At 37.4% G+C, this 109869-nt stretch overlaps 2 protein-coding genes across 7 annotated transcripts; both read right to left on the bottom strand.

Annotated features, from left to right (window-relative positions):
• Nucleotides 1-506: 506 nt before the first annotated feature.
• Nucleotides 507-34289, bottom strand: tjp3 (tight junction protein 3). 4 transcript variants are annotated; one of them, XM_079808011.1, is made up of 31 exons: nucleotides 34167-34289; nucleotides 22316-22372; nucleotides 20433-20557; nucleotides 20137-20239; nucleotides 19767-20034; nucleotides 19588-19691; nucleotides 19322-19511; nucleotides 19170-19239; nucleotides 19003-19097; nucleotides 18766-18847; nucleotides 17252-17343; nucleotides 16405-16489; nucleotides 15329-15432; nucleotides 15154-15241; nucleotides 14404-14480; nucleotides 12795-12882; nucleotides 12637-12716; nucleotides 12458-12530; nucleotides 12225-12289; nucleotides 12080-12143; nucleotides 9738-9894; nucleotides 9540-9648; nucleotides 9195-9414; nucleotides 8864-9063; nucleotides 6793-6888; nucleotides 6619-6695; nucleotides 6305-6515; nucleotides 6092-6192; nucleotides 5309-5839; nucleotides 3085-3131; nucleotides 507-2986 (listed from the first exon to the last, which is right to left on the bottom strand). In XM_079808011.1, the coding sequence occupies exons 2-31, from the start codon at nucleotides 22361-22363 to the stop codon at nucleotides 2839-2841; spliced, it is 3798 nt and encodes a 1265-aa protein (XP_079664137.1). In that variant the 5' UTR covers nucleotides 22364-22372; nucleotides 34167-34289; the 3' UTR covers nucleotides 507-2838. The 4 variants fall into 4 exon arrangements, with proteins under 4 accessions (XP_079664137.1, XP_079664136.1, XP_079664138.1 ...); XM_079808010.1 differs by lacking the exon at nucleotides 34167-34289 and adding an exon at nucleotides 30425-30602; XM_079808012.1 differs by lacking the exon at nucleotides 34167-34289 and adding an exon at nucleotides 22504-22585.
• A 5240-nt stretch (nucleotides 34290-39529) lies between these two features.
• Nucleotides 39530-109181, bottom strand: sbno2b (strawberry notch homolog 2b). 3 transcript variants are annotated; one of them, XM_079807438.1, is made up of 32 exons: nucleotides 108973-109181; nucleotides 85974-86156; nucleotides 80900-80979; nucleotides 74079-74193; nucleotides 52829-52975; nucleotides 52499-52582; nucleotides 51812-51911; nucleotides 51553-51713; nucleotides 50297-50430; nucleotides 50097-50187; nucleotides 49824-49967; nucleotides 48717-48834; nucleotides 48531-48636; nucleotides 48293-48446; nucleotides 47459-47635; nucleotides 47278-47375; nucleotides 45598-45680; nucleotides 45319-45504; nucleotides 45087-45208; nucleotides 44852-44983; nucleotides 44631-44766; nucleotides 44419-44531; nucleotides 43682-43753; nucleotides 43479-43587; nucleotides 43315-43386; nucleotides 43085-43228; nucleotides 42906-43000; nucleotides 42465-42557; nucleotides 42129-42260; nucleotides 41882-41958; nucleotides 41612-41802; nucleotides 39530-41449 (listed from the first exon to the last, which is right to left on the bottom strand). In XM_079807438.1, the coding sequence occupies exons 2-32, from the start codon at nucleotides 86073-86075 to the stop codon at nucleotides 40641-40643; spliced, it is 4377 nt and encodes a 1458-aa protein (XP_079663564.1). In that variant the 5' UTR covers nucleotides 86076-86156; nucleotides 108973-109181; the 3' UTR covers nucleotides 39530-40640. The 3 variants fall into 3 exon arrangements, with proteins under 3 accessions (XP_079663564.1, XP_079663565.1, XP_079663566.1); XM_079807439.1 differs by having other exon boundaries at nucleotides 52511-52582; nucleotides 108973-109176; XM_079807440.1 differs by lacking the exons at nucleotides 74079-74193; nucleotides 80900-80979; nucleotides 85974-86156; nucleotides 108973-109181 and adding an exon at nucleotides 62697-62998.
• Between the last annotated feature and the right edge of the window lie 688 nt (nucleotides 109182-109869).

Genomic DNA, 109869 nt, shown 5'->3' with positions numbered 1-109869 from the left:
AATGTTATAGTCAAAAGACAATGACTAAAACTAAATCACAATTTGCAGTCAAAATTAACACTGGTATTAAGTATGGTCGGTCAAATGATTTATATATATTTACCCGCCAAGTTGCCATAGCCTTGTGGAAACAGCGCTAACGCATAGGTAACGTTCGACAATGATGTTAGTTGCAAACGTAGTTGGGCTAATAATGTTAACTAAAGTCCTTTCAGAAATGTGTTTTACATAATCATGTTAAATAAACACAATGTAGAAACCTTTCTTTTCTAGTATGATTTTGACTTTGATAAGAGCTTTGTAACTTTTAAACAAGTATTTAAATGAGTTCAAGGTATGCTAGCCAGTGGCGCCTCCAGAAATTTTTCATAGGGGTGGCCAGATGGGGCCACTTAAAATCTTGGGGTGGCACACCAAAACTAGAAACCATAATTTCAGAATTGTATTCTACTGGTGTAGTAAACCGGCCTGTAGAAAACTATCAGAAAGACTTAAGGAAACTCCTACTGATATACTTTGGTTTATTGTGTTATATTTAATGTTACTAATTATATAATGTGCATAGACTAATAACAGTACAGTTAACATTTTGAGTTGCACAACAATTCTGTTTTATTTTGCAATTATATTTGGCATAAGGTGTACATTTATTGCAAACAAAACAGTTACTGGGGAAAAGCAGATAATGGCAGATACAAATAAAAGCATCCTCCTCCTCATCCTCACTATTACTAGCCTCTCTTGCTCCCCTGCCATCTTTCACTCCGCCTTCTGTACTTTTCTTCTTAAAATAAGAAGAGATGTCTGTGGACTTTCTCTTCATTGTCTGAAAATTGACATAACATGCACCAGCTAACGACGTTAACTAGGTAACGTTAACTCTTGTCAAAACGTGTCAAAGACACATCAAAAAGCTGCTGTAACAGTATACTGTAACCATTTGGCACTTAAAAAGCACGTCACGACACATAATTCCCCGTCTTCTTTTACTAAAGAATATTTTTTGACTTATTTACGGTAGTCTTCTTCGTCTTCTTACTTCTTTTGAAATTGTTGACTGACGGGCACGCGCTGACCTGTACTGTTGTCTGAGCGCACAACAGCGGCATCGGGGGAGGGGCGGGGCGGGCTGTGTGTGATCGAAGGTCTAGAGCGGCTTGCCTGCCTGGCTGTGCATTAGGGATGAAATGCATAACTGATGCTACTAAAATATATACTGGCCATGGGGTGGCCAGGAGTCGGCCAGGCCACCCCCTGGTGGCGCCACTGATGCTAGCATGTCAGAAGGAGCATGACTGGCTTAAACCACCATGATGGAACAGCGTGCATTCATACAACAATGCAACAATAATAAAATAATGCGTTTACTTTTACTTTTAAAAGCAAGTACTTCTGTACTTTAAAAATCTATCTTTACAACTTTCACTTGTAATGGAGTAATATTTGACCAGTAGTACTTTTACTTGAGTAATGGAGTTGTGTACTTTGTCCACCTCTGGTTCAGAGCTAGAGCTAGTGCTAGTGCCGGTTCGGAGTGACGAGCCTTCTAAGAACCGGTTTGCCTTTCCACGGGCTAGAGAGCCGGGTCGGGATCGATCTGCACAGCACAGCACCAATGCATGTCGAACAAGCCTTCCATCAACAATGGCGAACTATTGATGTTACTACTATTGCGTTACTTTTGATGCTCATGGCTTTGTGATCCTACATCGGCCTCAAAACACAGAACATCCAACGCATTCGTGCGGCTCGCCATCATTTGTACAGACGGAGATTACAATCGAGCAGCTATTAGCTCGATTAGCTGCTATTTCAAAAATGGCAGTCACAAGTTTGTGTTCGTCTTGTTGGTCACGGTAACCCCGCCCCCAGCCCCTGATCAAGCGGTTCTTACTTCTAGACCAGCAATGTTTTGGTGCTACTTAAGAACCACTTTTCCTGGTTTGGAGCTGCTGCTTTGGGTGTTGAAAGATAAAGAACCGATATGAAACTAGGCTCTGTCTTCGAAACAGCACCAGCACTGCCTTGGTGGAAAAGGGGTATGGGTGTCAAAAACCAAAGAACCGATTTGAAACTAGGCTCTGGCTCCGAACCAGCACTCAAACCGCCTTGGAAAAGGGGTACCTGATCAGTGCCCTGACTACTGAACTAGAGAGCTGATTGAGACGCACCCAAGAGGGAACTCAAGGTGCTTTCAAAACATAGCAAAACTGTAACCACTTTTGAGCATCCCGACCAACATAACATAGCAACATGATCTCAAACAATGTTGTGTGTGTTTGGGTAAGGGTTATCCGTTTGTTCGCTCCGTGGGAGATGGGGGAATGTTCAAGGAACCTACTTTAAAAAAAGTTAGTATTGTTGCCAATCAATTTCGAAATGAAGCACTTCACCTTTTAAGCAGGTTGAATTGCGAAGAAGACTTGTCAGTTGTAGGTTCAATTTCAAACACTATTCATCCTTTGGGCATAATGTTTTGTTCCATTTATTTCAAAGTGCATTAAAAAAATTAAAATAATATTATAGCGAGTTACTGAAAAGGGTAAAACATACCCAAATGGTCTTTATTACAACTGGTAATATTTCTTTTGGAAATAATCCTGAGGAAGACCTCAGCACATCCTTACAACAACGAAACCCACAAAAGGCAGCAATTCCGTCACAAATCTTCAAAATCAATCCAAGACTAGTTATATATAACAAGTCCATAAGAACACTTAATAAAAAAACACTAAAAAGTAGTTATTTCCAAGGTTTTTTTTGTGTAAATGTACAGGTCCAGACAAAGACATGAGTGGTCCATGTCCCTGTTTGTGATGTTAGTACAATCCGTGTATATTACAGCTCTGTGGCAGGTCCCCATTCAATGTCATCAGCTTCATCCTCGTCAATACCAAACTCATCTTCTCTGTCGTTTTCCTCGCTGTCACTGTCGCTTCCTCGGATTTGTGTTCTCCGCATTTGCATGGCTTCGTGATGTGCCAATCTAAAAGAAAAGATTTATTAATGCATTTAAAAATGACACAATAAATTTGATTTAGTCCACCTCAAGCACAAATTGACAGATTAAATGGAAATACTTACACTATAAATGAAGGGGAAGGTTTCCTTTCTGGTTCTGCCATACGGGCCTGAAACAACAACATACAAAATGATAAAATATATAATAAGTATTTCTAGATATCTAATATTAAACAATCAAATACCTCAACATGACTTAAGGTAGGACATGCACCTGTTTCAACAAGTCCTGCAATCAGATTTTAGGGTAGGCTAAGGTTAGAGTAAGGGAAAAGGATTGGCTTTTGTTCTGGATGGTCCTCCTAAGGATGTAGATCCACAAACACGTCCAACTTGCTTAAATCATGGCGTACCACTCAAACCGGAATTCAGTGGATTTACCAATCAACCAGACTTTATGGTCAGGATTACCTCTGGGATTAGGTGAACGTAACTCACCATGTGCAACTTGTTCCTGGTTCAACATTGTTGTTGAGAGACAAATTTACAGTTTGTCAAGTTTAGGATTACAACCAGGGTTAGGTGTTTCTACATAATTGATATTCACCTATACTGTCTCTCTGGTTTTAGGGATAACTTATGGGTAGGCTTAGGTTTACAGGGCTCCAGACTGCGACTAAATGGTTTTCCTGCTGGTGCGACTGAATTTGGTTGGAGGTCGCACTGGTGCCCAACTGATAAGAGCTGCCATTTCTGTTACATATGAGAAACATCGGACGGCAAACGAAACGAAAGCGGAACGGAACCGTGCTACTCGTTTGAGCTGTTTATCAGCTCGGAGCAATAATAATAGACATCGCAGAGCGAGCTCATACATGGGCCGATCTCGATCACACGACACTGTTACTAAACAGCGCTGGGAGATCCAGTGAGAAAGCGTTTGAATTCACCACAGCATTATTAACATCGCTACTGCGAGACCTAGTGGGAAGCGTTTGGTGCAGAATCCTCTGTTATAAACCACAGATATCACAGAGCAAACAGAGCTGACGTGGAGACCAGGAGAAACATTTTGAAACATTCAGGGCTTTCAGTCCATAAATCATAAACATTCACCATGGATTTAATGTAGTAACACCCCATGGTATTGTGGAAGAAATAGTCAAATGTTTTTATTTTTATTTTATTTTTTACATTATTCATCTCAGGGTTCATACAACCTTATGAGAGTGAAATTCAAGCTTTTTTCAAGTGTTTCACACTTTTTTCAGCACTTCAAAGCTCTAAATATTATTCAATTTTAATATTATTTTTAGTGTGATGATTTGTAAAACTAAGTTTTAAGGTGCTGGCCACTTTATGGCACAAAACAAAACACTATAACCAGTAGGTGGTGGCATTGGAGCACTTATTTGACTTATTAGACATTTCCACTCATTAAAGGGTTAGTTCACCCAAAAATGAAAATTCTGTCAGTAATTACTCACCCTCATGTTGTTCCAACCATGTAAGACATTCGTTCATCTTCGGAACATAATTTAGTATATTTTTGATGCATGCGTCATGGCACTGCCGCGAACTCTCGTCAGAGGCTCAAATTGAACAACAATAATAGTGTGATAAAGTCGTTATTTTTGTTGTTTTTCCGCTCAAAAAGTATTTTCGTCGCATGATAGACTTAATACAGAGCCACTGTAGTCATTTGGATCAGCGGTTTGAATCGCCAAAGTCACGTGATTTCGGCAGTTTGACACGCGATCCGAATCATGATTCGACTCACTGATTCATAACGCTTTGAAGCTTCATGATGCATTATTTTGAAATCGGTCATCACTATATAAGTCGTTAATTAGTTTTTTTTTGCGCACAAAAACTATTCTCGTCGCTTTATAAAGTTATTGTAGAACCACTGTAGTGAGATGGACTTTGTAACGACGTCTTTAGTACCTTTTAAGGGTCTTGAGAGTGTAAAGTGCATTGTGCCACTGGAGGCCTTTCTGAGCGATCGGATTTCAACAAAAATATCTTCATTTGTGTTCCGAAGATGAACAGAGGTCTTACGGGTGTCGAACGACATGAGGGTAAGTAATTAATGACAGAATTTTCATTTTTGGGTGAACTAACCCTTTAAGGTGGATTCATCAACTAATCAGGTTTTAGGGTCAGAGTTACCTCTTGGATCAGTGGCGTGAAGAATATTATCAAACAATAATTTCCCTCTGCTTTTATAGGTAAGTTTTGGTTAGAGTAAGTTTGGCCGTTGTTGGTCCTGTTAAGGATGAAGATCCAAGAGCATGCCCTACTTGACTAAACCATGTTGTCGATTGGTCAGTGGCATATATGGTACCTGTTGTAGTTTCTCCTCTATGGCTGACAGTGGAGGAGTCTCTGATTGGACTTCTTTGGGATCTGGTGCCCTGAAGTTGGGCGGCACATCGGAAGGTGCCGGTGGTGCGGCCATGTCACCGGCGCTGAAGTCTGAATCCGAGAAGCTACGCTGAGAGGGGACATCGTCTTCTTGTTCGGGAAAGCCAGTGGCAACGCGTGGAGAACGGGGCTCTGGAACGTAGAGGATAGGAGGAACTTCACCAGGAGGTAGGGTGTACTCTGGCTCTTCCTCCAGGTATGGCTCTAGGTCGTAGGAAGGTTCAGGACTATCATTCGGCCCAGTGGCGGGCTCCGAGGAGCGGGCTAGTGCACTGCTGCGGTGTTTGGCGATGCCTTGTGTGTGCTCTTCCAGGTCCTCGTTGTCTGTATAGGCTTCGCCATCTGTGAAGGCCTCACCGTCAGTGTCCTCATAGTCACTGGCACCGCTAAGGTAGTCAGAGTTGTTTGCACGGCTCAATGCGTCAAGCTCCTCGTCGGCACCTCCCTCCAACTGGACAGAGACAAAGCCTTGTTAACCAATTCAAGTATGACATGTAGGTTCTACACCAATCCTGCATTCACGTCATAATTAAGAGATTGCAGAGATTTGTTTCAGAGCTGTTGGTTTTTGCATGACGTCACAACAGTCAAGTTGGAGCTTTCATACATTTTTGAGTTTCCAAAGAGTTTAAAGTTGGAAACTCGTAATTATGTTAATTCGACAAGACGTGAGCATATCATTATGACACTCTAGGGCTCTTACCGCTACTTCAGAAACCCAGACGGGTTTAGACTGCTGTTGCCGAATCTTGTCTTTCAAAATGTCATACCACACATTCGTATTAGGCTCAAGATCAATGCGGGCTGTGAAGGAAACCGAAATAACAGAGATTGCCTTTTAGAGCACATAAAAAGAGCACACAGAAATTATTCAAGCAGAGAATTTAAACTCTGAAGACAGGCTTTGAAGGTTTACCGGAAAATAGATGGCTATAGTGTTTCCTTAGCTTTAAGGCCTGAGCGTAGAGGCGACGAGAGCTCTTGTTGGAGCCTGGCATGTATTTTTGCCTCATGGTCTTCACGTCCTTCCGACTATGAGGATCCAAGAAGAGCACCATGGGATGGTACTGGATGTAATTCAATCTTTCTACTGCAGTTGGTGTAATATCCAGCAGGGGATGCTTTTCCTGCAAGTGAAAACAAGTTTCTTAGTTGACTGAATATTATTTGGTGTTTGGTTAAGGTCATGTTGGCTTATACTGAAAGCATTCATTTATATCATAAGGTTACCTGCTCTGCTATCCGCCTAACTGTGTCCAGTTTTATGACACTGGATGAACTATCGCTCCCACTCCTGGCTACCATTTCTACAAACCAATAAAATGAAAACATTCAACATTTGACAGTGAAGAAATTTCAACTGAAAAATTCAGAAATATTGATCTCAAATCCAATTTTTCATACCTGCAACTTCAAATTCATCAGGCAACTCTCGGGCCAGCTTCTCATTTGCAATGTCGTTCAGAGGACCCAAAATGACAATTGGCCGTTTGAAATTGGCTACATATGAGCAAACAAACACATGTTACAACCATAGACTCCATCACTAATAGTCCACTATCGCTGTTGACTGGCTGTTCCCCACCATTTATGAGACAACGCTTTACAGTCATTGACGGAAATTTACGTCATTTATGAGAGACCAGTTCCCTGCCATTGACGAAAATGTCCGTCATTTATGAGAGACCAGTTCCCTGCCATTGACGAAAATGTCCGTCATTTATGAGAGACTAGTTCCCTGCCATTGACAGAAATGTACGTCATTTATGAGACACCTCTTCCCTGCCATTGACAGAAATGTACGTCATTTATGAGACACCTCTTCCCCGCCATTGACGGAAATTACGTCATTTATGAGACACCACTTTCCCGGCATTGACGAAGATTTACGTCATTTATGAGACACCGCTTCCCTACCATTGATGGAAATTTACGTCATTTATGAGACACCACTTCCCTGCCATTGACAGAATTTTACGTAATTTATGAGACACCACTTTCCCGGCATTGACGAAAATTTACGTAATTTATGAGACACCTCTTCCCCGCCATTGACGAAAATTGACGTCATTTATGAGACACCTCTTTCCCGCCATTGACGAAAATTTACGTAATTTATGAGACACCTCTTCCCCGCCATTGATGAAAATGTACGTCATTTATGAGACACCGCTTCCCTGCCATTGACAGAATTTTACGTCATTTATGAGACACCTCTTCCCCGCCATTGACGGAAATTTACGTCATTTATGAGACACCACTTCCCTACCATTGACAGAATTTTACGTAATTTATGAGACACCACTTTCCTGGCATTGACGAAGATTTACGTCATTTATGAGACACCTCTTCCCCGCCATTGACGGAAATTTACGTCATTTATGAGACACCACTTCCCTGCCATTGACAGAATTTTATGTCATTTATGAGACACCACTTTCCCGGCATTGACGAAAATTTACGTAATTTATGAGACACCTCTTTCCCGCCATTGACGAAAATTTACATAATTTATGAGACACCTCTTCCCCTCTATTGATGAAAATGTACGTCATTTATGAGACATCACTTCCCCGCCATTGATGAAAATGTACGTAATTTATGAGACACCGCTTCCCTGCCATTGACAGAATTTTACGTCATTTATGAGACACCTCTTCCCCGCCATTGACGGAAATTTACGTCATTTATGAGACACCACTTCCCTACCATTGACAGAATTTTACGTAATTTATGAGACACCACTTTCCCGGCATTGACAAAAATTTACGTCATTTATGAGACACCTCTTCCCCGCCATTGACGGAAATTTAAGTCATTTATGAGACACCGCTTTCCCAGCATTGACGGAAATTTAAGTAATTTATGAGACACCGCTTCCCTGCCATTGACAGAAATTTACGTAATTTATGAGACACCGCTTTCCCGGCATTGACAGAAATTTATGTCATTTATGAGACAAATTTCCGTCTATGGTGGGGAAGAGGTGTCTCGTAAATGACATAAATTTCCGCCAATGGCGGGGAAGCAGTGTCTCACAAATTACGTATATTTTCGTCAATGCCAAGAAAGCATTGTCTCGTAAATGACATACATTTCCGTCAATGGTGGGGAAGAGGTATGTCATTTACGCGACAATGCTTTCCCGGCATTGATGAAAATGTACATAATTTGTGAGACATCGCTTCCCCGCCATTGGCGGAAATTTCTGTCATTTACGAGACAATGCTTCCCCGCCATTGTCGGAAATTTCTGTCATTTACGAGACAATGCTTCCCTGCCATTGGCGGAAATTTCTGTCATTAACGAGACAATGCTTCCCTGCCATTGGCGGAAATTTCTGTCATTAACGAGACAACGCTTCTCCACCATTGACGGAAATGTCCGTAATTTGCGAGACAACGCTTCCCCACCACTGATGGAAATTTCCATCATTTAAGAGACAACGCTTCCCACCATTTGATTTCCGGCTTACCCTCTCTCAGCAGGACCTTCTCATATGCTGGAAATTTGCCCTGAATTGTCAACTGTAGGAGGTCGTCACGGGTTCTTCTGGTATTCTTTTTGGCCCCTCTTAGGCCCCGTAGCTTCCAGAATTCGGCCCTGGGGCCGGAGGCTTGGCGCTCGGCTGCACTTATTCTCTGGGTCTGCTCCAAATTGGCCAGAGTTTCAGCCCTAAAATACAGAAAGAGAGTCAGACACCTAGAGTAGCCTACATGTAGGAACTATAATGTAACATACTTAACAAGCATGCAAACTAACCATATCTATAGATGGAAGACTTAAAAACTACTACTTGAACAAACCTGGTCTGGTTAGGAATGGTGCCTTTGTCCAGTTCGTGTAGATCATTGCCCATGCGCACAGCTAGCCAGTTTCCCAGCTTCCCGCGATGCATAGTGTCCACCACTCTGAACACCTCACCTCTGGTGAAGCTCAAGCCGACACTGTTCTCAGCCACATGGTCAAAGTGTGTACGGATGTAGAAAGAGTCACCGAGGCTGGACTTCAAAATCTTCTTGTAGACTAAGATGACAAGTGCACAAATTAATTTGGAAATGGCATTCGTAATCCAATTTTACTTCCCTAATGTGGCTTTTTTGTTTGGAATACTGCAAAGAATCGTTCACAAGTGACATGAAGGCACTCACTGTCCATTTTGTTCTGAGTCCGAATATCGATACGCTCCCCAGCGCGGATGTTCATGAGGTACATAGCTGCCTCCTCTCTGGTGAAGTGGTTAAAGTCTACGCTGTTTACCTACCAAAATAACACAGAGACTTGAAGAATGGAGGATATAGCTGAAAGGTTTGATCATGTATGGCATGTACATGATTCTTTGGTCCTACCTCCAGTATCTGATCACCCTCTGTCATGCCTTGCCTCTGGGCTGGACTGTTGGGCTGGACACCGCCAACAAAGATTCCAACATCATTTCCTCCCACCAGCCTCAACCCAACGTTGCCCTCCTTCACAAAGCTGACGTGGTTCCGGTCCGAACTGTACCTGTAATATGAAGTTTTTTTATTTGTATTATTTAATTAAATATAAATAAAAATGAAACATTATAAATTAAATATAATGTATGTATACAGTATGCTAATACTTGTATACTCTTTAAATGTATGCTTATTTAAATTAATTATACATATTAAAAACAAAATATAATAAACCAAACAAATCATTTTAATTAAATAATTTATACAAATAATCTTAATTTATTTGTATAATTTAAATAATTTATGCTTATTTAACAATAAATATTAAAATAGGGCTGTCAAAAGATTAATCGCGATTAATTGCATCCAAAATAAAAGTTTGTGTTTACATAATATATGTGTGTGTATTCTGTTAATTATTATTTATATATAAATGCACACACAAGCATGTATATATTTAAGGAAAAAAATATTTTTATATATAAAACATTTATATTTATATATATAATTGTATGTACAGTATATACATGCAAATATTTATTAAATATATACATGAATGTGTGTGTATTTATATATAAATAATAATTAACAGAGTACACACACATATATTATGTAAACACAAACTTTTATTTTGGATGCGATTAATCGCGATTAATCTTTTGACAGCCCTATAATATTATTAAAATAATAAAAGGTAAATAAAGTATATGTATACATCATGTATTATTTTTTACTGTCTTTAAATTTATTTAAATATAAAACGATTAAAATATTATAAATTAAATATAAAGTATTTATACACCACGGCAATATTTGTTGTAATCTTTAATTTATGCTTATTTTAAAATAATTACACATATAAAAAACAAAATAGAATAAAACAGTTTAATTTAAAAATAAATTCATTTTTTTTAAATAATTTAAATAATTTATGCTTATTTAAATTATATTTAATTATAATTATTAATATTATTAAAAAAATCAAATGAATGTAAATAAAGTATGCTTATTATTTTTTACTGTCTTTAATTTGTTTATTTAAAAAAAAAAATTTTTTTTTTTTTTTATTTAACCTTTATTTAACCAGGAAAAGTCCCATTGAGTTACAGTAACTCTTCTCCCAGGGAGTCCTGGCCAAGACTGGCGGCCAAAAGTTTCAATACATAAAAGACAGAACATAAATTACATAATACACCACAAATCTCTACACATACACTATACATACTAAATTAATTATAAATATAAAATGATTAAAATATTATAAATTAAATATAAAGTATTTATACACCACAGCAATATTTGTTGTAATCTTTAATTGATGCTTATTTTAAAAGAATTACACATATTAAAAACAAAATAGAATAAAACAGTTTAATTAAATAATTTATATAATAAATACAAATTAATTAATTTTTATAATTTAAATAATTTATGCTTATTTAAATTATATTTAATTATAATTATTAATATTATTAAAATAATCAAATGAATGTAAATAACGTATGCCTTTTATTTTTTACTGTCTTTAATTTGTTTATTTAAATTACTTATAAATATAAAATTATTAAAATATTATAAATTAAATATAAAGTATTTATACACCACGGCAATATTTGTTGTAATCTTTAATTTATGCTTATTTTAAAAGAATTACACATATTAAAAACAAAATATAATAAAACAGCGTAATTAAATAATTTATATAATAAATACAAATTAATTAATTTTTATAATTTAAATCATTTATGTGTATATATATTAGGGCTGTCAAAAGATTAATCGCGATTAATCGCATCCAAGATAAAAGTTTGTGTTTACGTAATATATGTGTGTGTACGCTGTTAATTATTATTTATATATAAATACACACACAAGCATGTATATATTTAAGATTTTTTTTTTTTTTTTTTATATATAAAACATTTATATTTATATATATTATAGATTATATAAATGTATATACAGTATATACATGCAAATATTTCTTAAATGAATACATGAACGTGTGTGTATTTATATATAAATAATAATTAACAGGGTACACACACATATATTATGTAAACACAAACTTTTATTTTGGATGCGATTAATCTTTTGACAGCCCTAATATATATATATATATATATATATATATATATATATATATATATATATATATATATATATATATATATATAATTTAATTTAGGGGTGAAATATGACCCACTCATGTCTTGTCTTTGATCTGCACACAAAGAAACTACATTTCTCACCCCACGTTTGGTGTTGGCACTGCATCAGGGGGAAGTGAATAAAGTGGCTCCTCTACAGGTTTCGCTGTGATAAAACAGTTAAGATTTAGTACCCTCAATAAGTTGCAATGCATTATGGGTGTACTTTTGGACTAATGGTACTCACATTTCAACGTGGTGTGGTTGGGAATGGATATGTTCGAGCGGAGAGTGCCATTAGCATGTGGGTAACTGAAAGAAAAGTCGATATTCACATTCACACAAGAAGCGAATGATCACCTCCAATGTGTTGAGGAATTGTTTGGTTGCAACCAAAGTGTTTGCTGACCTTCACCATGACATAATCTGCTATCTTAAGTGTGGATTAGATAAATATAGATCATAGGAGGCATTCTGAACCTGTGATCGCTGTTGTGGCTGGGACTGTCAGATCTCCTGAGTGGTGACGGGGCCCTTTCTGATTCAGAGGAATCTGGCGGATGAATCAAAACAACATTAAAGGCAAAAAAAGCATGGCTATATGCATGGCATCTTTCTCAGACGATCACTCAGACATGTAATAAGTGCATTATACAGACATTCAGGTGGTGGTCTGTCAGGGGTGGCTCTGAGTGAGGGAACTTGTCGGTTGTTGATGACTGGCACTTGCATTTCAGCCCTGAGACAAAACAATGCAAAGTTGTCACCTTTATATGCACACTTATAATCACAAATAAACAGCATTAGTATATCTTACCCTTGTCTGATTCTCAAGTTTTTACTGACTGGAGACTGTGATCTCGGAGGAGAGTTGTAACTTGCATCTGACTCGGATTCTGAAGGAGCTGATTAAATATGCAAATTAGAGACCATTATTGGGTTGCTAGACACTCGAAGGCTGAGAGCCATTTAAAATTCTAATGGCTAATGACATATTACTTTGTGAAAATATTACTTCATATGAATGTGTAAATAGTATGTAATGTGTATGAAAAATGACAATTTACACTATTTAAAAAATGTACACATGAATATTTAAATATTTAATATTAGTACATTCATTTAAAAATGAAATTTTTACATACTTATGGAATTTAGCTGTAAATGTTAATGTGAAATGTATATGAACACCTACAGAATTTACACTAATATTCAAACATACAAATATCCAAGTACACATGGATATTTAAATATTTATTTTTACATATATTTTGTAAATATTGTGTTTAAATATTCATGTTTCATACTTAAGATTGAGGTACAAAAAAAAGACAGAAATAAATATTTTTATGCCATCAATATATAATATTTATATAATTACAAAAAATGTGTAAATATTAATATGTGATTACAGAATTTACAGTAATTTACACTAACATGTAGAAAACAATGTATAATAATGTACACTTTAAATATTTATGTTTACTACATTAAAACATGAACATTTGAAAAAAATTAATTGTTAAGATTGAGGTATGAAGAAATTATTTTCATGCCATCAATATTTATTTTTTATATATTATGGGATATTAATGTGTAAATGTTAATGTGAAATGTGCATGAGCAATTACAGAATTTACAGTAATTTACACACTAATATTGAAACAATAACAATCATGTACACATGGATATTTACATATTAATATGTAAATAAATAATAAATATTTAAATATAAACACATTCATATATTTTTTTTAATTCATACTTAAGATTCAGGTACAAGGTAAAAAAATGACAGATATATTTTCATGCCATCAATAAATAATTTGTAAATATTAATATGCAATTACAAAATCTATTATAATTTGCACTAACAATTAGAAAATAATATGTAATCATGCAATTTAAATACACTTGAAATATTTAAATTAAACATTCATTTTTTTAAAATATTTTTCATAGTTAAGATTGAGGTCTTGAAAAAATATTTTCATGCTATACATATTTATTATTTATACATTATGGAAAATAAATGTGTAAATATTCATGTGAAATGTGTATGAACAATTACAGAATGTAAAGTAATTTACATTTTAATATTGAAACGTATAATCATGTACACATGGATATTTAAATATTTACACATTCATATTTTTCACACTTAAGATTGAGGGACAAAAACAAAAATGACAGAAAAATTATTTTTCATGCCATCAATATATAATATTTTTATATATGTAAATAATAATGTGCAATTACAGAACTTACACATTAATATTTAGGAAATAATGTGTAATAATGTACACTTTAAATATTTAATTTAAAAGTACACATATTTTGAAATATGAAGTATTAAGGATTTTTTTTTTCATGGCATCAATATTTAACATTTAACCTAGAATATTCCCTTTACGATACGCTCGTACCTCTCTGTACAGGCGTTGAGGGTTTCGCCCATTTTGGGGGTTCCATTACAGGGACTGCCGTGACCTCTGGGGTCGCCCTGCAAGAGAAAGAGGGCAGATGGGAGGGTGAGAGAAAAAAGGAGAATGAGGGGATACTAAATGATGCTTGTCCATAAGGAGAGTGGGAACTAACGTGAAATCATTGAGGCAGATATTCACCTCAGGGTTTCTGGGGGTCTCGCTCTCATTGAAAGGGGCGGGCTATCCGCTGCCATAACTGATTATAGGTCAATTATAAGCCCCCAAAAAAATCAATGATTTATATGGACAAGCAGAATGTACTAAACTAAACGTATCAAATTAGATCTATGATACCTTAATCTTGGTAGATCTTATATAATGTGTTTATAAAATGCTTATTGTATTATGTGGATAATTTGATTGTATACTTGTGTTAGATACAAGATGTTATCTAGATCTTAGGAGCCTTGTGTCTTTTTCAAGTGGCACAAATCAACATAGTACAGGAGAAAACTCAGGTTGATTCTGTGTCTTTTATTTTAAAAGAGCACACATATAATCACATTTTCACAATGAAAGAAAAATACAGGAATGCATACAAGCAACAATGCAACATAAAAAAATAACAGCAAATAAATGAAAAACAACAGAATAAACGTTTGTCTCATCTCGTGCAGGCAGATGACTGGCCCTTACTGAGTCCGATGCGAGTTGCGTTAAAAGTGGCAGTGAGGCGTCCCTCATGTGTACCTGTATCTATTGCGGGACTCCTGGCTGGCTGGAGTCCCCTGTCTGCGCTGAGGTCCGGTACTATCGTCCGATTCGGACTCTGATGCAGCTGTATGAAACAAACAGCTCTGTTAAAGGAGTCTGTTAAAATGGCATACAGAACTGAAAAAGAAATGCCGTAGGGGGTGAAAATCACCTATGGGGGGAGGCTTGTAAGGCGAGGCCATGCGACGAGGGAAATCCTGAGACATGCTAAGAGAGGAAGACTTCATTCCTGGAGGAGGGATTTCGGGAAGCACCCTGGGAGAATGGAGGTATTTGTTCTTATTTCTTTTTTTTAAGAATGAAACTTGCTGGGAATAAGGTTTCTCCGTTTCCAAAGGGTTAGTTCACCCACAAATGAAAATTATCCCATTATGACGGTCTTCTTTCAGCCAAAAACAATTGGAGATATATTAAAAGTTATCATTGCTCTTCCAAGTTTTGTAATGGGAATGATTGGTACCTTAGATTTTGAAGGCCAGAAAAGTGCATCCATCCATTATAAAAGTAATCCATACTCCTCCAGGGGTTAATAAAGGCCTTTGGAATAGAAGCGGAAAATATCTATATTTATAACTTTATAAACTATAATCACAGGCTTCCGGTAACGGCCGTACGCGAGTCGAGTTCCAGCCGAAAAGTGACCTCTGACCTGACGAATGACATAGGATTGGAGTAGTGCAAGCTTAGGTGAGAGTAATTAGGGCTGGGTAACAAACTCAAGCTCCACCAACATTTCTCTTTAAACATTCTCGCTTTAGACTTATAATTCTGTATTTTGTTTTGCTCTATCCTCTGCATTTCCGCGTTCGTCAATGCATCATGCGTTGGATAAAAGGTCACTTTTCCTCTGGAACTAGACTCACGTAATAAATATCGGTATTTTCTTACAAAAACGCATTGCTACGTTCAGAAGGCCTTTATTGAGCCGTATGGATTACTTTTATGACTGATGCATGCGCTTTTTTGGGCTTCAAAATCTAAGGCGCCATTATAAAGCTTGGAAGAGTCAGGACATTTTTTTAATAGAATTTGCTCGGCTGAAAGAAGAATGTCATACACCTAGGATGGCTTGAGGGTGAGTAAATCTTGGGACAATTTTCCTTTCTGGGTGAACTGTTCCTTTATGGTCTTTCAGACAATTCAAAGACTTGTCCATGCAGAAAATGTGCTTAAGATGTCAGATTTTATTCGCATTTGATGTTTGATACTCATGATGTGGACTCGTACTTGTATCTGGAGTGATTTTCAGGTCTGGGACTCTCACGTCTGGGGGGCGGAGAGGCGCTCCGGTCTGAATCGGACTCAGAAACAGCTGGTCACACAAAACGGACAGTCGTTAAGCTATAGAGATTCAATGGTCTACAAGGTTCGTGGATATTATTAAGGAATCATTCAGTGAAGTATTTTAGGGGATAGTTCACCCAAAAATGAAAATTACCCCATGATCTACTTACCCTCAAGTCATCCTAGGTGTATATTACATTCTACTTTCAGACGAATACAATCTGAGTTATCTTAAACAATGTCCTGGCTCTTCCAAGCTTTATAAGTGCAGTTTCTGTTTTGAAGTCGATAAAAGTGCATCCATCCATCATAACTGCTCCACGCGGCTCCGGGGGGTTAATAAAGGCCTTCTGAAGAGAAGCGTTTGTGTAAAAAAAATATCCATATTTAAAACTTTACGCTGGATTTTCAGTCTCTCGTGAACGTGTTTACGACCAGTGGAAGTTAGGGATTACAGTTTGTAAAGTTTATAAATATGGATCTTTTTCTTAAACACATCGCTTCGCTTCTGAAGGCCTTTATTAACTCCGCGGAGCCGTGTGGAGCAATTATGATGGATAGATGCACTTTTATGGACTTCAAAACGGAAACAGCCAATCACTGAAGAGCCAGGACATTGTTTAATATAACTTGGATTGTATTCGTCTGAAAGAGGAATGTCATATACATCTAGGATGGCGTAAAGGATGGAGTAAATCATGGGCTAAATTTTCATTTTTGGGTGAACTAATCCCTTTAATTCCAGATCTGGTTTATAAATCATATGGTAAAATCGCATTTTCAGGCAGACCTCTGCGAGGTCGTGAGGCAGTGGAGGGGTTCCAGTTCTGGGTGACAGGTGAGGCTCGAGGGTTTGGCAGTGTGGAGATTCCTGAGAGAACCCTGAAACAGACGAACAAACATGTGACCCATGCATCTCGCCCAAACAAACAGTAGAATGAGAAGGAAAAAAAAGCACTTTACAAAGTGTTGGCACTTTACTTACAGTCCTGTCCCATTGTACATACAATGTGCTTATTATAGTAATTACAATAACTAGGTACTAACTAGGGCTGTAATCTCCCAGTCGATTATTAGTCGATACGTTCTGGCTCGACCAAAATTCTGATTGGTCGATTTTTTGACAGGTAACAGGTAACAGTCTGTCTTCAGAACACCTCTCTTGTTTTCACTGCTTTTGGATTAGTCCAACCCACTGGCGAAGAGAAGTCTCTCGCGGGTCCTTTTTTTTTCATTCCCCGCTGGCTCAAACGCACGCCCATAGCGGTAAACTTGATGAACGCCCATCAACATACACATGAGGGGAAGCGTCACAACACCACGATTCAGTCGTGCCGCAAAAGTGGATCTGTACTGTCAGTTTTGCCGCGTTCATTTCATCAGGTGGAAAGCACTAATTGCTAATGGGGGTGTTTTCAGAGCACCCATGTTTCACAGGTAACAGTCTGTCTTCAGAACACCCCCTTATTTTCATTTCTTTTGGATTAGTCCAACCCACTGGAGAAGAGAGACAGATTGAAGAAGGCTAGTTTACTGTATATTATTTATTTAATTGTGAGAGCGTTTTTTCTGCTCTTGATCTGGCTTGTTAAATAAATATTCCTTTTTATTACAGTGGACGTGCCTTTTGTGTTTAAGAGTAAAAGCTTTAAGTTAATAGTCTATTCGTGTCTCAGCCACGAAGCTGAGCTGAGCTCCTATGTTCACAGAGCGGTCGAAATGATAGTGTCTGTCAGTTATTATAATACATATGACAAAAACAATTGTCTAAATTATGTTGCATATTCCTCAAAAGTTCTTGTGATGATATCACTCGTTGACAACATAGTACTATATTTTCGGAAATCATAGGCTATGATGGTGCATGTGATGCAACGCTGTCAGAGCCGACAGACTTGTGTGTCAGACTCATTTCAGTGCAAAATAATCAGATCAAAAATGATTTAATATATTGCAAATAGCCTACTAGTTTTTTCTGTTTATTTATAATTCATTTAGGCAGACAACAAGGCTACCAAGTACTGCGCACAGTGTGCAGCTAATTAAATAGTTTTTTTCCTAACGTCATTTTTAGTCGCAAATTTCAGTCGACCAAGATTTTCTTTGGTTGATTACAGCCCTAGTACTAACCCTGAACCTACCCCTAAACCTAACCTTAATCCATTTAGTTACCTTGTACTTGCTTAGGTAAGTACACTGCAAGTACACATAAGTGCATGTACTGTAAAATAAATGCAATTAAAAACAAGACATTATATATAACTGATGTTCTGCAAAGCTGAAAACACATGAAGCCATGTTTACTTGTATCTGTCTCGGTTATCGAGAGTGTCGTTTCTTGCCGGTGGAGGCGAGTTGCTTCGGTCCGATTCAGACTCTGAGGGAACTGCACAAGAGCCAAAGCATCAGTCAGCCAATTGCATAAACATCTACGGGGCAAAACCTCTAGGCCATTGAATTTAATGTCTTTTACGAATGTTCTGCATTGCTTTGCTTGTGTTTGATAAATGAGACCCATTGAGTTTTCGCACTGAGGCTCACCTCTGCGAGGGGGCATCGACTGGGCGGGTGGCCTTGTGAGTGTAGAGCGCAAAGGAGGAGATTCACGTGGTTTGGACACAGGATTGCCGCGACTTCTGTGGATCAATGAGGTGTTAGTGCAAAGATCATTTAACGAAAAGCGATCAGGTCAGAGTTGCAGTGTTCACCTGCGAGAACGTCGCTCTCTTGGACGGGATTTTCGATTTGTGGGGTTGTCGGAATCCAGATCGGAGATTTCTTCAAGCAAAAATCGACAAAGTCAATATCAAAAAACACATTAATAGAGCCGCAGATCAGCTGTGAAAGCGTCTACTCTCACCCTCCAGCTCAGAGCTACTGTCTTCCCTCCTCTCGTCCGCGCTGTTTTGAGGACTGTCCTCCACTTCAGGAATGCTGACCAGGAACTTTCTGTCGTCTCTCAGCACCAACATGGTCAGTTTACCTCTAGACTTCTCCACCAGGTGCTTGGTCTCCAACAGGGACAGATTTTCTGTCGTCATGCCGTTAATCTAAACAAGAAGTTTTAAAAAAGGTTACACGGCATCTTAGTGCGATGGAACGGCTCCTAAAGAACCTGCTCCTCACCTTTAAAACAAGATCTCCTTCCTGAAGGGTGCCCTCTTTGGCAGCCAGACCGGTGGGAGTCATGTGCTTGATGAAAATCTGGCTCCCCAGCTTCATTCCGTACTCTGCAGAGAGAAACACGTTGACATCTTGGCAAGAACCACAAATGATAGCGCAATGCAAAGCAATGAGATTCTGACCATCTGTGGGTTTTTTCTTGATCAGTGTTGTTCTGACGGGTTTGTTTTGCACATCCTGACTGGGCAGCCTCTTGAAGCCGGACGTGATGGGGAGGTCATGACCGTTGCGGTCAGGTGTCACGCTTCGAGTTCGTCGGTTACGGCTGGTGTCAGTGCCGCGCTGCCCCCTGTACTGAGGTACATCGTCGTCTAACATGTTGGATTGTGAGGCAGAACGAGTGGGTCTGTTGCTCGCAGGGATCTGAATGGTGCGCGGCCTCTTGATGGTCTACAAAACGAACAAACAAGAATTGTTTTATAGTGCAAAAATGTACCTAGATATTGGTTCTGGCAATGTTTCATGATTGTTTTTGGGAATGTTTTCACTTACAATGTTTGCCAATTTCCCACAGCTCCTCAGATTTTGAATAGTGTAGTTTGAGGTGACGTTCTCCATGGAAACACCATTCACCATAACTATCTGATCTCGTGTACTGTGGGCAATCATGTGAGTACAAAAAAATCATGTGAGTCTCTATCACAAAAAAAAATCAGATGGCAGGTATGCTTTGAGTATGTTGGTTTTTCCATCTGGTACACAAACTTGACAGGTCTGACAGGATTACACAGGATGTGTGGGAGGAAGTAGTGTGGGTCTGAATGCAGGAGAAGTGGACGTGTACTCACTTAAGTCGGCCCATGGCTGGGCCGCTGGGAAGCACATCAGAGACCACCACTGCCGTGTCCCCATTTACTGGGTTGGGCTTGTCTCGCCCACCTGAGACCGCAAAACCGAAGCCGACCTTGGAATCCTGCGAACGAAAGAATAAACAAACAAAAGAATGAATGGGCAATTGAGCTAAATTAAATGTAAGAACGTAAGAAAATAAGAAACAGAAAAAAACCGGATTGAAAAAACAGATAAAGAACAAACAAAAAAGAACGAATGAGCAAAAGAAAGAAAGAGCGAAAGAGAAGAACAAAGAGCGAAATAAAAGAACAAAAGAGCAAAAGAAAAGAACAAAAGAGCAAAAGAAAAGAGCAAAAGAAAGAAGGAAAAGAACAAAAGAAAGGAAGAACGGAAGAACAAAAAAAGGGAAGAGCTAAAGACAGACAGAAAGGAAGAGTGGAAGAAAGAACAAAAAAAGGAAGAGCTAGAGACAAGACAGAAAAAAAGAAATGAAAAGAGAGTGAAAGACTGAAAGAAAGAGCAAAAAGAAAGAAATACAAATAAAAAGAAAGAACGAGCGAAACAAAGAACAAAAGAGCGAAAGAAAAGAACAAAACAAATAAAAAGAAAGAACGAGCGAAACAAAGAACAAAAGAGCGAAAGAAAAGAACAAAACAAAACAAAGAAAGAGCGGCAGAAAGAACAAAAAAAAGGAAGAGCTAAGGACAGACAGAAAGATTGGAAAAGAAAGACTGAAAGAAAGAGCAAAAGAAAGAAATACAAATAAAAAGAAAGAACGAGCGAAACAAAAAACAAAAGAGTGAAAGAAAGAACAAAACAAAACAAAGAAAGAGCGGCAGAAAGAACAAAAAAAGGAAGAGCTATAGAAAGAAAAAAAAGAAAGAGCGGAAAAAAGAACAAAAAAAAGGAAGAGCTAAGGACAGACAGAAAGATTGGAAAAGAAAGACTGAAAGAAAGAGCAAAAGAAAGAAATACAAATAAAAAGAAAGAACGAGTGAAACAAAAAACAAAAGAGTGAAAGAAAGAACAAAACAAAGAAAGAGCGGCAGAAAGAACAAAAAAAGGAAGAGCTAAAGACAGACAGAGAGAAAGAAAGACTGGAAAAGACTGAAAGAAAGAGCAAAAGAAAGTAAGAACAAGCGGAAGACAGACTGAAAGAGAGAAAAGACTGAAAGAAAGCAAAAGAAAGTAAGAACAAGCGGAAGACAGACTGAAAGAGAGAAAGAGCTAAAGACAGACCAAAAGAAAGAAAGAGTGGAAAAGAAAGACTGAAAGAGAGCAAAAAAAAGATAAAGAAAAAGAGCAAAAGAAAGAAAGAAAATAACAAAAGAAAAAAAGACAGAAAGAAAGAAAGACAGATAGAAAGAGTGAAAAAGAAAGAGAGAAGACAGATAGAAAGAGTGAAATAAAGAAAAAGAAACTGACAGAAAAAAGAAAGAGTGAAAGGAGGAAAGAAAGACAGAAAAAAGAATAAATGAAAGAATAAAAACTAAAAACAAATAAAAAACAACAACAGAAGAAACAAAATTAAAACCATGAACAAACATGAAAATGAACAACAACAAAAAAGATTGAACAAATGAAACAAAAAGGAGTTAACAAACAAACAAAAACTATTAAATAAAGGCATTTTCTCTCTATGATGAAATGCACCACATGACCATAAACTTGACATTCCAAAATAGCGGGTGTGTCCAGTGACAGGTGGAAAAAAACCTCATGCTTTCATAATTGCTCCCTAACTTTCAATCCGCCTCGACTTTCAATTGTTTGGGAAACTGTAAACCCGGTGTCAGGTTCACTGACACACCTGCACACAGAGAGAGAGAGAGAGATAAGGTGTGGCCAAGCCGAATTAAACCCTCGATCATCAACTTACTTTCGATAACGTGACCGTGTGCTGCTCCCATATCGTCATCTCCTCCATGGCTGCTTTCTGAAACGATAAAGAAGCGCTTACGTTTATTTACGAACATCAAGCAAACAACAACAACACAATATCACAACTTGTTCTGTTTTACAAACTACCAAACGAAAGCGGTTCAGACGAAACGCGCCAGTCCTCACTTCTTTCAGTGCGTCCAGCAGTCGGCTGTTGTTTGTGAGAAGGAATGGCTCTAGCCGAACGTGCTCCCACCTGCCGAATTCCTGCCATACAGGTACAAGGGGGCGGAGCCAGCGCGGGACAACACTGATACCCGACACTTCCTCACCAACGGCTCAATAAACAATCAGACAATACACGTCTCTCAGCACAGACATTCATCGAGTGGCGAAAATCATTGGCATGCCATTTGATTTTGAAACCGACCAATGCTAGTTAAGAGGATTTTGAGAGACATATCCCATTCTAATGTTCATTGTTAGCAAGTTAATTTCTTTATAGTAAATAAAAAACGTTTATTTGTGTTAAAGCTACACTGTGTAACTTTTTTTAGTTTATTCTTAGCTAAAAACACTTAGTTCTTTCAAAAATATATGTGCTCATTAATGTATATTTACTTCTTTCAAGTAATAAAGTATTCTCCTAAGTTTATAATATGCCTAAGTTTATAAAATACATACGGGTGAGGGGTTCGAATGCCGGTCGCCATGTTGCCCCTCCATCTTGAAAGTACATTAGCCAAAGAGGGACATACCCGTAAATTCAAGCTTCGCCTTTCGCGTTTTAACACTCGATGGCACCGTGTCGAATGTGAACGAGGTCGAACTGGAAGCCATGTTAATCTTGGACTAAATCGGCCACCGTAGGAGTTAAAACGAAATCGGAATTGAGAGGAACAGAAACTAATATTCACTGGATGGTCATATACCTTTTCACCGCTAGATGGGGGAAAATATCACACAGTGTAGCTTTAACGTACGTTAACACAAAAACTACCCAAACACTGAAAAAAAATAACCCTGGATTTGGGTAGAAAAAAAGAACCCAAGATTTGTTAATGTATTTTTTTATTTACTATAAAGAAATTAACCTGCATCAACCGTGCTAACTATGAACTTTGGAATAGGGTAACGTTATAGCTCTCAAAATCCTCTGATTATTTGAGTTATTTATCGTGGGTTTTTGCGACCTCTACAGGAGAGAGCAGTTCTCAGCTCCGTCAATTTCGTGCATATCTTCTGTAAAATACAGGTTTGTGTAACAAATCAGAGCAACGGAGCGACGCATAACGTTAGCTGTCAAATGTCAACAGAACTCATTCAACTGCACGGTGTTGCATTTACATTTATGCATTTGGCAGACGCTTTTATCCAAAGCGACTTACAGTGCACTTATTACAGGGACAATCCCCCTGGAGCAACGTGGAGTAAAGTGCCTTGCTCAAGGAGACACTGGTGGTGACCACTGGGATCGAACCAGTAACCTTCTGCATATCAGTTCCGTGGTTTAACCCACTGGACCACCATCTCCACGTGTTGCCAAGTCCGCAGGTTGAAGCGACCCCAATTATGTGATATACAGACCCAGGAATGCGAATTTTAACACCAAAATAACCCATTTTTTTCCGGAAGCCGGTTTCTGAAGAGCATTTTTGAGTTGCCATCTTGGTAACGCGTCAATTCCAGATAACTGAAAATGAGCAAAGAGGTGGGACATGGGTGGAGCTGAGGTGACTGGTTGCTGAAACCACACCCACCTAGCTCGACCATAGTGGCAATCCACCTGCCACTCAAGTGGCCACGCCCTTAATTATGCAGAACTTAAAAGGCTTAATATAATTTAAACGGATAAGTTATATAAAAAAAGCACCCTCTCACAGTTGTCATGAAGGGCAAAATTAGCTGTATAGACCAAAACCACTTTTTGTACGAGGCATTTTTTTTCTGCTGTAAAGTTGGGCATTTTAACATGGGGCTCAATGAGATTCTGCTCCCTTCTGGAGCCTGTCTCTAGTGGCCAGTCGATGAATTGCAGTTGAAGTCGCTTCCGTATTGGCTTCTAGAGAGACCGCAGGAGGTTGCCGCTTGTCTGAGACGTGCGTTTAGGATTGCGCAAGCACATTAGCTTTGTCCAGGCTGAAAAATTTATGATTTTTTGTCATGATTCAAGCGTTTAGAAACAACATTTATGGGACAGTTGTTGTCCAATTTCATTGGTGATTTCAAATATGAAATTTAATCATTAGCTTGGCAAACACTTTTGGAGAATTTGATGTTTCCCCTTTCAAAGAGATAGGAGCTGCACTTGTATGCCCAAAAGCCATTTCAAAGATGGCCGCCGAGTGAAATGACCAAGCGGAAACCTCCTCCAGTTTCTCTTGAAGCCAATACGGAAGTGACTTAAACTGCAATTCATTGACTGGCCACTAGGGACAGGCTCCAGAAGGGAGCAGAATCTCATTGAGCCCCATGTTAAAATGCCCAACTTTACAGCAGAAAATAACATGTTTACAGCCTGGTGCAAATTGTGGTTTTGGTCTATATGGCTAATTTTGCCCTTCATGACAACTGTGAGGGGGGTGAATTTATTTAAAACTCATTCGTTTACATTATATAAAGCCTTAAAGTTCTGCATAATTAAGGGCGTGGCCACTTTGAGAGACAGGTGGATAGCCATTTATCTGCTGTCTGTTAGTTTTCGCATCACCTCAGCTCCGCCCATGTCCCGCCTCTTTGCCCATTTTCTGTTATCCGGGAGTGACGCGCTGCCAAGATAGCAAAGGCCAGCTCGTCCCTACTTTACGCTTCAAAACTGCTCTTCAGAATCCTATGGGTGACGTCACGGACACTACGTCCATATTTTTTTTACAGTCTATGGAAATGACTTGTCTTAAAAGGGACTTTGTTACTCTTGAAATACTTCTAATATTTGTTAAACGAGTTAAAATGTAGGCAATAAGTATTAAAATGATATAAAAGATGCTATACGGAACATACATTGAATTATCATGCAAACCAGTGGTTGGGTGTATTTAAAAAAAAGATTTATGTTAATCCGTAAACATTAATTCATGTATGAAGTAAAAACAAAAAAACTAATTGGGTTGTTTTTAACCCAGTGTTTTTTAGAGTGTTTAAGGACAACTGTTTTCACATCTGATTTGAAGCCAAACTGTTCAAAGACCTGCAACCATCATCATGACATACTGAGAGCAGTTTCGATTGGACAAGAGAATTCCTGGAATGCTTCCCATGTTTTTATTGGCTGCCATCAGCAAGCAAAGGTCAGAGAGAGTCTGTGTTCACAAAGCTGATCAACCTTACCAAAACGGAACAAATGCATCACAGTTTCCACAAAATAGTAATACTTTGAAATTGCGTAGATTTCTGATTTGAGAAACTATGACTATTGTTGATGACAACAATGATAGTCAAAAAGGAAGTGGCTCATACTGATGAAACCAGGGATGCAAATATCAGCACTACCCTTTTCTAAGGAACTCCCTTCATGGAATATGTCAGACTCTTACAGGCCGGTGTTCCTACACCTGTTCTAACATACTGCTGATAATGCTGTAGTTTATGATTATGAATACATTACTGCACACCACCTCTAAAGCCCTACACACACACACACACACACACACACACACACACACACACACACACACAAAGTGAACGGGTCACCTGTAGGGATGTACAGATATGATCATTTTGGCCGATACCGATAATCAATAATTCTTTATATTTGAAAGCCGATATATTAGCAGATAAATCTAAATAAAAAAAATTATATAATTTGTTTTTATTGCAAACAAGAAGGAAGTTACAAACAAACTACAACAATACAATAGACACGAGTACTAGACATAATATTAGAATATTATCTTGACATGAAATAACATTAGCAACAGATATAGAGGCTGAGTGTTATTGCATACAGGTTGACTATAGATATGAATGAAATGACAGAAATTAAATGACGAGAATAAAATAAATGACAGGAGTGAAGAAACAGAAGGGGGGGGGGTGCGGGATTGTGGGGGGGTGATTTTGGAGTTGAGTACGGATGGTGGATCTGGGAAATGTGGAAGTGGTGGCCTTGCGGGGTGGGGGGGGGGGGGGGGGGGGGTTAATGAGTATGTGGGAATGTCCGTGTGTTAGTGTGTGTGTGTGTGTATATAAGGAGTAATGCTGGCTTATTGTTGGGCCGGGGTGATGGAAGCTGGATCACATAGGATGGTTACAGAGGGAAAAAGAAAGAAAAAAAAGGAGGCGACAGAGGGAAGGCCCTGCACGCCATCCGGCCCCCAGCACCCCCCAGAGAGAGAGGGGAAGGGAAAAAGAATAAAGTTATTAGGAAAAAAGAGATAGAAGAGGGAGGAAGGGGAGAGGGAGATTCTATTGACATGTAATTAATAGTGATTAAACAATTAATATTAAACAATTAATAATTATATATATAAAAAATTATATAATTTGAGAGCCTGATTACAAAAACAAAAGGTATGCTATTTGACAGACTTGTGCTGCACATGTTGCACATAACTGTATTTTCATTTTTTTTTTTAAGTAATTCCAATCATATTTCAAGCAATTCAAAACCATCATGGAGAACGGTGTCTCAGCTGAAGGAAATAAATCATTATTTATCAGCTTTAATATATCAACCAAATGTTCTTATCAGGTTCTCATAACGACATGATTAAAAACTAGATAAAGTTAAAGTTGGCTGGAGAAAGCCTGACCAGAAAGCTTGAAGAAGTTTTAGAAGCATGACGTTTGAAGGTTTTCATTATCAAGATTAACAATGTAAAGTTTAAAATTTTACCATTTTTAAGGCAAGACAGACTGATAGAAGATGGATGGATGGACAGATAGATTGAAAGACGGATGGATGGCTGGATGGATGGACAGACCAAATTTTTTTTATCAGGCCAATAATGATAACATTAAAGCTACACTGTGTAACTTTTTTAGTTTATTCTTAGCTAAAAACACTTAGTTCTTTCAAAAATTGATGATTGACAGGAACAGACGAACGAAGCTGATCAGACAGTTGAAACGAATGTGGTCTAACAGCGCTCGTCAATGTCAAAATGATTGAGATGGCCAATCAAATCAAAGTAGGCGGGGTTTACATTCTCTTTTGGCTCGTGCACACTGCACAGTCTTCACACACAGACGAGCGCGTCAACTTAATGCCGTTGCGGAGAGAGACTCTATTCTTTCCGGTGAAATCACAAAACAAAATGCAAGTTGTCCATGATCTTATACAATCATTGATGAACATCTTTGATTTTAATGAAGAAAAACTATATGAGAGCAGATTAGAACCTGGAACCTTTGACATGGTTGACAAAAATTCTACCACCAGACCACTAGAGAATTCGGAAGACTTTCGCGGATCTATGTATTTATTCACTCACTCATGCGAACAATATCGGGACTAATAATATATCTGACGCAAATTAAGGCAAATATTGTTTACAAATAGTCCCAAAAAGATTATTTCCCAACTACAACCCCAAATCAGAAAAAGTTGGGACAGTATGGAAAACGCAAATAAAAAAAGAAGTGATTTCTAAATTTACTTTGACTTGTATTTCATTGCAGACAATATGAACACAAAATATTTCATGTTTTGTCTGGTCAACTTAATGTCATTTGTAAATATGCATCCTTTCCTGTCATTCAGACCTGCAAAACATTTCAAAAAAAGTTGGGACAGGAGCAATTTAGGGCTAGTAATGAGGTAAAATGTTTAAATAATGATGTGATTTGAAACAGGTGATGTCAACAGGTGATTGTAATTATGATTTGGTACAAAAGCAGCATCCAAGAAAGGTCTAATCCTTTAGGAGCAAAGATGAGCAGAGGATCGCCAGTTTGCCAACAAATACGTGAGAAAATTATTGAAATGTTTAAAAACCATGTTCCTCAAAGAAAGATAGGAAGAGATTTGGATATTTCACATTCAACAGTACATAACATAATTAAAAGATTCAAGGAATCTGGAGGAATTTCAGTGCGTAAAGGACAAGGGCGCAAGCCTAAGCTGAACAACCGTGATCTCCGATCCCTCAGGCAGCACTGCATCAAGAATCATCATTCATCTATAAGCGATATCACCACATGGGCTCAGGACTACTTTGGCAAACCTTTGTCAAGTACCACAATACGTAGTTACATCCACAAATGCCAGTTAAAACTGTACTGTGCCAAAAGGAAGCCCTATGTTAACAGTGTCCAGAAGCGCCATCGACTTCTCTGGGCTCGGAGGAATCTGGGATCGACCATCACACAGTGGAAACGTGTACTGTGGTCAGATGAATCAGTATTTGAGGTATTTTTTGGGAGGAATGGATGCCGTGTGCTCCGGACCAAAGAAGAAAAGGATCATCCAGACTGTTACCAGCAACAAGTCCAAAAGCCAGGGTCTGTCATGGTATGGGGTTGTGTCAGTGCCCTTGGCAAAGGTAACTTGCACTTCTGTGAAGGCACCATTAATGCTGAAAAGTACATAGAGATTTTGGAGCATGATATGCTGCCTTCAAGAAGACATCTTTTCCAGGGACGTCCATGCTTATTTCAACAAGACAATGCAAAACCACATTCTGCACACATTACAAAGTCCTGGCTGCGGAGGAAGAGGGTACGGGTACTTGACTGGCCTCCCTGCAGTCCCAACCTGTCTCCAATAGAGAATGTGTGGCGCATTTTGAAGCACAAAATGCGACAACGAAGACCCCGTACTGTTGCCCACCTTAAGACTTGTTTGCAGGAAGAATGGGACAAAATTACACCTGAAACACTTCATCACTTGGTGTCTTCAGTCCCTAAACGTCTTTTAAGTGTTGTGAAAAGGAATGGCAACATTACAAAGTGGTAAATGCTTTACTGTCCCAACTTTTTTTTAAATGTGTTGCAGGTCTGAATGACAGGAAAGGATGCATATTTACAAATGACATGAAGTTGACCAGACAAAACATGAAATATTTTTTGTTCTTATTGTCTGCAATGAAATACAAGTCAAAGTAAATTTAGAAATCACTTTTTTTTTTTTTTTTGCGTTTTCCATACTGTCCCAACTTTTTCTGATTTGGGGTTGTAGTATTAGACCTAGAATTTTGCTCACTGTTCTGTTTGACCTGGTTACGGCCTTGCTGTGAATTTGTCTATTATTTAAAATAAAATTAAAATCATTCATTATTTCATATTACATGATTTAATTTCTATGGGCTATATTTAGTTCAAATTCAGAGGAACAGTTCATGTTCAGAAGAAACATTCATGTTGAAGAACTGTTAATAATAAAGATTGAGAAGAATGGATCAGTTGTGCTACTTTTTTTTGGAATGCTTGAAACACTTTTTATGTGTAATACTTGATGCGGCCCAGCCTGACCCAGAGTCTCCCTCCAGCGGCCCCCAGGTAAAATGAGTTTGACACCCCTGACCTAGGATGACTTGAGGGTGATTAAATTATGAGCTAATTTTCATTTTTGGGTAAACTATCCCTTTAATTCACGTGAACTAGCATAAACCAGCACAATCATATGGACCACTTTTATGATGCTTTTTCATCATTTTGCAACTCAACAGCCCCAGTCCCCCTTCATTTAACACTATACTGAAAAGAGCAGCCAGGACATTCCTCAAAATATCTCCTTTTGTGTTCCACAGGAAAAAAATTGTAGTGTGAGTTTGAAATGACATGAGGGTGAGTAAATTTCATTTCTTTGTGATTTATCCGTTTAAGGGTATTTAACGTGTAGTAAAATAACAGCAAGTAATCCACTAGAAAATGACTGAAATCACATCCATGCCCTTGAGAAAAGCACGACTCCTGCAACTACACAAATAAATACACCATTTACCAGTTTATAGTAGACAATCTGATGTAATATAGGCTCTCTTCCTCCACAGCAACAAAAGCAACACACTCCAGCTCAACAGGTGCAAGTCAGTATTTACAGTCCAGTCTCTGTAAAGCTGCCATTACACGGCTCAGATGACACATTACATTGTTTAGTAAACTTAAGACAGCTCATGTTAAGCACATTCTACAACTACCATAAAAACTAGACGCATTATGGACTTACCGTCCCTTTAAATCTCACTTCCATTTTCAGACAGAACTAAACACCACATTAGAATAGGAACGTAAACAAAGCAGGGTGTCCAAAATATTTGTTTCAACATAATATCTCCATTTTTAAAGATGGCAAGCAGTTCACTTTCTGTAGCCCCACAGGAAATACGGCAACACACATGGTTAATGGAGAAAAAACAAAACAAATCGTGTACAAACCCCCACCTGAGCCCATGGAAAGCTCCGCCCACTAGGTCTACAAATCCTTTGGTACTTTCTGATATGAATTTTCCCTCAAGGAATTAAGGAGCAACTGGGATATCTATCTGGGGCGGTATCCACAATGAGGCAATGCCACCTTATAAAGACTGTTTGTATACAATTCTTTATCCAGGTTTTAAAAATGTCTTTCCCCAAATCATTTTTGGGCCTGAGAAAACACTACAGCAGCTTTTTTTCTGACGGGAGTTACTGAAGGACGTTGATTTCCACGGCACTTTGGTTACACTGACAATCATTACCTCAGTCTGTTAATGTTTAATATGCACACTGACCCAGAGAATGTTTCTGCATATATTGGGCTTGAGGAAGTGGAACATAAAGACTAACACTAAGTATTTAACTTCAGTATGTGGGTCAGTGGCATACGGTATGAGATTGTTCATTATTAGTGTTATTTCAGTATTATTTATATACTATTATAGTACTTATTAATATTGAATTAGCTTTTATTTTGATATTTTCAGTTTAGTAATGTTGTTGTTATGTACTTTTGTCGTTTTATTAGGATTTATTTAGCTTTAATATATCTTTAATTGTTGTAAAAAAGAAAAAAAGAAAGGCCTAAACTGGGATAATGAAACATATTGTTGAACCTATGGAAGTGCCAATTTAAAAACAAAAAAAAATGTCATGTGGTGCAACCTTCAAGTACAACATATAAGGTGCATACGAATAGCTTATTTCCCTTTTTTTAATAAAAAAAAGTTTTTTATTCAATATCATATTAATTAATAAATATCATTTTGAGACATTTTACAACCTAAACTACCTTTGCCTTGTCATTAAAGTAAAAATTTTAAGAGACTTCTTGACCTTGAAACAGTTATGAGGGTCTGCAGGAGTCCTCTCTATGACATCATTTCCTGTTTTATGTTTTTGGCATGTTAGTCACACCAGATTTTTGTCTTTATGCCCCCCAAAAAATATGAAACAATTTCATAACACAAAGATATTTTTTTTAAAAGAACTAGGGCTGTCAAAACATTAATCGCGATTAATTGCATCCAAAATAAAAGTTGGTGTTTACATAATATATGTGCGTGCACTCTGTATAATAATTATTTATATATTATATATACAGACACAAGCATGTATATATTTAAGAAAAATGTATTACATTTATATATAAAATATTTATATTTATATACAATATAAAATTTATAAATACAGTATGCAAATATTTCTTAAATATATATGAATGTGTGTGTTTTTATATATACATAATAATTATACAGAGTACACACACATATATTATGTAAACACAAACTTTTATTTTGGATGCGATTAATCGCGATTAATCTTTTGACAGCCCTAAAAAGAACTTGAACAAGGATTGTTGCGAATGGAATTAATTTGAAATATATTTTAGAATAAATTAATAGATCCCAACCAAAAACTGAGCACTGACACAAGTAATTTGCCCTGTAACACTTTCTTCTGTGCAACATAAAATATGATATTTTGAGAAATGACTCAGTGTTTTTGCTCTCCATCTAATGGACGTCAATGGCAACGCAAACTGTTTGGTTCTTCAAAATATCTTCTTTTGTGTTGCGTAGAAGAAAGAGAATCACACAGTCTGGAACACCATGAGTGTGAGTACAATGTTTAAGGTGTACGATCCCTTTAAAGGCTGATTTATACTTCTGCGTCGGACCTGCGCTGTAGCCCCTTTCATTTATTTACAGTCAAAAAAATCCCAGACTTGCTTTGAAGGTGAGAGCTGAACCATATCTAGAGGCTACACGATTACAAGAGCAACAACATGCTAAAAACACATCTTAGCAACATTAAGAACAAAGTTACAGCTGGATTTGCCCTATAAAAGAGGTGAGCTTCATCTCTGTGGTTACACCAATATAAATTAAGGAAGTGACAAAATCTAAGCAGACGTTTTTTTCCAAAAAACCCAAGTGTGGTCAGTTTACTGGAATCATTCCACCCTCAGGACAACACTCATGACAGGAAATGTAGGAGGGATGCACAAATGTCAGATGGTGTTGTGTTAAGGTGTGCCCCTTCAAACAGTAATGCTTTCGCAATAGGTGAGCATGGGTTCCTGGTGGTCCAGCCCAGTTCTTCACAACTGTTTACATTTGTTGTTCTGTTACATACCAGAGAACATAAAGCATTTCAACTAACAGGGAACATGCTTAAAACTTTGGCTTACATCCTGGCCAGGTTCTCTCAAAGTCATGAACGAACATTAATAGAACGCTCATTCAAAGGTCTTTAATAACATTCCCATAACTTTGCAAAATGACATATGTACTTAACTTTTTCTCAAATGTTTGCATAACCAAGAAAAATCATTTTTAAAAGGTTTGAAGGTCCACTTCTTATTAATGGAAATGTTAGCAAAACATGCTCAAAACATATTATTGTTAGCTGGGCAGTCTGGCCTTAACCTTAAAACGTCAACACACCTCATAGTTTCGGAGCATAAAAACTCATACAATGACAAATAAAGGAATACAGTTGATGGGAATACATAGGCCACAACAACTAGTGCTTTTCAAAACTAGTAGCCTATCCTTGACCCGCAGACTTGAGAATAACATCATTGAAGAGAAATGTGGATATATAGGAACGCTGTCGAAACCACAGCGAAACTACAAAGCACGTATTGACTCAAATGAGTGGCAGAACCAGTTGAGCCAGATGATGTGCTGTTTCAATTGGCTCGCGAATCGGTTCTTTCGAGCAGAAGAGCCGATTAAAGTAGTACAGCTTCACTGCAAACGCACTAGTACGATGTCTTGTTGCTATTTAACTTTTCGGCACATTAGTCATATCCTTCGTTCAATTCTAAAATCTTAGTCTCAAGTCATTTCTTGTTTAATTAAGAGTCGGATATTTCCCAAACAGACGGTTCTTTGTTCTGTTCAGTCAGTTGACTCGTGAATCTTTACTGATGTAGTACGATTTTGCTACGCGACTCGCTCAGAAATCCGAAAGATCCGATTCCAAAAGAGCGATTCAAACGAATCGGACGTCGCTATCACTGATGTTTATGGTTTCAGAGATAATTCGCCACACATTTTCCCGATATCCCGATTCAGAATTGAGGACTATCGCTAATGTTTATTAAAGGACGTACAACAATAACCACAATTAACAACGTTTCCCATATGAATGAGATACGATACATAAGTGCATCCACCACAGCTGTCAACGAGTTTGAATGACCTATTCCGAGAACAAAATTTCGTTTCTAAAGAAAATATAGCTAATATAATACATGTTCAAACGTGTCTGTTAGCAAAAACAATCCGGCAACACATACGAAACCAAATTACATGATCTAAAAAAAATTGTAATGACACATGTCGCCAATTAATAACAGTTTCACTGTCATTTCCAGTCAAAAAGCTTACATTTCAGTTAAGCGTGAAACATGACTCAGACCAAAGCAAACAATCGATAAACACAACAAAGCACAGCAGGAAGAAAACACTCGACTCACGTACCTTATTATGTGTCCCCTTTAAAACTAATACTAAAATTCTCAGTTAATTCCGCATTGGAGGCCTCACAGGGCCTAGCACCTTCAGTTTTTCAATAAAGTTTCGTTATATTCCCTTGCATATATAAAGCACCTGATCATGTACCTGTCTGCAGGGGGAGGGGCTTAATAAAGGTGGGTTGGGCAGTTTCGTCATCACTAGGCTAGTTTCCTTTCACACTACAGTGGAATATTTACCTTATTTTCCATTTCGTCTCAACAATTGGCTGTCGAATGCATACAATTATAGTGTCAAAATAAAATACATTACACTTTGTTCGTATATTAATACCTGCTTTGCTAGGATTTTGTTTCTTTTTCTTTTTTCTAACTCAAATATGCTTATATCCTCCTGAGACAAAGGATTTAAAAAAAAAAGAAAACATTTAATTGAGTATTTTTCATGCCATTAGGCCTACATTGTTTTTAGAGCATATAAGAAACAAATGGGGATTTTTTAAATGTATTTTTTTTTTTTTTTTTTTTTAGAAAAAAAGTTATTTTATTCATGCTATGTCCTCTAGTGGACACTAGGACTGAATAAAACGATGGAATATGGGATATGTTTTTCATTCACCAATCAATTTTTACGTTTCAGGATTTTCTTTAAACAAACTTTGTATAAAGATGATTCTCAACTATGTTATGAAAGATAGAACTGAATAAATTGATATTAATGGGTCTCATTCAAAACAGTGGATCTATACACTGTATCTAATTTGCATATTAACGTGTTCTCCGGGCAAAATGTTATGAAAAAAGAAGTAGGCCTAATAATGGAGTAATAATTGGCAACATTTTCATAATAATATCTAATATTTCATAGAAATGTTCCTATTCACTTGTGTCTCCCAAAATGCCTGATAAACGCGATTTAGGTCCATGATTTAGGACAGTGGAAATCAATATCCTGTTCTGTAACACAAACACAGTCATATTTTGATTAGAAACCATTTTCCTGAGATGTTGATTTATGACAATTTGAAAATGAGTCAGATTTAAATTATAATTACAAAATCTTACCATATTTCCATAAGAGTGCTAAATTTGATCACTAAATTAACGTCAGTCATTTTTAAAGACCAAGGAGTTGTTGTTGTCATGGTGAAACCTCCAAACATTTGGTATCTCTGAAAAGCCCTGAATGTGCTCTTTGTATGGTTTCACAGAAATTATCTAAAATATAATGTCCACTACAAAATAAGTCTATTCCTGGGTCCGAGGAGGATACATTTCTTTGAGAAAATATTGTTTATTATTTAGTGCATTTTTTCTCCTATGCTATAGCGCCCCCAGTGGGGAAAGCACGGTATTAAAGCGATCACACATCTGACTGAAATGCGTTAGCTGCTAGTTATGCAAGTAAATTAAATCTCAGGACGGTCCCTTAACTAAACACGATTACAAAACAAAGGTAAGATTCTTTAAAAATAAATAAATAGGTTAAGTACATATAATATGCAAAGTAGCACGTTACAATGAATGTTTCTGTGGCAAGTCTCATTTGAAAATCCTTTCGTTGAACTGAACTGAACTTGGTCAGTGGTGTCAAGTGTAATAATGTAGTCATTTTAATTATGACATTCCATAAATGGGATAATGGTGTTACCTTTTTTTTCTTTCTTACAGTGGTACCATGGTAAATGGTCAAACCACGATACTGCAATGGTAATACCATATCCTTCTTTGAAGTTGGCTACCTGAAGAATCATTTTAGATAAATTGTTCTCAACCAGGGGACCGGTGACCACTAGGCGGCCCCAGTGAACTTCCAAAGGGAAAGTTTCTCTTCTAAAACCTTTTTTATATTAAAATAAATTACAATTAAAAATCCACAACCACTAAACGTCTAGATATAATTCAACACGTAGAACGGCGTCAATATTGGAGAATAATCAGGAAAAACATCAGCTAAGTTGAGCTCTTAAAGGGATAGTTCAACCAAAAATGCAAATTAGCCCATGATTTACTCACCCTCAAGCCATCCTAGGTGTAAATTACATTCTTTCAGACGAACACAATCAGAGTTATATTAAAAATGCCCTGGCTCTTCTGTATTCAAGGCGCGGGCGCTACACTTTTTCCCGTAAGTTGAATACAGAAGACGGTCAGCCGGAAGTTAGACATTTTACTTTATAAAGTTTTAAATATGGATATTTTCCTTACACAAATGCCTTTATTTCTAAAGAAGGCCTTTATTAAGCCGTGTGGAGCAGTTATGATGGATAGATGCATTTCTATGGACTTCAAAAACAGTTGGGTTTTCATGTTTTATGGGGACTTTCCATAGGCGTAATGGTTTTTATACCGTACATACCGTATATTCTATCCCCCTACACTGCCCCTGCCCCTAAACCTACCCATCACAGGAGACATTCTGCATTTTTACATTTTCAAAAAACATTACTTAGTCTGATTTATAAGATGTTTTCCTCATGGGGACCTAAAAATGTCCCCACAAGGATGAGGATTTCGGATATTGCCATCTTTGTGGGGATAATCCCATAACGTAGGGATTACCAGTCCACACACACACACACACACACACACACACACACACACACACACACACACACACACACACACACACACACACACACACACACACACACACACACACACACACACACACACACACACACACACACGTTTGTTTTTGTGAAATGTGAGGACATTCCATAGGCGTAATGGTTTTTATACCGTACAAACCGTATTTTCTATCCCCTTACACTGCCCCTGCCCCTAAACCTAACCCTCACAGGAGACTTTGCAGTTCACTTTCTGTGAAAAAAAACTCATTCTGTGTGATTTATAAGCATTTTGAAAAGTGAGGACATGGGGAACGTCCTCATATTTCACCCTCTTTTTGTTATACCTATGTCATACCCATGTCATTATACACATTTGTGTCCTGATATTTCACGAAAACATGCCCACACACACACACACACACACACACACACACACACACACACACACACACACACACACACACACACACACACACACACACACACACACACACACACACACACACACACACACACACACACACACACACACACACACACGAATACATTTGTTATTGCTGTTCAGTTCATTGCTTTTTGATGTTCATGTTGTGTATTTTTTACTCAATATGCAATATAACTGTTAATTTCTATTCATTTTTGTTCTGTTACAGTTAGTAACTGAAGTGTAGATTACATTTGTAGAATTATAAGAAAATCAGATGTTTGAAATAAATGATAAACTCTAAAGACTCCAACTTTTCTCTTGTTCAGGTTTGATTCTAATCATAATGTAACATTGAAAAAAATATTTTTTCAGAAAAAAAAGCTAAACTTTGACAAAATTTTAATTTTAATTGTTATAATTGTGATTTCATAACATTTAGATATGAATCCAACTGAAAGATGTCTTTCAGTCAGTCAAATAGCACATAGCAAATAGTGCTCTGCAGTCATTTACTGGTAAAAGTCATTTTTTGTATTATTTTAAAACTTTATTTTCCAAAAGATGGGCAAAAATCTTACACTAAACCATGTCAAATTATCCATGTTATCCCCACGAATCAAAGTTAGAAATGTGGGTCTTTTATAAAAGGAATTTTACATAAAAAACTGATTTTGCTTGAAAATCCATAAAAAAAATATTTTTTTATGTATTTATATAAATTTAAAAATGATTATAAATACTCTAAAAACTGCACAGATGTTGAGTAAAAACATTAATAAACAGAGTAAAATTACATTTGTTCTAAAAAAAAACAATTGTTTTGTTACAAAATTACATTTTGTTGCCTGGGATCTGCGTAGAGTGTAATTCCCAAACGAAGACCGTACAAGGGTTAATATAACTTTGATTGTGTTCGTCTGAAAGAAGAATGTCATAGCATGACTTGAGGGTGAGTAAATCATGGGGTAGTTTTCATTTTCGGGTGAACTAACTCTTTAAAATGTGAAAACAATGTTTAATTCAAAAGCTAACTAAAATGTCAATACTGGCAAATATTTCAGTTCACAAACATATAACAATACAACGATAATTGAAAATAATTCACCAAAAACACAAACTCAGGAATCCGAACATTTTATTTTTTTTTGCTTTGTTATTAAAGTTTGAACTGTAATATGTTCCTTTCTACATGTAGAAAACAATTTCTTTATGAAACAGTCAAAAGGCACGTTTTGTTTTTACAATATATACAATTGGATCTAAATTATAAATAGGCCTATAGAAAATGACAAAAGCATTCAATAAGAACACAGGAATAAAACGGTTCAAGATCCATACAGTCAGTAGCATGTTTTTTTCCATAGCAATAAATTACGTAAATGTCATATTGATATAAAAGCGAAGCCAATGAATCGAGATGTTAACAGTATTGAACATTCCCACGAAGGGCCACAAGCGAACAAACTTGGCAGCACTGGATCTCACACACACCAGACAGAAACTCATTTATGCTGTTTTAGTGCAAATCATACACAGAGCAAGGATTTTCGAATTAGTAACAGAGGTCAAATTTGACTTCATCCCACTTTTGTGGCCTCATCGTATAGTGCTTTTGTTGCATAAGACGCTTTGTTAGAACGCACAAAGACAAATTTAAAATCTCATTGGCCGTTTTTGGGGAGGCACTGAGAAAACAGACTTGTAAGGTTGAAACGACTAAATATTATCGAACAATTAATCAAATGCTTGAATTTCATTCAATATAATGGGAATTACATGCTGAAAGTGTGTAACGACTATTTGCTTGAGAGAGAAAACAAGTCATTTTACACACAAAAAAAGTTTCAAGTGCAAATGTGGCTGAAAGAATTTCCCTTAATGAAAAGAATAAAATAAGAAATTTGTGCAGAGAATAAGCAATAAAGGATCAATAAATAATATTTGATCTGTGTCACTACATACAAGAACTTTATCTTTACGCAGACATTTTCTGATTTAAAGATATATACTGTATATATATATATATAAAATAATCTTTAACTAATTGTTCATAAATTTCATCCTGAGATAGGGAGTGGTTTAAACAATGTAGAGCTAGAGTTAATAATTGGGTCTCAGTTCAATATTGCAATGAAAATATTTAAGAATGTATATCATTTGTATAAAGAATGAAGATAAAATATTCAACCATCCAGTGCAGCAGTAAAGAACAGAGCAAAACTTGTTTGTCATTTTGTTTGTCTGCACAATTACAAATATCATAGTATCATTGAAACATAAAATAGAAATAATATAAAACATGTCCCTTTAAAATTAAATACAAATAATCAAGTCATTCTTATAGACGTTACAAAGATAGTTTTTTTTATTAATAAAGGGCTTAAATTCAACTAGATAAACGTTTTATTGCCCTTTCTTGACTGTACCCTGGATGCATTTCAAGTCTGATCTTTTTGTACTATTACAGGGATGAAGTGTGACTAAAGCCCTTTTGGGATCAACCAATCGGTCAGCTAATAGATTGTTACCGTTTTGCGTTACATTGCGAGTCGGGGGACAGCAGGACAGACTGTTCTATTTTAGAACAACAGAGCGACAGCTGCACAGGTACGTGATCGGTAGGTAGTTACTCTCTCCTACTAGCACACTGTTTCAAGGCCTGATAAATAAAGGCAATAAATACATTACAAACATGAACCGTACAGGAGTACGTGTTTACGTCTACATTCCACTGGATGTTCCGAAGGCACATTTCGACAGTAGCCTGTTCTCTAGCTCCTCGGGAAAAAGTGTTTTGTCTTAACAAAAGTTCATCACGGAAAAGTAAAGCTGATGATTGTCCGATGCAAAACGAAGCTTGAGCTCCTTGCCGGAGCGAACTTTGTGGTACGCCTTGCAAATGTGAGGTTTAGGCCCACATGGAATCTTTGGCCACAAAAATGATACTAAAGAAAAAAAAGATACCTATGGCACCATTCAGAGTTCCTCGGGTCGACACTTTGGCAGAACCCTTTGACGAATGCTCCATGAGGAACATACTTTAGTATCTCGTTCTAACATCTGAGGCACCTTCAAAGGGTTCCTCCATTGATGAACCCAAATGGTACCTTAAATATCTTTTCGTTCCGACATACTCCATCTTAAGGGACTAAATATGCTGTATGATGTGGTACGATATAACCTATAAGAACCCTAAATAATATTGCGACTTGAGATTGAACTATTTTTGGTAAATACTCTTTAAAAACCCCAGTGTATATGTTGAAACTGGGATGCCCACCTCGATAACTATCCTGAAGTCCTGGCATGCAGTTTCAAGACAAACTGTAGGGATCATACTTGACTCGAGAACAGAGCAAACACCGAACTTCCCCCATCTCATGCTTGTGGGTCCGAGGCCAGTGGTGGAGCATGGCGACGACAGTGGTCAGACTACAGCCCTGAGTGTGTGCGGTTACAGGAGACTCCGACCGGAAGCGTCTCACTCGGGTTGTGGGAACTGAATGACTGACTGGCGCGACTCTGTTCCACTTTGCAGCATGCTGTTCAAAACTTCCCGTACGTTTAGAATGGCTTCGGAGCTGCAGTGGTTGTTCGGCAACGGGAGCATGAGCTGGTCTGTAGGGGAGAGAGAGACTTGCGACAAAGAGGAAGAAGATGAGGACGGTGTGAGCGTTGGAGTGAAGTTGGACATCGCAGAAGAGAAGGAACTTGACAAGACCATGGGTACCGATAAAGGTGCATCTGAGGTGGAGGAGGCAGGGTCATTTTGGCTAGGGGTAGTCATAAATGAGGACAGTAACATGTCTAGCAGGTCAGTGTCCCGTGCTGGACTGTTTTCCTGTGCGGACTGGCTCTCCTGCTGCGGTTGTTGCTGCTGCTGCTCCTGAATAAACGCTTCAAGGTTAAAGTCATCCACCGAGGGTTCGGGTGGCCCGGTGAGGTCGTCTACACCCAGGCCAGTTTGAGTCCTAACTTGAGAGGAGGGAGAGGAACTGTGAACTCTCAGGTCCAGGATTTCCTCCAAGGGGCTTTTTAGAGAAGGAAACGGGGTGAATGAGATGTAAGAGGTGGGTAAGCTGGCCAGGTTGGGAGCTGGCAAAGACTGGGTGAAGAAATTTGACAAGAACTCTTGATGCTGACGCTGCGCCATCAGCCTCTGATGTTCCTCAACCTGACGCTGCTCTTGCGCCTGCTGCTCCTTCTCTCTGTGTCGCTGCTTCACCTCGGCATCCATCCTCAGCAACTCCTGACGCACCTTTGACACGCATGACTCTGGGATTTTTATACCTAGGTATAAGAGAGAACAATGATTACAAGGTGCCGACTTCCTTCGAACGATTGCAATGGTGTCCTTGCAGGGTTAGAACCTACAACTTTTTAGTTATCAGCTCAAAGCATCACAATCTGAAAGTTAGGAAATCCTCAAGAAGAGCCAACAGCTAAACTCACCAACTTGTTTATTGCTGTCTTTGGTCTTGAGGCGGACAATTTGGAGAATGCTGGATCTGGTGATTTCAGCGACCACATCAGACACACGCTTCCACACGCGGAGTAGAGCGCCGCACAACATGTGGTACTGACGCAACCGAGTGCCCATTATGCACTCCTGACCCTCATCTATCTTCTTGCATCTCCCGTTCCTGCAGAAACATGCATACACGTTAGATTCTCTGAGCTCGGTTTGGCTAGTACCAAGTCAGAAGCGGAGTCTTTTCTCACCAGTTAGCATGGCTACATTTCTTGAAGGAGAAACTGAACTGGTTTTCCCAGCTATCCCGAGCCTCTTCTGGTGTGACCTGAAGCAAGGGTAGAAAACTTCATTCAGACAGTGTCATAAACCCATAATGCTCGCTAGATGGCAGCAGAGAGGTTTTTCACAGCAGCTCTACAAGTGTCCCGATCAGGAAGGTCTCTTTTTCCTATCATTTAGAGAATGTCACATGTATGGTGAAGAGGTTGAACACACCTTGCGGTATTTTTGTTGGAGTTTATCAAGGTTTTCCATTTGGGCCTGCTTGCCAATGTTTGGTTTGTAGATGATCATGTTGTGCTCCCGGCCCTGCACAGCTAGCAGCACGCATGGGTAGTTACCTCTTAACTGCAAAGGAGACAGGCACCAACATGTTCATCATCAGAGTCAACAACAGACAACTAAGGAAGAACTCTAATGACACATGTACTTTGCTTCACCCCTGAACAGGAAGGTTCTTCCAAGGAACCATCTTTCCTGTGTTACTTAAAGGAAACTACATGCAAATTTGTTAAGGAGATGTTTTTTCTGTCTCTATGCCCAAATACTCACTTTATGGGATAAGTAGAAGCCTTCATCCAGGTTGCTGAGAGCCTGGACCTTCTGGAGTGCCTCCAACCATGTCATACCTCTATCTACACTTATCTGCGCAACAAAAACAAACAGTTCTGTCAGAGATAATGTTTATCAAACTCGTCCACAATGGTTGTACAGGTGTCCAACATGTTCTGGCTATGCTTGGATCAAAAATCTATGCAAAAGAGAAAGTTCACATAGTGCGGTTTATTCTCGCTCAAGGAAGTACTTAACGACTGGGAAACCAGTCCCTATTGCGTAAGTTGTCAAAATAAATGTTGCTCTTGGTGGAAGAGATAGCGTGTGTCACGCATGAAACTCCTGTGCCTTAGGCATGTTTTCTGAGCTCAGCCGTTAAATATCTGCTGTGTATAAGCCTCTACATTTAACACTTCAACACTTGTTAAAAAGACGGACCTTATACAGGACAACTTGACCATCTTGAGGGTTTCCCGCAGTCAGAAACTTCTCCTGTGTCTCCTCATAGATCTGATCATTGCCTGGAGCCAGATCTGAGAGAAAGCAGAAACTTGGTTGTCACCTAAGCAGATCAATGCAACTAAAAGTACCACACCACTAGAAGAAGTGCTGCTTACCCAGTATTCCCATATCATAGCTGCCCTCTTTCTTGTCCTTTTCGATCAAGTAGTCAAAATTGTCCGTGAAATACTGAAAGAGGGAGTTCTGTTTGTGCACCTCCAGGCCCAGTATCCGGTTGAGGAACTTGGTGATATTGCAGTCTGAAACGAAGAGAAGTCATGTGGTCAGGGGAAATACATGGATGTGTGCCTGTGAATATACGACGTGACTCTAGTGGAAACCTCACCTTTTTCAATGTTGATGCCCAACCGTGATTGACTGCACAGCATGCCTACATCCCTCATACCCTGCTTCATGTCTAAGATAAGGAGGCATTGGTGGCTTTGGTGAGATCACTGTTCTAGCTGATCCACATCTTAAGAGAGTAATGCACAAATAGAGCCCGTTTACCTCTGAAGAACATTGCGTCGCCACCAGGATAGTCCTTTGGAGGGGGTACCTTGCTTTCGATCTGGCCAAGGATGGTTTTGGTAATCTTATCTAGAGCTTTGGTGCCATACTGTGAAGAACAGCCAAAATGGACCACGGGTTAGTCCAAGACTTATTGGAGTATTTTTAACAGTGTCACTCTTCTATTTGAAACAGTTACTCACTTTATTTTCAAAGTTGTATTTGCTCAGGTCTCTAGACTCTGTGGCCCTCCTGTCACCATGAGTCAGAGCTCCCTGTGTAAAGCAAACACAAAGATTAGAAATGTAAGCACTAGGGAAGAGATTTGAATGTTTTACCATTTTACACACGGAGCTTGTGACCAGTGCGGAATGGAAGTGGAAGAAAACGTTGGAACTAGGGATGTGCCCAAAGCCCTAAAGGGACATGGTGATGGGGAAAAATATGAGATGGGAGGAAAAAATATATTTCAATGCTTTTGCATTCTCTCCCAATTATATTGTTGGGTAATTATATTGTATATCATTTGCAGGTATCAGGGAGCTTTTATCAATATGCAAGGTATTGAAAGCACTTTTGAACGCACGCTTGCCTTTTAAGCGAGCTTGAATTCATAATCACACATACTCTGTGTATAGGAAGTGGTTATCTCTCCTTACTATCTTCACGTGATAACTAAAATCTGATTTACTGTAATGTAACTGACTACAACAGCAAGCCTAAACATTTCCCTTTTAGGGCTCCGTAGAATGTGTTACCTAATTCGGATTTAAGTTTCGGGCACATTCCTAGTTTGAACATCTCTCATTCCAATATTGCTCAATTAAAAGCATAACACATGAATGGCCCACAATTCAAGAATTCATCACATGTTAAAACACAGTGTTTATGGACCATTTGCAGTCAGAAAATAATAGGAGTTTGCATGTCAGGGACGCACCAGGCTTTCCAGCCTCTTTGCCACAATAGATGCAAATCGTCGCTCGCCCGCCAGTTCAGAGATAAGGAATATATACTCCGGAGCATTGACCTGGTTGGAACGATGAGTGCGACCTGAAGAACACAAAGTGTTGTCAGTTAGTGGTTGTGGTATGGTCTTTATGGGAGGAGAGTTTTGATGACGAGGTCAGAGGTTGAGTTAATGCTTCTCACCAAACTGCTGGATTGCCCTGTCCGCACTCCAAGGCAGCTCCAGGGTCATGTGAACCCTTCGACACTGGTTCTTCACCCTTCTGTCGGCCTGAAGTGAGATCCCTGAACTGGCCGCTTCTGATATGATGGCTACCAGCTGAAGGGAGGAAGGCGAAATGTTTTACTGGATCACAAAAGGAATCTAAAAGGTAGCAGATTTCCTTGTTGACACTTGGTCTCACCTTCTCTCCATTCATGAAGCGATCTTTCTCTTTGATGTTGATTTGGTCGATGGTGTGGCCCTGCTCAGCGCGGGACTCGTATTGGACAGTGCCGTCAGGTCGTCGCACTACTCGGCCTTTACGTCCCGTCATCTGGGAGCATACACGAAGCATGTTTAGCACTTTAACACAACCTTGTTTTGTTTTTGAGGTATAGCCATTCTTGGAGCACTAGAACAAATGCATAAATAATAACCTCTGATACTTTTTCTGGACCTCCAAATTTATCAATGAGCTCATCCAGTGTGTTGAGAGGTAGTTCTTTTCCCAGCTCAACGATCTTGTTGAGAAGCCCTTGTTTCATCTCCTCTAAGCGTGCTAAGGAAGGACGAGAGCAAAAAACGCTTACATTAAAGGTGCCGACTTAAAAATCATCAGGATAAATGGATATAATATGATTTGCTCACTAAAATACACATTCAACATACCCATTTGATAGCTAGTTTGATCAACAAATATGACATCGTCACTGTTGTCTTGGACCGAGTCAGGTGAGGAGTTGGAGTCGCTGTCCAAGGCGTCAGACTCTGTGCTGCTGTCATCGCTGATGTTGATAACTCCAGCTACATCATTGCAGTGTCTGGGTTGCTTTGTCTGTCTGCCCCGTGGCTTACCTGCAGGAGAACGTTCAATCAAACCATGAGGCAGAAAGCAAAGATGATGGGGGCAACGTATGGACAACTTTTCTAGTGTGCGACACAACTCACGTTTCCTCTTGTTCCCCGCTCCCTTTTCCCTCCTCTGCTTCTCTGACGGAAAGTGTTTGAGGACTAGAGACTGAAACACACCCCTGAGGAACACACAAACACGTTATAGTATTAAGGCAGAAAAGGTGTGTTTTTGTGTAATTGCCAATGGCTTACAGGGATAGTTCACCCAAAAAAATGAAAATTAGCCCATGATCGGAGTTACATTAAAAAAGCCCTGGCTAATCCAAGCTGTATAATTGCTCTGTTTTTGAAGTCCATAAAAAATGCATCTGTCCGTCAAATAACGTGCTCCACGGATCACCTTCCGTATTCAATTTATGGAAAAAGTGTTGAAAGTTAGCCTGGATGCCAGCCGAACTTAGCCCCGCCCACAACATTTGAGTTCGGGAAGTTCGGTCTGGACTTGATCCGTTGTGGAGCAACTATGCCCGAACAGAAGCTGTTCGGACCAATCAAATTGTCAGGGCGGGCTTTTTACGATGATGGACAGATGATCAACAGTAACGTAATCATCCACGTCACCAAAGAGCGCTTGGGTTGAATTCGTTCTAATCCTAAACGGAGAACTTGTTCGTATTTGCATTCACCTTCACTTTTTCTCTCAGAAATGATGATCGTGTTGGTAAGTACTCTGTGTATCCTTGAATTCTTTTTTACAACACCGGCAAAGATCATTTACACTCACTTCTTCCAGCATGCGTGTAGACAGGGTTGCCAAGTTTTCACAACAAAACCCGCCCAATTGCTACTCAAAACTAGCCCGATAGCTCTCCGGGGGGTTCTCCGGAAAAAATGGCGTTTGGGGGGTAAAACATATGTTTTTTTGGCAGGGTTGCCTGGGTTCCTGGGTCTAAATGTCACATAATTGGGGTTGCTTCAACCCGCGGACATGGAAAAACAGCCTGCGGCAAAACTGCGGACTTGGCAACACTGTGTGCAGTTGAATGAGTTCTGTTGACATTTGACAGCTAACGTTATGCGTCGCTCCGTTGCTCTGATTGGTTTTAGGTCTATCCGATTGAGGTCTTTCCTGGTCCAGTTGAACCACGCCCCATAATCACAGCCCAACGGAGCAGTATCATACTCATATTCTGACTAGAATTGAGTATGACAACGTCAGGCTAGTTGAAAGTGCCTCTGCAGTTCAAAATGCTTACACTACCAGTTACGCTCATCAGACGTAGCGTAAGCATTTTGAACGGCGAGAGGTACTTTCAACACTTTTTCCACGGAAGACGATCGGCCGCTATTTACTTTATAAAGTTTTAAATATGAATATTTTTCTTACACAAACGCCTCGATTTACTTCAGAAGGCCTTTATTAACCCCCCAGAGCCGTGTGGAGCACGTTATTTGACGGACAGATGCAGTTTTTATGGACTTAGCAACAATTACTGCTATTATACAGATTGGATTAGCCAGGACTTTTTTAATATAACTCAAAGGTGAGTAAATCATGGGATCATTTTCATTTTTGGGTGAACTATCCCTTTAAGGAAGTGGTTCTTATCAAACAACCCTTACTCATAGGTTTCAGAATGATACTGAGATAACCACACAAATATTGAGAAACCTTTTTATCATTGTGAAACTGCAAGAGCACTACTCTGGAAAGAAGTAGTCATAAGGCGGCTGTATATATTATTAAGGTTTCAATGATGTCCAGAATTCACTTACTCGGCAGCAGACACAAATCTGTCCAAGCGTCCGTCGTTTTCGTCGAGGACTTCTCTGGTTCGAGCCTCACCTGTTGACTGCAGCCCTATCACAATACACTAGAGAGAAGGAAAAACAAGAGTGTAAAATGCCACAAATAATCTTTCATTAGGAAGAGTTCAAGCCCTCTAATATGACTGACCTTCCCTGCTTCCAACTCCTTTTTGGCCAGTTCCACCAGGCAGCGCACCTTGGCGGCGATGCAGAGGTATTTAAAGAAACGCTGGTGGGATGACCAAAACTGGCCCCATAGGGACTTCCTGGAGCTCATGCAGAGCTCGTCAGCGGCCTGCACGAACACGGCCAAAGCTTCCGCCCACTGCAGAAAAGATTGTGTCAGATATCACAGCAGAGTCAACCATTTTGCAGACCAATTCAGATATTTGATTTGCTTGACTTTACATTTAAAAGTAAGGGTTCACTCAAAAATAACAATTCGGTCATCATTTACTCTCACGCTGTTTCAAACCCATTTACCCTGGCGACTCATTTTCATATAATGAAAGTGAATAGGGACTGGACATATCAAGCTCCAATATTAAAAGAAATGCACTTTTTAAAGTATGGTAAAAGTGGGTCATATTACAATTGCACTGTATTCAATGTCTTCTAAAGCCATTTGATAGTTTTGTGTGACGAACAGACTGAAATTTAGCCATTGTTCATTGAAAATCTGGCTGTAGCTCGGTCATTTCAGGGGAGGATTATCAGTAAATGGATACATTTTCAGTTTAATAATGGTATTATATGGCTTCAGAAGGTTTGGAATATACTGTCTGAGTGATATCTGTGTATGGATCTGCGAATTTTAATACTTTGATTTTAGCAAGGATGCATAAAATCTATGCAAAGTGAGTGTCAAGACATTTATAATGTTACAAAAGATTTCTATTTCAAATAAATGCTGTTCATTTGAACTTTCTATTCACCAAAGAATCCTTAAAAAAATGCATCACGGATTTTCCCTGTAACTCACAAGTTTAGCAGCTTTGTTGTACACAAGTTTGAAATCGTCATCCAAGCTGATTTCTTCTATGCGGAATGAGACTCCGGAGAAGCTGAGTTGGCGGGCAATGTACATCCCGCTGACCTTCATATCCATTGCAACGATCTCCATGGCCCCCACGCCCCTATAAATGAAGAGTGCGTTCAGATTACACATAAAAAAGACATTCATTTTCACATTTGCCGGCAACAAGTGATCCTATACAAACCTCTTCTCAATGTTGTGGAGGAAGTCGTCAAAGGTTCTGAAGGGGGTTCCCTCTCCCCAAATTCCCAGACGGCTCATGTAGATCATGTTCTTTGGCTCTGAGGCACCTGAGAAACACAGAGTCCTTCACTTTAAACCTTTGGCATAATATGGGGTACTACAAGTGTTCTGCAGTGCAGAGACTCACCTGTGGCACTGGCGTACACCACTCTGGCCAACGGCAACTTGTTCTGCAGATCCAGCACGGCCTTGCCCATCTTTGTGGACGTCGCATTTTTGGCTTTGTGGCATTCATCAAATATAATCTACGGGTGGCTTTTGGTCAAGGGTAAAGCCAACTTTATTGTTCACCTTCATTCAACCCCACAATAAAATGCATATTATACAATAAATAATATATAAATAAACGGACCCACTTTATATTAGGTGGCCTTAACTACTATGTACTAACATTTTAATTAATCATCTGATACAATGCACTTATTGTGTACATACATGTTTTTACATTGTACTTACATTTTAAAAAATACCTGCATGTAATTACATCTGTAATTAATTTCTGTAGTTACATTTGTAATTACACAGTTGACACTTCCCTTACACCTAACCCTACCCTTAAACTTAAACCTGTCCCTAACCCTACCCATATCCACCCTCAATATCAGCAAAAGTGGTTTGCAATACAATTTGAACACAGTAAGTACATTGTACTTATTTTTTTATGTAAGTATATAGTACTTAAGGTCACCTAATATTAAGTGGGGCAAAATAAACATACAAATTATATATATTTTAAATAAATAAAATACACCACTAACACCACCACTTTTAAAACAATATTACTGCAAAAGGTTCTATACAAAGAAAATAGTATTGAATTAAATTGAATGATATTAATAGAATGATATTCTAATTCTAGTTTTTAATTTTAATTTCTGAAATTATATAAAAATATTGTAAAGTATATTAATATATATAATATTAAATATTAATATATTTTACTTTTTTTAAAAACATTTTTATATAAAATCCACCAAAAAATAAATACAAATAAAATGTTATATATTATATATATACAAATAAAATATATATATATTAATATTTTGAAATAACATATAAAGGGCTTAATATAATTATTACAAATATTTTCCAGATAAAATTTAAATGAATATTTATATTTTAATAACTATAATATTTTAGAGTGAAAATGTATATTATTATTTAATTATATGCTACGGGCAACAAAAAAATCCCTTAAATTTATGCATCTAACTCTATTGAGGGTGAAGGATACAACTCCATCAAAACCTGGCTCACACCAGTCTAGGATCTGCTTTAGACGTGTTCGGTGTTGGCCGCCTGCCTGACTCTCCCCAATCAGTGCCGAGTAGGTCGCAAACAGGACCCCTTCTGAGGTAGCTGTGTCTCCGTACTTTATCTGTACGGAAAACAGTTACAGTTAGACAGATCAAGCAGAGCTACGGTGAAAGTCTGTGAGAATGAGCTACACTGGAAACGTGATCTCCGTTAACAGGGCTGCCACATTGAGCAGGGCAGTAATAGTGACCTTATTCAAGGCATGCACTTGTATATTGGGTGCATTGATGTCTTGGAGATCTCTCTCTGCGTCATATTTCAGGTCATTGGAGACGCTGAACCTGGAGGAGAGATGAGAAGGATGAGGCAACTGATCCAGAGTCTGTGTTTGATGTGGAAGTGTCAATGGTGCAGATTTTATAGGGCTTGAGGATGCTGGCGATTGCTTACCAAAGTGCTTTTTTCCTTTCCTTTAAGTAGTTTTCTAAAATGATGCCAGCCACTGTGCGGCCTTTGCCCACTCCGGCGCCGTCCCCGATGAGGAAGCCGGCCCGCTGGTTGTTTTGCAGAATCACTTCATGTTGCTGTAGAGTGTTATAAAGAAGAATATATTAATGGCCTGTTTGTATATGACGAGAAATTAAAAAAACATTTGCAGACAAAGAGTCTGAAGCTGAATTTATGATAGTTTTATGATGGAACTGCAGACGGGTTTGTGAGAAACAGAAAACCAATGATGAACTGAATGATACTTTTAAAACATAGTATAAAATTAAAAGAATAATAAAAATGAACATTTACCTGATTGTATAAAAATAATTAAATACATTTGTTTTAATTAACTGTTTTAATTTAATTCATTCCAAATTATTCATATTTGAAGATTATTCAATTCAATATATTTCACATTAAATAAAGTCTCAGGGTGTAGAGACTTTACCGCAACATTCATGAATTTTGCAGGATTTTAACAATTTAAAAATTGTTTATAAATAGCTTCAAAGTAAAACAATAAATAAAATTAAATAAAGCAAACATAAATAAATAATGCAGGATCTAAACAATCTAAAATTGTTTGTAAATAGCTTCAAAATAATTAAATAAAACAATATATAAAACAAATTAAAAATTGTGAAGGATCTAAACAGTTTAAAATTGTTTGTAAAATAGCTTCAAAATAAAAAAATAAATAAAAATATATATAAAACAAACAAATAGTGAAGGATCTAAACAATTTAAAATATTTTGTAAATAGCTTCAAAATAAAAACATAAATTAATAAAATAATATATAAAACAAACAAACAAATAGTTAAGGATCTAAACAATTAAAAAAACTTTGTAAATAGCTTCAAAATAAAAACTAATTAATTAAATAAATAAATAAAACAAACAAACAAATAAATAGTGAAGGATCTAAACAATTTAAAATACTTAGTAAATAGCCTCAAAATAAAACAAATGAAATTACATGAGACAAAACAAACAAACAAATAGAACCTGAACTATTTAAAATAGTTTGCAAATAGCCTTAAAAAAAACAAAAAAAAACAATAAATGAAATTGGATTTTAGATATTTGGACTCTATTTGAGAGTTTATATGGGAAGAGTTCAGTCCGTTATTTCCTTTTAATATGTTGTTTAAAAGAGGCAATGTTGTGCATGTCGTGGGAAAAGAAAGGCAAGGTTTGTTTGTTTGGGTGTACCTGGCAGGCATAGATAATGGCCTCCAGCTGCAAAGCAGAGAGCAGGCCGCCATTTACTGTGGTCTCTGGGATGGACAGGGTGTAGGTGATATCTGGAGGAGGTACGCTAGATAAAGTGTTGGTTTCGACCACTCGGTCTGGGTGGGATATTCCTATCGTGGCTGAGGCAGCGAAACAGAGAGCAAAACCATTATGAATCTTCCAGTATGACATTAATAGCCAAAAAAAGTGTGCAAACAAAAAAAAAGCCAACGCTCACATTTAGAGGGCTTGTAGTCTGCATAGGTGTCAACATGACCCAGCTCTTCGGCCTCCTCCACCTCGACTTCCTCTTCCTCTTCTGGCTGTGTTCGGGGTCTCTGTGTAAACACGTAAGATTGAAATAGAGAAGGAAAAACAGAAAGAGAAACATTATTCAGTGTTTGACTGACTTAACTTACAGAGGTAAAATCTCACTTTCATGTTTATTCATCTTTCATCTCATCTTTATTTGTATTATTGAATTACATTTTATTTGTTTTTAAATATTTAAAAGTATAATTTAAATGTATTTAATTATCATTAAACATTACTAATAACAACAATATATATTAACAATATATTTTCTTTTTTATCATTTAATTACAATTCTACAATTTTTTATTTAAAGGGATAGTTCACCCAAAAGAAATTAAATCTGTCATCAATCTGTTCCAAACCTGAATTTCTTTATCCTGTTCAACACAAAGGAAGATATTTTGAAGAATATGGGAACTAGACAGTTGATGGACTTCCATAGTAGGGAAAAAGTAGGGACTGTTTGGTTACCGACATTCTTCAAAATATCTTTTGTGTTCAACAGAACAAAGAAATACAGGTTTGGAACAACTTGAGGGTGAGTAAATGATGACAGCATTTAAATTTTTTGGGTGAACTATCCCTTTAAGAGCAATGAATTGAGAATTACCTGAAAACCTACTATGGGCGGTGTATTAATGATAGCAGTGATATCATCCAAAGAGTTTAAACCATGAAACCTGTTAGAATTCCCCTGATGAGGAACAAGAGAAACAAAAAGTTAGAAAGGAAAAAAGTTAAAGCCAACAGAAAGATCACATGATTTACTATCAGAGTGGGAACAAAGGTTCAGTTTGTGGGTGTGTCGCTCACAGGTGTGGTTTCCGGTACTATGCCAATAATTAAATCAACACAAATTAAAAAAAAAACACTGATAAACCATCAGTTAAATTTAAAGTCAGCATTTGCGTATGTATTTGCGGTCAGGAAATAGTCTTACCTCTTGAACTGATGCTGGTGTTTTGATGTCCCATATTGTGGGTACATTGGGTGTCATGTCAGTATTGATGATGTTATTAATGGTGTATCCGGATAAGGAGTCGGTCGTAGGGGAGAAGATTGGCAGATCATCTAGACAAGGGAGGTCCTGAGAGAGAAGAAAACAAGAACAATTTACCAATCACTGTTTAATTGCCCACCTGGTCCAAAGTAACGCAAAAGATTTCATGGAAACTAAAGGTGCCGTAATTTCCATTGTCAAAAATGCATAGCGATGTATGAAGCACCAGTCGCACAGAAGTCATTTTCAAACCAAGCAGCTTTCTGTTGCTCAGTGCAGCGAATTTGCATGACCAACTGGAACATGAGCGCAATCTGTGGTAAATTGCTTTTGTCCCAATCACATGGACTGGATTTCGCCTACAAAACTTCGCAGAGCCACGGTAAACTAGCCTAGAAATCTAGACGCACCCTAGCGGCAGCAAATGTAATTTGCAGTCAGGGCGTCTAGCAACTCTCCGTTGGCTTGCAAGCATGAAAAACCAAACTTTAGTCAGGCCAATCACATCGTGTATAGAGTCGGTGGGCGGGCTTAACATAATGACAGCAGAGTTGCGACGGTTCCGCGCGAATTCCCTGTTACTTCCCTGCTAACAAAGAACGGCACTGAAGTCATTCTTAGGAAAGGAAGATTTGTGTGTTCGGAGTTTTGCCGACCGGATACGGCGAAAGTTTAATCTATCAACTAGCTCCGCTTCACCTTCTTCTTTGCTCTGGTTGGTTGTAGCGCTATCCTATTGCGTGCAGAGGGAATTTGAAAGAAAACCGTTTATCTCGCCCCTCGGATTGAGCCCTGCCAATGTGTTCCCAGACCCAACATCTTGATGTGGGTCTGGCTTGTCAGGCTAACGGTAAACGTGAACACACCTTAAGAATGACTATTAAAATATCTGTCTTTGAAACACATTAATACTAGGTATGAATGTGGTGGACACTGCGGGACATTCAAAACAAATTATGCAGTTTAAAAGCCCCCGATATACTTCAAGCGAAATTGAAGAACGAACTGATGTGACGTCATTTCGAACAAAATCAGGCCGAAACAAACTACGTTTGGAGTTCTTTACCGGAAAAGTTTGCTTCGACTGGTAAACACCTTTCACTCTAAAACAAAAAAATGGTGCTATATGGCACTAAAAATGGTTCTTTGGCCCGTAATCATAGGGGAACAACTTTTGTTGCTATATAGCAGGGGTTTTCAAACCGGGGTCCGGGGACCCCCAGGGGTCCTCCAGAAGGTTCTAAGGGGTCCCCAGAAAATTTCAGAGTGTAAAAAGACAAAGCAAAAAACGGATTAAGTCTACCGAACATTCTAACTGTTTCATTTCTAAATGTTTTCCTTTCTTGCCGTATACATACTTTCCAGAATTGTATATGTTTGTTTTGTATATTTATAGTGAGTTTTTCTCACTATAGTCCCATTTATCTTGCTCACTGGGGTTGTAAGGCAGTGTTCTTAATGCATTACGTAAGCTGCTTACATACATTTATTGTGAAAGTTGCTCATACAAATAATTTTTAATTGAACATGTTCTTCTTCAGGTTTATACATCCAACATTAAGTATAGCCAGTGTAAGTTTGGAAACAATATGTTGTGTTTATAATGTCTAACACTTACTGTTTATCTAACAGTTTTAATGTTTTTTTTTTCATACATACAAATCCATATAGATGGATTTCAGGAAGGGGGTCCCTCATTAAGGTTCATCATATTTGGGGGTCCTTGGCATCATAAAGTTTGAAAACCCCTGCTATATAGCACCATATCTTAACAGGTTCTGTATAATGGTAGTGGTGCTATATAGCACCTCAGTCATTTAAAGAACCGGTGTAGAACCGCTGAAGAACTACTGAAGCACCAAGATTTGGTGCTATACAGCACTTAAAGTTGTTCCACTATGATTACGAGCCAAAGAACCACTTTTAGTGCCATATAGCACCATTTTTTTAGAGTGTACCACTGATCCGCGGCAATTACGATTACTCTGAGGCTCGGCCTTCTTTCATGTGGAAATCTTTTTTAGTTCATTTCTCCTGATCCAGGTTAGACGTCCGCAAGTGAAAACATGAACACACTGGAGAGCTGCTTTTTATAGTAGAAAATGAGGTTGCACTTCTGATGAAACGAGACACTAATCGTGTTTTTCATATTTCATACGGTAAAGCTGCTTGATTTTAAGCTATCCATTGTATAAAGTGCTACAGTATATAAAGAAACCTGCCGTGACTAGAGTGCAAACATATTAAAAAAATGCTTGTTGTTTTCTCAATTTTGCTGTGTGTTTATTTTGTTATTGAGAGGACACATTCATCTAATCGTCGCTCTCAGCAGTTTGGGATGTTCGCTAACAGTATATCACTGCTCTCCTATTTCGAACTTTGTTTTACCTCTAAACGAAGAACAAAAAAGAACTTTGCCGTGAGTATTTCAGGGCCTTAAAATGCATAATTTACCCGGTTTCGCCATAACCATATGCTTCAGATCAGGGTTAAAGATGGCTGAGAAATATATGCACAGTCAATAATATACTTTAAACTAATGAACCCGCAATCTAATTAACACAAAGTGTATAAATCAGATGAAGTGCAGAGGTAATATGTCGCAGGCAACACTACAGCATTATGATCTGGATATGGTTTTAAAGGACAATGCACTCAGCTAATCAGAGGCTTTTGTAGAAAAATCATGGTTGCACGCTAGTGGAATGTGTGAGGGATCTGAAGGGGCCTGAGACGCTCTCCGTTCAGCCAAGACGTTCCAAGAACTCTTCATTGTTCGAGGAAAACCTGCGAATGGTAAATAACTAGGAACTGGAGGGTGGCCAGGGGCCGTGGTATTCCATCCGTTTCATTAATGGGAACAGTTTCTCAATGTTAGGAAGAAAAGCGAGTTAGACTGAACCAAAACAAGCTGTTTACAATCTAAAATACGTTCAAATTCAGGGTTGTGCTGATGCAGTCTTACAGTATATCACAATGCTTTTTCTTCACATTATTGTATTCATACTTTATCAGGGTTTCTGCAGGTTTTATGAAGGTAAATTTAAGACCTTTTTAAGGAATAAATTGAAGGGAACATAACACGTCAATGTTCTCTAAATGTATATTTTCCAACATTTCCAACAGATCTCCATTACTTTTTAATTATTATTATTATTTTTATTTTATTTAACAAAAAACAGCTTAAAGTTTGAAATAAATCTTGGGAAATCTAGTGAAAGTGATTTTATGATTAAAACAAGAACAAATTTCTGCCAAATAATTTTCATACCCAATGACAGATATTTGTTCTTGTTTAAAGGAACACCACTTTTTTTGATAATAATATTAAGGAATGAGAGTATAGTTCCTAGCCATATCTTAGTACACAATGTAACTACAGAAGAGTCAAGATTTAAATAGGAAAAATAACTAAACTCTTCGGTCATTTTTTGAGCGAGATGCTAACGGTCTAATCAGATTCAATGATCTATGCTAAGCTATGCTAAAAGTGCTACCGCCAGACCCGGAGATCGGCTGAATGGATTCGAAAACGGTAAAACTCAACTGTTTAACTCTAGGGGAGTTGGAAAATTAGCCTATTTTCAAAAATAGTGGAGTGTTCCTTTAAGCACAAACTCACTTAATTGTGTTACATTTATTAGAAAACAAGGCTTAATTTCTTCATTTTGCATGTCATTAAATGTATCTTGATCGAAGGATGTTTTGAATTTGTACTGGAAAATAAAAATCCTGAGGAAGAACGTAATGTTTTATTTTGTAGTTTTATTGTTTATTCTGTTTTAATTTTTGTGGACTCTGCTTAAAGGGAACACAAGTGAAGATATTTTTAATGGAATGGGAAAGATTTCTGTCCCTACATTGACAGTCTTCCCACTTTGACGCTCAAAAGTTAATAAAGAGATCTTAAAACTAATCTATACGAATCAAGCAGATTTTCTGAAGAGACTCGATCCTTTTACATGATGAACGAAAGTCTTATGGGTTTGGAACGACATTAGGGTGAGTAAATGATGACAATTAAAAAAAATTGGTGAACTAACCCTTTAAGTGTACTGACCTACTTTTGATTTATTCATCCAAAATGTGATAAATTCCGAGACATTATGCATTATACAGTAAATTCCATTTTTATGAACGGATTCTGTAAATCCATCCACATTTCTGCACGACAGAAATCATATGGCCCTGATAATGAATTTAAGACTTTCTGATCCAATTTAAGAGATTTTTAAGGCTTTAAATTGTGGAAGGTCAAATTAAGACTTTTTTAAGAGCCGCAGAAACCCTGTTTAGATACTTGTATACTTAGTGCATTGAGTGCGTTTCAGAGATGCTGGGAAACATGACTTTGCTGCAATATGGAAGGTGCGTATGCTGTTTGTGATGTTAGTGGGGTTACAGCCGTATCGTGAGAACATCTGAGCTCGATTGCATGCTCTTTCATAATGAAAAAAGGCATAAAAAAACAAATGCATGCAAGTGCTGTCAGAACGGACGAATTCAAAGTCAATGTACTTCCGCTATACTTGATTATGGAGATGATAAGGAAAGATTAAAAGACATGAAACTGAGAGTGGAAAACTCGACCATCATGCATCGTTTCGATTGTTATCTCTGATCATATCACTTTTTTTTAAATATCAAATTTTGACATTTACCGTAACAGTACGTGTAGTAAAAGTGTAGGTCTAATTCACATAATAAGCTGACTGTTTAAGCAACAGCCTGTTCCAGTCTCCAGGCAGTGGTTAAGTCGTCTTTCCGCATTCAGATGATGTTGCTCATTGATTTCATTGTGCTGGGAAGGATAAAGTGCTTGTGGACGACAGAATGACTTGACAACGGACAAAAACACATTTATGCCCATATTTAGAATGGCAACATTCCACTTGGGGCCTGATATGAGCATCTCCGCTCTACTTCCACTGAAAACCCAGGAAATACTCAATTCAGTAGTGACGGCACTTCAGAAAGTGCTGCCAGAAACATCAGTGGGGGATTCTGAAACCTGAGGTCACAACCTGCCCATTTACTCTGATCAAACGGCTGTGGTCGCCATTTGCTATAAGAATCATGTTGTAACGTATTTTATGCTTGCTTTGATCTTTTGAGGACACGTTTGCAGAGCATTGCCAAACGGAACAAAGAAATCCCAGAAGTTCCCTGAATGAGAGAACAAAAAGAACGACAAAAAAAAACTGTTCTGCTCTAAGACTTTGGATATTGTTTAGCAACTGGCAACAGCATTTGCCTTTGTACATTCTCGGGCAACCACAAGGAACAAGGCGAGACTTCCTGGAAGGCCAGGCCACCTCCTCTCTCTCTCTCCACTCCTTTTCTCCACTGCTGAGCCAGCAAACAGGGATTCCCCCGCTTCAGGATGACGGAGTGGCATTGGACTGATGAACGCTGTTAATAATTCAATTCTCCTGAAATGTTTTTGCTTAAGTCGAACAGCAAAACTTAAATGCTGAAACGAATAAATGAGAAGTACACCGATAAATGGCCCACAAAATCAGTCATCAGGGTCAATTTTTTGACATTGAGATTCATACATAATCTGAAAGCTGATAAATAAGCTTTCCAATGATGTATGGTTTGTTACAACTATTTGAAAATCTGAAAAAAAAAATCGAAATATTGAGAAAATCGCCTTTAAAGTTGTCCAAATTAAGTCCTTAGCAATGCATATTACTACTAATAATACATTTTTGATATATTTACGGTAGGAAATGTACAAAATATTTTCATGGAACATGATCTTTACTTAATATCCTAATGATTTTTGGCATAAAAGAAAAATTAATCGATAATTTTGACCCATAAAGTGTATTATTGGCTATTGCCACAAATTTCCCCGTCTGATTTATGACTGGTTTTGTGGTCCAGGGTCACAAACGAGAAATTTTTAAACTGATCAACAATAACAGAGAGAGTTTAGGTCCACTTCTCACTATTAACTTCCAACTTTTACCTCAATAAACTCCTAATTGCTTATTCATTTTTAGTAATGTAGTTGTTTAGATATTGGGTAGGATTAAGGGATGTAGAATATGGTCATGCAGAATAAGGCATTAATATGTGCTTTATAAGTACTAATAAACAGCCAATATCCTAGTAATATAGCCTATCCTCTTTTATTAAACATCTTAAATCTTGGATTAGGAATAATTACAATTGTAACCATACACCAAATACTTAAGTCCATAAATACACTTTGCTTATTATTATTAATATTATTATTATTATTTCTTCTATTTTTATTGTATTGTATTTACTTAATACTGTAATTCAGTTGAGGGTGAGGTGAGCAACATATTGTCTTTTTGAGGGTCTCCTCATATTGTTTTAAAATTCCTGCTGTATTTATTACATTTCTACTGTATTTATTAACTTTCATATGCATTTTTGACTTTTGTATTTTAGGGTGCCTGTTAAGACCTGGCTAGGGACAACAGATGGAAACTAGCACTTGTAGCTAACTCTGGCTTGTTTACAGCAAGTAACCTGTTGTTGATCAATGAGCATTGTCCCTATCAAATACAAATAAAATGAAATGAATATGCATGCTAATATGCAACTAGTTAATAGCCAGAATTAGACCCTAAACTAAAGTGCTGCTAAGTTTTCCCTGATAAAAAAAAAAGGAACGTACACACAGAAAATGTACAAAAAGTCATTCATTCCGCCCACTACAGGGTGGCCTTACATGAACTCAGTGACCTCAGCTGAATGAGACCACCTTTTGTTTCCGAGCGAGAGGATGTATGTTTGCCAGACTAAATCGTGCCCTTTCACATTACCACGGGTGGAAATGCTTGTAAATAAACAGCAACGGTTCAAACCTCAAAGTTGTCCCAGTGAAATCCATCACTGTTCTGCGCTTTCTTTGATCTACATTATACTTATGTTGAGCAACTAATAGAATAGACAAATTTCGGCATGCTTAACTCAAGTTTTTGCACATTAAACCTTGATCAGTGATGCCATGCAGAAAAAATATTTCCATGAAGGAAAACACATTTACTGTTATATCCTTCAAGCACCATTTGCATTATGCAAAGCAGTGCAGAGCGGCTCTTTTTCTCACTGGTGTGATGTAACTAGTTGTCCAGACTGGTTCCGTTCACACAGCGCGAATATATACAGGTGTGAGTTCGGTTACAGAATGTGGTGTCACTCCTGTAAATAACCGAAAAGTGTGTGAACGAAACCGTATTAACACAGGACTGACAACCGTATTCTGTAGTTAAACATTAAATTGAGTTATTACTTGAAACTAAATGTTGTCATATTCGGCTGTTACTTCATGACCACAGTGTCTTAACATGCTCACTTCTGCATTTACAGGAATACATGTGGTCGCAAAGGAGTCACTTAAACTGAGGAAAATTCTTGCATTCGTCTTCGTCCACTGGGCAGGCTAACCTGAACTCCATAACCTGCCGTCACCAAGATAAATCCTGCAATGCTTCGACACTTTCCAGCCTTGTGAACGGACAATTTCAGTTCTGTTTGGTTTTTGGATGCGGTGCTCAGTAAAACCAAGGCTTCTTTGAAGCATGCTGAATTGTCTATTTGGGTTGGGGCGAGCTGGGAAAAGATGGTAGAGAGTTTCCTAAAGCCTTTTTTTCCATTCGACAGGCGCCACTATGCATTGTCAGCATAAACATTTAACAACCAGAAGCTGGAAATGACAAGAAAACGACAAAAAAAAAAAAAAACCTCTCAGCCGGTGATTTACAGTAGAAGAGCTTTGGAAATAATTGCTAGGGGGGGGAAATAAAGACAAACCCGGTAGAGATGAGGTGGCAGCGCTCGTCTGTGGGGACCACCAGAAATGCATCATTTACTGTAAGCCTGCGCAAATGTTTCCTGTATGAAATATAAGGAAAAAAGATGCACCTGCAAGACAAGCTGGTGGCGCACTCTTGTGTCAGATGAGTAAAGCTGGTGTGTACAAGGGGGGAAAATACACAAAAACATCTCCTGACACTCCCGTACTGTAATAAAGCCTCATTATTACGACAATGTGTCAGGTTACACCACAGCATGACACTTATTGAACCTTCCCAAACAAGCACTGACGGGAAAACTGCAGACGAGCCTGAAGCGTCACTGCCAGACTATCACATCAAGCTTCCTGATGTGTTTTATGTCCTATTTATTTCATTTAGTTAGGAGGGAGATAAAGATCAAGGAAATAGATACGAAATGGCAAAGGACAGGAGAAAATTAAAGAAAGAAGACAAATGCAAATGGTAAAAAATAGCAGGCAAATGGAAATAAAAGAGGGTAAATGGCCTAAAAAAAAGAGAAAAATATTCAACAGAAAGCAAAATGACGAAATTAAAGAATTAATGAACTACAAGAAAGAAAGGCAAACCAATAAATGAAAGAGCAGACAAGCGCCCAAAAGATTGGGCGAACAAACGAAAGAACGAACAGATGACCTAAAGAACAATGAACAAACAAAAGAACACATGCAAACCTAGAGAAAGCGGTCAAACGAAACAGACAAAGGAAAGAACAGACAAACAACTGAGCGAAACAAACAAAAACAAAAATGAGGAAAGGTGCAAGAAAGAAGTCTTTACAAAAAGGGAGATGTGGTTCGGGTCGTCGGTTTGGGAAGCGAAGGCACAATATGCCTTCACAGCATTTTACATCACACTGTTCCCGTAAAACACGAGTGTCGCCCTGCCACAGGCCCAAAATAGAGCCCCATACCCCTTTAATAACGGACAATTCATGATGACTGGAATAATGGGAAGTGCAAATTCATGCAACACAGGACATTCTCAGCTAAGATTCACTTGACAACTGAGACATCTGTGTGCACTACCAAAAAAGTGCAAAAATCATGTCAAATTTCAAAATCTTTGGCTGTGGTTCATCCATTTCCTGAGATTGATGCAATCATTAATGCTTTTAACAGCAATGCGATTGCACAACTAGTGCAAAGATTATATATGAATATTCACGATAATACAAGGAATCACCTGCGTCCACCTCTTACTGGAAACCAGCAGTTTGTCATGCCTATCGTAGTTACCATCTATCGTTGTAAAAGATTGATTGTAAAAGATCAATCTAGAAAGTCTCACATATTAAAACAAATGAATAATAATAAATGCATTTTCTTTTTTTTTGGGGGGGGGGGGGGTACAATTATTAAAAAACATAAATTATACATAATTTATATAAAAATACATAGCATTATAATGATAAAAAGAAAAAAAAAATGATATTTAAAATATATTTTATATGTAATATTATTATTATGTATTTTATATATAGAGAGATTCAGTGATACAAATAAATGACAATTTAATATATATATATATATATTATATATATATAATAAAAGTACATAATAAAAAGCATGTTATTGAATTTTTTTTTTTACATATATCTATATTAAACATATTCATTATTATTTTGTATTATTTATTTATAATTATATAAAGTATATCTTTAAAATGTACCAATGCAAGGCTGGAAAACACGTAAAATTTTAGATTTTTTTGTCATGCTGATTACTAATAGTAAACTGACAAGATAACTGCAAACAAAAGCAGGCAATAAACACATGATGGAAGTTTATACATGATTATAAATCTTCAGAAGGTTCAACAAAAAGTGACGAGGAAATCATTTTCTAATCTGTTCAAGGAAATAATTTGAGGAAAGTAAGTAGAGCACTAGCCAAGAAGCCAACGTCTTTCACTCAGACAACACGACATCAGATATTTCTGATAAAAGTGATCAAAATGCTAACAAGGATCATATTTGCGTGCTCTACCTTGGGCGGAGGACGTCCCAGCTGTGCATAAAACTTAGTCCAAAACTGCATGAGTGACATGGGTCCAGTCACTATCATTCACCTCCTGGAAACAACAGATCCTTTCCATGTGCCGGAGAAACAACCGGCACGCTCACAGCTGCAACATTCCCAAAGTCAGATGGGCGGAAAGAATAACAACTCTCCAGCCGGCACAACAGGTACGCTTCTAGGCTCTTGAGAGACCCCTGTGCCCTTCCTAGTAAAAGAGGAGTGACAGGTATGTGCATGGAGGTTTACTCATATTGATTGTGGTTTAGTTCCTCAATGCTAAAGGTGGTTGAGAGGGGAGGGGAGCTGAGCGAGGGGGAGGGGAGGGGAGGAGCTTTCAGGAAATGATGCTTTTGTTGGTAAGTGACTAGAGTTACTGGCAGTCAGGCCCTCTTTACAGTACATGGTGTAACTCAACCGCATTCGTAGTGTAAACAGTGCAGCGCTACGGTTCTCCAGAGCGCTGTGGCGGCTGCACTGGATCTGTTTAACGCTGGCAGATCATTATTTAATGATTATTATGTTTAGTGGCTCCCAGCTGAGCGCATTTATTTCAGCCCAGGCTGTGCCCTTTTGCGTTCATCACTTATGAATGGAAAACAATCAAGCCGATTAGTTTTACATCAAAGCCGACCGGTTAACACACTCATATTTTTAGGAGTCTAGTGCAGGTTTTAAATGCACCATAGATGCGAAAATATCCAATTGGCTGCTTTCCCGAAACACATCAGACTGGAATAAACACCTGCCTGGGTTTCTTACAGAAAAAAACCCATCAGGCCATCTGAGTGGGCCTAATCAGTTTGGAGTCCCGCAGTGGCTCGTAATAGAAATCGATGTCTTGTGGAGGCACATCATGGCCGTAAGTAGCCGGTGACTGGTAGCCCGACGACAGAACGGCGCCCAGCTGTGGTGTCATTATTGTGAATAGACATGGACGGGCTGGGAATCAGTATTACGGAGATATCAGTAAACATGACTCATTGGTTAATAACTTCCAGGATGGTTAATATCCTTCCATTGAGGGGGAGGTATGAGAAAGATGTGCCACCATTTGACACTATGAACTTGCGTGGTATATTATAATGTTAGGAGCATTAGGTATCATGAACTACACATTCATTGTAGTTAGAATGGTGTTCCAAAAGCAAAATTGAACACAAAACTCAAGAAACACGTCTAGAAACTTTAGAAACTAAATAATACAACTAAAATAACCCTCTGGTGCTGTTCACGTGGCGGTCAAAAATGACATTTGTTTGTACTTTTTTGTGGTAATGCTATACATTTTAGTTGGATAATGTTTTTTATTTAATATTTTGTATTTTTTAGGGGATTTTATGGTACTCATACTCAAATTATATTTATGGAATTGTTATAATCCATTTATTACTTGTTAATCACTTTTTGAGCATAGACCTGAAAATTACATTTCCAACTGTCATAAATCTTGAATGCTTACGTTTTTAAGTCTCTTTTTATGTTTATTATGAAAAATGCATAAAAATACTATTTATTTTATTTTATATTTCATATAAAATTTATTTTTCATTTGACTCCAAAACTGTGGGAAAATCAAAGCCTAAAATAAAGTTGCGTTCCAAATTTGAGGTTGATATCTCAAAAAATTAGCTTTCGGTAAGATTTAGTTTGCGTCCAAAATATTTCTACTTAGATTAAATAAATGTCCCTTTTATTTCCAATGGGGTCATTTTTCACCGCGACGGAGTACAAGTGTGGCCATTTAACATTTTCGAATAATGTCCATGTTTTTGTTGTTTTTTGCCAAAATCTTTACCAAGTTTCGTACCATTCCGATGAAATAAAATAAAATAAAACAATTATTTCAGTTTTTCTGTCAAAAATGGCCGAACATGTTAAGCACCAGAGGGTTAAAAACAAATAAAATACATTAAAAATATGAAGAATTTGAGAAATATACATAACATTTTACTATTATATTTATTTATATATTAAAGTATATCAATAAATTAATTTTAATTAAAAAAATGTATACATATATATAAAATAGTAAAAAATACATAATTTTAAGAAAAATATTGTATATAATTATTTTATTTCGTATTATTTATATATAGTTATATCTTATATATTTTCTCTGTATATAATAACTTATTATATTAAAGTTCACGCACACACACACACACGCACAAAAAAAACAAAAAACGAATTATATATATATATATATATATATATATATATATATATATATATATATATATATATATTTACATAGATACACACACACACTGTACATATGTTTTTTTTACACCAATGCAAGGCTGGGCGATTGGGTGTTTAAACCAAGACACCTTTTTGAATTTGATACCTAAGACACGCAATGAAAGAGATGCAACGAGGAAGTTAAACAGATAAATCTTCTTTTCTTTGGAAGGTGTATAGAAAAAAAAGGCTTCCGGTTAGGTCTAAATGGTGCAGGCTAAATTAACGACAGTACGTTTCCTCTAAAATCCACTTACACCAATACGGTGTTGGCAACCTCCCACCTAAAGCCGTCTGAACATTTAAATGAATCTCTGCAGAGTGTTCAAATGCTTTAAGTAGTTCATGAGAAAAAAAAAAAGGCTTTCCAAAGTCCCTCCCAGAAACAAAGATGATGATGCATGCACTACAAAACGTGCCTGTGACTGGAGTACGCAAATGCATGTAGGTCTATGAGCTTTGCGGTCGGCCTGCGGTTTCACATTCTCTTGTGTTGTAGAGTTCAGGTAAGATCTCTTTTCCTTCAGTTCGCGAAACACTCTGACTTCTTAAGTGCTCATCAAAGCTAAAAAACAAGAGGAACTCTTCCACAAGAGAAACAGAGGAGCAAATGAAAACTTAATGAACACTTCTCCTTAAAAAGAAGCAACAACTAACAGAGATAATAATAACCATATGCATTCGTAATGTACCTGCATTTCTTACTAAATTTACGAGTTAAAAATGCAGGTGCATGCATGAGCGTGTACAGAATCAGTGTATTTTGTAGTTCAGCCACAGTCTCGTCATGCACCAGGCTGGGTTCAGTAGAGCCCTGTGCTTTTGCACAGCTGCACACTTGTCAACAAGCTCATGCCAGGTGCACGACTACAATACACGTGACAGGTGACGATCAATAGAAACAAGCAAAAAAGAGTTGATGTGATCCCCTACCTAATGCCAACGTGGTTTAAATATGCTTTGATAATGAGAAAACTGAACTTCAAACACATTGAGACAGCCATTGTCCATGCTAACATAACATGTAGAACTTTTTACATTATAAATATCCACCACAATGCTGAAAAAACAGAACAAAACATGATGCAGGCAGCATATATCCAATTTATAAAATATGTAGATAAATTAGATAGACAAATGAACAAAAACAGGTTGGGCAATCAAACCGTCTCCATTGACTTTGTATTGGGTGAAAGGTCCTCCTTGTCATTTCTGACTTATAACAAAAAACAGAGCTTGTGTCTTAAAACTGATATGTGACAAGGTGTGCAGCAAACAAGCTAAAAAACCCAGAACCAAAAACCCAGAAGTTTTTATAAGCTGCGTTTGATGAGCGTTTAAGGACAAAAAAGTGGATACAGGCAATTGAGTGCAACATGTTATATTACACTGAGAACTACGCCCACTAGAGGGGAACGTGATCAGCAACAGGAAATATAATATGTAAAACTGACATTTGGATATTTGATTTAACAGGGACAAAATGTTTACTGCACACATAGGCACACTGAGTGTCAGGATCCCAATTTACCCATTCTTCCTGCGGATGCTTCACGTCTTATTGCCTGTATCCCATTTTGTCTCGTTTTTTTGGGTCGACAGCTTATAAAAACTTAGTTCTGTGTTTTTTTTAGCTTGTCTCTATTGGATAGACCTACAACCAATCAGAGCAACGGAGTAAGTGACGTATGTTGAGCAACGCATATTCGTCAACAGAACTCAACTACACGCTCGCTGGAAGAAGTAGAAGAAGAAGATGAGTGTAAACGATTATTGTAAAAAGAAATATTTACATTTTTTACATAATTTTTTTTTGTATTTAGAAGAGTAGGGGAGAACCGGGGCGAAAGTAACACGGGACGAAAGTAACAAAGCGAGTTTCTCAGAGCCCTGACTACATTTGCATTCCAAGCTATGACAGCACATTCAGCACACAACCCTTGACGGATCTGGCATATATAATGTGATTCCGTCATCGCTTCCCGCGGTTAGGTCCGAAATGCAGTTTTTAAGTATGGCAAGTTTCTTGTTTCATGTGTCACAGTATTGATCAATCTACGGGTTATTTAGTGCTGTTACACAACCCTGAAGGTTTTCAGTATAAAAGTAAATCGTGTTTGAATGTCAGGACTTCCTGTCGGGACACAAGTAACACTTGTTACTTTTGTCCCGCTATTATATATTTAATGCATATTATGCTAATTTAATTTAATTTTCATATTGTTCATACTGTTGAAGAAAAAACGTATCAAATTGATTGACATTGCAAATAAAAAAATATTCTAAACAATTCAAGTTTGTCCTGTCAGGTTACATTTGAAACATTTGATGAACTTTAACATTTAAAATGAAAATGTAATTTAATAATTTTTTTGCAAAGATAAAGGACAAAATATGTTTGCAGTTACATCTTAAAAAGGTCATAGTCAGGTATGTTTAATAAAAACAAGAGTAACACAAAAAAAATCTAGCTTGTATTGTTGTGTTACTTTTGACCCACCTGATGGGGTCAAAAGTCACAATGTGCAGCTTATGTTCAAAGTGAAATTATACTGTAGTCGTTCTACATTTGTACAAAATACCACCTGCTATTGATAGACCACACTTGTGAGTTATTGACCACAGCAAAAATAGATCTCGGTCTAAAACATTATCTTTTAAAATTAGGTTTTTTTGAAAAATGGTACCTTTCGTCCCTGCTCTCCCCTACTTACCAACACGATCATCATTTTTGAGAGAAATAGTAAATGTGAATGCATATATACGAAGAAGTTCTCCATTTAGTAAAGAAATTCAACCCAAGCGCTCTTTGGCCCGCCCTGACTATTTGATTGGTCCGAACAGCTCTGGTTCGAGCATAGTTGCTCCACAACGGATCGAGTCCAGACCGAACTTCCCGACCTCAAATGTTGTGGGCGGGGCTAAGTTCGGCTGGCATCCAGGCTACATTTATATAATAAATAATTTAAATTCTATGTATAATTTATAGAGATGCAACGATCGATCGGCCAGAGTTCGGATTCGGAATCAGCCGATTTTCCGCATGATTGGCCCGGATCGGTGACGTCTCACGTCTTACCAATTCCTGACACACACACGTCCCCTCACTCACTCATCTCATTCTCTCCGGTTAATTAGTGCTTATATTGCGAATAATTTTACTAATTCCCGCAAGTTTCTAGCTCACACCAAAAGCGCACACACCACTGATCTATATAAGTGGAGCGCACATAAGCCATGGGCTCCATGATCTCCATGAAACACAGACAGAATAGGAATCCAGTCTTTATTTACTGAATTTACTGTATAATGTATGATCAAATCAAAAGTAGGCCAGTACACTTAAATCACATTGCGATATGGACTAGTGTCTGTGAATATGAAACCACAAGAAGACTATTTGAATAGGAATCCTACATTCCTACACAGTCCTGCGTCTCTGTGTGAATGAATGGGGCAGACGCGCGATTACATGTATAACACACACAAAGCATGCGTGACGCTTGCTGTGTTACTATGACGACATGAGCAGATGAACTTCTCCAAAGCCGCTCTGAGAGTCACTTCATTAGCATTTTATCATTTAATTTGAGAAAAACTATTGTCATCATATACACACAGAAACGTCAAAAATAAATGTTTGGTTTAACTTGTGACAGAAATATATTATTATTGTATAGTACGATGTACTATTGTATTGCTATTATATAGTATAATGTAAGTCTTAATGTAATACTACTATGTATACTAATAATAATAACAACACCAACAATAAAACAATAATTAAACCTTTATTTTTAAAGGAATAATCACACAATTTTTCTTCCATGTTTTAATTTTAACAGGGAACATCTGTTGTGCAGCACTTTGTTTGCTAAAAATGCAAGGGTTTATTTAAATTTAATTTAATTAAAAATAAATTCATGTTTTATGCCTTCATTTGGTTACCAGAAAATTAAAATACACAACAACACAGAATTTGTGTAAAAAAATAATTTGTAATTTGTGTCTATTTCATATCACTCTTTATTCTATTGCATTTATTTGTGCTGTCATTTGAAATTAGTTTATATGTTCTTATTTCATTACTGTCTTTTTACTTGTTTTTTTTTTATAAAAAATAAAAATTTGCATTGCAGAAAAGTAGATTTTTGTTTGTATATTCTGTCAATTATAGTTCTGTGAATATTAATTTAAAAAAAAAAAAAATATATATATATATATATATATATATTACTGCCAGAGATAAATCATATATACACACACACACACACACACACACACACACACACACACACACACACACACACACACACACACACACACACACACACACACACACACACACACACACACACACACACACACACACACACACACACACACACACACACACACACACACACACACAAAGAGTATTATATTTTTATTTTATTATACTGTATGATATATTCATAGACAACCTCATTACTCAGTTGTTGTAAAACTAGTGACCCATTACTAACCAAACTGCGCATCTTAAATAGAGCAACAAGCCGTGGGAGGCTGGAAGATTTGCGGTATGTCTTTATTTTGATTGTACGGTTGTACATCCTGTAAACAACAACTCGTGTCTAAACAAAAAGAGGAAATCCTGAGAGAGCTTCACATGATGAGGAACTACATCCTGAACAAGCTCACAGTTTTGAAAGTTTATTTACAGTTCCGAGTCTGTAGACATGAACAAACGATATGGGGATATTAGGCTGAGCTCATCAGGAGGGCTCGCTGTGCTCACCGGTCTATTATCGTGACCTCAAGAGTTCTGTTTTAGGAGTGTCAGTGTGATGGAGAGTCTTCCCTAGCCGCAGCTGGGCACCATGACTTGGATCTCTTGAAGAATAGCATGGCACTAACCACAACAGAGGAGGTCTTACTCACCATCCACCTTTCTTGAGTCACTCAGACATGTTCAAATTATTTTTCAACCAAAGACCAAAACCCTGCGTAAGCCAGAACAGAATGTGTTTTTTTATTAGACCTTAGCATCGCTGATTAAACTCACTAAATCATTTTATTTATTTGGGTATCTTTCCAAGTTTCAATGAATCATTAGGACAATGAGAAGCTTGGAGGATGGATAGTAAGAGCAGAAAGATATTGCTTTAAAATAAAATAAAATATTTGTTGTAAAAAATTGTTTTAATTTAAAGCAATATTTCTGTATATATATATATACAGTGAGGAAAATAAGTATTTGAACACCCTGCTATTTTGCAAATTCTCCCACTTAGAAATCATGGAGGGGTCTGAAATTGTCATCGTAGGTGCATGTCCACTGTGAGAGACATAATCTAAAAAAAAAAATCCAGAAATCACAATGTATGATTTTTTAACTATTTATTTGTATGATACAGCTGCAAATAAGTATTTGAACACCTGTCTATCAGCTAGAATTCTGACCCTCAAAGACCTGTTAGTCTGCCTTTAAAATGTCCACCTCCACTCCATTTATTATCCTAAATCAGATGCACCTGTTTGAGGTCGTTAGCTGCACAAAGACACCTGTCCACCCCATACAATCAGTAAGAGTCCAACTACTAACATGGCCAAGACCAAAGAGCTGTCCAAAGACACTAGAGACAAAATTGTACACCTCCACAAGGCTGGAAAGGGCTACGGGGAAATTGCCAAGCAGCTTGGTGAAAAAAGGTCCACTGTTGGAGCAATCATTAGAAAATGGAAGAAGCTAAACATGACTGTCAATCTCCCTCGGACTGGGGCTCCATGCAAGATCTCACCTCGTGGGGTCTCAATGATCCTAAGAAAGGTGAGAAATCAGCCCAGAACTACACGGGAGGAGCTGGTCAATGACCTGAAAAGAGCTGGGACCACCGTTTCCAAGGTTACTGTTGGTAATACACTAAGACGTCATGATTTGAAATCATGCATGGCACGGAAGGTTTCCCTGCTTAAACCAGCACATGTCCAGGCCCGTCTTAAGTTTGCCAATGACCATTTGGATGATCCAGAGGAGTCATGGGAGAAAGTCATGTGGTCAGATGAGACCAAAATAGAACTTTTTGGTCATAATTCCACTAAACGTGTTTGGAAGAAGAAGAATGATGAGTACCATCCCAAGAACACCATCCCTACTGTGAAGCATGGGGGTGGTAGCATCATGCTTTGGGGGTGTTTTTCTGCACATGGGACAGGGCGACTGCACTGTATTAAGGAGAGGATGACCGGGGCCATGTATTGCGAAGATTTTGGGGAACAACCTCCTTCCCTCAGTTAGAGCATTGAAGATGGGTCGAGGCTGGGTCTTCCAACATGACAATGACCCGAAGCACACAGCCAGGATAACCAAGGAGTGGCTCTGTAAGAAGCACATCAAGGTTCTGGCATGGCCTAGCCAGTCTCCAGACCTAAACCCAATAGAGAATCTTTGGAGGGAGCTCAAACTCTGTGTTTCTCAGCGACAGGCAAGAAACCTGACTGATCTAGAGAAGATCTGTGTGGAGGAATGGGCCAAAATCCCTCCTGCAGTGCAAACCTGGTGAAAAACTACAGGAAACGTTTGACCTCTGTAATTGCAAACAAAGGCTACTGTACCAAATATTAACATTGATTTTCTCAGGTGATTTCTGGATTTTTTTTTTGGATTATGTCTCTCACAGTGGACATGCACCTATGATGACAATTTCAGACCCCTCCATGATTTCTAAGTGGGAGAACTTGCAAAATAGCAGGGTGTTCAAATACTTATTTTCCTAACTGTATATATATATATATATATATATATATATAGAGAGAGAGAGAGAGAGAGAGAGAGAGAGAGAGAGAGAGAGAGAGAAATAATAATAATATAATAAATAAAATTTTATATTTGATTTATACAATATTTAAATAAATATTTACATAATTATTGTCAGATTTGATCTAATATTCAAGGTGATTTAACATGATAAAAGTATGATTTATTTTTAACAATACAAAACTCAAAATTAAGTAATAATTACACAATTAAAATAATATTTTTTTATTTAAATAATACCTAAATAGTTTGGCAGCTTTTATCTAAAATATTGAAGAAATATTTTGAATATCGGAAAAAAGCTGAAAATATTTGTTTATATTAATAATTAATATTAATATACTGTATAATATAAAATCACACGCGCACACACACACACACACACACACATACACACACACACACACACACACACACACACACACACACACACACACACACACACACACACACACACACACATGTTTGTTTTTGTGAAATATGAGGACATTCCATACGCGTAATGGTTTTTATACCGTACAAACCGTATTTTCTATCCCCTTACACTGACCCTGCCCCTAAACCTAACCCTCACAGGAGACTGTGCAGTTCACTTTCTGTGAAAAAAACTCATTCTGTGTGATTTATAAGCATTTTGAAAAGTGAGGACATGGGTAACATCCTCATATTTCACCCTCTTTTTGTAATAACTATGTCATACCCATGTCATTATACACATTTGTGTCCTGATATTTCACGAAAACATGCCCACACACACACACACACACACACACACACACACACACACACACACACACACACACACACACACACACACACACACACACACACACACACACACACACACACACACACACACACACACACACACACACACACACACACACACACACACACACACACACACAGAGACACACACACACACACACACACACACACACACACACACACACACACACACACACACACACACACACACACACACACACACACACACACACACACACACACACACACACACACACACACACACACACACACACACACACACACACACATATATATATATGATTAAAATATAGTCCAAATAATATATTTTTTCATTTATCAAATATTTAAACAATATTTGTTTAAAGTTTTATCTAATATTCAATAAATATAATTCAATAAATACTTTTTTTAGCTTTATCATCCAGTCTGAATTCTTCACTTTAGTGTTTTTCTCTTTGGCAAGTTTCGAAACAGCCCACACTCTAAAAAACGGATGACGAAATGCCTTAATATAGCTTTATTTTAGTCTTTTTTCCTCTGTTGAATCCATTGAGACTGAAATAGTTTCTATATCTATTTAGCCGCTGAGGTAATGTTCCTGTTACAAACACTCAAGTAAACTTAGCTACGGCGGGGCGGGAACCTGAAACCACTGCTTGAGCAATTCTGTTACAATGTCAGAGTGCGTGGCAATTAAAGCGCTACAGCGCTGCCCGGAGCCAGAAACATTGTCGCCGGTGAACGAGGGGTGGATCCAGATTTAATACCCATTATGTTCCACTTATAGGTGGCAGAATACAGGTCCCCGTGATGGGAATAAGGTGTGACCACAGTGAAATTAATCAAGTGTTTCAAGATATGCTTCATAGAAATGAAAGTGGAAGAAGAGAGTGTAACAATGGCAGACGGGGAAAACCTGTTTAAAAACCTGTTTAATTTTTAGAATAATATTTACATGAAGAGCTCTTTTTTGCTGAAATGTATCTTTGGGGTAAAGGTTACTCATTCTACACTCCTGCACTTTCAAAACATGATTCTTCTGTGGCGACCCAGTACCAAAAGCAGTACCAAAAATGTTTAACAAAAAAAATGGCATTTTAATGTTTTTATGCACTCAAAACACAGGGATGTCCTGCAAACTGTACAAGTGACGGATACATTTGTGACAAAGTGCAACTGGACGCGCTTATAGGCTTTTTTTTGTAAACTCGCATGATAATATGGTTAGTTGCATTTTATAATTTGAATATTGACCAAAATAGATTATGTTTGAGTACGGCAATAATCACAATTGTTTTACAGAAGCTAAAAACGTTATTTAGTAGCAAAACATTTCTAATCCACTCAAACACCACAGACTTAAAAAGACAAAAAAAAAAGAAAAGACACTACAGATATTTCATTCTCAAACAGCCATGAAACTATATCCGCTCATCAATAATGAGTCTTTGTGAGATGACAAACACAGTCTTCATCCCGTCTAGACCGTGGACACAACATGAGGAGGATCAAAGCCATCGGGATACGCCAACAGGCCTTACCTGAGAGTCTCCGTTCCGAGGGAGATCCAGGCTGGAGAAGTCGAAGTCGAAGTCGCTGAAGCCGTTGGGAAACAAATCCGTGTGCATGTCTGATGGGCCGTTGAAAAGGTGCTGCCTGAGCGAGACAAAATAAATGTAAGAGCAGCATTAGGAGTTAGTTTCGTGATGGATCACGAGCGGAGCAAACAAAAAAGGAAGAAGGAAATTCACAGTTTTTTTTATGTCATGAAATCCTAATGACAGCAATGTGACAGAAAAAGTCACAATGGGACATAAAAAAAACATTTACACATGTAGAAACTGTAGTCTGCCTCGACTAAAGAATATTTTAGAATGAGCTCATCCCCAAAATGGCTTAATTATCCTACAGAAGAAGAGAGTCAAGTTATATTATTATATGTACCATTTGGATTGATCACATTCTGAGCAAATGGTCATCAATTATTAGTTGAATGAGAATGGGTGTGGGACACAGAGAACCATCTCAGACATTGAAGTGTCACAACTTCAGACCACAGCTGTCACAACAGGCGCAATTTCACTTCAAAATGAAAATTTGGATATTTTACTCACCCCAATCTCATCCAAGATGTTCATGTCTTTCTTTCTTCAGTCGAAAAGAAATTACGTGTTTTGAGGAAAACATTCCAGGATTTTTTCTCCACATCATAGACTTCAAAGGCAACCAAAATGTTGAAGGTCCAAATCAATGCAGTTTCAAAGGGCTTCGAACGGCTTCAGAGGCTCTGCACGTTCTCTTGGGGCGGTACAGCAATTTAGATCAGCAATTAAAGGTTAAAAAATATAATCTTTTTTTTTTGGGGGGGGGGGGGGGTGACCTATGGTTTTGCTAGAGAAGACCCTATTCCTCGTCTGGTATCTAGCCTCTGAAGCCCTTCAAAACTGCATTGATTTGGACCTTCAACATTTTGGTTGCCATTGAAGTCTATAGCCGCGTTTCCATCGCGGGAACTTTCCCCAGGAACTAGGGACTTTGGGGTGGTACTCGGTGTGTTTCAACCGCAGGAACCAGGGTCTAAATAAAGTTCGGGGTAAAAATTGTCCCCTCAAAACGGCCCTTCTTGCGAGGTAGTACTTTTTCAAAGTTCAGGAACTTTCGGGGGTGGGACTTGCTGATTGGTTCACGCAGCATTTTATTTCAACCTAAAAGTCTTGTTGCGGTGCGTGCAATAAGAGTTCTTTGCTATTCGAATCAACAATGGACCGACGACGAGGTTCAGGCTTTATTAAAGGGTTAGTTCATCCAAAAATGAAAATTCTGTCATTAATTACTCACCCTCATGTTGTTCGACACCCGTAAGACCTCCGTTCATCTTCGGAACACAAATGAAGATATTTTAGTTGAAATCCGAGGGCTCAGAAAGGCCTCCATTGGCACAATGCACTTTACACTCTCAAGACCCTTAAAAGGTACTAAAGACGTCGTTACAAAGTCCATCTCACTACAGTGGTTCTACAATAACTTTATGAATCGGCGAGAATAGTTTTTGTGCACAAAAAAACCCTAAATAACGACTTATATTGTGATGACCGATTTCAAAACACAGCATCATGAAGCTTCGAAGCGTTATGAATCAGTGAGTCGATTCAGCGGTTTGAATCGCCAAAGTCACGTGATTTCAGCAGTTTGGCGGCTTGACACGCGATCCGAATCATGATTCGACTCACTGATTCATAACGCTTCGAAGCTTCATGATGCATTGTTTTGAAATCGGTCATCACTATGTAAGTCGTTATTTAGGTTTTTTTTGCGCACAAAAACTATTCTCGTTGATTCATAAAGTTATTGTAGAACCACTGTAGTGAGATGGACTTTGTAACGACGTCTTTAGTACCTTTTATGGGTCTTGAGAGTGTAAAGTGCATTGTGCCAATGGAGGCCTTTCAGAGCCATCAGATTTCAACTAAAATATCTTCATTTGTGTTCTGAAGATGAACGGAGGTCTGACGGGTGTCGAACGACATGAGGGTAAGTAATTAATGACAGAATTTTCATTTTTGGGTGAACTAACCCTTTAAGCTTTTTTAGGATTTCCTGTAGCTCAAACAGTAGAGCGTGGCGCTAGCAACGCCAAGGTCATGAGTTCGATTCCCAGGGAAAGCAAGAACTGACACAATGTAAAAGATGTGTACCTTGAATGAGTCGCTTTGGATAAAAGTGTCTGCCAAATGCATAAATGAAATGAAATGAAGATTATATGTTGAGGACGAAATCCAGTGGGCTCTGGAAAGTCGTGCAGTCCTACATCACCGGACTAATCTTCACGGTACTTTAGACTGCGATGGAAACGCAGACAGCAGCAGGTCTGGGCGAAAAAAAGTTCCAGGGACAAATTGTTCCGGGTAATTTCGGTGGAAATGGGGCTCATGATGTGGAGAAAAATCCTGATTTTTTCCCCTCAAAAAAACGCAATTTATTTTCAAGTGAAGACAGAAAGACATGAACACCTTGGATGAGATAGAGGTGAGTAAAATATCAGGAAATTGTCATTTTGAAGTGAACTAATCCCTTAAGAATGCTAAACTGTAACAGGATAAAAGGTTCGAGATTTTGATGTTCTGGGTTCATTCTGACACCGGTGAACCGAAAGTGCTACATGTACATTGTCACCGCTATTCTGCAATAAACTTCTTCATCAAGATTTTCCACATCCATCATCATTTTTCTTACATACACATTAATAAGTGTACATTATAAACAAGTCAATGTAAACAACATATTTATTGAGGCCGTACGAAAAAAATAATTTTTTTTTTGTTTAAATGTAATTCTAGTTCACAAATGTGTATATCTGTATAGATTACGAGCGTGTTTAAGACAGTTAAAGTGTGTCCTCTGACGGCCTCCCATCATGTGACATTCATTCATTAACTACCTTACGAGTCATGCGCGTCATGTGACATTCACTTTCAGTTCTCTGTCTCTCACTTTTTCGGAAATCACCACATTACATTTCAGGAAGCTTCACTCCGAGCTGGATATTTTTGTCATGTTGCCATGCTAGTTACTGTTTGGACAGCAAACTGACATTAAGCATATGTGACTTCTGATGATCAGAGAACAGAAACCGTGGCTCTCAATTGAGTTGATGTAGGATGAATTATGACAAAACACACACACACACACACACACACACACACACACACACACACACACACACACACACACACACACACACACACACACACACACACACACACACACACACACACACACACACACACACACACACACACACACACATTAATACATATGCAATGAAGTTTAAAAGTCTGAGACGACTTTCATCATCTGGGATTCAACATTTCCAAATATACAGAATGTTATGGGATTTTGAACAATACAAAACAAATTATTTAACAGGAAATCTGTCATTGAAATCAGTGCTGATTACGTAAATTATTTTGAAAAATGATATTAAATTATAAAAATATAAAATAGAAGCCCCTACTGTATGAATAATAATCATATACACAACCGTTCAAAAGTTTAGGGTCAGTTTTTTTTGTCAGTAAAGACTTTTATAATGTTACAAAATTTCTAAATGAATGCTGTACTTTTGAACCATCTATAAATCACGCTTCCACAAAAATATGAAGCAGCACAACTAATAATATTATTGATATTAATAAATCAGCATATTTCTGAAGGATCATGTGACACTGAAGACTGGAGTAATGATGCTGAAAAGTCAGCTTGTCATCACAGGAATAAATTACATTTTACAATATATTCAAATAGAAAACGGGTATTTAAATGTGTAATAATATTTCACAATATCACTGTTTTTTTTCTGTATTTTTGATCAAATAAATGCCTTGGTGAGCATAAGAGACTTCTTTTAAAGACATTTAACGGTATACATCATACTGAACAAAGACAATCTGCCAAAAAATGATTTAACCAAAATGGACAACAACTGCTGATACTATTAATATAGTTTTGTTATGTATTTTGAATGGACAGGGAATGTGTATGGCGCATCTGAAATCTGTGAAATTGAATATTACTAATGTATGCAGAATTTTAGCGCTCTACAAGACACTATAAAACAAGGGACATTTATTAATAAAGTAAACATTAGAATTCATTTTCATTACAAAACCAGCGAATTTGCAGTTCAGCGCACCAGTTCCTCATTTAAAATGGTCCACATTTAAATCTCCTCAGACCGAGGTTATATGGAAATCCCCTTCTTCTGATATTGCACCGCAGGCTTGGCACATTGATTCAAGCACATTCCATCAACACAATACAATTCACTCGGCACTAACCTCTGGAACACTGAACCCATCCCATAATGCCCCATCTCTGTCTCGTGTAATCATATCTCTCTGAGAAAAAAAAACACTTGTATCTGCAGCAAATGGTGGATGAAAATGGACTGTAAAATAATTTCCAGGCTAGTAAATAAAGGCTAATAAAGTATATAGTCTCTTGAAACAACCTCTGTTTTTTGTCTGATCATTTTAATGCTTTCAGACAGAGTGTGGTGGTCAGGTAAACAACATTCACTGTCCAAGTCTAGACACCTTAATGGACTGCCCATTCAACAACCAGGTACACATTACGATATGTTGAACAGACTGTACAACTTTAAAACAATGCTTGTTTTCATTGTCCCAAATTAAACATGGCAGCAGAATATTATTTGAGACTGTAACAGTGAGATTCCTACTTGTCTGGGTGACTATCACTGATCCAATGTTAATAATTATTTATCCTTACCATTATTATTATTTGTTAGTTTTTATTATTAATTAATAGTAATTATTCTTATCATTAAAATGTATTAATTATAATGCCAATAATAATTGCATTATTAGTTATCATTATTACTATTATTATTATTATTATTATTATTATCATCATCATCAGTATCATTCCTAATTTTTTATTAAAAAAAATACTTTTTATATTGATAATAATCTTCTTTATTTTTGATATTCCATTATTATCAATTATAATTATTAAAGATAATAATAATAATAATAATAATAATAATAATACAACCAATGGAAAAATAGTATTATTATTATTCATTATTTTTTATTTATTAATAATAACAATAGTAACATGAAAACAGTATTTTAGTACTATTATTATAATATAATATTATATATATATATATATATATATATATATATATATATATATATATATATATATATATATATATATATATATATATATATATATATATATATATATATATATATATATATATATATTATATATTCAAATATTATAATGCATCAAATTATTATTATTATCATTATTATAATTATTAACTAACCTTAACAATAACTGCAACAACTACAATAATAATATATTTGCTTCAATTTAAAAATATAATAATATAATAAAATATAATATCATATCATATCATATCATAACAATGGTGTCTGAACTAAAAACACCAAAATGTTTGAATCATCAGTTTAGCTATGACTCATTAAAGTAGGAAAACTGGTATCTGGTGTTTTGCTCTGGAATGTAATATGAAGCATAAACTCATAACCATAAAGTTTGGTATTTTCCTATTCTGTCTGATGTTAAAAAAAAATTATGCCAAAGCCCCATTAGGTTCTCACATTGCTAGCGAAGAAATTCTGTGAATGCATCAAGTTGTTTTTCCACCAAGGAGTGGGTGGACAGGATGTAGCACTGACGCTAGCATCAACCACAAACTGTTATTCTTTCTAAAACCGAGACCCTTATTTCGACGTTTTCAAGCGCATTGACCTTTGCACACATTTATCTCGTCCGCCTCTTTTCCCTGTGCCATATTTCTTCAGCAAATCGCTACTGTGTGCTATAAATACACAGAGAGGACTTCCCAAAGTCTCTGTAAACAAAACACCCCATTCGTTCACGTGACCTCTGATGGCACTGATCACATGAAAACATCAAATTATCAGCGTGATGACACGTCATTAGACAAGTATGTGGCGAATTGCATACATTCTTTGAGCTGTTTGTCAGAGATTTCAACTTTTAAGAAAACATTTTTGTACATACAATAAAAGTCAATGGGGTCCAAAACAACACTGTTTGCACCCAATTGACTTTCATTGTAAAAAAACATTATTACATTTATAAAATATCTTCTGTTGTGTTCCCAAGGAAGAATGAAAGAAAGTCACACAGGTTGACATTTAACTGAGACTTTTGCACTGGGTCGGAGCAAAGCATATTTCTAGGAAAAGTCATTATGGAGTGCCAAGGGCTTCACCACGTCGACTAAAGTTACGGGCGATAAAGTTCCTATCATATGTCATGTCAAGTTCAGGGATGTTTTGGCTTGCGTCTTATCGGGTAATGTAGATGTGAAGGGACTCGTTGTGACATCCTGTATCAAGCTTAAAAATACAATACAGTCATTTGTCATCTAATAAGTCTGAAAACCACTGCCTCAACTTGCAAAAGGTCTTCCCCTGTGGAAATGGCAGACACAATACAATGGCAACACGCTTTTCTTAAAGTCAACGTCAAATGTCATTTGCAACCCACTTTACTTCCTTAATCTGATGCATGTCAGAGTAAAACAATATATGTCAGGGATTGATTGTATAGTAGAAAAATTGCCATTACATACCAAAATATGGGCAGCCAAAAAAGAAAGTAATTTTACTCGATTTTGATGGAAGATTACAAAGACAAAAATGTGTTTTCTTTGGAATAACGTGCTCAGGAACACGTCAAGTTTTGGTTTCATGTTCACTGTTAGGTTTGGAAAACACTCCAAGTCAATCATCCTTGTCAGGTATCATGATTAGACAGAAGTCTGGGTACTTACTGGTTTTCAGATGGCACAGGACAGGGCAAGCTGTAGGTCTGATGGGGGAAGCTCCAAGGGTTATTGGCAAACACGTGGCTCTGAAATAGAGGAAGTGAAAGGTTTAGAGGCAAAAGTGTATATGATAAGCTAAAGTAGATACAACTATGATGTTATGTTTGAAAACCAGGGCCTAAATTTAACACTCACCAAGTACAAAATGAGAGTAAAAATCGGCGTTGGCGAATGTATGAAACGGTGTCACTCGCCAGTTGGCCGATAACATCTTTATGAATTCTAACAAAGCATGAAAGTTTACGAAAGTTTAATGGTGTGTTCACACCGGACGCGATTCGCGCGAGTGATTTACATGTTAAGTCAATGTAGAGACGTGAAATGGCATTCTGCGGCAAGATTCGCGCGATTGAGGCGTTACAATCAGGAGCTTGCTCTAGTAGTGACAACAATGAGGAGAAAATCTGAATATATCTGGTTCAGACAATATGATTATCACTGTGATAACATTAAATGACATGAAACACAACCCAGTCTCTTTTTGTTAAATGCCAGTTTATGTATGATCAATAATACAAAGGTATAAGTAAAAGGTATAATAAGCTATACATGAAATAAAGCAAACAATTCAGTCAAACATTCAAAGTCAGTGCTAGTAGGCTAACGTTACAACTGCAACGTACAGTTATAGCCTAAAAATATAAAGTAATGAAACTTCTCTTTGCCTTCAGTCTAAACGATTTGCCAGGGAACAAATTATAGATCCATGAGACCAAAGATCGGCCGTTACAAGACGAATTATAGCTCGAGACACACCACAGAGACATCAGAGCCAGCGGCAGACGGCAGAAGGACTGGCCGAGGAAAGGTTGCCCTCGACGGCTTTGACGAGCGCAGAGCGCCGCTGTCCGCTGGAGCTCACAACTCCGAAAACGCCAGATAAAATGTTCAAATAGGCACTCTTTATATAAATAGACCACATATTTGAGCTTTAAACAACTACATTATCGACTGAAAAAGTCTTAAAACTACGTTTTGTCACACATTAACAGTAGATTTTAACAAAAAAAAAAGACGTGTAAACCTCCCCATGTCAGCCATTTCTCAACGAGACGAGCCGCTGGCAGAAGCCCCGCCCATGACGCGAATTCGCGTCTGTTGTGCAGTGAATGTCACGCGCGATTCACGGAATTTCACGCGCGATTGAAGCGAGTAAACTCAAAATGTTCAAGCGTCCACCTTCGCGTGATTTGCGCAAATTATTTGCGCGAATCGCGTCCAGTGTGAACGCCACATAAGCCTTGGCAATTTAAATATTTAAGTGCAAGAAGACGCGTAAAGGAGCACATCCCTAACATCCAAAGCGCGTGCCCAGAAAGCCACTTCTCAGACAGGCATGAATACTAAATTGAGCTCTCTTTCACATCTTCTTGCACTTGAACGGACAAATTCACACAAAAATATGTCAGAAAATAGCAAGTATCCTAGTAAACATAGTCGATTATGTCTTAAGTGAACATAGAGTTGAGAAAGTAAACGCAGTATATTAGATCCGTGCATTCACTCTTAAAGTGACAGCAGCCTATTATTCCTACTGCTGTCTCTGTTTTTAATGTTAAAGGTGCAGTGTGTAAATTTTGGCGACATCTAGTGGTGAGGTTGTGAATTGCAACCGCCCACCGCTCACCCCTCCCTTTCGAAGCACATAGAGAAGCTACGGTGGCCGACACAGGACAAAGATGTCATCGTCTGAGACAGCAGAGAGTAGCTAGCGCTCTGTCGAGCAGTTTGTCCGTTTAGGGCTACTGTAGAAACATGGCAGTGCAAAATGGTGACTTCACTGTAAGGGGACCCGCGGGGGTATGTAGTAGGGGTGTAACGGTACACGTATTCGTATCGAACCGTTTTGGTACAGGGCTTTCGGTTCGGTGCACGCATGTACCGAACGGTTCCGAATGCAATCTTTAACAGTTAACAGTGGGCTTATTTTAAGTGGGGAACACACTTCGAGTTCCCACACGAACATATTAAGTATTCAGTCCACCAAATTCAAAGTATAAATGGCGTTTTGACACTCTTTAATGTGACGTGACTGTATAGGCGCTGTATAGACACGTCAGTTCAACTTCAAGCGGCAGCGCGGCACGTGAGTGAACGCGAACATCTATTCCTAAAGAATAAACACAAATGAATATCTCTTAAGGTATGTTGAGGATACATTACAACTTACTGAAATGTATCATATGTCGTGTAATCGCTCAATCGGTGTTTCGACCGTGGAAAGACAATAAAACAGCTTGTAAACAATGTCACATAGCATCACATTTACCTCAGTCATTCAGTGTCCACAGCTGTTAAGTCACTAGAGAAGCGAACTCTTTCGCTAAATATATGCACTATATTAGCCTATATATTCATTATATTCTACGAAACCTGTTAGTGATGTCTTATTTAATGTATGTTTAAATAAATCTGTCATTAAAATGTCAGTCACGGTGTATAAAGGATTATATTTCAACAACGAATTGGAGAAAAAAAATTATAATTATCCTTAGAAGTTAATGCAAAAACTGCCTTATGTGAAGCTTATGAGAGTTGATTATTATATCTAAAAATAAATAGCAACTGAATTTAGGCTTATAGTTTGGGCTATGTTGTTAACCTTTAATATTATAGTAATGTGCAAGTAAGGGCTCCCTATATAGTTTACAGCATTATCTTTAAGAAACCTTTAGTTATAATTTAATTCATTTAAGGACAGACACCATTTTTTCAGTAAAACACTGTTGAAAAACAAAAAACAAAGCAATTTTTTTAAACTGCTGTACTGAACCTGTACGGAACAGTGACTTCAAAACCGAGGTATGTAACGAACCGTCAGTTTTGTGTACCGTTACACCCCTAGTATGTAGATAGCAATGGCTCATTCTAAGGTAATAAAAAAATAACGGTTCATTACGTAAGGTCTTTATACTCCACTGAAAACATAGTTATGTATATTATATTGCATTTCTGTCAATAGATCCTCCTAAATATTACACAGTGCACCTTTAATCAAACAAACGACAAAGAAAAAAAATCTTGCACTCGCTGCTCTTGATTGAATAACTTTTGTAACTTTAATAAGGATTCATTAATAAGGATGTTTAATTCATACAGTGAAGACTGTGCAGTGTTATTTTACATTTGCTTACTTTATTTAATTTCTGTACACTACCTGAAAAGCGGTTTATTTCATTTGGATCTTTATTATAGGGATGGGATACCCAATAATTTGGGGTATGTGTTTTTCGGTTCGGTACACGTGTGTGTGCATGATGAATACAGAGTTGCCCATTAACCACTTTTAACCACCAATAATCACAATAAGCTCTGTGTTTTGCTACTTTCTATAAGAAACAAAGTCATATCTCTCAAATTCTGTCCATTTTATCACGAAATTTAAACGATAAATGCGAGAAAACGTGATCATCTCTTTCTCTTCAATACTAGTTAGAGAATAAACATGAATGAACATCTGAAGGTATTGTTGAAAAATACAGTACAATTTACTGAAACATATTATATCTTGTGTAATCGCTCAATCAATGTTTCAACGGCGGTAAGACATCAATAAAACAGCTTATATACAATATGTCACATAGCATTACATTTACAACCCGAGGTACGTACCGAACCATCATTTTTGTGTAGTGTTACACCCCTAATTTGTTATATTGTGTAAACTAACTATCACCAAGTGAAAACTAAACTAAGAAGGGACACACTAAAAATAAAAGAGAAACAAAAAAATAAAACATTACCATTAAAATGTTAAGCAGAGCCAATTTTAGCCTGCATCAAAATAGTTAGTCATTTTGTCTACATTAAAAAAGGAAACCCCCTTCATTTACACAAATAATATTTCTACTCGTGATGACATCACTGTACTTCAAAACCCAAAAGCCCAAATATTTACCTTACAGTTCCTTTTTCCACTTTAAATAATCTTTTCTTTGTATTCTAATGAACAATGTCACAATACAAGATTCATGATAATGATACTCGAATGAAACAGCAAGAAAAAGCTTTATCAGGAATTGTGTCTAGCAACTGTTAAAATGACTCTGTGACCACAAAGACGTCATTCTGTCACCCCCACACACCAAAGTCTTGTGGTTTTGCCAGATATCAGAAGGAATTACTTGAGTTTTTGAAAAAGGAAGCTAGTGACGAACATTATGACGATGAGTATTTGCTAGGTACAGTAGCTTAACGTTTTGTCTTGCCACAACAAATGTGCTGATCCTATACCAAGAGGGTGGTGTAGTGTTGTGGTTAACGGTCTAGGCTGGTAACCGAAAGGTTGTAGGTTTCGAACCTAGGTCACATTTTTTATGCGTGGCGACCACTTTCACACACTAAAGGCCCGTTCACGCCAAGGACCATAACTATAAAGGTAACGATAAAGATATAGTTCTAAAAATCTTACTAAATATTAAAGAATAGCAGAGTTCTAGCAGATAAACAGAGAAACGTTATAGTTATCATTCTTGGTGTGAACTGAAAGGAACACGCCACTATTTTTGAAAATAGGCTCAGTTGAGTTTTACCATTTTTGAATCCATTCAGCCGATCTCCGGGTCTGGCGGTAGCACTTTTAGCATAGCTTAGCATAGATCATTGAATCTGATTAGACCGTTAGCATCTCGCTCAATAATGACCAAAGAGTTTCGATATTTTTCCTATTTAAAACTTGACTCTTCTGTAGTTACATTGTGTCCCAAGACCGACGGAAAATGAAAAGTTGCTATTTTCTAGACCGATATGGCTAGGAACTATACTCTCCTTCCTGCGTAATAATCAAGGAACTTTGCTGCCGTACCATGGGTGCAGCGGCGCAATGATATTACGCAGCATCAATGATCTATGCTAAGCTATGCTAAAAGTGCTACCACCAAACCCAGAGATCGACTGAATGGATTCGAAAACGGTAAAACTCAACTGTTTAACTATAGGGGAATAGTGAGCCTATTTTCAAAAATAGTGCCGTGTTCCTTTAAGACATGATGCTAAATGAAAGAGAGCTAATCTGAGTTACCATAGGGGGCGCCAGGACGAACCCCCCGGCATCCAGCTGAGGTCCGTCCGAATGTGAGAAGCTGTGCCCGTCCATAGCAGGCGGAATGGAGAGTGATGGCATCAGACTGCAGTCTCGTACATGACGGCCGAAGGCCACACTGTATAAACCTGTGTGATCCGGTCAATGTCTTCCCACCATGACCTGAGTACACAAACACAGGAGACACGGAATGTCCATAACGTTGGAAAAACAAGTGGGTGAGCATAAATGACACAAATAGTCATCTGGAACAACACAAGGGTGAATAAAAGATGACATTATTATTATTATTAGGGGAAATAAACCTTAAAGTAATCCATTCCTGCTCTCCAAACCCTCTGAATAGATCTATTATCATCAACTAAAGGAGCGTAAAAGGTTCACACCAAAACCTTTATGAAGGCTTTCATTCACTATGCAACCTGAGACTTGCGTGGCGGCTCTTGCGTACAAAAGGATAATATTTAAATCGTATTCTATGGCCCTTTTTTTCCTCCAAATTCTTCCGTTTTAATTGTACTGGATTTAGTTTTTTTTTTCAGTTTACATTTTTTAATTTATTTAAGCATGTCTAATTCATTTAACCCTTTCACGTGTGAGTTTAAAATATTCTAGCTGACCCCCAGAGTGAGTTTTTTAGCAGACCGTTATTTTAGAACGTTTCACCTTATCAAAACCCCGAAACTAAAATAGCGCTTTTATTTGCTTTTTCCTTCTTTTTTTTTTAAATATTCACAAACTTGCTTACCATGTCATCAACTACCTGATATTCCGATTCCCACATACGTGTAAGTGAGGGTGTTTTGTCGTTTAAAAACCTTTATAAATGATCTTGATCTATTATGTGAGATGGGCGCCGCCATGTTTGTTCACGCCGCAGTTCAGAGTGTCCTGTCAGTCGGATTTACATCACGTGAATTCATCAGTTTCTCTCGACATACATGCAAGTAGTGGCCGGTGAACAGGGAGAAGAACAGAGTAAACTTTATACTATAGGGTAAATTATATTTGAATGGATTGTTATTGCTACTTCCATAGACACCAGTGTGTTTTTTACAAACTCTAAATGTATTGTTTTACTAGTACTTATACTATGTATGTGTATTTAAATGTTTGAAACCTAAAATAAACATTATGTGGTTGAAAACACTGCATAATTGTGATAAATGACAAGCACTGAGCACGTGTCCGTCTCTGGCTCAGCACCAGTCAAAGTGCGAAAGCACAGTTTGAATCTGGCAGTTATGTCACGTCACTGAATATGCGGGACTGTACAGAAATAAAAATCCCATATGTGGGACCGTACCACTCAAAAGGTTCATGAAATCATGAAACTTTACAATTTAACAACATTTTTTTTTTTAAATTACATGTTTAAGAATACATGTACATGAATACATGTACATGTTTTTTTCACCCTCAGTTTCCATTTTATTTTTGACCAAATTCTGTGTTTTCTGTTTCTGTTCCATTTTAATTGTTAAATCATTGATTATTAAAAATGTTATTAAACCATCAATGATTTAAGAATCAGTTCTATGTAATGTTTTTCAAAGTGCTACACAACAGAGCTTTACTGTTAAAATTAAAACATGGAAGAACATTAGTGATTATTCTTTAAAAAATTAAGTTTTACTACTAATTTGTATTATTATTATTATTAGAGTTAGTATTATTTTTTACATTGATACGTAGCTCAATTCTACTGTACAACAGGAATATATTTGTCACAATTTCTTCAAGTTAAACCGAACTTTTATTTTGACGGGTTGCCGTGAAGAGCTTGGAGTTTCTGTGCGTTTATGATATGACATTTTTTTCTCAAATGAAACAGTTGCTGATGAAGTGACTCTCAGAGTAGCTCTGGAGATGAAATTCATGCATTCATGTCCTCATATAGTGAGACGGCAGAGGCTGAAAACACTGTGAGCGACCATGCTTCTGTGTGTGTGTGTGTGTGTGTGTGTGTGTGTGTGTGTGTGTGTGTGTGTGTGAGTGTGTGTGTGTGTGTGTGTGTGTGTGTGTGTGTGTGTGTGTGTGTGTGTGTGTGTGTGTGTGTGTGTGTGTGTGTGTGTGTGTGTGTGTGTGTGTGTGTGTGTGTGTGTGTGTGTGTGTGTGTAAAATGAAACCATTCATTTACACAGAGACACACAGAACATGCAGGATTCATTTTTAAATAGTCTTTTTGTGGTTTAATATTCACAGACACTAGTCTATATTGTGATTTGATTAAGTGTACTGCTGAGCTACTTTTGATTTATTCATCCAAGATTTGACAAATTCTGAGAAAATCTACATTATACAGCAAATTCCATTTTTTTTAGGACTGGATTCCGCAATTCAGTCTGTGTTTTCCGCATAGCGGAAATCATAGGGCCATACAATTCCTTGTGAAGATGTTTGAGACAAACATCTTGGAATCACATGAAAGGACAACAAATGAAATGCAAGGGAAATTCTCAGAAGCCTAAAGCACAAAACAACTTGTGTTTCTCATTAGGAAGTTGATAATATATGCCAGTGAACAGTTCAAAGGCTTATTTTCATGTTATGGCTGATAAGCGATAAATGGATAATATTAAAATTCTATAATATTTTGCCTAAATAACAAACACTTAAAAACTACAAATGAATTGAGCCATCACAACATTATTAAATATAGTCTAGAATTTTTTTTGAGTATCATTACTATCATTTTCATTCCATTCAGTGTTTGAAAATTATTACTGGTTTTAAAGATTATGGTAGCTGAAAAGAAAAATTGCAAAAAGTCTAAGGTTATGAATACAATATGTTTTTCATGCATAATAAAACCAGGGACATCTGTTAAGAAAGTAAACAAGATTATTTTGATTTCATGTTGTCTTTAAAAACACTCAGGACCTCAGAGGTTAAATCCATATTTCTTACGCCATCGAATGCCTGGGCAGTCAATGCATCCCAGTAAGAGGAGGTGTCCATCTATCTAACCCCCTGCCACAAAGGACAATCAATACTGATTACTATTGAGCTCCCAAATGTCCTCTTCCAGTAAAACACCATTATCTTTACTGGAAGACGAGGGAAAAAAAGATGAGAAAGCACCCATGATAGATATTTTCATAGGAACACTGGTTTTATTTCATATAAAATTCCAGAAAACAAATTAAAAACACTTAAAAGGTCTTCCTTTTAAAGAATTAAGGAAACAAACTGGGAAGTATTGAAAGAGAAGAAAGCCGAAACTGCAATTGAAACTTGACATTTGTTATTATGTATCTTGATGCACTGAAAATAAATGACATTAGTAAGCAGGACAACCCCTTACTTGGAGAATGCAGAGAAATGGTTAAAGAAATCTACAATATGGAGGAATTGACTTTTATTTTGATTTGACCTAAATTCTAAATCTCGATTAATTGAACATTTTACCTCGATTACGATTAATGAACGGAAATTTTGCTCTTTTTTTGCTTTCCTTTTTTTGCCCTCATAGTTCACTGATAAGGTTTGTACTGTAAAGATGTTCAACTATTAGGTGGGATATTTTTTTCTAATGAAAAAGTGCATTTCTTTGTGATTTTAAAAAATACTTGAAGGAAACAGCTCACTTTCAGCAGTTATTGTCTATGGGTCGTAACATTTCTTACTGATTACTGTTTGTTGTATATCAGATACAAATAAATTAGCACAGTAGACCTACATTACATTTATTTGAATGCATTAATGTGAATTATTGTGTGCATGAATTAGTCACACCGTCTCTATTAATTATGAAACTGTGGTTTGTAGTTACTTCAAAGGTAGACAAATCTATTCTATAACGGTTGAGTTTCTAAGCTAATTTAGTGATAAATCACAGGACAGCGTTGACAATGAGTTTCTGCGCTCCTCTCTGCGCACGATCTTCACGTGATGTGCGAGCTACTGTCTGTATGAGTGTTCGTGTGTCACAATATATCAGCCATTAGTTCAACATAATACACATCCGATGGTCTAAAATCGCTTCAATGTTCAATCGGGCAGGCCTTAAAACACACACAATTGACAAGGTTTTGAGAGGACGCAAGTAGCAGCGCATATAAGAACGGTGATTAACTTACCTGTAAACCTAACTAACTGTGTAAAACTTTCAATTACCATAGTAATTATGAGCATCAAGATAGTATAAACAAAGTTAATTGCTCCTGAATCTATCCATGTGCGAAATAACCGACATGGGAAAATTACGTCGGTTAGAGGTTCTGAATTTCGGTTTTGATTACTTTTCGATTAATCGTCCAGCCCTACTTAAAAATTACCTATTTATGAATGGATTGAGTACTGTAATGTAAACAATCAATGACTTTATATGTGAACCTATACTTGCACCAAAACAGAATGTACACCTTGTTCTATTGTTTTTCTTCCTCGTGTTTTTTTTTTTCTTCTTTTGTTTTCCCACTGTATGTCTAGCCTAGAAATCTAGACGCACCCTAGCAGCAGCAAATGTAATTTGCAGCCAGGGTGTCAAGCAACTCTCCGTTGGCTTGCGAGCTGGAAAAAACAAACTCTGGTCAGGCCAATCACATCGTGTATAGAATCGGTGGGCGGGCTTAACATAATGACGGCAGAGTTGCGGCGGTTCCGCGTGCTACTTGTAAACAATAAAAGCATCAATAAAGACCATCTCATCGCGTTTTTGCAAGTAATCTTGAAGAACTTTAAAAAAAAAAATGAGTTTGAAGAAAAATTTGACATTATTTATGATCATGTCGCAAACCTGACGTGTTGCATGCATCTAAACACACTGTATTTCAATAAAAGGACACACTTTATTTTAAGGTCCAATTCTCACTATTAACTAAGACTTTTACCTCAAACTCCTAATTACTGCTTATTAATAGTTAGTCAGGTAGTTGTTAAGTTTAGGTATTGGGTAGGATTAAGGGATGTGGAATATGGTCATGCAGAATAAGGCATTAATACTAATAAACAGCCAATATCCTAGTAATATGCATGCTAATAAACAACTAGTTAATAGTGAGAATGTTACCCAACAAAAGGATTCATTAGTTAGGAGGAAACACTAAAAATAGGATGATAATCAGCACTGGCGGAGACAATGAGAGGGGATTTCTTCAAACAAGAAAGAAAATCTTTCGGTTTGGCTTTCAAAACCAACTGCGCTAAAAGGACTAAAGTTTCAGGTCTGGACAAAAAGTGCCCGTCTGATAATCACATCGGAGGCTTGCAGATGGTGTGAATTGCGAAAGCTAAGGAGATTATTTCATGACCTCAGTGCATGAGACCGGGTGCCTGCGGCGCGAGACCTGATGGATGCCTCACGCGGTTCCTCTAATCTTCTCTGGTCTCTCACAATGGGATCTCTTGTCAGGGAATGAGAAGAAAAGGAAACATGCATAACATAAGGTGAATACAGTCCTCAGGCTTGCGGCGTGGCATGGATCATCAGGGGTTTCCCATGTTTTCCTCAAGAGTTAGTTAAGGCCACCGCTCACATTCTGATGTGTCACGGTGAGCGGGAGCGCGTGGAAGTCACCCAGGAACGTGTGACTCCGGTAATCCGCTCTGTCGCTCATCCTCGTGAGCTTTCACAAGGGAAAAGCTGCATTTTTTTTTTCAAATGTTCTTGAATCAATGAGAATGTGAAATGGTCTAGAAGGGACGAACTCGTTCTGTAACAGTTATGCATATAATCAAGTAAGGAGAGACTGTGATTTAACACTGGTCTAGAGGAGGCCAGCAAACATGGCACAGTTTTCATCTTCTGTTTGCTTTGTGTGGTCCAGTTCCAAAACTGAGCTGTATCGTTGTGTCCTTGTTTGCTCTCTGTCTATCTCAGTCCTTAATCTCTGGGTAAAGGTCTTGTCAGGCGACTATGCTAGGAAGAGCCAAACGAGTGCGAGCTATCTGGCTACTTCAACGGGTCTCATATGACTGGCTGGGAAAGCCGAGCTTGCGAGGGCAGACGATCCCAGGAGATCGAGGGAAATCATGCTGACACTTGTTTAGAAACAGTCGAAGCTAATGCAATTAGAGAAACAAACTAAGCATGCTAAGTGTGGCAAACGTGTTTGCAATGGCAAAGCCAGACACATTGATTAAGAGATTAAATATTCAAGCAGGGGAAAAAGTTACTCTGCTAGTGCCGTCACAATCAAAATGCCACAGTATTAATGGGGTATTTGGGCTAAAAAATTGCTTTGTTTCATTAAGCTAGCCATGCATGATGTATAAAAGTCTAGCCAATATTGATAAGTTGATAATTATTCATTTGTTACCTCCAACAACTGATTTATAATACATTTTGAAATAAAGTTAAGACTTTATGTTGATAGTTCACTAGACATTCTAATAACTAAAAGGAACTTTGCAATGACGTGTAAACTACTCTCATTAGAGTATTAGCAGACTGCTAGGTTAGGGTAATAAGTTGACATGTATTTGCAGAGATACTTAGTAGGGCTGTACGATTAATCGAAAAATAACCGAAACCGACATTCAGAACCTCTAACCGGCATATTTTTCCCATGTCGGTTATTTCGGTTATCACGAGACTCCGCCCCGTCAGTCACATCAAGTGCAGTTTTCAGGCACACAGAGATGCAGGAGCGGTTATCTGTGTTTATAGATGCTCAGAATCACTATAGTAACTGCATGTTTTACACAGTTTATATACAGGTCAGTTAATTGCTGTTCTTATAGCCTACGCGCCGACACACACACACACACACACACACAGACGGCGCGTGCAAGCCCCGAATCCAGATCGCTTTCACTTTCGCGATCATAAAGTTTGTCAAGTACATGCGTTTAAAGGCTTGCCAGTTTCAACATTTAAAGCGATTGTACACTATTCAAAAACAACAATACGGACAATGTATCCGTTCAGGGCTCAGCTTTTTTCTGTGACACAGAGAGCCGAGCCGTGTCGCGTCTCTGACAACACGTGCGCGCCCTGAAGGCAGACCTCTTTCACCTGCATCCTCACAAAGCTTGTCATTTGTATGTGGTTTAAGCCCTGCCAGTTTTCAACCATCAGATGCGTATTATGTTGAACTAATGCCTGATATATTGTGACAAACGAACACTCAGACAGAAGCTCGCACAAACCACGTGAAGATCGCGCGCAGAGGAGCGCAGATACGCAGTGTCAACGCTGTCCTGTGACTAAAGTAAAGTCACTAAAGTAGCTTAGAAACTCAACCGTTATGTATTTTAATACCTTTGAAGTAAGTACAAACTAGGGATGGGCAACAGTGGTCGAGTAATCGAGTACTCGAACGTGACAGCGATCATCGATCATGAGAACGATGATCGCCCTGAAAAAAAAAATATTTGTCTCTTTTTTTATTGGTTATTGCGTCGTTTTGCGTGGTACCGGAGGTCTGATTGGTTGGCGTTATACAGCACGCCTCATGACCGCGGCGAAATAAAGTGAAGAGGCGTGCACTGCAGTGATGTCTGGAATCACTGATCATTAAATGTTTAGTGCAAGATGTGCAGCGCCAATCTGTCATAGCATTATAATGAGAACACCGTGGAAAATGCTGCTAAATGATCTGTGCTTAGTTCCCCGTTTATCAGCTTATCCTCAGAGAAACTAGCGAGAACACTCAGACTAGCGCGTGAAGTTCATGTGCGCATTCGCGTCCTTTTCTGCAGATGCAGAAGATTACCTTTATGTTGTTTATCTGATTAATCTAATATAAAACGCGTTTGGTTGAGCTTAATAAGATAGAAAAGCGCTGCCGTTATACCGGCTGTTCATTCTCTTCAGTTTCAGCTCAAATGCATTAATGCTCGAGCTCGACATGGTTTAGAGACAGATATTCTTTTCAGATAGGCTATTTCTTTCTCAGAATCATTGACATTAGTAATGCAGCAGTGCTATACTGTTCTCGTATTTTTTTAACAGTAGACCTAGTTTATTTAAAGTTGTTTTTCGTTATGAGTTTGAAAACGCGCAGTGATGTCTGTAAACGCTTCGATCATGAATAATACAATTAAGTGCATGATGTGCAGAGTCAATCTGTCAAAGCATTATAATGAGAACAGGATTTTAATAAAATGTTGTTTCTGTGTGCTTTCGTTGTCCGTGTATCAGCGTTGTTAAGGGAAGAGCGCATTCAAAATGTTCCGTTTCAAACCCTTCGCCTGTAAAATCTAGCACGCTGAAGTTCACGTGCGCATTCACGTCCTTTTGTGTTGATATATGTCGTAAGGTTCATAATAATCTTCATATTAACATTGATATAGGGTACGTTTGGTTGAGTTTATTAACCAGCTAGCAAGCTCTGCAGGGTGGTGTTATTCCACAGTTTCAGCTCAAAGGCAATGCTCGATATTACTGACTTGGTTATTTGAGTCCTTAAAGATGTTTCTTTTTCAAAGACATTTATGCATCATAATCAAGCAGTTATTTTTTGTTTTATATGTTCATGTTTTCATATACCTGTTTTCATGTCACGTTTGTATTTGTCAACAACCATTTTCATAACAGTTTTCATTATCTCAATAACGGACATGCCCCGCCCCCTGCACATGCCCCGCCCCCAATTACTCGAGTACTCGTTTTTGAGACCTATCGATGATCGAAATGAGAAATTGACAAAAATGCCCATCCCTAGTACAAACCACAGCTTCATAATGAATAGAGACGGTGTGAGTAATTCACACACACAATCACTCTCTCATTAATGCAAATAAATGTAATGTAGGCCTATAGTGCTAATTTATCTGTATATGATGTACAACAAGCAGAAATCTGGCCCATAGACAATAACTGCTGAAAGTCAACCGTTTCCTTCAAGTATTTTAAAATCACAAAGAAATGCACTTTTTCATTAGAAAAAAAATTCCACCTTTAATAGAAGAAAAAATTTACAGTACAAACCTTATCAGGAACTTACTCAAAAACCTTATGAGGGCAAAAAAAAGAGCAAAATAATCGTTCATTAATCGTAATCGAGGTAAAATGTTCAATTAATCGAGGTTTTTATTGTTGGTCAAATCGTTACAGCCCTAATACTTAGTAGTAGTACATAGTTAGTACAATATCTAAAGTGGACTATCAAAATAAAGTGTTACCTAAATAAATGTTATACTATTTTGCTTAAATACATTTAAATGGTTTTGAATTCTACAAGTGAATTTAGGCATCACAACATTATAAATGTCCAGTATAAAACATGTGAATGCTAATTTGCTATTATTTAAATTTAAAACTGAACTTGAGTGAATAAGTAGCCTAATATAAATATATAAATAAGGGAAAAAGAGCAATGCACATAAAAAAATATTAATTAAAATAAATGAATTTGTTTTAAAAAGTGAGTAGATAACTGATATACACTACACTGTAAATTCAAACAAGTTCAGTTTACTTAAAAAGTTTGGATACCGATTGCCTTATTTTTGCAAAGAAAACTTAAAGCTGCTGCCTGTATATTTTTTTGTGTTCAAGATTTTCCGCAAGACACATGCAGTTCTGTTTCTTAACCACTAGAGCAAAAAAAGTTACGGACTGCAGCTTTAATAGCAAGATAATAAGATTACTTGAGTAATTCCATTAATCTAACAGTGTTAGATGTTCTGCAAACATCTTAAATACTATTATTCTCAATATAGTTTTAATCTGTCATTTTCAGCTATGGCGACTTAAAAGAAACTATGTGCAATCGGTAAAGTAAAGTAAAGTAAAGTGAACATATTTTTAGTAGTTCAACTAGCATTGAATGCACTTAACACAACTTTAGGGTCAGTAGCATTTTTTTCTATTAATATTTTTACTCAGGAAGGATGCATTAATTTGATCAAAAGTCACAGTAAAGGCATATTTTTATCTATTTCAAGTAAATGCTGTTTTCTTAAGAAAAAGAAAATAACGGTTTCCACCAAAATATGAACCAGCACAACTGTTTTCAACATGGATAATAATAAGAAATGTTTCTCAAATCATCATATTCGAATGATTTTTGAAGGATCATGTGACACTGAAGACTGGAGTCGTGATGCTGAAAATTCAGCTTTTCATCACAGGAATAAAAATACTAAATTTCAAAATATATTCAAATAGAAATTAGTTATTTTAAATTGCAATAATATTAAAGCTTTAATTGTATTTTTGATCACATAAATGCAGCCTTGGTAAAGAGGCACAGTGTTTATACTGTTTGGTGAAATTAACCTTGAAATGGCTTAACTTTGTTATTTTAAGCCAGGATAGGAGAAAGCATTTTAACACTGGACATTTAATTCTGGTGGTAAAAATGAAAGCAGTCAAAAGAACTGAACAAACTGAATGGAATGGCTTCGTTCTGTGAATCATCTAAACAGCTGAAGGCAAATGGTAACCATGGCTGAAAATAATACTCAAAATGACTCATTCAAAAGAAAACTACACTACTTAGGGTGTATTTCTATAAGTCTACCCAGCCTATATTTTTGTATAATCACAATTACATGCAATATTGTCTATCTGGGTGGAACATTTACTATTATCAAGCATCAGCAGGATGAATTTAATGAAGTCATTGTGAGTCATACCGGGCTTTCATTTCATTAAAGGAGAGAGCCATCTCAGAGGTTTACAGATGTCATTCAGAACCTACGATCAATGGGGGCTATTCAAAGCTAAACCACGTTAAAAGGGATATGCTTAGCTGGTGGCTTTATGGAGTCTTTTTCCAACACTCAATGATTCATTTTGTTTATCACATCTGCAACATTAATCTCAATAATATATGACTGCAAATTATGAGAGCAAATTTGAGCCACGGTCTAGAAATAAATCTTCCAAAATTAGCGAAGCTAAAACTAAAAAGGTCCTTCTAATGTTAATTTAGAAGTTATCAGGCTGTTCAATGTATATGGAATCATCCGCCAATAAAAAGGACCATGGAAACTTTTTTCCTGTGTTTATGATCCAAATAAATAATATAAACATGAATACAATCAAGATTACTTGGAGGATATCTGCTTAAAAAGTACTTAAATAAAATAAAACGGGACGCATTTGCATAACCAAGAAACTTTTCTTTTTCATAAAACATAAAAAAAACGTAACTTGTTCCTGGGGAACGTTTGGAGAACATCTGCATAACCAAGAAAAAACATATTTTCTTAATTATGCAGATACCAAATGTTCCATGGAGAACGTTTGGAGGTTGGCATACCTAAGATAAAACATTCGTAAAACATAAATGGATGCATTCCTCGGGGAACGTTTGGAGGACATTTACATAACCAAGAATGAATGATGTGGCACAATTAAAATGAGCTTCAAACTTGAACCAGACTGTGGCGAGGTTGGCGAGCGAGAGATGTGGGATGAGCGTGTGAGACCGGTGCGTGATTGAGAATGAGCGTCACCTGCGAGTAGGGCTGGGCCGATAAACGATATCATATTGAATCGTGATAAAAATTTATGTCGATAATGATGATAAGCTCTGGACATTTTTACTCTATATAGATTACTCTAACACCCAATAACACAGCAGAAATAAACGCGACAACAGCCAGTCAGAGTGCAGCTTTTAACTTGCACATAAGTACACGCTCTACTGGCAAAGAAAAGTCGACAAAAAATGAGTGAAAACGGCGACGAACGTTAAATCAAAAGTGAAACTAGCTTTGAGTCATCATCCAAAGAAGACGAATTTGTTGATAAAAGGTAGCAAGAATTGTTACTCATTTGAACCGCGCCACACAGACGGCTCGGGTCAAAGTCCAAACGGCAGCGCAGCGCGAGCTAACAACAGCAGATCCGTTTACTCTGATCGGTCACGCAAACACTAAACAGCGCTGTGCGGATCGAACAGTGAGAAGCACGTGCATTCAGCTACTAAATGTCTCTGTGATTTAAACTATTTTAAAGCCAGACAAAACAGTGCTGACTAACAAGAGAAATGCTGTGCTCAATGATACAGTCTAAAGGTTTTTTCGATCTTATCCATGGATTTACTGTTTTGACACTAACTGCACCATGGTACTGTGGCAGAAATGTGGGATTTTCATATAGAATTCTATTATATTATTAATGTAGACTAGACATGTATTAAATGTATTAAAGGAGTAATGGAATATTATTACAGTATTTTTATTTAACTATAGAATTTGTGCATTTATAGGCTACTAAATGTTTTTAGGCTACTGTTTTTCACACAAATACCATAGAAACCATATAGCCTAGATACATTTTACCATGGCAGTGAAGAGCTATATGCATGTTTTTAACTGTGGTAATCATGATCTAAATCTATGATACTATGCAAGAGTTCATTTTCATAAAACTCAATCATATATTTACATTTTACCATATAAAAATGACAAAAAGTGATTACAATTTTTACAGATGTCCGTGTTTTTGTTGATGAACATAAATGTACATCTAACTCCTAACTACTACTACTGTCAACTCACTGTCAAATGTGCATTTCTTAAGACTAAACATTTAATATTATTAATACTGCAGCTGAAGATATATGCCAAAATCAAAATAAGGTTTTATGACTAGAAACAATATCACCCGTTAGCACATGCAGAAACGAAGACATACATTTTTTTCTATTAAGAAATGTATTAAAGGAAAAATTACTTGAAAAATGTAAGGAATTCAAAAACATGAAGTGTTTGTCATATTCTGACAACAAAGAGAAGTTTAAAACCACAATTAACAGTCTGGTTTCTATAACTTTCAATTAGGAGCAAAAATCTGCCTTTAAATTTGAAAGAAAGAAATATTTTACATTTATTGTGATAATTATCGGTATCGACTGATATGAAAAGCACAATATTTGTTGTCCATATCGCCCAGCCCTACCTGCGAGGCACACCGGTCTCGAGTCCTCTCATGAGGGAGCCCAGAGGCATATACGGACGAGAGACACCAGTGAAGGACGAGAGAGGATCAGGTCTGGATTTAACTTTGTGTGTTGTTTATGTTCTGTTATGTGTGTGTGTGTGTGCGGCAGTAGTTCGTGAGGGGCTGCCACTTTTACTTTCATTTTGTTTATTATTTATTAAAGTCTGTTCACCGGTTCCCGCCTCCTTCTTCCCATAACAACAAACCGTATTACGCAGACATCAAAACGAGGGTAAAAAGTGTGGTTTGCAATATTAAATTAGTTATATTTATTAGTGACCAGTCATGTAAACCAAGATGATTCAACAACACTGGGCTAATGGCATGTTCATCTGATTTGGATATGCTTGAAATAAACCTATGGGGACACAAACTCACACTGCCTTTTCTTTCCCTTACTGGTCTATCTATCTGCTGTCTTACAGTCAGTTGCCGCCCTCTTCCAGCACAACTCTGACCCAGATTCCCTCCAAACCCGAGCAACTCCGGTCAACCGAGGGCCTTCATTTCTGCCCCGGGTCACGAAACCAAAACTGAACCGCACTTCTGCTGATCCGACGAAATGACAGAACGAAGGCTGCCTCCAGCAAAACAAGCCACATGCACGTTCCTGGGGTGCCGTCAAAACCAAGAACAGCCCTAATTTGCATCCAAAGGAAAAACGCATTACATAATATCACATAAACTGTAAAAAGAGGCCAAAGGAAACCTAATAAAGATGTTTAGAGGGCAGAAATTCAGGGACGGATAACTAAAAATACCACTGACTTCATCCTCAAACTATTTGTTCAAGAAGGAAACACAACTGCATTGGTGAAGTGATCTTCTACATAAACAAGGGCTTTTTCTCAGAGAAACTGATTGAGCGGCTAGTTATGGGAAAACTGGGGGTGGACAAACCACCACAAGATTTTGAAGCCAGTCTTCCTGACCTCAGAACAACTCAACCTCTCTCAGTAGAAATCCCTTTCACTTGCAAACAGCATCATCAGCATTAAACAACATTAGCGACGTTTACATGGACACTTTTTGTTTCAATCAGAATGAAATGATTCAGATCATTCGATCATAATGTTTCCATGAATGCTAAGTAAATGATCGGGTTGATGTGCACGTTTATATGTCACAAGCTTCAAATCGGATTTGATCTACTAACCATTCTCCTATTGCTTCTTTTCTTTGTTTTAAAAAGCAGATTTTATATTTATCTATTTTGAGTCCTTTTTTCTTGTAATGTTTTGAACATTCGCCAGGGCTCAAATTTCGTCGCGGGTATTGCCCATCATTTGAATCATTACCACAGGTCTCGCACTTATAATGCAGGAAATTCCCACAAACATTCATTCACTTTACAATCCACACAGATTGTAAGATCAAATCAGTCATTTTAAAACTTTCTGTGAGATGCAGTTTCACAAACAGCGTCTTCTCTCTCTCTCAAAAATGGGTTGCACAAGGCAAGTGTCAAGGCGGCGATACCAGACTCTCGCGTTTCAGAAGTGGGGACAGATGAGGGAATTGTCACTTGCACAATCGGGCCAGTGTTGCATTGTCACTAAAGATTATCCTTTGCACGTCTTTTTAAGTCTTACCAATTTAAACATTTGAGCGATTTTAAACTATTCAGTACTTGTGCGCTCTCTGAGATAGTTTTCTCTATGCACATACATAAAGCCGAATTACAAACAGCTTGCGAGTAACAAAACAAGTTATTTTTGGTGGATTATAGCGCTTTAATGGTCAAAATTATGTCTTATCCTCGTAAACACAGTCGGTTATGTCTTAAAGGTGCAATATGTAGGATTTTTGCAGTAAAATATCCAAAAACCACTAGAACAATGTTATATATTTTGTTCAGTTGAGCACTTACAATATCCCAAATGTTTCCAACTATTTGTAAATCGTGAGAAAATTGCGATTTTAACCAAGGAACCTATCAATGGCCTGTCAATGGCGTCATATCCGCGTTACCCTCGATTTCCGCTTTTACTGTCATAGAAACCATAGCAACAGACGTGGACAACTGCTTAACATCCAGCGGCACGCTATTGTAGTTTCTTTAAAACATTATGGACCATGACAAGCAGACTTTGGAACAAAATGCGAACTCAAAAGAGGACCAGTATCGACGTGGCGTTTTCGAGATCGAGCTACACAACAAACTTCGACTTGACAGAGATGCTGTTCTTGCATGTGCTTTATTAATTTTATGAGCGAATGTACATACAATTAATCAATGTTATGTAGCTCAACACGTCAATGTTGATGTAGCTTATACTGCAAGTCTCATGCAGCCAACAAACTAACACGTGGAATAACATTATAACTTTCGACACACTCAAATGCAGTTTAGATAGTGTAAACCAAGTGAAACAGTTTCCTCACAATTTTAATTGGTCAAATAAACTGACCTGTAATGAGTAGTAATTCAGCACTTGCGGGTAGTTCGGTAGAAAAAAATGTCCTCATTCCTTTATATCCCCCGGGACTCGCGTGTGGCGCAGATATCTGTCTCTTATTAGTAATCGCGACCTGCTTCATACCACAGTCATGTTAAAAACATGAATGCATTCTCATCCATAAAGCTTATTAGATCCATCGGTATGACGACAAGTTCCATGATTCCACACTCATTCACTGCGTCATCAATCTACACCTTTGTTATTGTTTTAAAGAGGTTAGCGTCCCCTAGCGGTGAAAAAATATATAGTGTAGCTTTAAACAGATTTGAGAAACGCATATGACAGTATAATGAAAACAGTATAACGGATCCGTGCAGTGGCTCTTAAAGTGACAGCAGCCTAATATGTGTCTGTCATTAATGTTAAAACAACAGAAGATAAGGAATCAGGATTAATAATAGCCTATGTATTTAATTTATACAGGAATAAAAGACTATCCCGTGTTATTTTACATTTGATTACGTTATTCAGTTTCTGTAGTATTTCCGAATACTAGTGTTAGACCTGCCTGAATAACTTTATTTCATTTGTATCTTTATTCTATTGTATTTATTTGTGCTACTTAATTCAAATATTGAAATCAAGATTCCTTGTGTTGTGTCAACACTTGAGCAACAAAATCACCCCATTGGAAAAACACAAATACAATGAGTGAGCAAAAATGCCCCCCAAACTCCCCACTCAAATTAAAAAATCCAATAAGAATCCCTAAGGGAGGATTCCCCCACATTTTCCAAGACAAACAAAATTCAGGCCCTGTTCGCAATCATACAGGTTTCCCTAATTATGACCCGCTAATTATGCTTTGAAATCCCATTTACTTCCAGGACCGACTTTGCAGGAACTACACGGATCGCGAATCAGCAGATGTTACGATTGAAGACCATGAAGACTTCTCATCTAGCTCAGCTGTGGTGTACGTGCTCTGAATTTCACAACATTCCTTGAACGCACATTCCATATGCACAATCAGCGCTCAGTTGAGGAACAGTCACCAGTGCTTCAATTGCATTCTACAGCAGGGGTTTAGAAACAAACCAGGATGCAGGGTCAGGGGCGATTCCGGGATTTCAATATTAGGGGGGCCATGAATATTGAACTAATTTCAAGTCGTTTTAAACTTTATATTACTGATTGCCACGATTTGCAATATGTGGGTAAAACATCTTTTTTTTTTCAGCATGTCATTTTTTTAAACGCTATTATTTTTTTAACTCTACATTTGTCCAGTAAAATTAAATTTAAAGCAGTGATTTTCATCAATGGAGATAGGATAACAAGGAAAATGTGCCATGCTTTAGTGGAGGATTAACCTGGGGTGCTTCTCAATACTCAAATGATTGCTTCCTCGTTTTCCTTGCTCCTCCATCCTCCATCCCATGACCCGGAAAACGATTGTAGTCAGCCATCTTGAAGGACATCTCGGTTCTTTAATTGCACTACAAGGAGGTGAGGATTGAGGAGCGATACACAGGTGTATCCTTCCATCACATTCTAAAGGGGTGGAGCTAAGACGCAAGGGAAGGAAGCGAGGAAAGGAAATGAGGATGCACAAATAAATGAGAAGCACCCCGGTCTTCTCTTTTTAAAAAACACTTTTAAAAAACACATGAAATTGTGAAATTTACATGAAATTACCACTATAACCAGTAGATGGCTGCAGAGGATAACTCATCATCATTTGCCACTTCCGCTTTTATATTTCGTCTTCTCCACTTTTTATTGCCTAATTTTTTAGTTATTTTCACGTGTTTTGCTTTTGGATTTAATATAAAATGATTATAGCAAATTTAGACTAGGGATCGACAGATATGGATTTTTTAGTGCCGATGCCGATACCGATTTTTTTTCATCAGCCTTAACCGATGACCGATACGGGCTGCCGATTTTCTTGAGCCGATATTTGGAGCCGATACTGCTTTTGCTCCCTCAATTTACATCATAAAAATGACACAATGATCATGAAGATAACTGTTTAAAATTTACAATTTAAAAAAGGAACATTTATTGAACTAAAAAAACGATATTTAACAAATAGTAAAAACAGGTGAGGTAGAACAAGAAAAAAAGAGTTCATTGGTGAAAATAAATTCCGAAAATAAATATTTAAGCATAAATAAAATAATTACACTATTGCACACCGTATCAACAAGCAAGCAGCATAATAAAGTGCACACTGACTGTACTATACTTAATTTTAAAACGATTTACAACCTAGTAATTTAATGGTTATAGGTGCACTTAACTTAATCTCTTGTAGAGCAACACCAGCGGTAATTCAGGAAAAAATCTCCCAATGCTCCACGTGAAACTTCAGTCTTTCGACCTTTTACCATCGTGTCAATTCTCAATTGATTTTGATTAATATGCGCGAGGGAGGGAGAGCAAGACAGTTTGAAGACTTTGAGAGCTGCCTGTGGACGTCTGTCTGTAAATAATGCAGGGGAAAAAATATCGGCGAACGCAGCAGCTTTGTATCGGCCGATGCCGATACACGTAAAAATATATCGGCCGGCCGATATATCGGTTTTAACTCTAATTTCGACACAACGTCTAATGCCATTTAGATGAAAGTAATTTCATAAAAATAAATAAACCCAGCTTTTACAGTGGAAGGGAAACCATCTTGGTATCCATCCATTATAGAAGTGCTCCACATGGCTCCAGGGGGTTAATAAAGGCCTTCTGAAGCAGATTGTTGGGTTTTTGTAAGAAAAATGTCCATATTTAACACGTTATAAAGTAAAATATCTAGCTTCCGGCGAACTGCATTCCGTATTCAACTTACAAAAAAAGAGTAACTGGAGCGACGATGACGCCTCTCTTCGTAAGTTGAATACGGAAGGCAGTTCTGCACAAACCCATAAATTCGCTTCAGAAGGCCTTTATTAACCCCCCGGAACCTTTTATAATGGATGGATGCACTTTTGTGGGCTTCAAATTTTGACGCTTGGATTAGCTAAGACATTTTTTAATATAACTCTGATTGTATTCGTCTGAAAGAAGAATGTCTAGGACAGTGGTCTCAAACTCACGGCCTTTTGTGGCCCCCTACTTGACATTAAAGTTTAGTGTTAGTGCGGCCCGCGCGTTGTTCTGAAAAGCACCTTTTTGCTGAGTCACTGCGTGTGCCGCGCTTGCTGCCTCCTTTGTGTGTGTGTGTGTGTGTGTGTGTGTGTGTGTGAGAGAGAGTTGGGTCGCGCCTCCCTCATGCAGTATAATTGGTTGACACTGCGTGATTGACAGTCGAGATGCCCAATCAAATCAAAGTAGGCAGGGTTTACATTCTCTTTTGGCTCGTGCACACAGTCTTCACATAGACGAGTGCGTCAATCTATCGCTTAATGCCGCTGCAGGGAGAGACTATTCTTTCCGGTGAAGTCACAAACCAAAATGCACACAAACGTGTCCATGCTCTTAATATATATCATTGGTGATTTTAATGAAGAAGAAAAAAAACTATGAGAGCGGATTAGAACCCGTAACCTTTGACACTGTTTACAAAAATTCTACCACCAGACCACTATGGAATTCACATGTTTACTGCGGATCTATGTATTTATTCACTTGTGCGAATATTCTCGGGACTATTGACACAAAGGAATACAAAATATTGTTTGCAAATAGTCCCGAAAAGATTATTTCTCAACTAGAATTAGACCAAGAATTTTGTTCACTGTTCTGTTTGACCTGGTTACGGCCTTAAATCGTTCATTATTGCATTATTACATAATGATTTAATTCATTTCTATGGGCTATATATATATATTTTTAAAATAGAGTAGGCAAGAGAAGCCTATGTTCTGAAGAACTGTTCATGTTCAGAAGAAACATTCATGTTGAAGAACTGTTAATAACAGGGTTCCCACTCTTTCATGAACACCAGATTCAAGGACTTTTAAGGACTTTTTAAAGCACCTTTTATTTTAAATCAAGCACAATAAATACGAAAAAAGGTGGGTGTGTTACTGCCAATATATCAAATACCTACTGTACCTGTGTCTATCATTAATGCAGTAACGCTAAGGCATATACTGACAACTAAAATACAATTTCCAATGAAGAAACATTTCCAATTTTACAAAATCCAATGAGGAAAGAGGCTGGAGTACAAGATGCAGTTTGCAGCTCTTATTCCTGCTTTTAACATTTATTTCACACTAGTCTTAGTTTTCTTTTTTATAAATCATTACTTAATTAAAACATCAAAACATAGAGATAATATTGTATACTTGAATTTTCTAATTAAATGAAAAGATATGGACAAGTTAATAGTTGGGCATTAAAAATATGCAAAATTATGTATTAAATCACTTGTAAATGTACCTTTTTTAAAATCAATTTGAAGGCTTTTAAGACCTGCACATATATTAAACATATATAATCGCTGTTGTTATAAGGGCCCATTTCAAATGTTTACGTGCTTTTCTTCTTTTTATTTTTTGAGCGGTGATGAAATATTGTTCTTGTAAATACTTGCCAGCATTTCAGTAATGAAAGTCTAGATATTTAAAATGCATCCAAATGACAGCAAAGCGCAACCGCACAGTGGCCTGCAGTGGTCAAAAAGGATATAAACAGTGAATTTTGAAGTGATCTCATCTTGAAAACTCAGAGATGTGGATTAGGACGGCAATTAAATTACTACACGTCATTGGTGTTTGTCTAAAAACAGGAGGTAATTCGGCCGGGGATTTTTACGTGGGTGGTGGGAGAAAAACACTGACATTCTGGATTCGGGCGGCAATAAAATCACTGAATAGCCCCTGTCAATAATGACAATACCTTATGACCCCACGAGAAACAATTACCATCCGAATAGGGCTTTTAACAGTAGATGGCGCTTATGGAGCAGCAGAAATATATTGGAATAGTTTCCTCCCGTAACGCTGTTTTGTTCTGGCTTTGGCTGCGCATGAAGGCCAATTTTTGTAATAGCACCATGCTACTCTAACAAAATGCAGTTCATGCTTAATTCAAGTACTTTCAAAGACCTATGTTTGTTTTCAAGTACTTTCCAGGCCTTGAATCCATGTGTCTGAAATTCAAGTACTTTCAAGAAGCGTGGGAACCCTGTAATATTAAAAATTGAGAAGAATGGATCAGTTGTGCTCCTTTTTTTGTGGAATACTTGATGCGGCCCAGTCTGACCCAGAGTCTACTTCCAGCGGCCCCCAGGAAAATGAGTTTGAGACCCTTGGTCTAGGATGACTTGAGGGTGAGTAAATCATGGGATGATTTTCATTTTTGAGCTATCCGTTTAAACTAAACCCATCCATTTTCCTACAGGCCTAGCGTTAGTCCTGCTCATTTGCAGGGTCCGCTTCATCAGAATTATCCGCACATACACACTGGATTTCCTGACGCAACCCACACTCCTACGGCCAATTTGGCATATCCAATCCACCTGACCTGCATGTCTTTGGACTGTGTGGGGGAAACCGGAGCACCCGGAGGAAACCCACACTGACGCAGGGAGAACATGCACAGTCACCAACATTATACTCAAATAAAGGCTTGTGAAATAAACATCAACCCACTGTTTGTGTAACCTGTTGGCCTTGAACCAGCACCATTCATGGTGGTTACCCATGGCACTTCTTCCTGGCACTATTTCTCACTTAATACATGAACCATTACCTAATTCAAGAACCCGAAAACTTGCATTGATAGGGTAATATTAATATACCAAGAACAGCCATGATGACATTACTACAGCTGCAATTTTCTCACTGAAACGCACAAATGAGATTCAACAGGGGCCAAACAAGGGAAAACACTCATCCAAGATAGCGAAGCGGAAGCAGGAAGGGTTCATAGCCCGTGTCCCAGACTACTATCTTGAGTTAAATCACTGCTAGAGAGCTTTGTACCCTCCCTGTACTACACAACAAGAGCTTTGTGCACCAAACTACGAACTGGCTCTTTGAATTACACGGACAGCTTTGAGCCAAAACTAACAAAGGAACAGCTCATAAATAACCAGTATGGTATCATGAACTAAAGTGCATTAAACTGTCACATTTTGATGGATTATTTGTATGATTTATGGTTGGATAAATTATATTTAATTACTTAACATTTATTTTTGTCTTCATTTTTACTTTTATTTTTACATTTAGATGCATTTAAACTCTTTTTTTTTATAAAATAGAAAATTTGGCTTATTGGGCAAATTTATTTATTCATCAGTCATGCTGGATGACACACCTTTTCCTTTAAATAATAATAATAATAATAATAGACTAATAATAATTTCAGTTTCATCATGTGATGATCATCTAATCTTGCAGCAATAATTTAGGTAATAAAAAAAAAAACAATCAATAAAAAACAGGAAAAATCTCAACAATTAGTTCCACATAAGTACAATTTTACTCTGAATGTTAGTTGTTTAAAGTTTAGTTGGCAAAAAAAAAAAAAAAATCATTTTTATTTTAAACTTTAAAATGACATAAAAACATAGTCATATAATGCTTTTTTGTATACTTAAATTCCTTGTCATTGACCCGGGTGCTTAAATGACATTAAAATAATGTCATAATACAAAAATATTTCACATATGATATTCTGTCTTCCCAAAACAAAACATGGCCAAAACTGCTTTTGTTTCCCTTCCTGTAACTGTCTAGACCAAGTGATGTCAGCCTGCGTCATTTGTTGAAGAACAAGAGACTTCTAATTGAGCTTCTCTACACTCTGCTGGCAAAGAAAGAGGGAGGTTTGCGTGACTTCTGGAGTTACACAATCTGCTGCTGTGTACACCATTGTCATGTCTGAGGCTAATATCACCATAAAGAAAAGCATAAACACTACCATAACTCACTTCACCCCATTCATGGCTTTTCCGTGGAAGGGTTAGTTTGCATCATAGCACTTCTGTAGAAATATTATAATTCCCTGTAAGACTGACCAATCAAGAGAAGTGAAAGAGTTACAGTCAAATCTATGGGACAATTATGATGAAACACTACAATATAACAATGATTTATTAGTGCTCTGGATCAAAATCACTTGGATACCTAAACTAAACAGGTTGATATATTTACAGTATAACATGAGTTCAGACAAGCCCAGCTCTAGCCCAAAGGGTTTACACTCTTGGTTTCGATATCACTCATCCCTTATTAATAAACCTATTTCATCCACTAAATTAGAAATGTCACATTTATTATGTAACGTTAGTGCATTGGGGATCCATTCAACACACTGACAAGAAATGTCAACACTTTATGCAAAGACAGAGAAGTACTGAAGTGAAAACAGAAAGTTACAACTCCTCTAACAGAAACGTGACAGTTACGAATCGAAATGAAAAGTCAACATAACAAATAGTTATTTAACTCGTTTTACAACCATTATTTACCATTTTTTGCCAGTATTACACTACGCCACAATTTGTCTCACAAAACTTTTCTCGACCCAGTGACTCATTATAACAAACTTCCGACATTAAAACTAACCAACTATTCGAACTAACACCTTTATAACACCACAAAGACACAACACAGCACAATAAATGTAATTAAACTTTAAATAATTTGAAGTTTTCGTAGCTGACAGTCTGACGGCGCTACCCACACGCACTACGCATGCGCTTACCAATTTGGACACCGGCACACACAAACAACTCTGTAACTGACACAAATATGACTTAAGACTTGCTTACGTGTATAAAAGCGGCTCGTGAATATATTTCCCAGGTCTTTTCCCTCGTTTGACGCCTTGTGAGTGATGAAAAAAGAATAGCCCTGGTTTTGTGATAGGTTTTTTTCTCAGCTCGTCACACTTGAAGCCATGTTGAACTGAAAGCCGATACTTCCGCGGCTGCCCTGACTGACACGTCTGACTGGACGCAAGTCACAACCTAACTAGTGTATGAAACGCGACGCGTCTGTCAGAACTATAACGTCAACGCCCAATGCAATGGCCAATAAAAGACGACGTGCTTGTTGCCGCGTGAAATGATTCGTGGATTATGAAAGAAGCGTGTTCTACTGTAGCGTTTGCGTCGCGTTTTCTGGCAGAGGTATTATTAACAAATGACGTATAAAATAACGAAATAGTCGTGTTTTTGTAGTCAGAGAGTCTTGAAGAAACATTATATATCATTTTAGGTTGTTTAAAAAATGTTTTGAGAGTGTTTTACGGTGTTAGGTATCATTTCTTCGTTTGTTGCGCGCTCTTGTGGATACAGAGCTAAAATGGCCTTTTTTGGTCTCAAATTATATCATATCATAACAACTTTATTACAGACTAAGGGTCAAAAAATGTATATATAAATGTGTGTGTGTGTGTGTATATATATATATATATATATATATATATATATATATATATATATATATATATATATATATATATATATATATATATATATATATATATATATATATATATATATATATTAAACAACAAAATAAACAACACAAAACACAACAAAAAACTAGACATCTATTTAAAATGTAGTGTTTCAAGCAGATGGGTTACACTTTGTTTTACAGTGTCATTACAGTGTTATTATATATTGAAGTACTGAGTAATATTAATTAACTATATGTACTTA

The sequence above is a fragment of the Gobio gobio genome (genome assembly GCF_949357685.1).
Source record: "Gobio gobio genome assembly, chromosome: 24".
Classification (NCBI taxonomy): Eukaryota; Metazoa; Chordata; class Actinopteri; order Cypriniformes; family Gobionidae; genus Gobio; species Gobio gobio.
This window is presented reverse-complemented; position numbering and strand designations above follow the sequence as displayed.

What these genes read in the sequence shown, in the direction of transcription:
- sbno2b (XM_079807438.1), bottom strand. Translation starts at nt 86,075, where the DNA reads ATGCCATCACTCTCCATTCCGCCTGCTATGGACGGGCACAGCTTCTCA. An exon ending in AGCGGGGAACAAGAGGAAAC is followed by an intron (nt 45,505 to 45,597) that starts GTGAGTTGTGTC and finishes GTTCTCCTGCAG; the next exon opens with GTAAGCCACGGGGCAGACAG. An exon ending in AAATGTAGCCATGCTAACTG is followed by an intron (nt 41,803 to 41,881) that starts GTGAGAAAAGAC and finishes ATGTTTCTGCAG; the next exon opens with GAACGGGAGATGCAAGAAGA.
- tjp3 (XM_079808010.1), bottom strand. Translation starts at nt 30,448, where the DNA reads ATGGAAGTGAGATTTAAAGGGACG. An exon ending in AAGTGAGATTTAAAGGGACG is followed by an intron (nt 22,373 to 30,424) that starts GTAAGTCCATAA and finishes TTATCGTTTCAG; the next exon opens with AAAGCAGCCATGGAGGAGAT. An exon ending in GTGCCAACACCAAACGTGGG is followed by an intron (nt 9,895 to 12,079) that starts GTGAGAAATGTA and finishes TTCATATTACAG; the next exon opens with GTACAGTTCGGACCGGAACC.